A 136,605-nucleotide genomic window follows, 5' to 3' on the forward strand; every position below is an offset into this window, starting at 1 on the left:
CCTGCGACAGTCACAGGAAACACTGCCTCAAGTGACACACCGCCATTGTCCTGCTCAACCCATCAGTCAAATACTGGACTTGAGGCAGCACTGGCTGGGCAAGCCAAGAATGAAGGGTGAGGACCCAGCAACACAAAATGGGCCTAGACAGGAAAACAAAATCCAGAAACCTGCCGGGGTAATCATCTCTGCTCACGGAGATGAAGAACATCCCTGCCCTGGGTGGCGAGTGGCGGGTGAGAGGCTGCGGAGCAATCATCAGGCCAAGCAGGCAAGGTCAGCTCCGATTACTCCTGGGAAGTTGAGTTTACTGATTTTGGTGGCTCCCGTCCAGCATTGCATAACACATAGAGGCCCCAGGGGCCGAGGATGACCCTGAAGGGCCCTGCACCCCTCGCCTGCTAGGGATGTCCAGGTTGGGAGCCAGGCGGCGCGTGCTGCAGCCCGCGTGGATTCATGGCAGAGGAGGGATTTGGGGCGCGCCACACAGGGTGCAGGGCCTCTTTCTCCGACTAAAGCCCTGACACACGCCATTACCTTGCCGAAAAGCTCTTTGTGAGACCTCGACCCGGGCAGCAGAGAGGCCACGAGATGGCAGCAGAGAACATAGCCCAGGACACAAAACCTGAACTATCTGCAAAAGCAGATAGTTCATTTGGGAAATACCGTCAATTGTCTATAGTCATGCATTCGAGGCCAGAATAAACGACTGAATTTCAAAGAAATCAGGGTAAAATTCATCAACATGGAGAATTCCCAACCATCACAGAATTCATCTGCCTATGAAGCTACATATTTCTCCAAGGGAGAAAATGCAAGGGATAAGGGGTCAAGGCCTTTTATAAACTGACGTCAGCAGGAACCTTGTCACAGTCACTTCTTTCTGTGAAGTTCCAGTGGGCAGCAATTCAAGTAAAATATGAGTGACTTCCACAGAGGCTGCCAAACTGATGAAGGGCAGACACAATGGTTGCCGGGAAGCATTGCAGCAAAGCAGAATGCTTTCATGGAGCAGCCAGGGACTCTGGCAATAGGCAGTGTGGAGACGGGATAATGAGGATCACAGGACAAACCTCCCACAGTCTTCACTGCAGCTGACAGAGGATAATGTATGGGAAATGGGCATTAGTAGCACTGGCTCTAAATCTCTGATCTCCTGACTTACCATCTAATGCTCCTTAGGTTACATATTCTACCCCACCCTCTGCAGTTGTCACTACCAAAAATTGCCAAATACCCCTGCCTCCCTGAGAACCACTATGAGAGGAATATGATAAAAAAGGGTTTTAAGAACCTGATGTTAAATCACTCCAAAGCTCTTGAATTTTAGAAGAGGCCTCGAGGGCATACAAGAACCACATTGCACATCCAAAACCTGAATTTCTACTATATGTTTGTATAAAGGAGACACAATAATTGAAGGACCATAGGCTGAATGTGGTCCTCAATTTAAAGAAAATTAGTTATCAGCATTTTAAAATCAGAAGATTTCACACTTAACAAGTCAGGATTTCTGACTTTTATAGGAAAATTGGAACAATGGCAGTACTAAGCCCACGGTCCCAAATGGCAATTACTGTGTAGAGATGAGTGAGGTTAAAGTCTCTAAATAATGTGTGCTCTCTAGTTTGCCATAGTTCCCACCACTCTCTATTAACTCATACCTAATCTGCTTCATTCATTTACACTACTCCTCATCCCTACAGGCAATTTTCGACCTCCAAAGTGCTTTATAGTTTTAAAGTATTTTTTCATGTGTGATTTTATTTGAGCCTTGGTACTCCAGTAAGGTAGAGAAAGTAAATACTATGATTATAATCCCCATTTAAACAAAATGTAGGTCAGAGGAGTCTGACTTGCCCAAATTTACACTACAAAACCAGAGTCTCGACTTCCTGACTCCCAGTCTTGTTATTTTGGGGGGAAAGGTTTCTATTAAGAACTTCATTTGTTCATGGAACAAACCCAAAGAAGTAAATATGGACATAACTGCAGGAACAGATGAATTCTAACTGCTAAACTGTTCAGGAATCACTTCAAATTATTATGTCCTTTTTTTTTATTTATTTAAATGAAGGATTTCTGCTTCCCTTCCCCTTCTAGGCATATGAAAAGATTGCCCTTCTAACCATCTAGAAGTTGGGTGTGGCTATATGATTTGCTTTGGCCAATGAAGTGTGAGTGGAAGTGATATGAGTCCCTCTGAGGCAGAAGCATTTAAGAACCCATGAACAATTCTTCATGCTTACTTCACAATGGGGGCAGGTGGTGATGGCTAGTCTCATGGTGACATGGCAGGATCTCAAAATGGTGGCACTCCATGGGCTCGGGTACCTGAATAACTTAAAATGTGCAGAGCATCCAGCCAGACTACTCTAGACATGTAGTGTCAGAGAGAAACCTTTGTGGTTTTAAGCCGTTGAGATTTTGGCAGTTACCACAACATAACCTAGCCTAACCTGACTGATACAAGGTTCATTTGCAAGGTGACTGAACATCTCCAAGAACTAAAATGCAATTTCCAGACTTCTGATTATATCACTAAAAGCTGTTGCTCCTATCTGGAAGACAGTGAAAATGAATTGTTGATTTTTACCCTCAGCTTCCTTATTTACTACCAGCTTCTGATTTTGAAGAAAATTATATTGAGACCTTCACTCAAGAGCTCTCCATTATTCTGGCACTTAAGACTGGAAGGAGAAGGGGAGGCCCAGATCTTGTTTTCTCCATTCCAGAGCCTAATCCCAGAACTGTCCCCACCCACTAATACTCACACAATCTTGTCATAGGGCGGCTATTACCACTCCCAAGGTGTCACAAACAGAAAAGAGCTGCCACTGGCGCCACTGCAATGTCAGGGCAAGGCAGCCAGGCTGCGCTCTTTCCTCACTGGTGCCTGGGCTTGGCTAAGCCCGGAGAAGCAGCATTCTCTAGGGAAAGAAGCCTTCTCAAGTGGGAACAAAAATGAGTGTGAGGCGCACACCCATCCTGGGCACTATGTGAATCTGGGGTGAGTTCTCTTAGTACTCCAGCTCTGGTCAATTTGTAGTTCCTTTAGCGGCTAGTAAGCTGTCCGGCTGGTGCTGTTCGTTGTCCCAGTTTTCCTGGGCTTTTCTCAAGCCCACCCGATCTTGTCATCTTTGCACAGTTGCAAAGGTCACAAACGGTGGGGGTTGAGCGCAACCAGAGCTTCAGCAACCCTACCGCAGCTGGGATCAAAGGTCGGCGGGGCTGCCAAAAGGCTGAGCCTGCGCAGTCCCGCTCCCGCCTTGGAGAGAAAGGGTGGCGGCAACGCGGGCTCGTTACACCGGCGTGCTCCCAAGAGGCGGGAAAGCCTTAGGTCGGGTCGCCACGTCCCTCCCTCTTCCTGCCCCATCCACCCATCAGCCTGGCCAGCCCGGCCTCCTCGGGCGCCCAGGCCCCGGGGGAGGGGGATGAGAAGGGCCCTGGGCTTCTGACTCATCATCTCCAACCCCTTTCTCGCGCGCGCTCCAAGTCTCAGGACTTTGGACCGGGGCACTGTGGGAGGGGGTACAGCGACAGCATCTGGGAAACCCCACCTCTGCCGAGGGCCAGCCCTCAGCCCCTGCCCGTCTCCGAAGCTGCCAGAGGAGGAATGTGGACCCACAGTCAGCACCCAGTTACCGAGGTTGGGGTGGTGGCGCCCCCGCTTAGAATAGCCCGCCCGGCTCCTCCCTGCTCGCGGGGCCAGTGGTCGCGTCCGAGGAAACTCTCGGCTAGGCCCCGACTTCCAGCGCCTCGCGTCACTCAGCCGATGAACAGCGCCCCCACCGCGGAGGGAAGGCTCTTTATTTCCCAGCAGGCCACGGGGGGCAGCGGGGCATCCTGGGACTTGTAGTCTCCGTTAGAGTAGAAAGGAACCGGATCGAAGGGAGAGAACCAAGGCACCCGTGAATTGATTTCAGAGGGTGGGCGTGTACGGGAACCCGGGCTTGGCGTGGATGGGATTGTGAAAGGTGGAAATTGTGGAAACAGTGAGAGGAGGCGAATGTGAAGCTGTATGGGGAGGCAGTCGGGAAGGAGGGGAAGGCTGGAAGGGAGGAAATGGGTCCAGGTGAAAGCTGGTTTAAGGTGTCCTCCAGGCGGGCAGATTTTCGGGGCAGTGAGGTGATGGAAGACTCGGTCTAGGCATTGTTTTCCCCAGCAGGAAAGAAAAGAGACAGGGGCCTACTCTGAGTGGAAATGGAAGGCACTTCACCAGACTTCATGTAGGTCTCAAGGGACTCCATCTAGTTTTAAGTTCGGTGGGATAGGGTGCAGGAGGGTCTGGAGAAGGCGCCCGTCGGGTAGGAGAGCAGCACCTGTCTGCTTCTCCTTGCCAGCTCACTCATTTGTTCTGTCTGCTGTGCTAACTGCCGTGGGACCATTCTCTAAATCAGGAACTTCTTCCAACTCCGAGAGACCCTGAAAACCAGACAGGTGTGAGGGGAGCAAACTATAGGGGTGAGAAAGCAGGAATCCCAGACAGATGCAGCTTACTTCTGCTTTTTTTTTTTTCTCGTGTTCCCATAGCCCTTCCAATATTTAGGCATATTCCTAATTCTCTCCCAAATTTCTATTCCCAACCGTTTAGATACCTAACTCTCTCTTACCCACTACTAGGGGAGAAATGTCCAAATCCAGAAAACCAGTTTCAGTCTAGGACCACTTCCTTCCCACCCTCGTTGATTTCCCTTAAGTACCACAGACCAGGATAGCCAATGAAAAAAAAAAATGAGCTGCTAATTAGCTCCTTCATACTTTCCTTCCTGCCCTCAATACCTCCTGCAGCTCCTGGTAGTGCAGACTCTGGCTCCTGAAGCATCCTGGCTTCCTCTGGCTCAGCAGGAATAGGGAGTATGCTGAGACCAGCACTCCGCCTAGGGTGAACGCCTCAGCGCTGAGCTCCATCACCAGCAAGCCGGCTAGCTGTAGGTAGACAGGGCTGAGGATGCTGCAGGGGACCCTGCACCTATTTGCCCCTACCCTTTCCCCTCCTCTTGCCTCCTCCTCCTCCCACTTTCTTTATTCACTCCTACCTGGGAGGGGACAGCTGGGGAGGACATCAAGGCTGTCTTCAGCACCTCAACCACCAGTGCAATGAAGCCCAAGATCAGATTGAAGGTGTTGAATATCATCATGGCCTGCACCTGCCAGTGAGCCAGTTCAGCCCTGCCCAGCCCAGGGGACTCACTACAACCCCAAGCCCCACCTGCAGGTTAGCTGAAAACAAAACTCAGCTCCTGTTCCTCCACCTCCAAACAGGGCCATCAGCCCTCTAAACTTCTTGTTTTCCCTCCTCAGTCTTTTAGGCCAGTTAGAGGCAGAGAGCTGACACAATTACTCAACAGTTAGAGAGCCACTTCCTGGGCAGAGGTGTGCATGCCTGTGTGCGTATGTGCTCTGTGTGTGTGTGTGTTTGTGGGGGTGGGAGAATAGAACTGCATCCTCTTCCCCTCTCACCTTCCAGAGACGGGGTGCTCTGCGCAGCTCAAGGGTAACAATCCCAGTGAGGAGACCCTGAATGGTGAGAAAGGCAATCGGTGAGCTCTGGGCCCATTAGGGAGGGGCCCCCAGGACCTTCCATCCACCCTCCCATATGGTGGTTCTTACAAATAGTCCAGGTCCAAGTGGCAGTGCTGTGGCCACGTGACATGCAGAGTTCAGGCAGGCAACTGAGATAGCAAAGGGCACCACAGCCACTGCCAGCCATAGCTGGCTCACCTGGAGGCCGGATGCACGGCAGTTGAAGGAGAACTGTCAGGAATTCCCTTCCTTCCTCCCAACCCCTGCCTCTCCCAGAGATCAGTGATTGGGAGGGATGTGTAGTGGCCAAAAGTAGTCAACCAAGGGCAGTGAAAGAAGGAGATATCATTTAAATTTTGTCTGCCTCATGTTGTAGTTTAGTTACTTACCTACGTGTTTTCCCTACATGATGGAAGCTACTTGGAGATTAAGGGTCTTGCCCTGTTTATTCTATGCTTCCTCCACCCTCCTCCCACTCAGAGCCTAGCACAATTTCAGACGCAGGCTAGGTTCTTACTAAACATGGGTGGATTGAATTGGGGTACAAGTGAAGATGCTGAAGCTTGGGGTGGGGCAGCCTGGCCTCACCGCCAGCACCAAGAGGTGCCCACTCTGCCTATGCCTCGCCCAGTGCTGTAGCCTTTCCAGACGAAGGCTGGGTCTTTCTTGCTCTTGCTGACCAGCTCTCTCCTCCATGGCTCCCTTGACCACTAGGACTCGGTGCTTCCTAGCCTAGGAAAAACGCATTATGGCACCTATCAGGAGACAGGACATGCTGCTACATCTCTTTCAGCTGCCCCTCTGCCCACTCCCAAAATCCAGGGAGTTGAGGCTCAGGGCCTCACACCTACCTAGTCTGAAGCGGCTGTTCCAAAGGGATGGGTCCCAGCTGGGCCTGAGCTCTTGGTTGGGCCTGGTAGCTCAGAGCAGACGGCAGACTTGTCCTGGCAGAGACAAGCTATCAGAGCTGGGGTGTGGTGGGGCAAAGGTCCCTATGAGGGCCTAAGGATCTAGGGAGTGGCAGTGGGTAGACACCAGCCTCAGTTCACTCCACAAGACACCCAGCCCTATCTCATTCTGTTCCCAATTCCTATTGCCCCCATCTCTGTCCATGCCAGGTTCCTCTTCTGATCACTCACCTCATCTGATGGACACTACCACCCTGGGCCCCATTCCCCTGCTATTTCCATCTAATCTTTCTTCTTTGTGGGGGCTTCCTCAAATTACTTGCTGTTCCTTTCAAAAATCCCACATTACTGTCTGCATTGGTCCCCTGTCATTACCACTTGAAGCTTTGTCCCAAGACCAGCCAAGATCTGACTTCCTGTCTCTCACTTTCTGGACAGTTTCTCTTCTCTCATTCTTTTCTTGAAGGATTTACTCTGTATCGGACACTGACTAAGTGGATGGAGAGCTCTATTTATAGTGGGGATTGTTTTTGACTCAGTGATAACCTGCAGCTAGGCATGTGTAGAAGATGGTCCTTAAATGGTCAGTCTTGGGGAGGACACTGTTCCAACAATATTTTTGAGAGATAGAAGTTGCCTTGTAGCCAGGCTGACCTGGACTAGACTCTCAGCTCTGCCACTTTCCAAGCTGTGTGACCTTGGATATTATTCTACCTACTGGAACCTCAATTTGTTCAAACTGAGTGATAAAAGGGGACTAATGAAATGACTTGAAGGGTTGTTGACTCAAGGAGGGTGCATAATAACAATTAATGGTGCTATGAGGTCATACTGATGTGCCTGATGCCTGTATACTAAAAGGCTTATTCAGAAGCTAAGCTGGGGTCATTTATTACCACAATAAGAAGCAGAACCACCTGGGCCCAAATATATACTTTGTAGATCAAAAATAGGAACGGCCCATCTTGGTGCGGAGCCTGAGGTCTGGAGGCAACCAGACCTATGTTCAAATCCCAGATCTACCTGAGTGACCTTGGGCAAGTTATTTAATCTATCTGTTTCCTTATCATTAAAGGGAAGTTAATACCGACCTCAACGGGTTGCTGTAAGTATTAAGAGAGAAAATGCATATGAACCAGTTCAGCCCAGCACCTGGCACATACATGCTCAATAAATGTTCGTGGCTATTATCACTGTCATTATTATTTGATGACAGAAGAAGACTGAGCCAGAAGACCCCCAGGACTTAGTACTAGGAGGCAAGGTCCTGGGAGACAAAGTGGCCTTCTTTGTAAGCCACTTCTGCCCTGCTCAGTGCTGGGCCAACACTCATTGAAGCATTGTGTCCACTCTTTCCTGGGGAGTGGGGATCACATTTAAAGGAATCCTGAGAACTGTTGTCTGTCTACTCCGTCCTCGATCCCTATGTGCATTAATTTTGGTGACAATGGCCTGATTGTGAGATGCTGGACTTGCACTGAGGATCCCTGGGCTGGTAGGCCAGTGGAAAGAGACTCTTTGGCCTCATTTTCCTTACCTGTAAATGCAGACTAATTATATTTCAGTGTTATTTTAAGGATTACATACTATTAAATGTGTAAACAGGCATTCGGTAAATATTGATTATATCTAAGTACACTACTTACAAATTTGTAGCCCCTGTCTAGATTACAGTCTCCTCCAGGGAGGGCACTACATTCTCCTGGGTTCATCCCTCCCGGCGCTGAGCAGAGCGCCTGGTACTTAGTAAGCACTCAGTAAATATTTGTTGTATTGAAGAGCCATTAAAGTGACTTAAGGAATGGAAAATAGAATTCGAGAGGAAGGAGCAGGAATTGTTTATCAAGAACAGGAAGGACCGAAGAGTAACTTTAATAATGTTTCTTATACGGCAGACATTAACTATCTCTATAATCGCCCCTCCTCCTCCCCCAAAAGAGACAGAAATTGTTCGGGAGAGGCTTTGAGATAAAACCCCAGGAAGAACTTCCCGAGTCTGTGCATGTTGGGGCAGAAAGAGCGGCAGAGCCAGCTCCTTCCCTGGTATGTCCGGGTTTAGGGTGGGAGGGGCAGTCCTGCTTGGAGGCTGGGGGAAGGACGAGATGACCTTTCAAAATCTCTTCCAGTCTCCTGTTGGAATCATCTGTGCGCCCCACCCCCGCTCCCTCCCTCCCTCCCTCCGACAGCGCCCCCCGTCTCCAAACCGCCCGCACCCCGCCCCTGGCGGCCGCCTCTCGCGGCTCCCGGGGTCCCCAGCTCCCTGTCCCCGGAGCCAGAGCCCCGCTCCCGCTCCCGCTCCCGCGCGGCTCCCAGCCCCGCCGCGCCGCCCCCCGCATGCTAATGGCCGGGCCGCCTCCCGCCGCACACAATGCGGGCCAGGGCCGGGGGCGGGGGACCGGGGAGGGGGCGGGGGCCGGGCCGGGGGCGGGGGGGCCGGGGCCCGGCGCATCTCCCCCGGCCCCACGTAACGCTGACGCCCGCGCCGCCGGCCCGCCGCCCGCCGCCGCCGCCGCCGCCGCCCGCGCCGCCGCCGCCCGCCCGGGGCTCGTGAGTAGCCGCTCCCCCCACTCCTGGCCCCCCCTCCGCCACCCGGCCCCCGCCCCCGGCCCCCGCCCCCCCTCCCGGAGGGGGGGCCCGCTGCGCGCGCCCGGCTCGGAGCAGGTGCAGGGGGCGGGGGCGGGGGAGGGGCGCCGGCTCGGCCCCAAGCAAACTTCGCCCAGAGCTCCTGGGGGGGCGGGGTGGGGGCGGCGGCCAAGGAAGCCTGGAGAGCTAGGGGGGCCTCGAGGGAGGGGGGGCAGGTGGGGGAGCCGGGAAAGCGGACACCAAAGGGGAAAGGCCAGCGTGGGGGGGGGGCCGGCGGGCGTCTTTGTAGGGGCCCGAAGGCAGGGCGCGAGGGGCGTAGGGGTGCGGGGCGGCCAAGCTGGGAGCCCGAGTGGATGAGTGCCCCCCGGCCCAGGTAGGGCTGATGGAGGAGGGGGAAGGGACCCAAACTCTCCGGGAGCGGGGGTGGGGGAGGGGAGAGGATGGGGGGTGCTTCCCTCTCTGCGTCCCAAACAAAGTGTCACAAAGAGCTCGGCCGGCGGCAGCAGCGGAGGCGGCTGCAACTCAGCTTTTGTTCTCCCGGCCCGGGTAGCTGAGCCCTGGCCTCCCAATCTCCTAACCCTGCCCCCCATCATCTTCCTGGTTTATCTTCCCCGGGAGAGGTTTGGGGTGCTGCTGGAAGAACCTCTTGTTCAGGATCAAAGGTCTTGTCCTACTTGCCAGCCTACTTCTGGGAGGGAGATTTTCCCAGAGGCTCTCCTACCCAACTCTCTACCCCCTAATCGGAGAACTGAGGCCCATATGGTGCTAAGACTCTGACCTTTCTAGGGTCAGCTCCAGCTAAGGGGCCTTCGGGCTGGCTATATACCCACTACCCCAAATCCAGGTCCTCTAGAACTTTCAGAAGAGGGGTCAAGTTGGGACATACCTCTGGGATAAGATTCACCATTGGTGGGGTGAGCAGGTGAACCTTCCTTTCACATGCTGTACATTTGGAGTCCATGACGAGGTCTGTGACCCCAACTCTGGACAGTCAGAATGAAGGGGAGGAAGCTTTACCAAGAACTCAATCTAAAAAGTGGGCAAGCTGTGCAGTGGGGTCATTTTGGGGGAGCCACCTAAGCAGTGAGGTTCAGAGGGCTGTGGAGAGAAGACCATAAAAGTGAGCTACTGGCATGTCTGTGTGATAAAGGTGGTCTTGACTGTAGACCACCTAAGGAACTCCCTTTCCTTTTAACCCCATCTAATGCAACGTTAATCACAGTATTAGCGGACTTGGAAGGTGTAAGGATTCTAAAAGGGGAAAACATCAAATATTAGAGAAGACCAGAGACAGGCCTAGTCACAACTGTACTTCAGAAGTCCTGAGTCCTTGCCCTGTACACTTTGACCCTAAAAACTTCTGAACCACAAGGCTTGAGGGGCAGTCTTTGTGATCCTCCAGGCAGCAGATGTTTCTATATACCTGACCCTGTTGTTTCTAAGAGTCTTCTCACCAACCCTTCCGTCCGTCCCTACTCAGTAAGGTTTAATGGTCCACACCCCCTTTCCCACCAGCTCTCCTAGCACATAAAAGGAATTGGCCTGTTGTTTTGGAAAGATTTCAGATCCCTATCCTTGGCCTTGCATCCCTATAGAACCCAAATAAGGGCAAGATAACCCTTGATTCCCAGTGGGGGTGGAAAGTAGGTCATTACTACTGTCTGGCTAAGTCTCGTGGATGGTGTTTAGGGCCTGACTACAGAAAACTCTGTGATTATTGCCCACAGGCAGTATGTGCCTGACCTGGGTTCCAGGTCAGTTCATAAAATCTGGGGTCCTGGCAGTGCTTTCTCCTATTGCGAAAAACTCATGGGATAAGGTGCTTGGGACCTGGTTTGGTGTGGAGATGATTCAGGAGATATTGACTGGGCCTAGGGGGTCTATCAGTGTGTTTTGTTGATTTGAGACCACCCTCTGGGGAAACTTTCCCTGCCCAGGAATTCAGCTGCAATTTGGGCCTTCTTGTATATCACTGTATTTCCATCCTGGAAACTGCTATGTGCAAAGCAGGTTTTTTGTTTTTGTTTTGTTTTGGGGGCGGAAGCTTTGCCCAATTCCTTCTTGCTTGCCTTGGAAATGAGGTCAGCCTCCCATGAGGTATTTTGTTTACTATCCTATAAGTAGTTTTAGGGGCCCTAGAATCTTCTCAGAATCAGAGTATGTGCCCATAGGTTAGTCAGCTATGACCATGCAGTATTCCCAGCCTCCCCCCTCCTCCCCCACCATCTGCTTCCTCTGAATATACCAGATTGGCTGTACACCAGGATGTTCCGGGAATCCCCAGGAGAGCAACAGAATGTGATGGACCCAAATACGATGCCTCAGTAACTCATTCCAGGATGTACAAACTGTAACTGTCAGGACACTTCTTATAGCTAATTAAAATTCTTCTAGTTACATCTATTTTCTATTATGTCTGTCTATTTTCAGTGACATCCAAAAGGCCAAAATAATCCCTCTGGTACCACTGTTTTTTATCCACCTCTGTGGTTCCCAGATAGGAATTTTAAAAAAATCCTCCAGCTTTTCTCAGTGCCTTATAGTGCTAAAATGGCAAGCGTGGCCCCTCTAGCACTTCATAGCTCTATCAGTGGTACTAAGGTGGCCAAAGTGGCTCCTCTGGTAGCCCACTGCACTCTCCATGGTACTGAAGGAATGACCATTTGTTTTAACATCTCTCGGGTCCAGAAGAGTCCTATGACTCAGAACCACAAAACTTTTGAACTGGAAGGGACCGTCAGTATAAATCAGTCCAACCTCCTTATTTTATGGATGAGTAAACTGGGAGGTTAAGTGATTTACTGAAGGTTGCAGGGCTATTACTGGTCTAACTGGGCCCACAGTAGTCTTGCACTCCTCAGTCCTATTCTAGTTCACCTTTCTGATCCTACTCAGTGAGGCTGGCTAGGCTCTTGGTCCCAGGAAAGGGATTTATTTGGAGGATCCAGAAAATGAGGGTGGATGCCTTAATTTGGAGCTACAGAAATACAGATTAAAAGGGGTGGTGGAGGTTGTTTAGTGACCCTTGGACAAAGACATTTTGTTAATCTCCTGTTAATAAAATTCCCAGCCAGATACCACATGTAACAGGTACGTGTCCCTTCATGGAGCCTTATTATATCTACAAAATGTCAAAAATTAAAGAAGCCTTGGACCTCGAGAGCCTTTTCTCATTGCAGGGCTGACTCTTGGCTCAGTTTTCTTCTATTAAAGATCCTTAAGCAAAGTAATACTGAGTCCTTTTCTTTCTCAGTAACCTATTTCAGTTTCAGAATGCCTATTGTAAGGAAGTTCTTTATATCTCAAATATTCCTTCTATCTCAGGCGAAAAAAACATAGGCCCACATTTGTCCAAATACAATTCTGTATGTAAGCAAGAGGGGAGACTGGACGACTTCTGGTCATTCTCCTAGGCCTGTTTCCATGATTCTTAATTTTGGGGTTGCTTCTAAGTCCTAACGCTAACCTCCTCTGCAGCTTACAATCAGGAGATCCCCCCCCCCCCCCCAGTCCTCTTCCTCTCGGTGCTCTTCTCTTTCCTCAGAACTGGAGCTCTGCACATCCCAGGCCCAGGGAATTTTAGCCTGGAGAATTTTAACCCTTTTCTGCTCAGAGCATGTGCTGAGCCCCTATCTGTGCAGATGGCCCAGCCCCGCCCCCCGTCCCTCACTCCAGCCTCTTGAGCTCAGAGCCAGTGTAATCCTCCTCTTGTGTGAGGGAGCCTCTCCCCTGCAGAGAGGAGGAAAGCCTGCTTCGGAACAGCCCTGGACAAAGGGGCTGAGATGCCCCATCAAACTGCAGGCTTCAAGGTTTGAAACATGGGGATGAATCCTATTCGGTATTTGCAGTTTTTAACCCCTTCCCCAGGCCAGCAGCGCCCCTTAACTTCCATTCCTCCCCCAACTCTCTCTCCATTCCCTCTCCTTCTGGCTCTCTCCCCCTTCATGCCCCTCCCCCTCTGTCTGTCTCCAGACTCTCTGCTGCTGGGAGGTGTTGCTCTCCCATGCATGAATGAGTCTCTGTAATGAATGGAAATGAATGGATCAGGAATCCAGGCGGAGGGAGGAAGAATAAGGGGGAAAGACAGAAAGACAGGGTAAAGGCAGAAGGAAGAACTGTGGAGTCTGGAAGATTGTTTGGCTGGCTGGTCAGTTAGGGGTCTGAGAGCAACTGGTCCCACATGGATAACTGGGGAGCTTGGCAAGCCCACCCTATTTGCTCATCAAGCTGCACAGCCCAGCCTAAATGAGAAAGGGGCATACTGTGACGGTCTCCTCCACCACCAGAGGGTGGGGGCGTTGGGAATGGGGGGTGATGATGGTACTTGTTCTGGACAAGGCATTTAAAACGAATAATTTAGGGGAAGAAATCTGGGTTAACGGGGGCAGTGTGAGCAAATCAAGGAGTACTAGTTTTGAAGACAGCAGCTCCCTCCTGTCTCAGGATGTAAGGAAGGAGAAGGGCTAGGTTTTAGGGTACTGAGTGTGGTGTTGGGGGTGACTCCACTGCTGAAAATCAGGGCTCATCTTTTCCTCAAAATCTGTCTCTCTTGCTTTAGCTCTTCAGCACCTGTTGCCTTCACTAGCAGCTTTTCCTCCTCCTCTTCCCTGCACTCCCCAGAACCAAAGAATGTGAAGGGGGTCCATGGAGGTGAGTGAAGCTCTGGCCTGAATCTACAAGTACCTGTATACTGCCTCCCCTCCCTACCTCTCTCTCTCTCTGGCCTCCCATTATTAGAAATTATTTCCATTGCCCCAAAGGCTCAATTCCCATTCGTCCCCCAGCTTCCCCGAGGTTAGTGGGAAGGGCGCCCGGTGTTCCTGGTTCAGGCCCCAGCTCACCCTCCCTCGGGTTCCTCTGGCCCTCCATGTCCAGGCTTCCCCTACAGCTCTCCCTTCTCCACTCTTTGCTCTACTCACATCTTTCTCCCCAGGGCTCACGTCCCCGCGCCCCGGGCGGCCACCTAGCGCCGTCGCCACCGGCCTTCGACGGCGAACTGGATCTGCAGCGCTACTCCAACGGGCCAGGCGTGAGCGCCGGGTCTCCGGGAATGGGAGCAGTGGGCTGGTCTGAGAGTCGCGCAGGCGAACGGCGCTTCCCCTGTCCTGTATGTGGGAAGCGCTTCCGCTTCAACTCCATCCTGGCTTTGCACCTGCGGGCGCACCCAGGCGCCCAGGCCTTCCAGTGCCCGCACTGCGGCCACCGCGCGGCGCAGCGGGCCCTGCTGCGCTCGCACCTGCGCACGCACCAGCCCGAGCGCCCGCGTAGCCCTGCCGCGCGCCTGTTGCTGGAGTTGGAGGAGCGCGCCCTACTGCGGGAGGCCCGGCTGGGGAGACCCCGAAGCTCAGGGGGCCTGCCGGCCACTCCTGCCACTGAGGGCCTGGCGCGGCCCCAGGCTCCATCTTCGTCCGCCTTCCGTTGCCCCTTCTGCAAAGGCAAGTTTCGCACCGCGGCCGAGCGCGAACGCCACCTGCACATTCTGCACAGGCCCTGGAAGTGCGGCCTGTGCAGTTTCGGCTCCAGCCAGGAGGAGGAGCTGCTGCACCACAGCCTGACGGCCCACGGAGCTCCTGAGCGACCCCTGGCGACCACCTCGGCTGCGCCCCAGCCTCAGCCTCCACCCCAGCCTGAACCCAGATCCGTCCCTGAGCCCCCTGAGCCTGAGCCCGAACGTGAGGCAACCCCCGCCCCCGCGCCTGCTGCTCCCGAGGAGCCCCCTGCGCCTCCGGAGTTCCGCTGTCAAGTGTGTGGCCAGAGCTTTACACAGTCCTGGTTTCTCAAGGGTCACATGCGCAAGCACAAGGCCTCCTTTGATCATGCGTGTCCTGTGTGTGGCCGCTGCTTCAAGGAGCCCTGGTTCCTTAAGAACCACATGAAGGTGCACACCAGCAAGCTTGGTCCACTGCGTGCCCCGGGGCCTGGTTCTGGGCCTGCCAGGGCCCCCCAGCCTCCTGACCTGGGCCTGCTGGCCTATGAGCCCCTGGGCCCTGCGCTCCTCTTGGCCCCGGCGCCCACCCCGGCTGAACGCCGTGAGCCTCCAAGCCTTCTGGGCTACCTGAGCCTGCGAGCTGGCGAGGCCCGGCCCAATGGTGAGGGCGCTGAGCCTGGGGCTGGCCGCAGCTTTGGAGGCTTCCGCCCACTCCCCTCTGCTCTCCCGGCCCGGGCTCGCCGGCACCGTGCGGAGGAACCAGACGAGGAAGAGGAGGTGGTGGAAGCAGAGGAAGAGACCTGGGCCCGGAACAGGGCGCTGGGCCCTCTGGCCTCACTGCCCCCACGCCCAAGCGAGGGCCCAGGGCACTCTGCGCCTGCTGCGGGGACCCAGGCAAGGTCCACCACCACCACGCAGGGTACGTAAGGGGTCTCCTCTCTCAGAGGTTTTCCACATCCTGGGCCCACCCTGAGGACACCACTGCCCTCCTGTTCCTTTTTTTTTTTTTTTTTTTAAAGGACCTGTCTCATTTCTCACTTTTAAACCCCCGGAGTTTTTACCAACTTTTGCGGACACAGCTTAACTCATGACAAATCCAATCCCTCAGGTTCCCGTAAACAGATAACTGTTTCCTCTAGGGCCCCGAGGGGAAGCAATCCTGTGGTGGGTGTGAGGGCCCATGGCCTTGATAGGGCTAAGGCAAAGGGTCCCTCTGACTTCCCTTAATATGTGTATTGCAGAAGAGAATGGCCTCTTAGTTGGAGGGAGCCGGCCTGAAGGGGGTCGGGGTGCCACTGGCAAGGATTGCCCCTTCTGCGGAAAATCATTCCGCTCAGCGCATCACCTCAAAGTGCACCTGCGAGTGCACACAGGTGAGGGGGCAGCTTCCGGGGTGGCAAGAGGGGTGAGGGCTACGGGAAAAGGCCGGGAGATGACGTTCGCAGCCGTCAGACTGGCCAGATGAGATCGTTGGGAAACGCTTCTTTATTAAATCAGAGGGGGTTGGAGGTTTTTTTTTTTTTTTTTTTTCTGGTCCAGAGACGGTCTGTACATGGAGCGAAATGCCGCTTGGAGCGGTCACCGATGGTGACTCTGGTCCTATCGCAACCCCCTCTCTCCAGGCGAGCGCCCCTACAAGTGTCCGCACTGCGACTACGCAGGCACCCAGTCCGGCTCGCTCAAGTATCACCTGCAGCGCCACCACCGGGAACAGAAGAGCGGGGCCGGCCCCGGGCCGCCCCCAGAGCCGCCGCCCCCTTCCCAACGGGGTTCGGCCCAGCCCTCGGGAGCCAAGCCGACTCCGCAGCCTGCGACCTGGGCGGAGGGCACGGCGAGCCCCCGGCCTCCTTCAAGCGGCTCTGCGCCTGCGTCCCGTCGCAAGCCCTCCAGTCCTGGGAGGACCCTGCGCAACGGGCGAGGCGGTGAGGCCGAACCCCTGGACCTGTCCCTGCGGGCAGGGCCAGGAGGCGAGGCTGGGCCGGGGGGGGCCCTCCACCGATGCCTTTTCTGCCCCTTCGCCACTGGAGCCCCCGAGCTCATGGCCTTGCACCTGCAAGTGCACCACAGCCGCAGGGCTAGGGGCCGCAGGCCGCCCCAGGCCGATGCATCCCCGCCCTATACTCGAGCATCGTCAGGAGAGAACCCCCCCAGTCCTCCACAGGAAGGGGAGGAGGGGCCTGGGCTGTTGAGATCAGGAGAGGCTGGGCTTGGGGGGCAAGAAAGGTAGGGAGCCCTTTTAGGGGCCGTTAGCTTAGTGAGTTTACCCCGCAGGAGCCGGGGAACGCTAGAGGTAGTTGGGTAGAGCAGCCAGCAGGGGGCAGCGTGGGACCCACATCCCAGCCCCAGGCGGACCAGAGGTGGAGGGGCAGAGGGCGTTAGGAGGGTGGGCGGGCGGTACCCACCCAGCCCAGGGGAGAGTCACAGTGCCTTAGAAGTGGCAGGGGTGAGGATCAAAGAACGGGGTCCCAGGGCTGGCAGAGAGGAATGTTCCAGTTGAGGGGCGGCTCTGCCAGTCTTTGCTGGTCCATAGGCGTGAAAGTTTATTTTTGTACAATGGGTGGGGGTGGGGGGCACTGTACCCTTCTAGCCCCTTCAGGGGCCCTGTAGACGTCGCTATTTTTGGTACGATTCCTGTCATCCCTGTCACAGAGTTGTGTCCCCAATAAACAGGTGTCTTGAGGCACAGGGCACTGTGTCTGTCTGCCTAAGTCCTGTCCTTGGGCCACTGTGTCCAGAAAATAGTCGTCTCTTCAGGAGCTATTTATCACCCAAAGAGCTTGGTAAGAAATGCAGGAACTTGGGCTTTACCCCCAAGCTTTGGCTTCAGTAGCTCTGGGGTTAGGCCCAGGACTTAGCATTTAACAAGTAGCTTAGGGGATCCTCATGCACTGTGGTTTAAGGACCTCATTTTGAGAACTGCTGGCCTGTGCTGGACCCCAGCTTGACTGTGACCAGCTCAGCCTCAAGAAGTGGGTGCAGCATGAGAGGAGGAACTTCAAAGGGTGCATTGAGCCTTTGGGGGCCACTCCTCTGAGAGGATGCACACTGGCCCAGGCCCAGGGCAAGCTTTGGGCAGGTAAGGGATAAAGGTCTTGGCTTTATTTTCTGTGTTCTAGTTAATAGTTGGGTAAGGGGAAGGGCTCAAGTTAGCGGTATCACCTCTACTCACAGCTCTGCTCTAGCTCTTCAGAGGCAAAGTGTGAGTAAATACATTTAATATAACAATAGTATTATAATAACAGTAATTACATATATAAAGTTTGCAGTTCCCTGCCCCACCCTACTGTAATGCTTTGCATAGCTCTGCTTCCTGTGACATCTCAGAATGGAGTCACCAGGAACTCAAGTTGACCTGGCAGAGATGAGTCTTCTCAGGGAGAGTCAGTGGGTGGGGCAAAGGGGAGAACACAGGCTGTCGGGGAAGGGCTGACACGGACCGGTGTCCTGGGAGTATGCAGTGGCTCACAATGGGTAAGGACTGGATAAGGGATCATTTCCCCAACCTCAGGGTATGAAGGCAAGCAAATGTGGCCACTCTGGTTCCTGAAGGAAGGCACCTGGCTGGGGAGAGCTAGAGATAGCGGTAGCAGGGAAACATTGGTCGTGTGACCTCCTCTCCGTCCAGCAAGCAGAAGGAAGGAATTCAATGGTCTTCCAGTCCTCCGCTAGGTTCCCCTGCCATCCCAGCCCAAAATGTGCAGAGAGGAGGGGCTGCAGCCAAGGTCCGGATCTTCTCTAGAAGCCAGGAGAGAAGAGGGAGATGGGATGGGCAGGGGAGTGGGTGGGGGTGAGGGGGGAGATTAGCTGTCTCCCAAGCAGCCTGGGGAAGGAAGGATGGTACGGGCGAGAGGGAAGGCTGTTGGATGTGGTAGAAAGGGGTACTGACTCACCCAGTCACAGAGGCGTGGTGGGGTCACTCAGGGCTCGGGCATGACTCTGAGGGAAGAGAAACTGCAGTGAATTTAAAGGATAAGAAATGACCTCGTGCATATATCCTCCCCACCAAGCCTATCAATTAATTCACTTCTCTTTCCTCCCCAAAGTTCCTGAATTTGCTGATTTAATCCAAGTTTGATTTCCATCACTCCTGCACTGTGCTCCTTATTAAAGATTCCTTTTCACTTCTGACCTGGATCCCTCTCAGCCAGGCCTGGGGGAGAGGAGAAAGGCAGACTAGACAACATATCCATCCAACCTGTACCGTTGCTGGGAGCACACGCTCACTCATCCCCCTGCCCCTCATAGGTTGAATGATTACAAGAGACCATCCCATTCTCAGCCCTATTGCAGGGACTTACCTGCCGGGACAGCCCTAAGATCCCTCCACTGGCCAGAGTGGGAGTGCTGCTCCCAGGGCGTGGGGGTTGCAGGCTGGGGCTGTTTCTTGGTCCTGGGGACACATCTCCAGAAGAGTCAAGTGTTTCTGGGGCTGGAGGGGAAGCTAGGGTGAGAGCATGGTATAGAACCCCTCTAGATTACCTTAAGCAACCAAGCTGCTCCATCAGGGAAGAAAAAGCTCCATAGCAACAGGAAGCTGTAAGTCACCATAGCAATCCAGTTGCAAGAGAACCCCCCTACCAAGAGGCAGGAAATTGTCAGCAGCATCATTAGAGCAACCAGGGAAGAAGCGACAGGAAACTATAAGGATTGCCGTGGTGAACCAGGAGGGTACAACAGGAAGCTGAAGCAGTTTCCATAGAAACCCAAGGAGAGCTAGAGAGAGAGAGGTACAGAGGAAGTGCTTCTTAGCAACAGGCTGCTGTAAGCATCACCCTAGCAACCAGATGGAAGGCTCTTTTAGCAATGGGGAAGCTGTACATAGTTGTCATGGCAACTGGGCTACTTGGCCAGAGAAAGGAATTGCTCAGCAGCAAGCAGCCTGAACATCACCATGATGACCCAGCTGTTGGGAGCCACCCCTTGAGAGGTGCCTCACCCTGGGAAATTTGCTTGACGTCCAGATCCCAGGCCTCCTCCTCGACGCGGGCAGGTAGGGAGCAGGCTCCCGGTGAGAGACCGGGAAGGGAGGGGCCGGCATGCTCAAAGGATGACACGGCCACCGAGGCCCGGGTGCGGGCGGCTGCAGAGAGTGGGGGTGGAGGGGTGGGGTGCTGGTGTGGGAAAGCCCTCCTGGCTTCCTGAAATGACCCTCAGTCTCACAGAGGGCCTCCCAGTCAGTCCCCCAGTTTCTGGGAAGACATATCCATTCAGTACCCTTCCTTACTTTCCACCACGCTTCTGCACTGTGCCCTCACTCTCAGGGTCTTGACTTCTGGGGGCCACCCCCCAGCACTCTGGCCCTCACCTCTTCCAGTGAGCAGGGCACTCAGCGTCCGCTCCCCAAGGGCTTTGATGTCCAGGAAGGGTTTATTCCCAATGCCCATGGAGACCATCTGCTGCACTCGGAGCTCTAGGGAACAGAGACCCCGTTACCAACCTCTTTGCCCCTCCCCCACTATAGCCCAGACGCTGTAATGGTTCCTTCTACGCCTTCCCAGCTCTCATTCCTCCCTCTCATTCTTCTGCTATCTCGTTACTCTTCCTGTTGACTGTTACAGTGTGGATGGTGATGGTGGTCCTCGACTTCTCCCTCAGTCATCTGTCTCTGCTATGTGCTGCATGCTGCCCATTTGGCATTCCAGCTTCTCTTCTGCTACTCACCTTCTTCCCTTTATCTTGCGCATGAAGAGCAAAACTCCCATGTTTACATACCTTTATGGTTTATCAAGTGCTTCCATATATGTCACCTTATTTAGTCCTAGTTCTAGCATACTAAGATGTAAATGCTGCTTTCCATTTTTCAGATGAGTAGAATGAGGTTCAGAGAATTAAAATGAAAACTAGCACCCCCCACAAAACAAAACAAACTAATCCTGGTAACACAGCAAGTAAGTTCTGGAAGGCAGGTTCAGTGAGGTCTCTCATTCTCCTTCGCCCAGCCATTTACTCTTGCTTCCCTGAAATCGGCTTTCCTTTTGGTGCACGCCAGATTAATTTTTATCTTAGCAATCTCCCTCAAGTCAGAGCTGGAATCTTCCCATAAGTCATTCTCCATCCTACACCCTGTTCTCCCAGGCTGTCTCAACACTGTCCAGCTAACCTCCTGCAATAACCTTGATCCCCAAGCACACCCTCTCCCAGCTTTGCCCAGTACCCTTGTTGTGGGCCGCCTGTCTCCATAGCAGCTGGGCGATAGAACTTGTCCACTTGAGTTTGATTTCTGGTGAGGCTGCCTGCAGTGTGTATGCCTCTCGTGCACGCCGCCGCCGGAACCACAACTCAAAGCAGAGCCCGCTGTCCCCAATGTTTTCTGTTAGCCCCATGTCGGCAGTCTGAGAGAGAGAGCGGAGGAGGGTGGGTGGGGACAGAGTGCGTCCTAGCTAGATGCTGCCACATGGAGAAGCACTACACTTAGCCTGGCATCTGGTAGACGCTCAGTAAATGTTTGCTCAACACCTACCATGTGCCAAGTGCTCTACATTTAGTCTTCATAACAACCACAATTTACAGAACGGGAGTGCCCAGAGACACAGCATCTTACCCAGGGGCTTATCACAGCTCATTAGAGAAAAAGAGTTCAAACACATATCTACGTTATTCCAAACCTAGGCTCTTCCCTCTGTACTGGACTCTGCTGGACCTAGTGTAAGGGACAAATCTAGAAACCCTTAGGATCATGCCATGCAGCCTGATCTAGCTCCGGGCTGCTATTGATGTTTATCTGGATATCAGGGCTATTAGGCTGTTTCCCTAAAGTAAGGCTTCCCTCCTCTTGGGTTCTTCAGCTCCAACAAGTTAAGCTATATTTATAGTGTCCTTTCTCCTCATCCCCCAGGGACATGCCCCCCCCCAACTCAGAAAGCATGCGTGTTCTCAGTGGGAAAGGTCCTCCTCCCTTCTGGAGTGGAATGCCTCATGCATCTTCTGCATGAATGATGAGGAATACCCCACGGAGCAGACCAATGACAGGGACTTCTGTCACCTCCACACCTTAACCTGTTGTTTGATTCAGATTCTGAACCTGGCTTGGGACTGAGTTCTCAAGAACAGTATGACTTCCTACCCCGTCCCGAGGTTTCTGAACCCCTCTGCCAGCCCCCAGGCATTGTACCTTAAAGGCTTGCTTGTAAACAAAGGTCTCTGATCCCCCCTCAGAGCCCTTGAGCTTGCTGAACAGGAGGAGATGCTCAAAGAGAAAGACGTGGCGAAAGCACTTCTTCCGGCCACAGATGACTGTGAAAGGGTCCCGGTGCAGGAGTTGTCCCTGCTCCTTCAGGTCCGTCTGGAGAAAGGAAGAGGAAAGGTCATTGGCCCTGGAGCACTTTCTATGTATTTTATAGGAGTAAAAATGGGATTTACAGGGCAAGGGGCCTAATGCACTGTTTCTCAGGAAGCCCTGGGCCTAGAATCCATCCACTGGTCACCATGCACAGCAGACCTGGCCTGACAGCACAGCCCTGCCTCTGAAGATGGACGGTACATTACACAGTAGGGTTTATAGCCTCCAATGGGGAAGCCTTTGCATGCTGGGAACCAAAGCACCATTTTGCCCCAGGAAGAGAATCAGCGAAGAATTGAAGGGGCAAAAGGTCTACCCCAGGGGAGTAGGTTTCCAACCTGTTCTGGAACCTCAGGGCTGGAAAGAGACTAAGGAGAGGAAAATAAGGTGTGTGTTGACTGTTAAGATACAGAATGAAGTGCAGGGTAGATAGAGATAAGAATTAGGAAAGGAACAGGAAAGCGCAGGCAGATGTAGGATCACGGGATGTTGGGCAGGACTTAGCTTCTTTATTTATAGGTGAGGAAATTGAGGCCCAGTAAAGTTCAGACCTTGATCAAAGCCATCCAGCTGGTTAGAAATTACAGCCTGGGGCCTTGTGAACTTGCATCCAGTTGTCTGGTCACCAGCCCACACTGCTTCTGAGGCCACAGGGCAAGGCAGTCTGAGCTGAGTGACTGGAGCCATGGCCTCACCTCGCAGCCACGCACCGCCTCCACAGCCAGCAGGTCTTTGCCACGAGTCTCTTGTTCCCGGAGCAGTTGCACGGCAGCCCCAAGGGCTTGGCGCTCAGAACTCAGTTCAGGTCCAGCTTCCTTTAGGAGCTCCTCCAGGAGCTGTCCATACCTGGCCAGCTGCTCCAGGGGCTGCTGCAAGGCCCGGGGCAGGTGAGGGCCTCCTTCCATGGAGCCCTAGTTTGGGGAGAAAACAGACGGCAATGAGAGGCAGGGCTGGAGCTGGTGGGAGCTGAGTTCTTTGGGGAAGAGGGGTGGTACCTCAGGCTTTTGGGAGTAGATCAAGCCCAGATAGAGCCAAAGGTAAGGTGAAAATCCTTTCCCTAGAAAAACATAGGTAGGCCTGCAGGAGATTCAGCTATACTCTACATCTTGAAGGGGAATAAAAACGAAATGCAAATACTCCCTTATACTCTCTGGCTTTCAACTTTTGAAGTCATTTTCACATCTTTTGACGTGAGGTCTTTTGATCCTCAGAGCACCCTGTTAGATACGGTGAATGTTGCCCCCATTTTAGCTATAGAAACAGGCCCAGAGAAACGCTTGCCCGAAGTCCCTCAGTGGACTGGGTAAGAACCCGGGCTTATTTGGCCTCCAATCCAGTGCTTGTCCCACCCTCAGCAATTCTGGGAGATTATTGGCAGGTGATGTCCCTGGGCACATCCAGGAAAGCTTTTTTCCCCTGAGAGATTTTGAGGTTGGGTGGATTTTAGGTCTTCCTGGCTCCTCCCCAGAAGGCTGGAGAAAAGGTTACCTTGGTTGGGGGGCTGAGGGCAGCCAGGCCATTCTCCAGTTTGTGCCGGTGCTTCACGTACTGGGCGTAGAGGCTGAATTGGTCCCCCTGTGTCAGTAGGGAAGCAGTAAGTCATCCCTGGTGAGGCCCCACAGACAAGCCTCTCCCTTTCCTCCTCCATATCCTGTATAGCCCAGAGGATGGACAGGCCACCAGGGAGCACTCAGTCTGCCTGCAGAATGACAGGCTCCCATGGAGAGAGCGAAGGCCAGGGAGCACTTGATGGCAGGGACACAGCAGCTGAGTAGATGCTTGATGGCAGGGACACAGCGGCTGAGTAGATGCAGAGGAGCGCAGCAAAGGGCACTAGGCCCCGGCGCCCTGAACCACACATTTTGGTGGGGGTGGGGGTGGGGTTGGGGTTGGGGGAGTGATACTGAGAAGGAGGGACGAGCAGATGGCACAGGAGTGTGTGAAGGGAGAAGCCCTGAAAATTTTAGAGGCTCACTCACATGGCGAAGGAAGCAGGCCCCTATGCGCAGGGGATGGCTAGCGCAGCCCTGCAGCTCCCGCAGGAAGTGTGTCCGGTGGAAACTGCGGAGCCTCTCCCGGGCACTCAGCGCAGCGGCCCAGGTGCCCCGCAGTTCAGGGGTCAGCTCAGGCCCGGGGGGTGGCACTGGCTCACTCAAGGTGGCCACATACTCCTGCTCACAGGCAATCAGCTCAGACACCAGACGCTGCTGGGCACTGCAGGTACACCAAGGAGTGACAGAGGAGGCTGGGGCATGGAAGGATGTCACCACCCCAACAATCATATTCTTTCCATGCTGGGCAGCTGGGCCTACCTCGGGCACCAGCTAGGCTGGGCTCTCACCTGATGCTTCGCTTGCGTTCCATCCGGGGGGTGCCTACTCCCCAGGGTCCTTCTGGGCCCCCAGCCCGGCCCAGCAGCACGTGTTCCCGGGGTGAGCACGTCCTGTCCACCACCTCGGTGCTGGTGACCTCCAGGCCTCGGATGAGCACAGTCCTCGGCGGTCTGCCCTCTGCTTCTGGAGCCAGCTCGGGGCCCTCGTCCTCATAGTCCTCCCCACAGGGGGCCAGGGAGCAGTGGGATGGTGCTGCCCGCGGCCCAGGGCTGCTGGGCAGCAGCAGGGAGCTGAGGCTGGGTGAGGGGCTATGGGGGCCCCGCTGGGCCCCCCCACTGCTGGCGCTGTCTGCCCGTCGTCGCCGGTGGCCCCGAGGACTCGCCTCCTCTCCCAGCTGTTGCTGAATCCTCCTCTCCAGCTCTTGGCAGCGGGCCCGGCAGCGGCCCCATTCTCGCAGGGCCGCGGGGCTGCCCAGGTCCAGAGCCAGGGCCCGCATCTCCTGGAAGCTGCCGGCGCTGGGCTCTGGGGCGCGCCGCAGGGCCAGGGCTGCCAGCACTGCCTCCCGACCTGGCCCTGCTCCTGCTAGCCTGGCAGAACCTTCGTCCACCCATTCATGTGCCTGCAAGGCCAAAGAGGTTGGGAATGGGGAGAGGAAGCAGTGAGGCCCTGTGCATCTCCCACATGCTGTCCGATGACAGCTCCTGTCCTCCTTTGCCGATGGCTTCCCGATGCCCATCACCCCCTAGTCCTCTCAGAACACCTCCCCTCACTGTCCCAGCATCACTGGCTAACTAACATGTCACTCTGAGCTGGTATGGAGACAGAGGAGCTGGATGAAAGGATGGCTGATACTTACATAGAATTTACAAGAGGCAGGCTCTCTACTAAGAGCTTTTCATATATTGCTCATGTAATCCTCGCCTGGCCCTGTACGGTAGGTGCCACGAGGCACACTCAGGTTTAGTATCTTGTCCCAAGTTATCCATCAAGTAGGTGGCAGAGGGGGGTGGAGGGTGGGAAGGGGTAGACTGGGATTTCAAAATTGTAGAATAGACTACACTGTATAGCACAGGGAAATATACACAAAATGTTATGATAACTCACAGAGAAAAAAATGTGACAATGAGTGTGTATATGTCCATGAATAACTGAAAAATTGTGCTGAACACTGGAATTTGACACAACATTGTAAAATGATTATAAATCAATAAAAAATGTTAAAAAAAAAAACAAAACAGATGAATGGGTAAAAAAAAAAAAAAAAAAAAAAAAAAAGTAGGTGGCAGAGCCAAGAGTCAAAGCCTAGGAGAGGGCCTCCTAAGTCCCTGCTTTTAAATCTACCCAATCAGCTTCTCCAGGCAGAAGAAAGCAAGAGGCTCACCACGTACCTGCTGGAAGAAGCGCTGCAGCCGCAGAGCCCGATGGAGGCCACTCTCAACCTGCTCTAGGCGCTGTTCAAAGATATCCAGAACCTTCTGGGAGGCAGTGTCCTCCTCCAGGGCCAGGGCCTCCCGCGCCTGAGCCAGGCGCTCCTGGAGAAGGGAGGCTGCGCTCAGACCCAGCCCTCAGTCCCAGTCAGTCTCCCCTTCCCTCCCCACCAGTCTCCTGTCACCTGCCTCTCCCCCCTACTTCTCACCTGAACCTCAGCGCTGAAAGCCCGGAATCGCAGCTCTGTCTCCTGCAGGGCAGACAGGGAGTCCCCAGGCACAGCAAAGCTCGCCAGCTGCTCCTCCCCTGGGCCCGAGAGCCACTGGAGCACCTGAGGCAGACAGGGCGGGAGAGCAGGGCCGTGAGGGAGAAGAGGGCCGTGCAGTGGAAAGGAAAGCTGAGATCCAGTTCCAGCTCTACCACCCCAATCCATAGAACCTTGGGTGAACTATTTTGTCTCAGCTGTAAAGTGGAAGGGATACCAGTGAATGGTGGTAGTTTCCACAAGGGTCAAGTGAGAAAGTGATTTAGAGATCTTTGTAAAGTACCAGATGCAGGGGAGGCTGGGCTGGCAGGAGGCACTGAGGGAGGCATGTTAGGGTTCCAGGGCTATGCCTGGAGGTGAAATAGGTAAAACTGGTGTGAGCTGGAGGCCGGATGAGGGGATGACCATCCTTTGGATACTGAGGGCCAGGAGAAATTTCACGTTCACAGAGCCTGGTGATGGGTGGGCAAGGGTCCCAGGGACCAGGTTTGGAGAGACGGCCCAGGCGTGTGTGTGTGCGTGTGTGTGCAGTAAGCCTTGTTATCATCCGCATTCTACACATGAGGACTTGGGAACTCAGATGCTTCAAGACTTGTCCAACATCTCACTCCTAGCAGAGCTAGAACTCAAGCTGAGCACTTTAGACTCCAAATCCTGTGTGTTGACAGGTTTTAGACGGGGGTTGGCAGGGGCAGCTAATAAGCAAGCAAGCAAACAAACAGTAGGAGATACAAACCCTTGGATACTGGGATGGAAGGAGCCAATATGCAGAAATCTCAGGAACAGAGAGCTCAGCCTTCACCCTCCTTTGACATTGACCCTGAGATGACCTTTCCCCTGAGCCCACATGCAGGTCCATGACTTGTTCGCTCAACACACTTAGGGGCTAGGGAGGGACAATCAGATTTCAAACCCCTCTACCCCACAAGGGAGGGTGGAGAGCAAGTACCTATGGAGCGCTTAACCTCAGGAGAGAAGAATCAAGGTTCAGAGAAGCCAGACTTACCCCTGAATCTTCCCCACAGAGAGGCCTTGGTTTCCAAGGCATTTAGTGACTTTCACTGTGTTCTCCTAAGGTGGAGGGAGGGGGGACCTTTCTAGCCTCAGGTTTGGGGGATGACACTGCATAAGGAGTGGAGGGAGCTGGTATCCATAGACGTTTATTATTTTTAAGCTAAGGAGGTAGGCACTCACAATCAATTGGCTCTTCCCCAAATCCCCTAGGGCACCGAGCATCTCCCACAATCTCTAAGGATCCTTGATTAAACATCAACAGTTGGGGGGCGGGGGAGGGGTGGTGGGGAAGGTATAGCTCAGTGGTAGAGCACATGCTTAGCAGTACGAGGTACTGGGTACAATCCCTATTAAAAATAAATAAATAAATCTAATTACCTGCCCCCCTCCACCAAAAAAAAGGGGGAAAGAAAAAAAACATTGGGAGTGAGGAATCTGGCTTCTCTTCTTTGCTGGGGCTGAGATGCTATCTCCCTCTTGATGACTCTCATACTGATGTCGATCAACCTCCAGGGCAGATGAGGAGAGAGGGAAGGCCATTCAACCAAGCCAGGTTAGGAGAATAGCATCAACTGTTAAGTATCAGTGGAAAGGGGGTGCTGGATGCCGGGCCCCCAGGCTGAGTAAGAGGCATGGTGGGGTCCTGGCTCACCTGCTGGAGCCGGTGCAAGCGTTGCCGCTGCTCCTGCTGTTGCACGTGGAGGTTGGAGAGACGCACCAGCTGGTGAATGGCTTCGTCCACCTCTTGATACAGTGTCGCTGGGCCTGGGCCCTCTAGCCTGGGAAAGAGGGTGGGAGGCAGAATGAACCATTGCCCTTATCAAGCCCTCCAACGCGATTCCATCCTTGCATCCCAACACGGGAGGTGGCACAGACTCCTGGGTCAGAGTATGGGCCTGGGTTTGAATCTCGACTCTACATTTACTGACTAAACTTGGCCAAGACATTGGACATTTCTGATCCTCCAAATCCCCATTTATAATTGTAACTAGCACCTAGGGATGTTGTGAGGGTTATGAGATGAGTGAAAAACCATGATATCTCGTCCCGATACCTGATTAAGTGTACTGGCAGACATCTGCTGTGTCTCCATCCCCCCATCCACCTGCCCCTGCACACCTGTCCCTCCCTCGTACTTGCTGCTGTGGGTAGAGCGCAGCCTCATCAGGATGGCTCCCCCATCTCTCTGCAGCTCCGTCAGCCGGGGGTCTGCCAGCACCTTCTGTAGGGGCTCAGGCATTCCTGCCGCCTCCTGGGGGAGGAAGAAGCTGACAGTTGGAGTTCCACCAGAAGGCTCTGAGCCCAGCCCAGCTGCATCCCCACTCCATCCCCTTTTGTCCCATCTCACTTCATACCTCTCCCTCTGGCTCTGCTGCTCCCTCCAGTTCCTCAATGGCTTGCCTTACAGAGCCCAGCACACCTCGGCACAGGCGGCACAGCCTTGCCACTTCCTGAAACACACATGTGGGGGTGGAGTCCAGGAGCGGGGTTTGGGATAAGGAGCCTAAGCCCTAGGGTGGATGTGAGGCAGCCTCAGAGACTTTTATGGAGGCAATACTGGGTTCGCTTTCTGACTTTGTTGCTTACTAACTGTATGACCTTGGGCAGGTCCAGAAACCTTCCTGAACCTCAGTTTCCTCAACAGTAAAGTCATGATAAGACACACTGGATTTAAAGGTTTACAGAGCTGATGCTAGGTAAGCAGATAGCATGAGCATGGTACATTTCACAGCTTAGTAAACACGAGTCTCCTTTCCCTCATCTGCACTGGCTCTGCAGCCCGTAAAATCCTCCTCTCTGCCTATTCAGATCCACTTCCCCATTGATCCACAGTTTAGAGACCATGTTACAGACCCCTTTTAATACTTGGCTCAGTTATATCACAGTTGCTGTTCTTTGCGGGCAAGGTACTTAAGGGTGAATGTTGGTGCAGGGAGCAGGTACGGAAAGGCACCATCTCCAGGAGTAAGGTACAGTAACTTGTTCAAGGTCACAGGGACCCAGAACCAGCCTCTCTGACTCTCAGTTCTAGAAAGACATGGCTGCCTACTCTAGCCACTCCTATTCAATATAGTATTGAAAGTCCCACAGCAATGAGACAAAAAAAAAAAAAAAAAAAAAAAGAGAGAGAGAGAGAAAGAAAGAAAGAAGAGATATCTAAGTTGAAAAGGAAGAAGTAAAATCGTCGCTATTTGCAGATGACATGATACTATATGTAGAAAATTCTAAAGATGCCACCAAAAAACTACTTGAGCTCATCAATGACTTCAGTAAAGCTGCAGGATAGAAAATTAACATACAGCAATCTGTTGCATTTCTATACTAACAGTGAACTATCAGAAAGAGAAATGAAGGAAACAATCCCATTTACCATGGCATCAAAAAGAATAAAATATATGGGAATAAACCAACCTAAGGAGGTAAAAGACCTTTACTTTTGGATATGTCTCCTTAGGCAAGGGAAACAAAGGAAAAATAAGCAAAAGAGATTACATCAAACTAAAACACTTTTGCACAATGAAGGAAACCATAAACAAAACAAAAAGGCTGCCTATTGAGTGGGAGAAGATATTTGCAAATGATATATCCTATAAGGGGTTAATATCCAAAATATACAAAGAACTATACAACTCAACATCAAAAAAACAAACAACCCAGTTGAAAAATGGGCAGAGGATCTGAATAGACATCATTCCAAAGAAGACATACAGATGGCCAACAGCACATGAAAAGATGGTCAAGAGAACTAGTCATCCGGGAAACACAAATCAAAACCACAGTGAGGTATCACCTCACACCTTTCAGAAAAACAAGTGTAGGTGAGGATGTGCAGAAGAGGGAACTCTCATGCTCTGTTAATGGGAATGTAAATTGGTACAGCCACTATGGACAACAGAATGAAGAGTCCTCAAAAAATTAAAAATAAAACTACCATATGATCTAGCAATTCCACTCCCGGATGTTTATCCAAAGAAAGTGAAAACACTAACTAGAAAAGACATATGCACCTCTATGTTAATTGCAGCATTATTCACAATAGCCAAGAAATGGAAGCAACTTAAGTTTCCACCAATAGATGAGAGGCTTAAAAAGATGTGGAATTATATATACGGTGGAATATTACTTGGCCATAAAAAATGAAATATTGCCATTTGTGGCATGGATGGACCTAGACGTATTATGCTAAGTGAAATAAGTCAGACAGAGAAAGGCAAACACTGTATGATTTTACTTCTATGTGGAATCTTAAAAACAAAACAAATGAATAAACATAACAAAACAGAAACAGAGTTCTATATACAGAGAAAAAACAAGTGCTTGCCAGAGGGAAGAGGGGTGGAGAGAAGAGAGAAATAGGTGGGGGAGATTAAGAGGTCCAAACTTCCAGTTGCAAAATAAATGAGCCATAGTATGAAATGCACAGTGGGGGGGAATATAGTCAATAATTCTGTAGTATCTTTGTATGGTGACAGATGGTAACTAGACATTGTGGTGATCACTTTGAAATGTATAGAAATATTGAATCACTATATTGTATACCAAGAAATAAGTGTTGTAGGTCATTTATACTTCACAAACAAACAAACAAACAAAACAAACTCATAAAGAAAGAGATCAGATTTATGGTTACCAGAGGTTGGAGATGAAGGAGAGGCGGGAATTAGATGAAGATGGTCAAAAGGTACAAATCTCCAGTCATAAGATAAGTAACTACTAGGGATGTAATGTACAACATGATAAATATAATTAACACGTGCTATATGTTATATATGGAAGTTGTAAAGAGCAAATCCTAAGAGTTCTCATCACAGGGAAAAACATTTCTGTTTCTTTAATTCTGTATCTATAGGAGATGATGGATGTTCACTAAACTAATTGTGGTAATCACTTCATGATGTATGTAAGTCAAATTATGCTATACTCCTTAAATTTATACAGCGCTATATGTTAATTACATCTCAAAACCGGAAAAAAAAAGAATTTATTTAACATACACCCCATTTAACATAACATCCCATCTCCCTAGTAGCCCAGGGTACATAAACAATATTTTGCTAATAAATATTTGGAATTGAACGCGCTCATAAATACTTGTTGAATGGTGAACCTTAAACACTTATTGAATTGAATGGAAGGGAAGCCACTTTTTCCCAACCCCTTGGTCATGTCTCAGATCTGCCCCTCTTTCCTAGAATGTCCTCTGCCGGGTCACTCCTAGCTTTCAGTGTCCTGGGTGGGGGAGGTGGAGCTTACCTGGTGTGTCTCTACCCAGTAGCTGGGAGAGGGCTCTCTGTGACCTCCCAAGTCCCACTGCAGCTCCTCTGGCTTGGCCACTCTTTTCAGATCACTCTCTGACAGCATTTCAGCACCCTGTAGACATGTAAAGGCAGGTGGTTTCTGGACTGGGCACCTAGGGATGCAGGGACTGGCCTGGGGCTCCAGCCAGCCTCTTCTCTACCCACTACTGATGGGGACTAGGTGGGAGTGAGGGGCTCAAACCTGAAGTCCATGGAATTCAGTTGTAGGGTCATCATGAGTGAGAAGCGTCAGCCGCTGAATGAGGGGAGGGTCTCCCGAGTCCTGAAGGCAAAGAAGAATAACCCTAAACTCTGGGCAGCTGGATGGCCCGGAATGGCCACTAGGGAAGAGTTAGGATACAGGAGAAGTTCCGCATCAAGGAGTTGATTACCTGAAGTTGACTCAGGACAGGAATGAGTGCTGGAGGCAGTTGGGGTGACTTGCGAAGGTCCAGCAGGACAGACAGCCCTAGCATCTGTAGATCAGGCCTGTGGAGGCAGGAAGAGCCAAGGATGCTTTGTGTGTGTGTGTGTGTGTGCGTGTGTGTGTGCGTGTGCGTGTATTGGGGGGATAACGGCATAGGGTCTAGTTTTAGTGTTACTCATCCTCAGAACTTAGCTCCTGGCAATGGGTAAAAGTCTGGGATGTATGTCCAAGAGGTGGTGACCTAGCAATTAGAGTCTATATTCACGTGGCTACAGGGTCATGGGATCAGGGTTTGGAAATTAGAAATTCTGTGCTCTGGATGGGTATGAGCTCAATGCCAGCACATAGTATGCTGCCTAACAGGTTCTGGTGCTCAAGAAATAGTTGTTGAATGAGTAAATCAATATTCTGATAATCTAGGTAATGTCTTAGGATATTGAAAGTCAGTGTGGATTTTGAGGACTGCTGAAGATACTCTACAAGTCAGAGGTCAATGACTTGACAATTGGAGGGTGGAAGAAGAGGGTGTCTTAGAGGTCAGGAGTTGGGTGTGCTGAAGAGAGAGGAGGTCAGGATCCCAGTGACACAGGAGGTTACTGTGCAGGGTGCTGGCGCTGAGCTTCGGTTACCTGAGCAGGGAGTGGAGGTAGTGAAGAGCAGTGCCCAGCATGTCTCGGGAGGGTGGGGGCTCCTCAGAAGGGCACGGTGGGGTGATGGTCAGCAGAGCTCGCCCACTCTGGTCCACCCCTCCTGGGGACACAAAACGGCCAGGCTGTCCTGGCTGGGGGCAGGCCTTGGCTACCTCCCATCCACCCTGCCTCCCTCTGCAGCCCACCCTGGAGGCTTCTCTCTCCTCCACCCCTTTAACTGCAGCCACTGCTGCCCACTGACCAGTCAGGACTAGGAATCCAGATGCCATCAGGTCCCAAGCTACATCAGGGTCATCAGAGATACAGACCGGAAGGGCGTCTTCTGGGATGCTGTCCCCTTTTACTTCCTGCATTGTCTCTAGGGATGGTGCTGGGGGGTCAGAGAGGAACTCTTCTGGAACGGTGGGTCCTGCAGACACAGGCAGAGCTATGAGCCTGAAGTTAGGACACTTCTGGCTGTTCCATGCCCAGCATCACCCCTGCTCTTCCTCCAGCCCCCTTCCCTAGGCCCCACCTACCCTGGCCCTTGCTTTGTCATCTCACCTGCCACGCACACCAGGTTCGGCCCCTCCTGCACTCTTTCTCTGGCCCTCTCTTCCACAGGCCCACAGCCTTCTGGGGGCTGAGGCTCTTTTTCATCTGCGTGTTTGAGCTCCACTTTCGGCTCCGACTCTGGCTTCCCAGGGCCTTCACACTCCTCTTTATCTGGGCTGCACCCTGAAAGCTCGTGTTCATTCGGTGGGGGCAGATTACCAAGGGCTTCCTGGTGGCTGGTCTCCTCCTTGTCCCCAGGGCTTAATGGGGCACTGTCCCCTCCTCGGTTAAGAGCCCCTCTGCCAGCAGCTCGCTTCTTTCTCCGGTTTCCTTTGCCTGTTCTCCGAGGAGTGCCCGGCAGCCCTTCGGCCCCCTGGCCTGCTCCTCCTCCAACCTCCCCTGGCCTCAGGAGGCAAGACTCAGAGGCTTCCCCCAGAACCTCTGCTGGGGTCTCAGATACTTCCAGAGCTGCTGCCTCTAGGAGAGCCTCAGCTCCCGAGGGAGACCCAGGGGAGGCTCCAGTGCTGCTCCCCTCACCAGGTGGGCGTGCTCCATCTTGGTCCCGAGGCCCCAGACCCTTCTGGTGCATCCATGCCCGGTGTCTCCGGTGCCGGCCCTTCCCTCCAGCACCCTTGCGTGTGGGTACCGTCCGGGTCCTGGAGAGGCCCGAGGAGCCCTCAGCATCCGTGGGGCTCCCCATTGCAGGCAGTGTCACCTCCAGCAGCTCCACATACTCGCCCTCAGGTCCTTCAGCAGGGGCATTGTGCCCATCCCCGGGACTCCGGGTGCCCAGGGCCTCCTCAGGGAGCGGGGGGCTGGGGAGCCCTGGGGGTCCAGAGGGCAGCTCTGTGGGTAGCGTGCTTGGCCGATGTCCAACCATGAGGCCTCCTTTGTGCACAAACCGAGGGCAGATGAGCTCGGCCCAGGGCAGCCGCTGGATCCCAGAGGGTGCAGACAGTAGGCAGGTGCTGAGGCGACCTGTTGGCCGGTCCTTGTTGATGCCTTGTAGCCACTCAGGTGTGAACAGGTAGGCACAGGCCTCATTGGGCACAGGCAGTTCCTGCACGCGCCCACCCCCTGGGGCCAGGCACTTGAGTGCCAGGCGGGGCGCTTGGGCTGCCGAGGGCACCACTTGCAGGTAGAAGTCTCCCGGGCGCAGCAGCTGCCAGGGTAGGGCTGCCAGCTGCACCACCACCTGCTCGTGCAGGCAGAGGGGCCAGCCCTCGTGGAAGAAGAGGAAACCGCTGTACTGGGCCTGGGGAGAGAGGTGGCAGGCTGTGCTCAGGCCTCTGCTGATGAAACCAGCAGAAGGCGGCAGTCAGAATGGGACTACCTTAGGCAGGAGTGGCCTTATGCCTTGGGGATTATAACCCCTGGGGAGCAGGAGGGGCTATCTTGGGGTATTCCTGTGACAGAGGAAAAGATGGGGACTGATCAGTTTTCTGGTGGTAGGAAGCTTCTCTCAGAAGCTAGTTCCATGAGTGGGAGGGTAAGAACTGAGCCATTATAAAGACACGGTCAGCAGATGCCATTGTCTTGGAGGAGTCAGAGATTCTTAAGAGGTCTTTTATCTGTAGAAGTAACTCTGTTGAGTCATATCTGGGGGAGTTAGCTCTTGAAAAATTGATACGAGGGGGGAAAATGTCTGGAATTGGGTCTGGAGGGTCAGGGTCTTTGGGTGTTGATGTTTCTTAGGGGTCAATATTTGGGGAAGATGAGTGTCTGTGTGTTAGTATCTGAGCTGTCATTGCTTCTGCAGGGATTGGTATCAGGGTGGCGGCGTCTCTGCATGGGGGGAAATTAGTCAGTCTGGCTGGTCTCTGGGGTGAGGCAGTGGATCTTAGAAGAGATAGAACAGGGATGCGTTCACTCACACAGGCTTCCTGCTGGACCTTGGCAAGCAGATGCTTCGCGGGCACCAAGAAGTCCAGTGTGTATCTCAGTGCATCCTCCCGGTAAGTCCTCTCCACCACCTGGAACACCTGGCCCAACAGTGTGGGAGCTGTTGCCTCGAAGGGTGGGTACAGGGCGGCCAGGGTACTCTGCACACAGTCCTCCACTGGCTCAGGCTCCTGGGAGAGACAGGACCAGGCTGCAGATCACTAGAGCTCACCCAAGGATGGCTCCTTGGAGGCCGGCTGTGTTCCCCAGGGGCCCCATCATGCACAAAGTGTGTGCAGAGAGACGGCAGTCAGTAAACGCTGGTTGAAGGAGCAGGAGATGGGAGTGGGGCTGGGCCAGTTGGAGTGCACAGGCCTTGCAGTGTACTCCCTCTGAGAGCTCTGAGACCTTGGCTTTGGAGATGTGGGGAGACTTTTTTCAGGAATGTCTCTGATCAGGGCAAACCTGATTCCTGTAAAAAAGGGCGACTGCATAGGTTCTCCTGAGAAAGAGATATGTTCCCTGGACCATCAGGGAAGTTACTGATGGCTGAGAGCTCTGGAGGGAGCTCTTTTACACAGCCGTCCTACAAGTCCCTCCGCCCAGGACCTACCATCCAGAGACCCCCATTTAAAATGGAAGTGCCACCACCCATGAACAGTCATATGCTGGAGATGGTCACTGGGTGGGAAGAAGGAGGACTAAAGGGCTCTCTGTCTCGAGTCTTTCTAGCCCCATTCCCTCTCCCACAGTGGTTAGAAAGCAATCACCCATTTTCAGAGCATGTGGAATTGGGTTACAAAGACCTGGGTGGGGACAGCTGAAAGAGGAAAAAGTCACAAAAGGAACTTGTAGGGAAGGGAGGAGGAGGCCTTGCTGGTATGTACTGGAGCTGAAATCTTTTCTGATTCCTGTAGGGCCTCCCCACCAACCTCTACCAGGAGCCACTGTCTCAGAAGCCTCAGCCTTGCTTCCTCCAGACCCGCCTCCCGAAGTGAATCAGTCGGATATCTTTCTCCATCTCCCCGGAAAAAACTACCCTTCGGGCTATTCCTTTGCAAACTTATTTCTCTTTCAAGGTGGCTTTGAAATTTCTTTTATCAGATTTCTCTGTTGTAACCGGGCAAAGGGATGGTCACTGAAGTGTTTATCTAGTTCTCTACTCCCAATTGCCTCCCCTCCATTCCACCCCCGCACCGCCTTTGCCCTGAGGACAAAACTGCGTATTTTACTTTTGAGTCCTTCCAGCCAGAGTTGCCCGCCTGTCCCGACCGTCTGAGAAGCTAGGCAGCCACTCCAGAGACAGACATTCAGTGCGTCAGCACAGAGACCCGGCCCCAAGGTGTGTGGGCGAGCAGACAGACCCCCCCAGTGTTCCGGGGACCCGGCCAGCGCCGGGAGCGTAGGTCGGGGGAGGGTGGAGCTGGGCGGGGTGGGGGTGGGGGGCAGAGTGGGCCGCCGCTCGGAGGCCTGGAAGGGGGAGCTAGAGCTGGAGCGGCAAGGCAGCTGCAACCCATTAGGGGCGGTGAGCTCATGGCTGAGCGAGAGTCTCAGCCACAGGAAACGGCAGCGGCAGGAGGGGAGGAGTGGTCTGGGGTGGGAGGCGGCGGGCTGGAGCTCGGAGACCGGGCCTCCCGCCGGCCGGGACCAAAAAGAAGACCAGAGAGACTGAGTCAGCTCTCCCTGGCCCAGTTCCTCTTTCTTCTTGTTCCAGCGTCCCTGCCAGGGGGTGCCCTTCCTTCTGTATTGGAGCAGCCCCGGTAGTGCCCCTCCCCCTCCTCCACTCCCTGCGGTGAGCGCCCCCTGGCCGGGCCTCTCCCCCTCCTCCACTCCCTGCTGTGAGCGCCCCCTTGGCCTTGCCTCCCCCATCCGTCCCGCAGTGGGCGCTCTCCTTGGCAGTGCCCACTGCTGCAGTGATTCTTCAGATAGTACTTTTGGAGTGAAAGTTCACAGGATAGTGTCCACTCCTGTTGGTACGGGCTTCCCTTCTTTAACAGTGCCCTCGCGCTTCCTGTGCCCTGAGTTGCTGCTGCCAGGGTCCCCAACCCGCTGCAGGGAGCTCCCGCCAATGTTCCCTCCCTTCTGCAGCAGAAATGCTTTGAGACAGTTCTTCTGTTCCCTGCAGCGTGAGCACTTCTCCCCTCACCGCATCTCTGGTCTGCTCTGGCAACGTCAAGCCGCCTGGCAACTGTGAGCCCCCTCCCCACTGTCCACTACTCTGAGGCAGCCTTTCTCTGCGGGAATTTCCCTTTTTGGTCAGGTCCCTGGCCCCTGCCCAGCCACAGCTGTGGCCGGTCCCCCAGGGCCGGATGGGTGGGCCCGGCTCACCGGGCTGGGGAATGGGATGGAAAATGGTGGTTCCAGGCAGGTCAGTTCTCATAACCCAAGGCCGGGCCCCTTCCAGGGCCGCTGCAGCACAAACCCGCAGGGGTCTCCCGCGGGTAAGGAACTGGGACCGAGAGGGGGAGGGAAGATCCTGCAAAGGAAGGCACAGGTCAGGACAGAGGAGGGCGAGGGGAGGTGTGTGGATTGGAGGGTGGGGTGGGGGAACCAAAGGGAGGATGGGGGAGGGGGCGGAGAAGAGGAGAAAGAAAGAAGAAGTGAGGTTAATACCCAGTGGGGACAAAGCCAGACAGTGGGGCATACAGACAGACAGATCAAAGAAAAGGAGGGGGGATGGGAGGGAGGAGAGTCCCAGGAGCTCTCTAGAGTTCCAAGCAGGAGCAAGAGGCACCAAGCAGGGGGCTGGCGATCCGGAGCGGGCTGCGGGAAGACGGAGGGGACACCGGGTTGCGACGCGGGACTCACCATGGCTCGGCGCGGGGCCGCGTCCGTCTCTCGGGCGGGCGGGCGGGGCCGGGCGCGCTGCCGCCTCCCTCCCGCCGCTCGTGTCTCGCTGGGTCTGGCCAGGGGACAGCTCCGGCCGCGGTGGCGGCTCGGTCCGCTCGGGCTCCCAGGCCGCGGGGCCCCGCCAGGGAGGGTCGAGACGGCCGCCCCTCCCCGCCCCGCCCTTCAGTGCCCGCCTCTCGCTCCGCGCCGGACCCCCTGCCGGGACTCCCTCTAACCGCGCCGAGCCTCTGGCAGCTCCCCGGACGCCCCCAGCGGATCTGCCCCGCTCTCCCGCAATCACCTTCCTCCTCCCGCCTGCCCTCCAGCGGGTAGCCGTCCCTGACCCTTGGAGGCCCGTGCCGCCTAGGATGCCCCTCTTTTCCCGCCACCGCCTCGCTCCCTACGGGATCAGTTTAGTCTTAGCAAGGGACAGTCCAGAGGCTGGGGCGTGTATGAATTCCCTGGCGTCCCCAGCCTAAGACTGGAGTCGTTTGGTGGCCGGAAGCCTCCCAACTTTAACTCGCCTGGGAACCTCTTTTCCCCTTGGTTGCCAGACTTCGGCAGCACCTGGAGTTCAGAAGAGACCCTCCCAGGCCCCTGCCCGCCTCCGGTGGAGCAGAGGGCAGGGAAATCGGGGGATTCCTCCCACTCTCCAGGGGGCTTGCCCGCCCTCCTCGTTCCCCTCCCATCTCCTCCGGCTCCGAGCCTTCGGGCTCCGACAATGGGCTCCTCTGTGCGGCCAGGGGAGGGCGGGGGCGTGGGGGAATTAGGGAGCGGTGAAGGCTTGGGTAGGGGGTGGACGTCGAGGCTGAATGTGCGCAGGGTCCCGGGATCAGGATCCTCCTGTAGGGGCAGGCACTTCGGCTGACGTTTTCTGAGTTCTTTCCTCTCTGCCCCTTCCCCTCCGCATCCCCTATCTCTCCCCTAGCTAGCGGAGGGAAGGCACCAGACTCCCATTCAGCCCCACGGTCGGATACTGGAAGCCAGACTCTTCCTTCTTGTGGGGTGGCAATAGAGTCTCCCAGGGCCGCTAGGGCTCGTGGCGGTGGGGATGGCTATTTGAAGCAGTAGACAAAAGGGGTGGGCTAGTTAAGAAAGTTCTAGCCTCATCCATCCTCCACCGCTTCTGGATGGGAAATGAAGCCCTGTCGAGGGTCCCCCAGGAGGGGTAGGGGAGGCTTAGGCATAGCAAAGAGATGCTGCGCCCCCCTCCATCTTTGAGCAGGCACTGGAAAGTGGGAGTGGGAGGCATGGGAAGGGGAGGCTTCCAAAAGGTGAGCATTTGAGAAGATCGGAAAGCCAAATAGACCCCAGAGAAGGACGAGAAGGCGTATGCCACTGCAGCTGGGGGGTGACGTTTGGAAAACGTCCTGCCAGTGGACGCAGCTGCGACGAGGCCAGGAGGCCAGAGCCTCTTCGCAGTCTTCAGAACAGCGCGGGACCGAGGGGGGGAGGCGTCACCTAGGTGATGAGCTCTTCTCTCACCTCCTCAGAACTCTGATCTCAGCCCTTTCTCCACTCCTGCAGTCTGGAAGAGAGGAAAAAGAAAATGTTCATCCTTCTTGGAGGCAAGACATCTCTCTGCTCCATGGCATCAAAAAAAAAAAAAAAAAAATCCAGGGCAGCAAACCTCAGGAATAGTCTTCGCAGCAGAGTTACAGGCGAGGAGCTGGAACTCTTTTCCATCAATGGGTCATCCAGACTCTCCAGCTTCCTTATAATTAGTGCTGAGAACTAGGAGAGTGAGATTTTGCTACCCCCTGGTGTCCACTCTGAAAATGCTGCCCAGTGGTGGGTTACCAGAATTTAGGAAACTTTCTTTGGGGTATATTATGAACTTTATTCACTTGGTTCAAACCCAGCTTACCCATTCCCAGTGTTGACAGAGAGTCTGAACCTTCCTTTACCAGGTCTTGCATTTTTTATACTCATTGTTTGGGGAACGGTTTGTAGAATACATGTTTCCCCCAATTAGGAAGTGGCATGTAAATTAAGCTGGCTATTAGGAGCTAGTAAACTCCTGGGAAAAAAAGGAGTGGATCAGTTTTTCACCCCATGGGAAAAAGGAAGTCACTGAAAGTTTTTGAGCCTATGGGGTGAGGGATTTTGGATGCAAAGTCTGGGAGCCAGTTATTCCTTTCTTGTAGTTTAAATCTGTGCTAAATTAGAAAGGTTTATTTTATTAAGTAAGGTGACAGATATGCTTATAGTGTTTAAATACCACTATCTCCAAGAATCCAGGCTCTTACCTAAAAGTGGGTATATGCATGTGGTGCATGTGTGTGTCTGTACAAGAAAGTGTGTGTCTATACAAGGAAGTGTGTGTTGATGTATATGTTTTGGGGAGATGTGAAGTGAAAAGATTATAATGGAGGAATTAGAGACAGGGAGTTGACCAGTCTTAAAAGCCCTCCCCTGCATTTACAAACAGTTCTCACTTTATCTCACCAATTTCAGATTCTTTGGAGCTTATCAAACTCCCATTTTACAGGTGAAATTATGGTGTATTGAAATGTAAAAACTTGCTGTAAGCTACTCAGGAAGTGGAGAAGTCAGGATTTGAACCCAAGCAGTCTGACACCAGAGCCTTCATTCTCCACCACTAAGTTACAGGGCCTGGTTATACAGTCCAGGCTCATCCTAAAATAAGTAATAGTTAAAATAATCCCCAAGAAATTTCTAATATGGATCTTATGGGGAAGTAATGTTATGCAAACATGAAAAAAGGTGAAAGAAATATTTGTGTCTGTAATGTTTATTACCTGGCCTATATGCACCGAGAGATGTAATGGCCAGTTCTGCATAGGACTGGGGCTTTAGGCTGCTCACTCTTTGTCCACTAGGAGAGCAGCTGTGACCAGGGCTCTGCTTGAGCTCCATGCCTCAAGGAAAGGAGGAATTAGTGAAGGACCACAAAGGGGAATTTTGGGGACAGGAAGGGACAGACTTGAGAGAACGTGTTCTTGTTACTTGTGCTTTCCAAAAGAAATTGGGGGCCAAACCAGTTAATTCTATTTTTTGTTTAATTTCCCCTTAGTTTTGGTTTTATTTTATTGGTAATATTCCTTTAAATATTTACAACTTGTCTGCTCTGAACTAGGTGTCACCAGAGCCCACATCAGCACCAGCTTGCCCATGTTAGTGCATTAGTTTCCATACTGGTCTACACGCTTTGCTTCTGCTGCCTGGGAAGCCATTCACTGCACCCTTGCCAGAGTGATCCTCTAAAAAATCCAATCAGATCACGTCAACCCTTTCTAATGGCCTCCGATTTGCACCATGACTCCTTTTCCCCATCTCTCCAGCCTCATCTCTTAGCATTCCCCTGTTGCGGGAAGCCACTAGTGACCCTCCAGCCACAGTGGCCTTCTTACAATTCTTCACACAGGCCTTGCTTATTCCTGATTCAGAGCCTTCTTACTCTCCCTTCTACCTAGAGCCTTCGTTTCACAATTCTAGGAGCTGGCTGTCATCCTTTGGGTCCTAACTAAAGTGTTGCATTCTCCAGTGTCTTCCATGACCTAAAGTGACCTCTCACCTGTTGTCTTTCCCAATAATGTTATTTTGTTTTCTTTTCTTCACAGCCTTTATCTCTATTTGATTATATATTCATTTGTTTATTTCCTGTCTCTCATAACAGGCCCACCTCTGCCACCATATATCATTTGAAAATAAGCTTCATGAAGTCAAGGACCTTGTCTCTTTTGCCACTGTTGTATCCTAGATAGTGTATGACCCAGAATATGGGGAGCAGAAATCCCTATGTGACAGGAATGGTGGTAGGAACAAGTGAGAGGTAAAAATCAAGGGAGAGTAGAGAGGCCGAGGCCAAGGCTTGGAGTCCAATGCTTAGCTTTTTATTTTTCTTCCTGGACATAGCCCTCACAAGTTCTTTGTTGGTTAATATTTGCAAGTGGAAAATACATAGAACAGAATTAAAAGCAAACGTGGGGTGCATCCACTATGGAAAACAGTATGGCTGTTCCTCAAAAAGTTAAAAATAGAACTTTTTTTCTATTTTTAGAAATATCATATGATCCAGCAATTCCACTTCTGGGCATTTGTCCAAAGAAACCAAAAGCACTAACTCAAAAATATATCTGCACCTCCATGTTCACTGCAGCATTATTTACAATAGCCAAGATATGGAAATAGCCCAAGTTACCACTGACGATGAATGGATAAAGAAAATGTGGTATGTATATATGATGGAATATTATTCAGCTATGAAAAAGAATGAAATCTTGTCATTTGCAATAGCGTGGATGAAACTTGAGGGCATTATGCTAAGTAAAATAAGTCAAACAGAGAAAGACGAATACTGTATGATTTTACTTACATGTGGAACCTGAAAAAAAAACCTTCATAGATAGAGATACCAGATTGCTCATTGCTAGTGGGAGCAGGGGTGGGTGAAATGGGTGAAGGGGATCAAAAGAACGAACTTCCAGGTACAAAATAAATAAGTCATGAGGATGTAATGTACAGCATGGTGATTATAATTAATGCTGTACTGCTTATTTGAAAATTGCTAACAGAGTAGATCTTAAAAGTTCTCATCATAAGAAAAAAATTCTGTTGGTATGTATGGTGATGGATGTTAACTAGACTTATTATGGTGATCATTTTACAATATATACAAATATTGAATTGTCATGTTGTACATCTGAAACTAATGTTTTATGTCAATTATACTTAAATAAAAAAAGTGTGGAATGTCTTCTGGGTCAGATGTGGCTTTACTGGGCTAGAGGAGTCTGGAGGAAGCTTTAGTCTGGAGAGGGAGTTCTGGAAAGGCTCCAAATTCACTTATGGACTTTATTGATGTACAAAACCAGATCCTCCTTTATATAGTTGTAATCCATTTGAAAATACAGTTTTATGTTCTCTTCTCTTCATGTAGCGTCGCCCACACACATTTCTATGCATCAATATAATTTTTGTGTATTTGTCTTCAGTTAAAGGGATACTTTGATGCTTTAATTAAAGCACTATAAGTAGTTGCCCTATCATTTGTTTAGACACTCTCAATTTGGGGGGAATTGGCATAATTTCTAAGGTTTTTTTGTGACACAAAGAAAAGTATAAACAGTTTGGCACAAATTTACTCCTCATTTAGAATTATTTCCACTTAGCATATTTTACCAAGCGGAATTACTGGATCAAACAGTAGGAGCCATTCTATAGCTCTTGTTATTTTCTGACGAGGCAGTTTTGGAGGGCCAGGGTCATGAATGCTCTGAAGTTGGTTTAAAAGTTGAGTGCAAAGAGGAATTCGATTTATTCTGAATGGCTCAAAGCAATAGGGTGTCAGTGAATTGCTGCGGTGACAGAGATACAGATTAGGTTCTATATAGGGGAATTTTTGTTATTTAGAGCTGCTGGAAAATGGCACAGGCTGACTCCATAGGTAGTAAATTCCCTCTCTCTGGAAATTTTAAAGCATAATGAGAGGTTTTTAAAATAAATGATTTTATAAGCTTTCCAGAGTTGTGCTCTGTATATTTTCCTAGCCCAATTCCTTTGCTCTGAAAACAAATTTTGTCCAACTAATATTTATTAAGATCTAAATGTGCCAGGTGTGTCTAGTGGCAGTTGGAGCTCTCATTGGCAGCCTCCCAGTAGGGTCGCCAGGAGCAGGCAGTCTGGGAATTACAGCAGCATGAAGTCATACCTCCATCCCTACCCCCAATCCCCCAATTCACAACTGCTGAGCAGGTGGGTACAAATTTGTCTCCGGTTTCCTGACACCTTATTTTCTGTCCTCATTGACTACTTCCCTGTCTCTGCCCACATTCCACCTATTCTTACGACCTTTGTTGTAAAACTTTCTAAACGCTTTCCAAATGCTCCCAAGCCAAACCCAGTACCTAAGTAATTTATTCCAAGTAATTGTTACAATATCTTGTTTTTTATTCTGCCAAAAGGTGTTTGTACTGCAAATGAGGAGTTTAGATCACCAAAGAATCTGTAATTGATGGAATATAGCACTCCAAATTCCACTAACATAACTTCACCTCCCAGCCATGAACACAGGTGTGTTTACACACACACATGTGCATGTGTGCGCGTGCGCCCACACACACACACACACATATTTCCAGGCAAGCAGCCTGATTTATTGAAGGAACCAGTTGCTTAACAATCTGTTGTTTTTGTTTTTGTTTTTTAAGAGCCACCTTACTTGGAAATATATAATCTCAAAACTCCAAGTTTGGCTAAGGAGGAAAAGTCCCTATTGAGGATGGAGATAATTATAGACTCTGAGTTTTACTTCTTCTTTGAGGTTTTTTTTTTTTTGTTTTGTTTTGTTTTGTTTTTTTTGCCGAATTCCTCCACCACCGCAGCACTGGCCTCAGGGAAGCCTGGCTCCCCTTTCTCAGTTTCTCCAGAATGCAGAGGAAGGAGGGCGCCGAGGAGAGATACAGTTCTGGGTTGGGTTCCAGTGCCACCACTGCCAGCCTGATCCTTGAGCCTGAGCCTCGGCTATTGCATCATGAGAGGCCACTCTCCCTTCTGAGGGTGCAGTAAAACCAGCAGACATGGCAACATCAGGAAATACAGTCACCCAAGCTACTGTGCATTCTGTCCATGAAAACAGTGCAGAAAATGGACTGGCCTGGCAGTGCCAATGTGAACTTTTTAAAAGTCCTTTTTGTGCCCAGAAAAGAATATTCAGAGAGCTACCTTGGCTTTTTAAAATTTATGTTCTCTGTGTTAAAGATGTAAATCAGACGCTCAGTTCTTCCTTAAGCTTTTATGCTTAACTTACAAACAAGTATATTTTAATAATCACTTTAAATGATTGTATTTGTTGACTATTTGGTACCATTTATAAATGGAGTTTATACGTCTCCTTTAAACATTTAAAAATATACTTTATAAGTTTAGCACATTCCATATACCTTACAAAGAAATTCGGTCATCTGAGCTCACCAACAACACATTCCTGAATATCTAAAAAACACCTCTTAGAAATCTAACAATTTCTGAATATGGTAATCCAATTCCTAAATTTTCTTAAACATTCCAAAACTGATTTTAAAGAAAAATTTGATTTCAAACCACACGTCTAAACTAATTGCGCGTTTTAAATTAGGATTTCAAGGCCAATTTGTTACTGTAACAGATTAAATTCTCTTAAACACTGCAAATACCTAAAACACCAAATATGCACAAATTCCTTATACAAACATATTAATGCTATGTATTTGATTCACTTATTTTTATCCTTAATTTAACATTTTCTGGATACTAAAGCAAACTTACCCAATTAGGAGATAATCAGGCTGTCCTAAATATCTGAGGAGTCCCTTCCCGAGTGACTTTTTGGAAATACGTTCTCAGAAGCTTAAAGAGCATAACCAGCAGAGATTTTGTCCCAAGGCTTCCCAACTGCCCCACTGGGCCCTGTTTTATGGATGCTGCGTCATTACTCACTGAATGGGTCAGTTTTATAGTCCATGGCCCCTAGATTCAAGTTACATCCCATCTAATTCTTCAACCTACACTCGGAAGTCGGAAACTCCTACCCATTTTGCTACACCATTTGTTTGGATGTTATCAGTCTATTTAAGGTTCCGTTCTATTGTGAATTCTTTCCACAATCTTACCGGTTTCTGGAGCTCCAATTTTTACAGATATTGAGTGGTTTAATTTCTCTTGGTGTTGCCTGACTGTAGTTACAGACCTAATGTTATATCAGAGATATGTATCAGGAATATTAACATTTAACAGAGAACAAATTTTAGGTTAGGATGAATGAAACCCTGGGGGAGGTGGGAGAAAAATGTTATGGAATCCATTCGATTCGTTATACTCTTCTGTTATTGTTCAATAGTGTTTTAAGGATTTTATTTTTTCTTGCTTCCTAGTCTAGACAGTAAAATGTTTGAGTGTAACCACTTTGGTGTATTTACTTAGCTTCAAATCACAGCCCCCTCCAAAACCATAACGTGTGTTGGACCCATGTAAGGAACCCAGTAATATTTGGAAAAAAGAAAACCGAGAACTTCTGTGCTTTCTTAAGACAGTACCTAGGATAGCTGGGGAATTACTGAAGAAGCAGGCAAACCAAAAAGAATGCATAGACACAGGTGTCTCTTAGATTAGGACCTTGAATGACTGATTGGCTCTGAAGTTTCCCCTAAGACTGAGAGATGGCAGGGGAGAGGCAAGTTTGGCAGCCAGGCAGGTCTGAGCTGAGTTCTGAGTGTTTTTGTCAAGATGTCTGCAGGTCACCGACGGGACTGGTAACAGCAGGCAGATGGATATGTGCTCTGGGAACTTGGAAGACCTGGGGCTGGAGATATGCTTTTGGGAGCAGGTAAGTGGCAGTTGAAGCCATGGAACTGTATCAGTTCACTCAGGAGAGTGCAGTGTGAGCTAAGAATAGGACCCTGAGAAACACTATCATTTAAGGTGCAGACGGAGGAAGTGGAGCCTGCCCACGACCCTGGGGCAAAGCCAGAAGGGTAGAAGATTGTTGTTTCCCTCTCATTTCCAGTATGTCTTCTTTGGTCAGAAACACAGGGTGGGCAAGTTTGTGATAGCGATGGGCAGAGTGTGGTAGGCGGGCCGCCTGGTTAATGTGGGGAGGCTGTATTTGGGTAGGATAGTGTGGGTGTGGTAGGTGAGAGGGATCTCTGCTTAGATCTCTTTCTAGAAAGAAGGAAAGGGGGCTGGAGTTGGAATTTGTGGATTCTCTGCTTTCCCTGCTACTTCACATTTCACCAGTCATCCTCTCCTTATTCTGAGCCTTATTCTGTGTAGGAAAATCTCTTTCTAAATATGGGAAGGGCGGGGAACGGTGTAGCTCAGTGGTAGAGCTCATTATTTAGCATGCACAAGGTCCTGGATTCAATCTCCAGAACCTCCATTAGAAATTTATTTTAAATAAATAAATATGGAAAGGAAGGTGTATGGGGGAGGCAGAGTTGGAAGGGGGAAGGAGAGTGATTGCTTTACTGTTGAGTTTGTGTACCTGTGTATGTGTGTTATGTACACATGTGCATGTGTGTCAGTATGTGTCCCTGTATATGTATGTGTGTGTGGGTATGAATGTTTTATGTTGGTTTTTATATATGTGCATGTGTATAATACATGTATATTTTTCTCTTTGTATCTATCAGGGTAAGTATAGAAATTGAGGGGACGCATTGAGAAGCTTTTATGCCAATTTAGTAAAACTGATTTTTCTTCTTTTTTTTTAAAATTGAAGTATATAGTCGGTTTACAATGTTGTGTTAGTTCCTGGTGTATAGAGTAGTGACTCAGTTATATAATAAATAAATATATTTATTTTTACAGGACATTGCAAGGTGTTGAGTCTAGTTTCCTGTGCTAGGACCTTGCTGTTTATCTTTTTCACATGTAGTACTTAGTGTCTGCAAATCCAAACCTCTGAATTTATCCCCTCCACCTCCCATGATACACTGATTTTATGTTAATTGAATCTAATAATAAAAAATCTGGCTTTGTGCTTTCTATTGTTTGTATGTTCCATTTCATGTTTTCTAGTAATTCAGTTTACTGCATTTTATGAAAGTTCTGGTCTACGGCAGATTGCACATAAAACTACTCCTTCACCAGTTAGTTGGAGAAGGACTAATTAGGACCAGATCAAGATTCTTAGAAGGTCCTGATTCTGAAATTTCACTTCAGAATTCTGAGGTTCCTGCTGTGGGTTGTACCAGTGAGGCATGAGGTCAGGTCTCGAGCACAAACAAGGGAGTCCAGCCTCAGGTCTGACTGGCATCCCCGGGGCTAAGCCTGCTCTTCCCCTCCTTCCTTCTTTTCATGTGACATGGAACGACCAGGCAGTTCTCAGGGTGACAGAAGGCAGAGCCCAGGCCGCTCTTCCAAGCCAGAGCCTGCTCGGGGGCTGCCTTCCCTTCTGCCTGTTGGGCCCGTAATGTGGATGGTTCACAGAGATAAGAAAGGGTTTCCAAACCTCCACGCTTTCCCCCGGACAGTTACACACACTCACAATTACACACACTCAATCAGGAAAAACAGGGTCTTTTATTGCAGCAAAATCAGACACATTCCTTTGCCTAACACAGGGAAACTATCACAGATTCCCCCGTTCTCCTTTTTGGATAATCTCCCCAGGGATCCCTCTGAACTGTCCAACCACTGCCCTTCCAAGGCCCTGACCTCAGTTTGTGTTTGTAGTTTTGCATTCTTCTTCTTTAAGATGGCCTCCAAAATTACACATGCCATGAGCCCCACAAAACCTGGATCCACCTGTGCCAAGATCCTTAGTGCCTGAAGGGCCACAAGGTACCCACACTCAGGAAGCAATGAAAGCAGTATTGAAGGGCTCTCTTCCCTCATCATTTGGAACATCCACAAAGCCCCCTAAGGAATTAAGAGTGTGTGAAGCTGGCTGCGTGGGAGAGAAGTGGTATTTGCAGAGAGGGTAAGGATTAGTAAAGAACTCAAGGCAGGAAACGCAGCTGCAGCGTTGGGCTGAGGGGAACACCTGGCCTTAGACAACATTATCCAAGAATATGGGACCAGCTGGTACCCCAGGTTGTCCTTCTGTTGCTGGGGTAGGGATGGGTCACAGCCCACGATGAAGAATGCATCCAGTTGCTTCTCTCTTTTTTTTTTTCAATTTAAAATTTTTTCTTTTCTTTTTTATTGAAGTATAGTCAATTTACAAAGTTGATCAATTTCTGATCTCAGCCATGAAAAAGAATAAAATAATTCCATTTGCTGTAACATGGATGGACCTGGAGACCATCATTCTAAGTGAAATAAGCCAGAAAGAGAAAGAAAAATACCATATAATTTTTTCTTTTTTTTTTTTAAATTGAGGTATAGATGATTTACGATACTACGTGTCAGGTGTACAACACAGTGATTCACAACTTTTCAAGGTTATACCCCATTTATAGTTATTATAAAGTACTCACTATATTCCCTGTGCTGTACAGTATATCCTGGTCAGTTGCTTCTCTTTGTACCTGCAGTCTGGGTGCCTCCCCGAGGTGAGCTCCCATGTGGTCAGGGATACAGGCTTCTGGCTCTGGTGGCAGTTTTCACTTGCAGGCTGTGATGGGGGTCTGACAGGTGGCGGCCACACTGGAGAAGGATTCATGCAGGCAGGTGTTGAAGCCTTTGCAGCGTCTGGGGTGCTTGTTGATTTTGCCGATCGGAGCGCTGTGTCCCTGAGACCTGGGCTGCACATGCTGAGTTTCAAACCACTGAGCTGACGTCACGTGGCTGGGCTTGGCACTGACCAGGACCTTGGCCACCCAGAGCCCCAGCAGCAGGAGCAGAAGCAGGGGGCAGAATCCTGCTCTGGCTGGTGCCATCTCTCCCGAGGGGCACAATGGCACAGGGGGTGTGGGAGGTAGGTGAGTTGTTCACTATGGGGGGATGCCCGCCAGCCCTTCTAAGAATTTCATACCCTAAATCAATTATTGCAGGGCTCCTGCAGTTTCAGATATTTAAGAACACTACTGGCATTTGATTGTTCTCAGCAGATAATGTACATTTTTATGCCCCTAATAAATACTTAAATTGTTTTTCCCTCGTAAGAGTTTTATGAGGCGAGTATGATTACTTTTATATATATGTATATACGAGCAAACTGAGACTCAGAAAAGTTGAGGAAATTGCCCATCATCACACAGAGAGTATCAAACACAGGATTTTAATCAATGCTTCTTGGCTTCCCAAGCCCCTATTCTTTCCACCCTCCCATGTTTCTTGTCTGAAACTCTGAGAAGTCAGACCACGAAGGGAAACTAATCTTGGAAGACAGATAGGCCAAAGGCCCATCCCTTCCTCTCCCAGGCTAGCTCAGGCATTCCTGAAAGTCAATATTAAGGTTGAGGAGTCAGGCTAATTCCTCTCTGCTCTGTGATCCAGTTTCCCACTGAAGCTGGAAAAACAGTCCTTCTCAGAGCTCCAATTTTTAAAAATTGGATGACATTCAGTATATTTATTTTTACTTCTGTTCAGTGACACTAGTATTCCTTGAAATATGTTGTTGCACAGTTTCATTTTCAAAGAACTGTTTGAATTAAAAGCAGAGATGTATATTTAGTGTATTATAATACTGGCAGTAAGTGGATATTGCCACAATTATCAAGGGAGGAAGCAAATGACTGAAGTGGGGGATCTTGCCCTGGCCACAGCCTCTCAGATCTGTGCTGGTGTGTTGAACCCTACTCAGCATCTCGGCCTCTGGGATCTGTGTGACTTCAGTGCCTTTGAGATAAAAGGCTCCTCAAAGTGGCAAAAGTCACTTCGCTCCTATGATCTGCATTGCCAGATGGGAAACTTCTAAGATGTTTGTCCCTCTGCCTCCAAGGTGGAGCCTGGTTCATCAACAGAGCTCGCCCCTTTCATAGTGGGGATCCTTTCCTACACTTCTCCCCACAATGCTAATAAAACATTGATTTTTGAACCCAGGAGACCATTATCCAGCAAGCAGTGGACTTGGGCCCTATATATATACATATATATGTGTCTGTATACATATATATATTTATCCAGGAAGTCATTTCTCTTTGGCAGGTGCTCAAAGAAGCCTTTCCCAAAGGTTTGCAGACCCAAACCCCTGGGCTTTTGTGTGAGAGGGTGGGGACGGCAGCGGGAGCCAAGGGTTGATATTAACATTTCATACCGCCCAAGGTGACTGACCACAAATTTTGCAAGCTCTGAATCGAATTAAGTTGCAAACAAGTTTCCCCTCAAGTAGGTGCTGACCTACTGCAGCTGGCCAGCCCCACTCAGGAAGGCCTGGGGAAGGTGTTCCTTTGATTGTATATTTGATCCTAGTTATTCTTCACAAGTCTTCCCCACTGCCACGGTCTCAGGGCCGTTTTATCCATTAAGCACCAGAGGCCCAGCGCCTAGGTTCTGGGAGGTTTTCAAGGGCCCACAATATCTGAGACTTGGAAAAAATATATTGGCTCCAATATAGGAAAAGCCAACTGCAAAATCAAATTTAAAATATTTGCTTACCTGCTACCACGGTAACATAAAGTTGATTTCCTTTATTTTGGAATTTGGCACCCATAAGAAGTTTATTGCATTGTCAAACAACTTTAGGTTAGATTTCGCTCCTTTTACAGGAATTCTCAATACCACGATTGCGGAAGGAGCAGTGCCAATCCCAAATTACTTGTGGTCAAATAGTTTCAGAAGCAAAACTTTAAAAAATCATTTCAGATACATTTCTGCAAGAATGATGTTGAATGAGGAGTATATATTTTTATATATTCAGTATGGTGTGATGTAATGCTAAAATGCCCAGTGTGTTATGGAGGTATTAAACATAGCCCTCAACACTCTAGGGCCAGTTGCCTTGAGTGTATCACTTACTGCGTTCCTAAAGGCAGCCGGGATAATGCACACCGCATCACTTCAGGGTCAGGTCAGCACAGGGCTGGACCACAGCAAGAGGAGGGAAGGGATACCACTAACCACCATTTAGTGAACATGTACTATGTGCCCTGTTAGGTACTTTGTTCAGGACTATCATTTAAAAAGTATTTATTAAGGGGGTGGCAAGGGATAAATTGGGAGTTTGGGATCTGTAGATACTAATTACTATATGTAAAATAGATAAACAGCAAGGTCCTACTGTATAGCACAGGGGACTATATTCAATACCTTGTAATGAACTATAATGATAAAGAATATGAAAAAGAATATATATGTATAAATGAGTCACTATGCTGTACACCAGAAATTAACACATTATAAATCGATTATACTTCAATTAAAAATAAAAAAAATAAATTAAAAGTGTTTACTGTGTGCCAAGGCCTCATGCTTCATATATAATTTTTTTATGTAAAACAATATTATGTGGTCCATGTTATTATCCCCATTTTATAGAAAAGGAAACTGAGGCTTGGAGATGTTAAGGTCACAGATGTACTAAGTAGCAGGCCCAGGACTGAAAATGAGGTAGGTCTGGCTCCAAAGTTGTGTTATCCGTCCCTGCCACACTGCTTTCCTGTGTACTAAGAGTTGCTTCACGGGCTGATCTTGTGGCCAAATTCTATTCTAACACATTGGTCTTCTTTTCGTCTCCTGGACATGTTTTGCCCTCTTCAACTTTACTTCTGTTTTTTTTTTTTTTTTTCTCTCCCCTGAGGGCGCTCCCTCAAATATTATCCATCCTTCAGAGCTCAGTTTGGTCCTATGGGCTTGATCGTGACCACATGCACAAACCTTCCTGTACAAGTCTGCCTCGAGTGAATCCCACCTGAACGTAACCTCCTTCGGCATTAAGTCCTGGTACTGCCCATTTGGGTGCTCAATCATGTACTACCTTGTTTTGTGATTTGACTCTCACATGTATATCCTGTCTTCCCAACTAAATGGTGAACTCATGGGACAGGAATCAGGTCCTTTCATGTTTCTGTATCTCCGTAGTGCCGGACATGTGGATGGGATCGCTCGTAGGGACACTCAGTATCCGTGTGTTGAGCTGAATCATCCCTCTGGGCCTCTGAGTCTCCTCAGCCTTTGTAACGCAAAGAATTTCAGCTGAATAATTTCTGAAAAGCTCCCCTACCCAGGTTCTAACACTCCAACACAAGAGGAAACATCAAAGTGCCAGTAGCCAGACTGGAATGTGAGGAGAGGCCCTGCAGGAAGACCCTGAAGGTAGCTCAGAAGAGGGGGAATAGAGAATAAGCAATGATCCCATAAGACCAGTTTTTTCACAGTGCGCTAGGAGGTGTGCGTCAGGGGTCCGGAAAAATCCATCTTGGTTGCTGGTCTGAGGTAGCTTTTGAACTCCAAGTGCCTCTACCAGTGTACTTGTTAGGCTTCACCTCGCAAATAGCCCCTGGAGGTGAGAGGCAGCCTCTTCAGGAAGAAGGGGGTTCTGGAAGAGTGGGGCTGATTTAGGAGGGGGTAGGGCCGCTACAAATGACCAGGAGTGGCAAAGGGGAAATGGGCTGTACATTTTCTGCTCCTCTGTTTGGGTCCTGTATGACGAGATTGTCCAGAGCTGTTTCCTGGCCCCTCAGTAGAGGGCACTGGTGGGATGGGTTCCTAGAGGTGGTGCAGGAGGGCAGGTTCAGCTGTGAGTAAGGAGCCAGAAGCTCCGCTCCTCTGATAAGGTACTTCTAACAGTGTGTGAGAAGAGCTGTTGCTGACACTGCTTTTCCTAGGTGCCCAGGCTGAGACAGGCTGGGGTGCAGATGCCCTGAAGTAAAATTCACTGAGATACAGCTGAATGAAGGTGTAACATTAGCTTCAGAAGGCAGATGGCCGCTGATAGTATTCTGTTTCTCTGGGCACAGCTTAGAAGATTTTCAGCCAACTTTCTGCCAAACAGCTCACACATCCATGGAGGACCACCTGTGGCCGACAGGTGACGCGAAGCAGCAGTAAGTCCTATAACGATGGATGGATGCCCTGCCACCCTGGCGTTTGACTAGCTCAGGCTGCGAAAAGCTATTGCAATGCTCATTCAAAAAGGAGACTGAGATTGTGAATATTCAGCTCCCCAATTACTTTGTGAGTATATATAACATCCCTGGGAGGGAGAGGAGGGAAAAAAGAGAAAAATGCAAACAGAACGAAAGCCCAGGAAGTGGCTGGAGATACGCTCAGGCTGGAAGAGCCCAGAGGGAAAGGAGAGGGCGAGCATCTCTGCAGGACGGCAGGGCTACCTTGCCGCTCCTTCTCTAAGCATCCTCCTTGCGCTGCTGGCTGGGACCCGAGGTCTCGGCAATGAGTCAACAGCCAGGCCAGGGGAGTTGGGTGGGTCTCAGATGGAGGCAGGAGCCTTGCCAGAAGCTCTCACAGGGACTCTCTCCAGGAGGGATTCTCCTCCAAGAAGGGTCCTTGGCTCTGAAGGCCCCTGGCTGTGAGATACCCTGGATCCTGGTTTCTAAACCCTGAGCCTCAGGGCTCTATCACGGAGCTGCTGCGCTCCTTCTGGGAAGCCTCCTTCTGTTCCTGTGGCTCTGGGAACCTGCCTCTTTCCAGGTCCATTTTGCCTTACTGTGTGGCTCTTGGCTACCTTCTCAGGGAGCCCAGTGCCATGATGATCTTGCCCCAGTGGGTGGACTGCCTCCCTTTGTTCCTGACTCTAAGACCTGTCCTCAAGAAGGAGAGGATGTGGTCTTCAGCCTAACCAGAGCTGAGGCATGTGGCTCCCCCCACATGTGTTTTGTGGCCTTTGACTTACTACAAGCCCATGCGCAGCACGCGGACCTCCCAGGGATGATGACAACAATGATAAAAACAATCAACGCTAACATTTATGGGAGGATTTCTGGTTCCAGTCACTGTTCCAAGTGCTCTGTGTCTGTTTTCTCATTTTTTTTTTTTTTTTTTTTTTTTTTTTTACCACGTGAAGAACCTTCCTGCTGCCCTGACTCTGTGACTATCTCATTTTCCTCATCCAATTCTTAAAAGAGAAATACTGGTCAGAGACTCAGCCCATAAAGAGCAAGTTAAGGAAAACCTCATTAAGGCCAGTGTGCTCTTCCCCTAGGTTGAATACAGACGTGCACAAAGAGTACACAAAGCCATCAGATGAATGCCTTCTTTCCTAATTTCACCAGAACTTTTTGGAGCGGGAAGGAAGTAATTTAAAGCATTGTTTTTACATAGAATAAAACTATGATGGAGTATACTGAAAAATTCAAATCAATTACTTAAAAAAATAATTTTAAATGTTTTTGCTTTGAAATAATTTCAAATTTATATGTGTTTCAGAAGTGGTACACAGAGCTCCCTTGTATGCTTCACCCAGCTTCCCTAATTATTAACATTTCTGAACTGTTTGAGACTAAGTTACAGAAATGATGCTCCATTACACCCTTTATACAAAAATGAGTATTTCCTAATTATAAATACTCTTGCCTTCAGAACCACAGCACAGCCATAAAACCCATAAAATTAACATCGATCCATTATTATCACAAAAGAAAATTTAAGATAATATATAAAACATCTAGGCACTTGGCTCCCTGTATAAATATTAGTTAAGTGAAAGAAAGGGGCTTCAAGGAAAGCTCATGCTTGCTGGACATGAACTTTGGGTGTTTTAATTAATTCTATTCTGCCATTACTAGCACTTCGGGGAAAATTCTGACAGACATTGCTCTGTGGGCTCCAGTTGACCATGAAAACCCAGACCTGGATGTGCCAACTTTGAGGGTAAAGAACGATGACCATTCTTTGACATTTCCAACTTTCCCTCCTGAGTCATTTAAGCAAGTCCTTAGGTAAGCTTACTGTCCCCTCACCTCCATCATGGAAGACCTCTTACACTTTTCCTACCCTCTAATTCAGCTCCATTTGCTAGTTATGACCTTACCAAAGATAAAATATTTTGGATGTTTCAGGCCCATCTGGAGGTCCATCAAATGGATCTCCGCAATCTTTTCACTCTGGCCCTAAGTAGCAGATGGGAAGTGGAGATATTTATTCTTGCTGCAGGCCCTTATTTATGTCTCCAATAGCCAATGGCATGGGACATGCTGAACTAGATTACCATCATTGGGTGCTTTTTTTTTTTTTTCATTTCATTGATACAATGTGAGCATTCAGGTGAAGGGGATGTGGTCCATGGGTGAGTGGCAGAAAAGTAAACATGTTGGGATCATGGGCACTGAACAATCTTTTGGATGAACATGTTTTTGTCTCAACCCAGGAATCTGCCCATCTGCAGATCGATGTACCAGTCCATGTGTAGGAAGTTTGACCTTGGAAGATGTCTGAGATTCATTTGGGACCATTAGCTCAAACGCCACTTCAGAACCATCACTGGACGGGTTCAAGAAACCTGAATTCTTACTTAAACTAGCCATGTGATCTTGGGTCCCCTGGGTCTTATTGTTCTCATTTGCAAAATGGGGAGGGCAGGATGAGATGATCTCTGAGGTCACTGGATACAATCTCTTGTAACATGATTTTATGAATATGTTAACGCTATGGGTGTGAAGTTCCACCTTGTGCTAAGTGCCATGGCCAAAAAACCATAGAAAGTGACAACTGTGATGTTTTCCCTCTGTAACCAATCCATCGGAAAGCCGTGGACCACCACTGGTGGTAGTTCTGTGTAGAGGAAGACAAACTAGGAAATGGAGCTGAATCAGAGGGTGGGAAGAGTGTAAGAGGTCTTCCATAATGGAGGTGAGGGGACAGTAAGCTTACCTAAGGGCTAGTTTAAATGACTTGGGAAGGGAAGTTGGAAATGTCACTAGAGCCCTCTCTCTATCAACTGCTGTGATAGTTGAACCCTTTGGAGAGGAGCAGGTAAGGAGCCACCACAAGTTAGTGGCCCTAGATTTTCTGCCTTCTTTGCATATCTTTGGATTTATGGAGGGTAGAGATGAGAAAAAAACCCTTAAGTGGTCTTAACAGAAACACTCAAAAGCCTTTTCTTTCCCCCTAACTGAAAGCATTGACTCCCACCCTATCCTGTTCCAAATTACCTCACCAAGAGAAAGGAACGCGTGTCTTTTTTGCCTGACCTTGAACCTTAGCTTATCTACTCTTGGCTAAGAACTTTTTTTGGCAAGGAGAGGCTGAGGAGGGTTTTGGCCTCTTTTGTTTAAGTCCTTTGTTCTTCTGTCGCAGAAGTCAGGCCTGCTCCATCCATCACATGTTTGGCCACTCAGTGTTTCACACCATAGTAATAAATGTAAATGATAACATCTTTCAGGCTCTTCCAACATGCCAGCCACTGTACTATGTGCTTTGTGTATGGTGTCACATTTAATCTACAGAATACTCTATGAGTTAAGTTACTTTTGTATAGATGAGGAAATTCCAGTCTAAGTCAAGAGGACTTTCCATCAGGGTGTATATTTCCATTATCAGAAGACATCTTTGCTTACCTCCCCTCTTGTGAACTGTGGACTTCCTACAGGGCCTCATTAGCAATGTTTTCTCGTAAAGCCCTCATGGCTTCTTGGATGCTCCCAAGCTTACTTACTGGCTTTGGAGTCCTGCACAGGAAAACATCCTGGAAAGAGCTGTGACTGCTCTTTCTATCCCTCCATGGTGGAATAGGGGTAGGAGGAGGACTTTAAAATGAGGATCTGAAGTCTTCAAAGCCCTTTTGGAGGCCCAGTTGTGCAGGAGCATAGAAACAATGTGATAAAATGGGCCAGGGCTCTTCTCAAAGAGACGGCTCCCTGGATGTGGCTGCTATCAGTATGTTTTCTGTTGCTGTAGCTCTAAGGTCATCCCCTAGAGCCACAGAAACTACATAGAGGGCCATCTGGATCAATGTGAGGGAAAGAGTCCTAGTTTCAGGGGCATTTCTTCTTCATACGCCCTGCCCTTGAGATCAAGACCCTTCTCTTCACATTGACTCAACTGGCTGTCTTCATAGTGTCTGTGGGTCATTTTCTTCAGAGAGAAGACTTTGGGGAAGATGTAGAAAAGTCTCCTACCTATTCCACCTCAGATAGTCTCGCTCCTAGGAAAGCGAGCTCACAGTAGCTCCAGTTCTTTGGTTACTTTTTTTGCTGGCCTCCATCTGTGCTCCTTAGATCCAGGCTGAAACAATTTATTTAGAGCTATCTACATGAGGCTGGGCAATACTCCCCAGGACTCCCTCCTCGCCTCTCCAAGCCCCCACCCCCAGCAACAGAAATCTCGTAACTAAGTCTCCCTTTCTCCATTGTCAGCTGTCCAGTAGGAAGGTATCAAGGTTCAGCCAGCCTTGCTAGTTGGCCCAAACCCATTATTCATTTTGGACCTCAGCTTCGGCCTTTGAAAGGCTGAATAGCCAAAGACTTATTTCAACATAATTCCTGGATTTTCCCTGAACTTGGCTGTGATCAAGATCATGTGAAGGAATGGGTGACTGTCAAATCTAATCAGTTAAAGAAAGCATCGGTATAAAAACAAGGCAGGTCATTTGGGTTCACCGTTGATATCTGAATAATCACATTCAAACATTGGTGAGCACTCTGAATGTACATGGAAGTGAAATTTTCCTTATGAACTTTAAAAAATGGTGAAATTCTATCAGTCAGTGGATATCAGTCAGAAATATCATCATATTCTAATATCAGCATATTTATTATTTTAAGAAAAATGCTGTAATAATGGTTGTGAAAGCTTTTATTATATACAAAATAATTTTACATTTTCACAGTTCAAAAATAGGTAAATCAGTTGACAGTTATATTAACAGAAAGTATGTACTAGCTAGACAACTTTAGGAAGAGCCTTATATAATTTTTGAGCTAAAAGTATTTATAACAATTTAATAAATACTGCAAATACTGTTTACTTTAACAAATAGTACAAGGCAGAACCATATTAATTAGATTATATTGTGATTCTATGATTTCATTGTATTAAAATCTTTGTGAATTGATATATTAGCATTTATTATGTTAAATAAAATAATCCTTAAGAACTATAGTTTTTAGGAGGATTTTTAAATTGAGGTGTAATTGGCATACAGTAAAGTACACACATCTTAAGTGTACAGCTCAAAGGGTTTTCACAAAGTAAACATATCCAGATCAAGAATAAAACTGTTCAATGTTCTGCAGTCCTTCCTTTTCATCATCCCTCCCCTACCTTCTCTCCTCATCATCTCCAACCACCCAGCCCACCTATCAGGACTCTGCCTACAGATTTATACTCTAGCCTCCTCATAAACATTGCTCTAGCAGAAGAAAGCCCTCCAGGAGAATTGAGTGGGGCATTTGCCTTTGTCTTCGTGTTTGCCAAAGACGGATATGACCTGACAGGGGTATTGCTACTATTATTGCCATTGCTACTACTAGCTATCATTATTGAATGCCTACCAGTGCCTCGGGCTGACTAAGGCTTCATAAATGTCATTTCTAAATCTTCCTGTAATCCTGTTGGGTAGGTGATATTACTCCCATAAATGGAAACATAGTTGCAAAGAGGTTCAGTAGTTTTTTCCAGGTCATGTAGCCATGAAGGACCGAGTCAAGATTTACACCCAATTTTATCTGGCTCCAAAGATTACTCTGACCCTGGGAAGGAATAAAAGAGCACTGGGGTATAGGGGAGGGACCGGTAGAGAGTAGGCTCCCCGGCTGGGAAGGGAAAGTCTAACAAGGTAGTATCTGGGCGCTGAGGTAGGGGGGCGGGGTGTGGGCGTGGGGCGGAGTGCAGTTTGTCCGGGACTGAGGTTCAGGAAGAGAGAAGGAGATGGTGACGGTCAGGGCTGCAGGCAATGCCAGGCGGGGGCTGGGGGTGGGAGGCTACCAAGACTGAGCCAACGTAAAGCCGAAGCTTCTCCAGTTCTGCTCGCCAGTGAAGGAGAAATGGTGTCTGCAGCCCAGGGAGATAGGTAGATGGCATTTCCACATCTCAACCCCTCAGGCCTGGGGCGGACTGCCAGAGCAGAGAGCCAGGGAAGCACCGAAGCAAGAGAGATCATTATCGGCAGGAAGGAAGCTCTGGCAGCTCCCATCAGCCTGTTTGTGACAAGCAGGCACCGGGCCACGGAAGTCCCTTGAGGTCAAGAGAAATGTGATCCTGGAGCAGAGGGATGAAGCTGGGACACTCCCCTGACACTCTGCTTTCAGACCTAGGCGATCAAGCCAGAGGCAGGCCCAGGGCCCAGGACAGAAGAGCAGTGGGCTAGAGAAGGAGGGGCGCAGAGAGGCAGAGAGAAAGAGCGCGCCAAGACCCCTGGAGCACCTCAGAAACAGTCTCTTGGCTAGAGAGGTAATGACCTTTACTGCAGCCACCTCTTCAGAGCTCTCTGTACATTTCTTCATGTGTGAACTCTTACCTAGTTCCCCTCTTGTCCCTGCAGAAGGCTCTCATTTTTCGGCCAGTGGTAAAGGAGAAAGCGCACTGTATTTAGAGTAAGGAGACCTAGTTTCAAGTCCAAGTTCTGCTACTAACTAACTTGACAAGCTCTTGAATTAATTAAGCTTTCTGAAATCTCAACTTCCTCATCCCTGAAGAAGGCAAGTAATCCCTGTCAAGTCCGTCTCACGAGGGACTCACGTGGATCCAGCATGAAAAGCATGAAATGCTATGTAAATACAAGGTGGTGCTTCTTTGTCATCTTTCCTTCCGGCCGTCTCTCTGCACACAGGCCACCTCACTACTGGGTCAGAGCTGGGGAAGAGGCCTCATTTAGGGACAAAAAGAGCTCTTTCCATAAATCCCATGCACTCCTTTTCCATTTCTTTCCTCCTCTTGTCACACTGCCACGAGAAGATGGGGCAGGGGAGAGATGTATGAGGCACAGATCTAGGAACCTGCACCCCTAAGCTTGCTCAGCCCCTCTCTTGGGGATAAGCTCCTGGGAAAGACCATCTCTTCTGGAGCCGAGCCTACTAAAGTTTCAACCTCAACACCCCTACCCCCAACCCCCATCCTCTCAGAGGAGCCTGAGCTAGGAAGGGCCCCAAGAGATGTCAGAATAGAACCTTCTGGGAAAAGGAGGAGTGGTCCAGAGGCCTGGAGAGGGAATTCAGGCACAGCCCAAGCACGAGGAAGGCTAGAAACCTAAAGGACTTTGTCCAAGTGCACGGGAACCAGCTTCAAGTGTCCAGAATCCCCTTTCTGGGGAGGGTCACAGGCCACGATGTAAGGAGCCACCAGTTGCTTCTCTTTGTACCTGCAGTTTGGGTACCGGCCAGAGGTGAGCTTACACGTAGTCAGGGTTGCAGGTTTCTGGCTCTGGTGGCAGTTTTTATGGCCATTTTTGCAGGCTGTGATGGGGGTCTGACAGGTGGCAGCCACGCTGGAGAAGGATTCATGCAGGAAGGTGTTGAAGCCTTTGCAGCGTCTGGAGTACTTGTTGATGTTGCCCATGGCAGCGCTGCATCTCTTAGGCCTGGGCTGCACGTGCTGAGCTTCAAACCACTGAGCCGAGGTCATGTGACTGGGCTTGGCGCTGACTGGGTCCTCCACCACCCAGAGCCCCAGCAGCAGGAGCAGAAGCAGAGGGTAGAATCCTGCTCTGGCCAGTGCCATCTCTCTTAGGGGGAACTGTCAGAATGGAGGGCTGGGGTTGCTGGGGACAGAGAACAGGAGGTGGGAAATGAGCCTTCCTATACCTGCTCCTTCTAGCTAATCACCATCTCCCTCTGCCACTGTCTCCTTCCTCCCTCACCCTGTGTCTTATCCCTCCCTTCCCCTCTGGGTGCCCACAGCCACTATGACCCCACTCCCTAACCCTATGGCTCCATCCCCTTCACCTTGTATCCCTCTCCTCCTTCGTTCTGTCCCTCTTGCCTCCCACTCTTTGTTCTATCTCTTCTCCCTCAAGTCCCATCCCTTAGCATCCCCAGGTCCCTATATCTCCATCTCTTTCTCTGTGTCTCGTCCCCTCCATGACCGCATCCCCATCTCCTCCACATCCCTATATTGTGCCTCCATCCCCCAGCACCACTCTCCTCTCTCCCCTCCACATTGGGTCCCTCCTTTGCCCATCTTGTCATTCGCCTGAGTGTCTACTCTTATCTGGCCAGAACCCATCCATTCTTGGTCCTTTCTCCTCACCCACATCCTGTCTCAGGCCTCACCTCCTCACTGAGTCCTTTTGCTGCAGCTCCTGCTCAGAGGGACACACCTGCCCACCGCTGGGCCTCAGATCTCCGGCAGTCTCTTCTCACTGCCTAACTCCGTAAGAACTGGCCTGACCTGTGGTGCTTCTGTTTAGATGTGGGCTGGGGAGCAGCCCCGGGTCAGGAAATGAATGAGGTTCATGCCTCTCCACTTACATGTCCCCAATAAGTGGATACCTATGGAGCTAGGACACCTGCCTGAACATGTTTAGCAATGAGGAAGCGTGAATCCTCACACTCAAAGACTAGATTTGGCCCCCAGCCACATGGTTTCAATGGCTAATAAAGCACCTGATCCAGGTGTCAGCTCAAAATGAATTTCTGGGACAGTTGTCATTTGTCATCTCCTTTATACACTTCCGGTTCTGATTCTGGGAAGAACCTCTCACTGTGATGGTAAGGATTGCTTTTTTCTGACCTGAGAAACAGATGGAACAGCCTAGAAACTTGCTTTGTATGGCTTCTTGTCACAAAGGACTCACTGCTTATCTTTTGGAGGAGGTGGAGGAGATAGGGAAGTGGACCAGTCATCACGGTCACGATTCCCAGCACCAGCCCAGCTCAGCTCTTCTGCAATGATTCATCCCTCTGGGTCCCTCCAGTTCCAAGGTCACCTGGCTTTACCTGGAAATGGCACCCAACACCTCTCATCCTTCACTCTTTCCCGTGCGACTCGATTAAAACTTGCAACACTTAAAAACATTGTCTAAATGTGAAAATGCTGGTGGTGGGGGTGCTGCTCCACCTCCAGCTGAGACCTTTCTCTACTTTGTCTTCCCTGTTTCCTGTGGCAGTTACAGCTGTGTGGTCAGTGCTGCTTCCGGGGCACCAGTGAGCCTGGCATGAGACTCAGAAGAACTGAGATGCTGAGAAAGAGAAGCATCACTATCTGTGGATGGGAAGAACTCCTAGAAAACTGAGATGAACAGTGTTTTTGTTCCCAGGATTCGCCTGTTAGTAGTAGGTGATCTCAGACTATTGGGTTCAGGCTCATTCACATAGTCAACAAATATTTCTTGAGCATCTACTATGCTCCAAGATGCTTGGGATATATCAGTGAATAAAAGAGACAAAATCCCCACCTTTGGAATCCTTACATTCCATTGAGAGAAAGACAGTAAAAAATACATACTTTGTTCAGGGTGATAATTGCTAAGGGAAAAAAAAAACACGATGGAAATTAGTAGGCAGTGATTTTTAAATAGGGTCACTGAAGTAGGTGACGCTGGGACAAAGACCTGAAGGTGAGACAGGGAACTGATGCTTGTCTGGGGAAGAATGCTCTGAGTAGAGAGGGCAGCACTGCAAAGGCCCAAAAGCAGGTGGATGTCTGGGGTGTTGGAGGAACAGTAAGGAGTCTGGTGTGGCTGGAGCAGGTGAATGATGGGGTCAGAGAGGGACCAGAGGCCACGTCATGGAAAGCCTTAGACCCCACTAGGACTGTGAGTTTTGTGCACACACTGGGGAGCCCTGGGAGGGCTCTAAGCAGAGGAGTAAAGGGCCCGTCTACTTAAAGATCCCCTGGCTGTTGTGTGGATGTGACTGCTAAGAGGCCACACAGACCATCTGGGTCATAAGCTTTGTGTTCTGGTCCCGAAGTCGGGATTTTGAGTCAGGAGGATAGGGAGTTTGTTCTGAGATCAGGAGACATTATTTTAGTAGACAGAGTGCATAGCTGTGGGTCAGGAAGAAAAAGTGGTGTTGGAGTGAGAAACACCACTAGGTGGCAACAGAGAACCGGGAGCGAGTTCACACCGGCCACCGGCTCCCCTGGTTCCCCCTCAGTGAGGCCTTGGCGGTGGGAACAGCATTCATGAGTTTGTTCAGGTGCCTGAATCTTTGTAGTTTGAACTTCTGGATAGAGAATTATGCCTCTGCTGCTGTAGAAATGCAAATGTTTGGAGATAAAATCTGTGGTTTAAAGCATTCTGTGGGCAGAATGAGGATCAGCACAGTCCAGCCCTGGACCGCAGGCTGGGGTTAGAGGAGCGGGTGGGAGGCCAAGAGCTCATTTGAATTCCTAGCCAGGTCTCCTCCTCACTTCTCATTATTCTAGAGTGAGATGTTTCCAAACCACGACTGGCACTGCCCTCTGCTCCTGTGTTTTCCTGTCTTTATAATGATCCCAGTTTGCTCCCCAACTTCATTCTGCTGGGCTCTCCAGAAAGCTGCCTTAGTGCTCTGTGAAAGTAAAATCAACACGGCTGGGCTGTCTCCGGTCAAAGGGAAAAAGGAGTAAAGGTTCAGGTTTGCACTGAAAAGCTGAACTGACCATTTGCACAACTCAAGCTGAAACCCTTACTTCGCCCTCGTTATTTGAATAAGGCAGGCAATTTTATTTGTTTGTTCGTCGAAACTACCTAGCTTCCAAGATCTGCTTCACTTTTCACTCGGTAGGACAATTTTGCATTTCTCCTTAGATTCATAGGGCAAGAGGAAAAGTGGAGGAAGGGGAACACAGTTAGGGAGAACAGAAGAAATCAGGCATCAGGCCAAGGACGGTCAGGGAGTCTGGGAGAAGGGAGAACAGAAGAATTGGAGAAGGCAGAGCAGAAGACAAAATGGTGGGAGAGAAGAAAGCCCCTCACGGGGCAGCCTCTATCCAGGGATATGAGGCAGGTTCCCCCAGCCTCCTTCTCCTTCTGCCATCATAGTTACTGCTCTTGGCCTCGCCTCGCCTCTCCCCAGGCCGCTGCTGTGTGTGTGTGTGTGTGTGTGTGTGTGTGTGTGTTTAAAGTCACTGGGGTGGGTGTTGTGAAAGCTTCGACAGTGCCAGGTGGACCTCTGCCGGTCTTCCCCACAGGACAACAGCTGCTGCCTCCTCCAGCCCGTGTTGGGAGGGGGTGAGGGGGGCTGGGAGAGAGGAGGGCCAGCCTGGATCGGTGCCCACCCTTCAGAGCCCAGCCTCCCTCTCTTCCGGAGTTCCACACAGCCTCTCTGGATGCGGATGGAAAGCCCGTGAGAGTTTCCCTCCAAGCAGGAGCAGGTCCAAGTTCTGTTATCCTCATTTTCTTGCTCCCAGGATAAATAAAGGTAACCAGCTCATTTTTGTAGATGAGGAAGGTGGAACAAACAGCAAGTTGGGATCAGATGTGGAACTCGCTTTGGGTCTTTGAATTCTCATGACCTTTCCTGGAACAGCTGTGGGTCTAGAGGAGGCAGCACTGACAGAAGGTTGGAATCCTTGGCTCCCAGACCAATGCCTCTTAGACAGGCCAGGATGTAGAAGCGGGGGACCTGGTCTGGGGTTGAGATGCCTCACCAGGTCACTCAGTCTCACAAGCCACTGCCAGCTCCCCATTTGTCTACAGAACAAAATATAAATTCCTTAGCCTGCTATTCAAGGTCTGTCACCATCTGGCAAACCTGTCTTTCCAACTTTGACTCTTCTCCCACTGATTGCTTCAACCCCAGCCAGGCTGGTTTTTTTCTCTTTACTCAAACATACCTTTCATAACCCTCTTTATCTCCACTCAACTGTGTTTCCTGAGACCCATCCTAAAGTCCCAGGATGACCCTCTCCCCACCAGAAAACTTTCTCTGGCCCAATTCAGAGGGATCTCTCTCACCTCTAAATTCCTACAACACTTACCGTCTTCAGAATGTATAATTTTCTGCCTTGAATCATTGGTTATTTCTTCACATGTATTTATTGTTTTCCTCCAATTTAGACTGTCAATTCCCAGAAGACAAGGACCACCTGTTATATGTCTTCTGCATACCCCATAGAATATAGCATAGTGCTTTGCATATCAGTGACCCTAAACGATTCAACTTCTGGGTTAGAAGGCATTCACTCTTGAATAAGCCTGGTCGCAGATGGTATCACTTGAATAACCCCATTCCCAGCTGAGGAACTGACAATGCAGCTCCTGAACTTCAGCCTTGGGGTAGATGTGAACCTATGACAAGAAGTTTGAAATGGCTGAAGCAATCCTTTGGGTTCAAGGACAGCCTAAGTACTGTCCATGACACAGTATGCTGTTTGAACAGTTTGGGTTGGACAGGGCAAAAGTGATGCCACCGAGACTGTGGTGAGCTCACTTGGGGCAAAACCTTGGGGGTCCCCTTAATCATAGGGATTTACCCCTGCACCTGTCACTCTAGCCAGTGGTTCTAGAGATTCTTACCGTTGGGGAGGGGAAGAGGGAGAGAATGTATAGATGGCTACCTGCAGAGAGTCACTTTTACAGGAAAAATGTTACAAAGATGTTTTAATGGTGGTCTACCAGTAATCTTTTGCTGGTAAAAGACCCAGCATCATCACAAGCAAAGTCTAATAAAATTATTTCTAAATACTGGATATTTATCAGTGCTCTTCAATATATAAAGTATAACTAAGCCAACTCTTGTTAGGAACTCTGATTCTCTCATTAGACCAGGACTTGTCAACCTCACACAATCTACGTCTTGGTCTGGATAACTCTTTGTTTTGGGAGCTGTCCTCTGCGATGTAGGATGTCTAGCAGCATTTCCTGGCTTCTACCCACTAGATGCCAGTAGCACCTCCCAGTTGTGACAACCAAAAAAAGCCTCCAGAGGTGATCAAATTGCTTCCTGTTGAGAACCACTGAATTAGACCTATGACTCAAGTAAGCCACTGTCCCTCTCTAAAACCTCGTGTCTTCATCTCTAGGGTGATTCTTGTATGTGGAAAGTCCAGTGTAATGGGGTAACAATTCCACAAATCTCAGGCTCAGGGAGCAGGTGAAACCATGACAAGGATGTTAGGATGGAGGAAGCAATCCTGTGGCTCAGCTCCTCTGGGATAGGATTTTCCAAGACCAGACCACTAGGATTGCAGGTTGTTGGAGCCCAAAGGCCCGTCACACACTCAGCACTGTGCCTGGCCCCATGTTTGTGCCTTTGTAACATATGTTCATACCCTGTCATTCCTACTGAACTGTAAATTTAATATGGACTGTAACTGGCTCATTTACCTTTCTATTTCCCCTGACATTTGTTATAGTGATTTTCAGGTAGTATTTAGAAATTTTAAAATAACTTTAAAGTAATCGACACGGGGCATGACGAATAACAGAAAGCTTCGTGAAGATGAATATAAGTCAGGTGTGAGAGGGTCTCTAGATTGGCAGAGCGGAGATACGGGGAGGTCACTTGGCTCATTAGGGGGATATAAGAGACTCTGCAGATGTTAAGTGAGTTGAAGGGAATAAAGTGAGTTGGTACAGGACCTGGAAGACCATGCCCACTTATCCACTTTTATATCGTTTAGTGGTTAAAAGGCACTTCCATACTGACCATCTGATTTTATTCTTGCAGCCTCATAAGGTAAGGCAGGCATCAGTCCCCTTTTATAGAAGATGAAACAAAAGCTCAGTAGGTTATTTGATATCAAGCCCTAAACTCTCCTCTGCAACGTGCTGGTCCATTTCCTTAATAGCGTGTGGGGAGGTGAGTGGTGGTGGGTGGGTAGTGAAGCAAGGAATAGGAAGGCCAAGAAGCATGAAAAGCCCCTTCCTCTTCTCAGGGAAGCTGCGCTTTGAGCAAATAGGGAAGAGGTGGCACACTCTGAGGCTGGGACCACAGAGTGATAGCTTCCTCAGAACAAAGACGAGAGTCAGCCAGGCTCACGCACCACCTTGCACGGGCTCCCAGTGGGCGCTGGCTTAAAGACCAGCCTGAGGATATAGATGAGCCACCTGCCTGCGGCTTCATCCTCACCGGCTTGGCTGGGTACACTTCCCTGGGGAGGTCCTCCAAACAGAGGCTTCTTAAACAGGACCTCTGGGCTGATCCTCCGATGGGGTAGCTCAGTGGGACTGATGAGGGGAGAGCAGGAGGGGAAGAGCAGCATTCAGAGTGGAGGAGACAAGAAGAGCTAGAGGTGGGGGGAGGGAGGGGCACCAAGGGGGAAGCAGGCAGGGATGGAGATGCAGTTGGAGACATGCTGGGGGCCAGGTCATGGATGTCTTCTGTCCTCTGAGGTGTAGAGCCCTTCTGGAGTTGCAGGGTGTGTGGGTGTCCAGGAGAGGGGAGAGCCTGAGCAGGGGAAGAAATAGAAATGGAAGAGACAGGTTCGGGAAAAGTTTTAGTTAAGATTGGCAGGGCTAGGGGGTGGGTACAGTTCAGTGGTAGAGCGAACACTTAGCATGTACAAGTCCTGGGTTCAATCCCCAGTACCTCCATTAAAAACAAAAAATTAAAGGGATGGGTGCAGCCCAACTTAACTGTGTAATGCTGAGAATCTTTGCATCATCAGCCAGATGTGCAACATATGTGCAAAAAAACTAAAAATGGCTTAACATTTCCTACTAAAAATGTATGTGAGTGGTTGATAATTAAACTCCATAAGACATCTAGGGAGTCCATACATATTTTAAAAAAAATATTGGTAGGGCTGCATACTGGTGGGCTCATGATCATGTCGAGTACTCAGTATGTGCCAGGCTGTGGGCTAAGCGCTCCTGAGATGCATCTTAATGAACCTTAATACTACCACGAGACACAGAACAGTATCCTCATTAACAGATGAGGCAATCGAAGCTCGTCCTGGCCTAGTAAACTTAGACTGGTGGTGCCCAGCCTGGAAACAGCAGAGCTGGGAATCAATTCCTGGTCTGTTTTACTCAAAAGCTTTACTCTTAACCACCATGCAGTCCTGCCTCCCAACAGGTGGGGTTAGGGAGAGGGAGGGGTCGGGGCTCAGGCTGAGATTTCTTGCATAGGTAACCGAGGAAACAGACAACACAGGAGGAAAAGCAAGTTGGGGGAGGATGGGCACGGTTTTGGACTCCAGTTGGTGCTGGCAGAAAGAGCAAGTTGAAGGGGGCCGTGAAGGAGGAACAACCATATGTCTCTCTGCGCACCCCCACCCCTCCTGAACTACGCCCTGCCTTGGAACACTCAGGGTTCTCCGTTCTGACTCCCGTGTCCTGCTCTCCAGGGACAGAGGGGAGTAGGCTGTCCTAAGCTCACAACCGGGACAACACCTGCGGGAAGACAAGGCCCAGAGGCCTGTGGAAATCAAGGAATGTGGCTGGCAGGCCCTAGGGAGCTAGCTCTCTGGTTCTGATGAAAGGGCAGGTGTTGACGGAAAAGAGTTAGGAGCCTGGCCCTTTCCCCAGCGTGATAAACTCCAGCGTGAATCTGACCTGCTGGGCTCAGGCGGCCCGCACCGCCTCAAGTCCTGGCTATGCTGTCTGTCTAATCCCACCTGACAAGTCTGAGGCTTCCGGGTCAGCCTACATACATTTCCATACATTTCCAGGAGTGCTGTGACCCTGAGAGGGCCTGAGATTACAGGTAAGAGTGTCAGTGTGATCACGATTGGAGTCAAGTTGATGATGGGGACAGTGAGGGGTCCACAAGGAGGTCTTTGATGCTCAGCCCAGCACTCAGGTGGGAAGCCCTTGTGTCCACGGCCCCCTTAAATTTCCATGAGTTGGATGAGAGAGGGGCAGACCCTCTGTTCTCTGAGGGTCAGGAATAAGCATTGCTTTGTTTCTCAGAAACATGACAATGCTTTCCTTCTCACGTTTCTGCAGACGTGGGGCCTATGAACCAGAGACGACATCAAAGGAAGCCCAAGAACTTGGGGACTTCTGGCAAGGAGGTTGGAACTAAGTGTTCTGATGACATCACAGAGGAGGAGACAAGAAAGCAATGTCTCTTTCTTCCCACTCCTCCAACCCCCTCAGCACAGGGGCTCCTCAAACCCAGGGGACACTCCCTCCTTGGAGACTCGTCTTTATCCAGACACCTTTCCAGCCTCCTCTCACCTCTGGGCTGTCCTTGGTCTGAGGCAAGAAGAATCCGTACCACGGCCCTGCTGCCTTCCAGCGCCTGTCCTTCCCGGCGGCCGTCAGACAGCTGTGGGTGAGCCTGTCCCTCTGGGCCCTCTGCATTTTTACCAGAAGGATTAACCGGGCCAGGGATAACTGGGAAGAGTCTCAGCCAAGGACCAGTTGGACCTCTTGTTCTGTAAGTGTTACAGCTCACGGACTGGGTGAGGCTGAGGCCCTAAGGTAGACCAAGGGAGAGGAGGGGAATGGCTAAAGGTGGCTGACCAGTTGGGCCAGTGTCCCCCCTCTTTGAAGCATGAGGACTTGGGCCAGATGACCTCTGGGACAGTCCAGTTTGTGGGTAGAGGGGAAGGCACACGGGGAAGGCTGGGGGCACACTGTAGGCCCACCTCTGCCTCCAACCACCTTCATTCTACCAGCAGGAGGAATGGCACTTCCTGTGACCCAACTCCTGTTCCTCCAGCTTGTTCTAGCACCAACTTGGGTTGAAAACATCGAACTCCAGGTGGCCATTGAGAACTTCCGCACCTTACACATCGACTATCCCAGGGCTAACTACGCAAAAGGCTTCCGCGGCTACTGTAACGGTCTGATGGCCTACGTGCGGGGCAGGCAACAGACCTGGCACTGCCCAAAGGTCCACTATGTGCTACATGCCCCTTGGAAAGCCATCGGGAAGCTCTGCAAGTACAGCGAGAGCTTCTGTGAGAATTACAATGAATACTGCACTCTCACCCAGGACTCCTTCCCCCTCACCATCTGCAAACTAAACAAGGGAGACACGCCCACCAGCTGCCACTACAACGGCACTCTGACCAACCAGAGGCTCTATCTGCTCTGCTCCCAGCAGTACGATGCTGAGCCGATGGATATCATTGGCCTCTACTAGGCAAGGGAGGCTTTTGGTCTGAACCACCCGCTACCACCACTGCAGACCAGCCTGTCCCCACTCCCAAAGCTCTGATCCCTGGTACCAGGCTTCCTCTCTGGCTTCAAAGGTAGGCAGGGCCCCTCCCAGGAGACCAAGGGACGTAGGAAAAATGTCCAGAGCTTTGGTCACCATGCAAAGTTGTATTGTCTTCTAGGCTTTTTCTAACTTGTTTACCTCCCCACCCCCACCCATCCCTACCCCCATCCTCCCTCTCCCACAGACAGTTTTACCCACCCAAGAAGCTGACTGTGTCCAGTTGGCAGTGACTGTCCATCTACTGGGCCAGATCCTGAATCCTGGATGGAGGCCCAGAGCCTCGGCTCACACCATGGCAACAGGCACCAGTTCTGGGTCTCAAATCCCCATCCCTACCGGCCTTCCCTTCTCAATCCTCCCCATTTCCCTAATGAGTCCCTCCACGCACTCACCCACGTGGTGGGTACCTCTAGCTATAGGAGCCTCCCTGAGTGTCTTATACTCATATTAGCTTCATTTCTCCAGGGGCCCCCTCTGTTCTCAGTCTGCTCCTCTCGATGGAATCATTGATTTCGTCTTCGTGGAATACATCTCTTCTGCTCTGGAGAGTGCAGTCTCTCCCCAACACTCCCAACCTCTTTCATCGCCTTGTATTCTTTTCCTTCCATCCTTCTCACCTTGGCTCACTGGAGCTTCACGTTATCTTCCTGCATCCCTTTCCTTCCCAAAGCTCCTCCTCACATTCCCCCAGACTCCAGGATCTGCCTCTGACAAGGCGTGGGTGAAGTGGGTCTAGCTGTAGTCACAGAAGGTTTTAAAACCATATCTGAATTACGTAAAATATAACTATGGGATGACATGGGGTGAAGGGTACATGGGGCCTCTCTGTACTTTTAGCATCTTCCTGGGAATCTATAGTCATTTCAAAATAAAAAGATAAAAAAAAAACCCACATCTGAATCAGTTCTGATGTCATTCCTTGTTCCTCAATGCGCCAGAACTCCTACTCTCAGAGTCCTGGAGGTGACCCACCTCTGGCCATTTCCTGGGCCATCCTTCGCAGGCCGTAGGATCTTCTGTTCCATGTCTACCACGATGGGGGTGGGGTGGGTAAAACTCAGTTCCAGATGGGTGTTGAAAATGGGTTATCTCTCTCCGTCAGCTGTAGGACAATCTCCTAATAGATCCTTGGTCCACCATCTCTGGCTTCTATTTCTTCCCCAACAAAACATGGATTGCAACAGATGAGGAAGGTGGAGGGACAGGGGAGGGTCGAGTTGCTAGTATCTGGGTCCTGCTATGTCAAATCAGCAATTGCTCCTCCCCTTGGGGAGGTAGGGGGAGATGGATACTGGTAACGTGTGAATGTAAGTAGCAAATACTTTTACCTCCATATAGGGTTGATCTCTTATCTCTGAATGTACTCCTTAGCCATGTTCTTAGAAGCAGTTGTTGAGGGGGATGCTTCCTAATGGCGGGAAGGCACAGGTCCAGTAGAGTAAAGCGTAGTGCTGGGAACCCCTTCCCTCGGGTTTCTCGGCTCCTCTCTCTGTTTCTACCCCAAGGGCCCCACCGTCCCTCCCCCTGGTGGAAGACAGAACTCACGGGCTGCTGCACACACAGATGTTTATTGCTCCCCAAGCTCCCTGGTGTTAAAGATGCAGGGCCAAGGCTGCCAGGCCCACACGAGGCTACTCCCTAGCGGCTGCCCTTCTTATCATAGGTGCCAGCACCCTTGTAGCCACTCACATAGCCTGAGCTGTCAGTCACGTCTTCCCGGCCCGCGATGCCCTTGCCCTTGCCGCTCTCGTCAAAGCGCTCCTTGTGGGTGCCTGTGTACTTGCTGGTGTCCGTCAGCCGGCTCACCCCTCCCACTGTCGTTACTTTCTGCAAGCCAGAGGGTAAGTCTGATCCTTCTCCCTTTCCCCCCATGACCACGCCCCTTCTCTAAGGAGGGCCTTTGATTCCACTAGTTCTCCCAGCCCTTGTACAGCCCTTGGCATCCTGCCGCTTGCTTAGGGCCCAGATGCAGTTGTGGCAGCAGCTATGATGAGAACCATCCCCTTGAGGAGGAGGAGGAGGAGTCTGCTGTATGGGAACGAGTCGGTGTGTGTGTGTGTGTGTGTGTGTGTGTGTGTGTGTGTCTTTCTACTTCCAGAGGGGCTGTTTTGACTAGGCTGTAGCTGGAGGACTTCAACGGCCGACCTAAAATGCGAAGTCTGTCCTACTGGGAAGGCCCTATTGAAAACCTGGAGTAGAAAGAGCTTTTAGTAGAGAGGGGACAAATAAAGAACAGAGGGTGGATGAGAGGCAGGAAGTCAGATATTAGACCTCATATAAGAGCAGGAAGAGGAGAGGGGATCAGGTGCCAAGTCCTCTGCACTCAGTGTCCCCCCAAAACCACCAGGCTCCAGTTGCCTGACTCAGATACTGGACACTTCAAAATGAGTCTAAGTTTTACTATGAAAAGAGCTGTGGACCTTGGGTTAGTCACTTCCTCTCACACTTTCCTCACCTCTGAAATGACTAGATGATCTCTAAAGTCTGTTTCAATACCAACAGTGCCCAGAAGCTCTCTGCCCTGTCTTCCTACAGTGGCACTGTTGGCAAGGGTGAGGGACATCGGCAAGAGAGAAGCAGCAGGGACTCAGGGAACTAGGGTCCAGGGTGAGGAATGAAGAATGTTACTCACAGTAACACCGGTGGTAGCTGGGTCCTTGCCCTCCATGAGTCTATAAATGTTCTCCAGGGCTTCATCCGGGCTCTTTCCCTTGAACCGCTTCTGGCCCAGTTCCTTCATTGCCTCCTGGAACTGCTGGAATGTGATGGTTCGGGCATTCTTGGCCCTGGTCAGTCAGACAGAAATCCAGGAATTCTGGAACATGAACTCATCACCTTCTAAGGTCCAACCCTCCCCTTACTCAGAAAGGGCTTCTTGACTCTGAGTGTCTTAAGAACAGGGAATCGCACAGTGCTGGGCACCCAGCAGGTGCTCAGGAGACCTGTCACCAATGCTCTCCCACATAAACCCTTCCAAGTCCCACTACCTTGTTTGTTCTACTCCACACCCCTAGTCCCGTCTTTGGTCCCTTACTTGACTTTGCTGAACACGATGTCCACATCAGTGGAGGTGACCGTCTTGCTGTCCATGATGCCACAGTCTTTGCACAGCTTGGAGAAGTTCTTGTTGTTCATTTCAGTGCCACTGCTTGACGATTCTCCAAAGACGGCAAACCGCTGGAAGGTTCCTTCTGCTTCTGATGCCATAGTCAGTCGGGGGTTGGGGAGGACAGTAGGGGGGGAGACTTGGGGGTGAGGGAGGAGGGGAAGGGAGGACTGAAGAGTAAAAAGGATGGAGGTTAAAATAAAATCAGAATCAGCAACAGGAACAACCCCCCTTCTCCCTGTCCCTCTCTGACTTCCCTCTGACTCCCATCCTACTTACTGTTTCCAGCACAAAGGATACTAGTGTGGATCCTACCTACTGAATAATCACCACCACCAACCACTTCCCTACCTCTTTTGTGTACCTGAGAGTGCCTGGATGGTGTCTGACCCTTCCCAGCCTTTGTATGTAAGTGTGTGCAGATAAGTGGGAGCCAGCTGGCTTGGGAGACTGGGTGGCAGTGGGGAGACAGGGGAGGAGAGGAAGATTCTATGACCTCAGCAGTGTTTATGTGACATCACCGTCAGTCCCTAATCTTTGGGGGGAGGGGTTCTTTGGTCCCTACCTCGCATGCTGCATTGAGTGTGCTGCCAGCCTCCTGATCGCTCCAGCTGATCAAGCTTCCCTTATGGAGTCTGCCCTACTTGACCCAGTCCTCGGGGTCATAAAATTGCCTTATGCTCAGTCCCTCAACAAAAGCTGCAAAGAGCTCAGGGAAGGAGTTAATGAAAACAGGTTGACATCAGTCCAACATTGCCCCTTTTTCTAGTCTCCAGGCCTGGGTTAATGACCAACATGGAGGATCTCACTGGCCTTGGCAGACCAAGCTCAATAGGAACTCTAAATGGCTTCCAATGTTGGGTCCAACATGGAAAGAGCACAGGCCTTGGAGGGTCATAGATCTGGGCCGATCAGGGGGAGGGTGAGCCTCAGACTCTGAAAATCTTCTGGTGAAGTTTCTGTTCAGGCCAAGGATATTCCTCAAGGGTTTCTCTTTGGCCCTTTCCCTGGTCAGAAAACATATGGATGGATGAACTTCAGGGGCCCTAAAACAGAGCAACTAGGTCGGTGACTTCCCTCCTCTTCCTAGCTAAACGGTCACTAATTCCTATAAATGTTTTTCTCCTGTCTTATAAATCCATTCCTTTCTTTCCATTCCTGTTACTCACTCACTTATTCAGGTCCCTATCATCTCACACCTGGTTGATTACCCTGGCTTCTAAATGACCTCTTTCCTAAGTCAAATTCTTCACACTCTCCTACCTGATAACCCATATCTATTTACCCTCCCATCAGATTAATTCTCACGAAACGATTTTTTATTCAACGTTCCCACTCAAAAACACTCATGGATCTTTAGTGCCAAAATTTTTGCCTGTCATTCAAGGACCTTTACATATGGCTCCAATCTACCTTACCAAACACCACCCATTTTGAATCAATATTACTTTTCATCTGTGGCCAGAATGGCCTAATCACTCTACGCTTCAGAGGCGAACTGGAGCCTAGCAGAAAGAGAATAACCTTGGAGTGGAATAAATTTGGGTGGGGATTTAAGTCCTAGATAATGTCATTTACTAGCTGTGTGGCCTTGGGCAAGTCACTAAACATCTCTGAGCTTCAATTTCCTCATGTGCACAGTGAGGACAATAAAACTTACTTTATAATACTAGAGGATAATATATGGGAATTACCTTGCACATAATAGCTACTATTCAGTTCTTCAAAGTAACTTGTGTATTTCTTTCCCCAAACCTTCCCTCATGATCTCTCTCTGCCTGGATAGAATGCCCCTTCTTCCCACTCAAATACTCCATTGTTTTATTCCTTGTAGGGTGGTTTATCCTAGAAACAAAACCCATTTCCTTCTCTGAATTATACTAAGATAACGGTTCCTAGCCTGTGGGCTGCAGCCTCCTGGGGCGAGGGTTTCTGAATGATTGCAACGGCCTCTGGACAGCTATATACACACAGACGATTGGCCATAGACTGAGTGAATAAGAAGCTTTGCACTTGTAGGCATTACTGTATACACAGATGTGATTATCAGAAAACTGTACACACTTATTTGAAAGTATGGCTGAACTCATGGTTTGTCCCCATCAGGAGATACTAAAACCATCATATGGAAATGGACGTCTGATCTCCCACTTGAGAAGAGTGGGAAACTATTGCTATAGGACTATTGTCTAAACAATTAATCTTCTATACACATTATTCTTCTTCACTTTTTCTGTCTTTGCATCTTCTCTTAACTACTCCATCCTAAGCTTCTGGAGAGGGTAGGACTAGGTTTCACACTTCTTTGAACTCCGTCTATACAGAGGTTTGCACAGAGCAGGTACTTAAAGCCATTGCTTACTGGAAGGCATAGTTTGAAGCTGCTTCTGGCCCAGAGAAGGAAGTTAGAGAGTTAGATTATTCTTGTTGGGGCACTGACACCTGGGCCCGACTGAGACCTGCCCTGACAGGGGAGGAGGAACCCCATCTTAGAGCAGAAGCAGCCGCATTACTGACTGTGGCAGGCTGAGACCCCTAGTCCTAGGAAGCAAACAGATCCCAGTGGAAATTTCCCACCTCCTGGCTGCCTCACACCCCTGAGTAGGCCCCTTATCAGGTTCCCCCTGAGTCATCCTGACCCAGAGACGAATTTAGATGCTGGAACCTCCAGGTCCTTCCCTCCCCCACTCCAAGTAAGACTACTTTAGACACATCAGAGGAGGCTGCAGGCAGACGTTCTCACACTAGGCTCTCTTTCTTCCCCAGTTCCAGTAAGGCTGGGGAGATCTCTCTCCTGTCCTATGCATCTCTACCTAGGTTCCTAATTCCAGCAGGCTTTTCCTTGTCCTGGAGAGTGTTAAACTGGCATCCAGAGGGGAAAGGGGACTAGGCGAGGAGCCAGGGTGCCCAGCTTCGGGGTAAATAGTTATGAAGGGAGTGGGGGAAGGGAACAGAGGAAAACTTAGATGCTCCAAATTGGGGGATGTAGGGGAGTCCTTTAGATTTGGGGTTGTTGAAAGCTGGATTTGATCCTGACCAGCTCTACTCCCGGTCACCTCCTCCCTCTTGGCTCCTCCTTTCCAATAGACCCTGCCAAGTGGGGATGAAAGGGGCATTGATGTTCCTTGGATGAGAGGGGATGTGGGTGGTTAGGGGGGTGGTGGGTGGTGGTTCCCAGGCAGGAGGGGGAAGGCAATTTGGGGGTCTTGGGGGGGCAGTCTGAGCTGGTGTTGCAATTGGCAGCTCCAGTTCCATTGGCCATTGTTCCCAACTGGCCTGGCGCCCAGCCCCCAAATGGCAACTCAGGAACCAGGCCGAAGGAGGATGGATGGGGCGGGGACCCTGGGGGGAGGGGAGCTGGAAGGGGTGCAGGTAGAGAGGAATTCACTCTGGTTTCCTTTTGTCTAAGACAACTGCAAATCCCCTTAGCCACATAACTATCCCATTCCAGGTGGCTTTCCTCTTAGGGGCACAGGGAGGGTGCAACTAGGTGGAGGGAGGACAGGGTGAGTGAGGAGTCTAGGGTATCAAACCCACCCGGGCCCTGAGGGAGACGCAGCAGTCCCTGAGAAACCATCGCCTGGGCAATGCGATTCAGCCCGGCCGAGCTGGTCTCACCCTCCTTCTCTGGGCCAGACTAGAAGGGGTTAGCACCGAAGCCACAGGGTCTCTTGGGTCCCAGCCCGGGACACTGCGTCCTCCCCAAGCCCCTACTCCACCTCCACAAAGTTAACTCCACCCCTGCGCCTGTTTACCCAAGAGTCAGAACTCCTGGGGGTCCCTGACTCCTCCTCCGCCCCCCCCTTGGGGCCTTGACCCGGGAGTCCTCGTTGGCCATCCTCTCCCCCCCTCCCGCGATCTTCCTCTATTTATAGCGGCCCCCTGCATTCCCCACCCCCCTCCCCGCCTTGTTTTCCAACTTCTCAGGGAGCAGCCGGAGCACAGGCGTCGGGACACAGCAGAGAGAGGAGGTACCAGGACCCTGAGCACCCCGGAGTTGGAACTTCCTGCGCCCTCGACGTCCCCCCCCACCAAGTTCGTGCAGGCACACCTTCCCCTCCCGGCGGGAGAGACCCCTGCCTCCTCAGCAGTGATCTTTCCTTAACCTAGTTCTCTGTTTCTGTCTGGGCGGAGTCGAATTCGTGGGGTGCCAGCACCCGGGATTCATCTCCCTTCTACCCGTTCCCACCACTGTGTCTGGAGGCGAAGGAAGGGGCCAAAGCGCGACAGGCAGAGCCAGGTCACGGGTGGGGGCGGGGTTGAGAGCGGGCGTGGGGATCCCCCGCAGGACTAAGGGATCCCCGCACGCCCCACAGCCGCCCCGTTGCGGGGGAGGGGGAATGTTGTGGGGAGCGCGGGCAGAACCTGGAAGCACCCAGCAGTTGGCTTTCTTTAGAGTGCCCCTCCGGCCCCCAGCACAGCCCCTCCCAGAGCCGCAGGCAGCCTGGGCGGGGTGAAGGGGGGCGTGTTTACAGGGGGTCCGGGGCGGGTCCGCTGGGAGCTGGCGGGCCGTGGGCGGGCTGGGGCGGGCCGGGGGCGGGCCTGTGGGGAGCCCGGGCCGGGGCGGGCCGGAGAGTCAAAGGCAAGTGAAGGTGGAAGAGGCCGCCGCGGCAGCAGGTAGGGGGAAGGGCGGGCGAGGGACTAGGACCCTGGATGGCGCCAGCCGGGCCGGGGGGCGGTTTGATCCCCAGCGCTCGGAGTCGACGGCTTGCGGGAAGGGGCCCGCAAGGCGGGGCGCTGGGCTGCTGCGCACAAAGGCGGAGGCTCCGCGGGCTGCAGGGCGTGTTTGGGGCGTGCGTGAGGTGGTGTCCAGGGTCCAGGGCGCTCGGCGCCCGCCGCGCGAGCGTGTCAGCCCTCACGCGGACGCGCAGCGAAGGGACTCGTAGGTTCAGATACCGAGGGGCTGGGCCCAGCCAGTCCCATCTGTCCTACCCATCCCTTCCCAGCTGGCACTTGACCCTTGCGGGTCGTCGGGGGAGGCTGGGAGGAGATTGTGGGACCGCCCCTCACCCTCCTTCTCCACTCGCGGGGACCCACACCGAGACTGGGTGGAGGAGAGAAGCAAAGGCACCAGGCTTGAGAAAGAAAAAAAATTTAAATGGTGGAGAAAAACAATCGTGTTCTGACACCCCCATCTTACTCGAAAGCTGTAAAAAATCTTGGGGATCCTCTAGTCCCCACTTCGTTTGCAAATAAACTGAAGGCAAGAGAAGTGACAGACTGAGCCAAGGTCACGCTGGTAACGGCAGAGCTGGGACTAGAATCCGGAGGTTCTGACACAAGCCACGCTCCTTCCTCCACATCAGCACTTCCTTCTCTCCCCCCCCCCCCCCCACCGCCCCAGCCTGGACTGGTACCTGTTCTTTGTGTTGCGCCGCAGGCCCCTCCAGCTTGTATTGATTCTGACTGATGCCTAGAGAAGACTTGTTGACTGGACTCGGGGGTACATAATGGGGAGGGTTAGTGACCCGGCAAGGATTGGTGACCCAGATAGTCCAGGTTTTGGCTTAGGCTTTCTGTCCCTAAACGACCCAGGGTCTGTCTCCCATGTCATTCACCTCATTGCTTTGTTTTCTCAGACCCCAGAGCCAGGAGGAGTGAGAACCCTGACCCCTAACCCCACTGCATCCAGCCAATAGGAGCCCAGTAAGTGACCCCACCCCCCCAAGGCTGCAGGTCTGCACAGGTGCTTGGCCCCTCTCTGGCTCTGCTTAGGTTGAATATATACTAATTTATTCACAGTCTGGAGGAAGAGTCTTGGGAGGAAGGGAAGCACTTGGTCAGTTGGACACAGATGTCCCTTGTCCCTCTTATCTTGTTTCCCCCCTTCCCCCCTTGGTCCTGTTACTCAAGTCGTTTTTTTTTAGCCCCTTTCCCTTTGAGCTGCTGACCTTGGGGCTTTAGCTGAAGGTCACAGTTAATGGTGAACTCTCAGTACCCATCCCTTAGTATCTTTGGAGTATTCAGTCACTGAGCCACAAGTTTCACCCCCTAGCTAACTGGGAGTATGGGGTGGCCCCTAAAGATAGCCTGGGAAACCTGAGCCACACTGCTGCCCCACCCTGCTATTTCCAGTGAGGATAGGGGAGAGGAGTTTGGAGGTGTGGGTGTGAAGGGGGTTTGGGGATGGCCAGTCTGAAGGGAAGTGGTGTCCTGATTTCTCTTCCACAAGCCATCCCCCCATTGGCCTGGGCCTGGAGCTGGGGGCAGGAAAGGCTCTCTCTGTGTTTTGGAGTAGGCTTCAGCCCCTGGGGCCCTCTGCATCCGGCATTGTCTGGTGCTGAGAGAGGAAGCCAGGTGTTCTGGGAGATGTGGGGGTGTGGAGGCAGCCTCCCCAGTCCCCGTGTTTCCTCACCCTGCCAGGCCACCATGGCGGAGCTGCAGGAAGTGCAGATCACGGAGGAGAAGCCGCTGTTGCCAGGGCAGACACCCGAGGTGGCCAAGGTTATCAGATACCCTCTGACTCCCAGGCCTCCAAGCATCCCCATCACTTCTTACCTTCCCAAATTCATGATCTCCTTCTAACCTGTACTCCTGCTTTCTCCACGTCTACCCATGTTTTTCTCCCCATACACCATGATTGAGAGCACAGGCTTTTGTCTGGTCACTCTGCTAACCTCCATCCTCTCCATGTCTCTTTTTGTCAATCTCTTTCTGTCTTTGGTCGCTGTGGTCTCTTTACCTACCTCTCTTTATCCCTGTCTGTCTCTCCATCTGACTCTACATGGCTGTGTGTTTCTGTATGTATCTGTCTGTGTGTGTCTCTCTCCAGGAGGCTGAATTAGCTGCCCGAGTCCTCCTAGACCAGGGACAGGTAACAGCTTGGGGGCAGCCCCAGGTAGGAGGAGGGGCTCTCCTTGCCCCAGGAAGGAGAAGGCTCCTACTTGGCTCTTCTCTCTGCTTCTCTCCTTGTATTCTAGTCCTTTCTGGTCCCCATCTCTTCCTTTTCCTTCTTTTCTCCTCCCTTCCCAGAGTTCCTTGATGCTCTCCAATCTCTTGTTATTCTTTTCCACCCCCAAAATCATCTTCGAGTGTCACATTTTCCTAAACTAAATTCTTGCCGATGCTATTTCTAATGCTGTGTCCCCGTCTCCTCTCTTGGCCCCGCCCCCCCCAACTCCCTGACTTTTGTGGAGTCTCCTGCCTCTTTTTGTCTCAGACGAACTCCCACCTAATGGTGACCTATTTTCCTGCAGACTCACTCTGTGGAGACACCGTATGGCTCTGTCACTTTTACTGTCTATGGCACCCCTAAACCCAAACGCCCAGCGATACTCACCTACCATGATGTGGGGCTCAACTGTAAGGACCTTCACTTGCCCTCCCATTTCTTCTGGGGGGGAAGGGTCAAAGCCCAGGGTGAGGGGAAGGGTCAGAATGGGCAGGAAGGGAGCCATGTGGCAAAGTCAAGAAGTTCTCTCCTAGTCTGACTGTGGCATGGAAGAAAGAGGGTGGGTTCAGACTTGGGGATGTTTTCCCTGTCTGATTCTACTGTTGGGGTGATGGGGGTTCTCTTTAGATAAATCCTGCTTCCAGCCGCTGTTTCAATTTGGGGATATGCAGGAAATCATTCAGAACTTCGTGCGGGTTCATGTGGACGCCCCTGGAATGGAAGAGGGTGCTCCCGTGTTCCCTCTGGGGTGAGGATTAGCTCCTTCCCTCCTCATCAGACTGTGAGGCACAGGGCAGGTGTGGGGAAGATCACAGCAGGGGAGGAGGAGAGGGAGGGCAAGTGGTGATTCTGGGAAAGGAGGAGGCAGACACTGAGGTGGGGGCCGTGGGGCCAGGTTGGTATCTTCCTTAACATTCCTTTCTTCCCCAGGTATCAGTACCCATCTCTGGACCAGCTTGCGGACATGATCCCTTGCATCCTGCAGTACCTAAAGTGAGAGGCCTGGGGACCCCTCCAAGCCAGAGTTCTCTTTCCAGCACAAGGTGGCCCTTAGAACTCCTGTGTCCTCCCTGGCTCCTGGGCCAGTTCTCCCTCCTCCTCCCTCCTCTGATTGTTGAGAAGAAGTGGGGTGGGTTTGGAAAACTGACTTGAGTCAGCAGAGTAGCCCTCAGGGATAGAAGAGAGAGGAAAAGGAAGCTATGTGCAGGGGGGCCCTGCCTCAGGCTGAGAAGGGACCTGGAAGGAAGCTTAGAGAAGAAGCGGAGGCGGCGATGTAGTCCTGCAGAACCAGACAGACCTGTCTTTCCCTCCCACTCCCTCTGACTCCTCCAGACACACACCTGCTGCACGGGCGCCCTGTGTGTAAGAGGAGTGGGAGAAGGAAGAGAAAGCTGAGCGAGTCCTCCTCAGGGCACGTCTAGTGCAGATGGCGCCTGGGCTCCATCCCTGGCTTGGCTTGGCTTTTCCTGGGCACCGGGGCCCTGGGCAGCTCTGGTTCACTTCTTTGGCTCTCTTCCCCCGCATTCTTCCTGTTGTTCACTGAAGTTGTATCTTTTTTTTTTTTTTCCACGTCCTCTTTCAAGTTCCCTTCTTCCTAGTTCCTCTAGAGGAACCAGGAACTAAAACAGAGCAAGTTGAACTGGCTTCTGAAAGTGGAGGATGGACAAAGAGCTATAGAGGAAACTGTCTGGTTGGCAGGCAGATGGGTGTTTCTGTTCAGGATGCTCGGTCTCCCAGAGGGGGCTGGGGAAAGGCTTCAGGGACCTACACTGGCCACCAGGGTCATTTTCAGTTCCTCAGCACCTTTCTTTTCAGCAGTGCTTCTTCCCTCCCACCCATTTAAGGAAGGTCCCTTTCTGTCCTCTGTGACTGTGGCCTTAGGAAGGAGGGAGAGGAGTTTGGAGAGCCACAGTTTGGGACATTGGGGCCCATCAGACCTACGTTTCCCTTTCACAGTTTCTCCACAATAATTGGAGTTGGTGTTGGAGCTGGGGCCTACGTCCTGTCGCGATATGCTGTAAGACATAAAAAAACCCCAGACAGGGAGAGGTGGGTCCAAGGCCCAGGCAGACTGATTAGGAGAGTATTATTTGCTAGGGGGTGTGCTTGGCTTGGTGGGTACGAGGGTGGGGAGCCTGGAATGGGTGAGCTTGGTGGGGAGGGGATAAGTCCGTGCCTGCCTCTGATTTCCCTTCTGTCCGCTGCCCCTCAGCTTACCCACCCGGATACTGTTGAGGGTCTTGTCCTCATCAACATCGATCCCAATGCCAAGGGCTGGATGGACTGGGCGGCTCACAAGGTTTGGAGGGGTCTGTGTGCTGAGATTTAGGGCTGGCTTGCCCTTGTATGGGTCCATTTAGGCTCTCCGAGCATAACTGATTGGCCTGCGAGCTTCAAGGCAGGGGATGGAGCAGGGAAGAAGCCGTGTCACTTTGCCTGGGTCTCTTCTCCTCATAGTGTCCTGAGCCTTCTCACCTGCCCTTTCCTCATAGCTAACAGGCCTCACCTCTTCCATTTCGGAGATGATCCTTGGACATCTTTTCAGCCAGGTAAGTGGTTGTGGACAATGGAAGACGTGGAGGGGACCGGCAGGGACTGGAATGCCTGAGGTGACCTCCTTACCTGGGACGGAATCTGGGGGGGGGAGAAGGCTTGCCTCTTCACATCCAGTAACTTTTATTTTTTTAATTGAAGTATAGTCAATTACAGTGTGTCAATTTCTGGTATACAGCATAACGTTTCAGTCACACATATGCATCTAGTAACTGTTGACTTCTCTTCCCAGCCCTAATTTTTCTCCCTTTTCTTTCCTTCAGGAAGAGCTGTCTGGAAATTCCGAGTTAATACAAAAGTATAGAAATATCATCGCACATGCCCCCAACCTGGACAACATCGAACTGTATTGGAACAGCTACAACAAGTGAGTGGGTGGGATTTGGTGTGCAGCTGGGGCAGCTGCGGGACAGATGCTGGGGGGAGAATCGTGAGGAGCCGGCCCCCTCTCTCCTGTTACTTCCTTAGATTTTGGATTCTCGGAAGTAAGACGATCTCATGTCCTCGTGCTCTTCTGTCTCCTTCACTGCCCTGTGACCAGGGACCTCGGGCACAAATGACCATAGGGCTCATGCTTGAGGCCTGTCGGCCGCCTTCTCCTTCGGTTCCCACTTGTAATCATCACTATTTGACTGTAATTTGGGGGAGGAAGGTAGCTTTCTCATGGGGGAAGAGAGCTTCTATCTGGATGGATAGCACTGCTTGCCTGAAATTCCTACTCTTCTTTTAAACCCTCTTTAGCCGCCGAGACCTGAACTTTGAGCGTGGAGGCGACATCACCCTCAAGTAAGACTTAGGGATAAAGCTTGGCCTCTCTCCCTGGGCCTTTCCTAGGTGCTTACATCCTTTTCCCAGGGAATTTTCTTGTCATCTCCCACCCTGTCCTATTTAGCAAGTCACCACCCTCTAGGTCTCCCCCCTTTGAACCTTCTTGGTGGGGTTGGCAGGGTTCAGAAGGCTGTTTCCTCTTTGGAGCCAATGTTTTCCAGCTGCTCCTCTGGGAAGAGGCGGGGGAGGGAGTGCCAGGGGCTCACTGCCTGCTCGCCGACACTATGCCTCTAGGTGCCCTGTGATGCTGGTGGTAGGAGACCAAGCACCCCATGAAGATGCAGTGGTCAGTAGGGGATTTTGGGGTGGGTGAGGGAGGGTTGGAGTCCTAGGGTGGCAGTCAGAGGTGTATCTTGCCAAGAGGCAAGGTCTGTTTGGGTCAGGGAGAGCAACTTTGGGATATGAGAGGTTGATTTCTGGTAAAAAGGAAATGGGTAGGTTGCTGACGAGAAAGGATCTGGGGTCTGGGTCCCTGGTCCCTTGGATGGGAGGGGCCCCAGGGAGTGTGACCTCATTCATTTAGCCTCCTACTTACTCCAGGTGGAATGTAACTCAAAACTGGACCCCACTCAGACTTCCTTCCTCAAGGTCAGTAACCCTACTCCCTACGCGGCCTGACTCCTGGCCCCTTGTCCCGAGCCATAGATCCTCTCTAGATTGAGCTTGTAGGCTTCCAGGGTCCTGCGTGGGAACAGGTGGGTGGGTGGAGTCAGAAAATCAAAACCACCCTGAAGGCCTGGAGAGGGGAACCTGGGGAAGAGAGATCCTTGTCTGCCTCTTGGCATGGCTCATTGTATTTACGTGCGTATCACTTTTTCTGGATGGCTCTCTCCTGAACAGATGGCTGACTCCGGAGGTCAGCCCCAGCTGACTCAGGTGAGTGTCCCTGCCATCCGTGGGATGGGCTTTTAGTGGCGCTGAATGAGACCCTTCACCACACACCCCGTCTCTAACCTGCCACGGCCTGGGGCTCCAGCTCAGCTTCTAACCACCCTTTGCTCTCTCTCTCTGCTCATTTTACTCCCGCAGCCAGGCAAGCTGACGGAGGCCTTCAAGTACTTCCTGCAGGGCATGGGCTACAGTGAGTATGGGGGTCAGAGGCTGTCATGAGGACAAGAGGTTGCTGCACAGGAAGAGGGATGGGCACTGAGGGGGAGGAACCCTTTTAGGCTAATTCCCAGACTTAACCACCATCTACCAAAACAAGCTCATGGACCTGGCCCCATGTAACACTCCTCTCCACCTAAGTGCCCCACTCTGAGTGGCTGTGCTCTCTTCCCGCTCCTCTCTGACTGCCTGCTTATTCTGCTGTCTCCACAGTGGCCTCATCCTGTATGACTCGCCTGTCCCGATCTCGCACAGCCTCCCTGACCAGTGCAGCATCCGTTGATGGCAACCGGTCCCGTTCTCGCACGCTGTCCCAGAGCAGCGAGTCTGGGACTCTCCCTTCAGGGCCCCCAGGGCACACCATGGAGGTCTCCTGTTGAATGACCCTTGTTGCCCTGGTGTGGGACCCAGCCCTCACCTCCCCCAGCACTAACCTGGGAGGTGCAGAGAGCACTGGGCCAGAGTGACCAAGGGAAGATGGGCAGATCACGTGGGGAGACGACCTTGATCTTTGATTGCTACCTTAACCTTGACCTCTAACCTGTGATTCCCCTCAGCTCCTGGGAGAGAGGTCCTAATATCTCTTAGGGACCCAGACCCATAAATTATCCCTCTGTCTCATTTTGGTGTTAAGATGGAGAAGGCATGTATCCCCTCTCCCTAATCCAGGTGTCTGTAGCTAAGGGATATAGGAGGTTGTTGTCGTCCGCGGGGCCCCCACCAGACTCTCCCTTCACATCTCGTATTGCAAGAGTAAGGGGCTTGGGTCTGGGGCTCCGCTCACCAAAGCTGATATGGCTTCTCATGAATCCTTCAGCCATCTGAAGGGTCTGGGCCTAAACGAATGTGTGACGGGGAGGCTTGCTGGTGGGTTAGTGGTCCTCAGGATGTGACTGAAACATTCAGTGTGGAAACGGAAGTTGGAATGGGAGGAGGTAGGCAGTGAACCAGCAGGCGGGAGGGGTTGGAGCTGGGCAGTAGGAGGGGGCCTGGGGCCACTGGCTGCACTAACTTCAGTAGCTGTCTTGTACTGTGTGTCTAGAGTGGGGAGGGGGAGGGAGCCACGCTGGGCAGGGCTGCTTGGGGCTCGGCGTAGGTGTGGGAGGGGCTGCCTCGGGGCTCTGACCACAGTGTGTGCTGTGTGCAGGGTGCCCTCCTGTCTCCCACAACTGCTGTAACAATAAACTGTAGAGGAATCTGAGCACCGTAATTCTTCTTTGTCAGAGTATGTCTGCCTCATACCCCCCTTTCCTGCCCTCTCCCTGCCCAGCTCTCACATTCTCTTCTCAAAGTGACAAAAACCATGCTAGAGGGCTTATGGAGCACAGACGCTTCACGAAGTGTGGTGACATAGTCGCTGGTCCCTATTCCAACGGAATGGTATTGTCCTCGATGTGGCTAGTATTTTCAAGTTTGGGCAGGAGGAGTTGCTCATATCTTAGACTTCCTTATCAGTGGGATGGACGATTGAAAAATGCTGTAGGATTTCAGAGATGTCACCAACATCAAGACCTCAAGGAAATGCAGAAAGCCCACTGAAGTATCTAAGGGCATCTCGTGACTCATTTTCCAGCAGGATCCTCCGAAGGTCACCTAAGTTCCACTTCGGGTGGCTCGTTACAGTCAGGAGAGTAGGCCTCGTGCAGTTACTAGAGGGGTTGTGTTGCTCGTAGTTGCTCCCAATGTGAAGACTCCTTCAGGAGAGTCACAGCAAAAAGGATTTTCTCTCGATTTCTCCTCCCCCTGGAATCCCAGAGCTCAGGGAGTTAACTAGACTATATTTGTGGTTCTCAGAGCAGCTTTTCAGGTATGAGCAATAATCATCAAGAGGACTTCAGATATTCTGTGGCTATTGCAGGCTGATTCTTGGGCTCTTGGGGAACAAGAAGGAAAAACAAGAAGACACCTGACAGCATTAATGGCAAGACGACTGCAGATGGATTATTACAAGGTCACTGGCCAGCCTACTTTATAGAAACCCCACAGGCACAGGCATTCATACTCTCCTCAGTGGAACGGGGCCGAGGACTAATGCAGCTTGGTGTCTGATGCTGACACACTGACATGGAAGTGGGGCAAGGAATATGTCCTTTTAAAAAAATTTTTTTTGGGGGGAAAGGTCATCAGGTTTACTTATTTCTAAAGGAGGTACTGGGAAATTGAACCCAGGACCTTGTGCATGCTAAGCATGAGCACTGCCACTTGAGCTCTACCCTCCCCTCTGAAATATGTTCTTAAATCTTGAGTGTTTCCTCACTCTCTCACAGGACTGAATCTATTTGAAATGCCATAGGCTAGGATCAGAAGGGGGCGGTACTAGGTGACCAGCAGGGTTACAGAGGCAGCTATTGATGGCGAGAGTGTTGGGTAACCACACGCAGGGCAGGCAGCAAAGAGTGCTTAAGTGCCACAGTAAAGAAAAGAAACACCATAATTGGAATCATTGGACCAGCTAACTCGTAGATAAACAAAACACGAGAAAAAGGCAAAGAACTCAGACTTGACTGGCAACAGCTGCTGTTGGGTGTTAAGGAAGGGAAGGCAGGTCCTCTCAGTACATTTACCTACACAGATACACTGTTAGCAGGGTCATCTTCAGAGGAGGGAGTAAATTACATTTGTGTGTACATATATGAGAGCACGTGTATGTGTCTGCCACGGAGGTGATGTGTGAAATGAGCGGGGATTGTGTGTCTCTCCGATGGATGTCTCTGCATCTATAAGAAACCCAGGGGCGAGGTTGAGGGGGAGATGCTGTCTGCCGGGAGCAAGGGAGAGGGGTTTTGCTGTCCTTGTCTGACCTCTCTTCGTTGTTGATCCTGCACGTTCCAGGCCAGCCCATGGGGATGCAGTGCCCTCTTGTGGTTGGCATGGTTCTTCCTAATTTTCTCCAGCTCCGAGGTCTCTTCCTAAATCTCCCGTTGTTTATGATCCTAGAGATGGGCTAGGTATGTAGGTATGTAGGAAGGGCTTGATACCATGGTCAGCCGTGGTCTGTGGCTCCTGCGCATGCTCTGGATCAGAGGCTCAGATGAGAGGGTGGGTGACTTTATAGAAGGTGAACCACAAACTACCTCCTTTTTGTCTCAGTTTCAGACCTAGGACTCTGTTTTTTCTCTTCCTCTCATTCTCAAGGAATGTTTCCCTGACTTTAGGGACAGAAGCCCAAGATAGCTAAGCAAGGGTGCAATGGTAAGGAGATTAAAACCAGAAGAACACAGTGATGAGAGCCTTGTGGCGTCAGCTTGAAAATTCTGGAACTCATAAAGAGATATTAAAGGGTGATTCTCTGAAGGAACACACAAAACAGTGAACCTGTGGCAGGAGGGTAGACACTGAGCTTTAGAGAGTGCTCCACTAGTGGTCAGGGAGAGGGCTGGAGTGGGAGATGCCACCTTTCTAGACAGGTTTTAGGACTAACTGGAAAGTGAGAGTCAATTCTGACTAGAGGCCAGGCATGTAGTCAGGGTACACAGTGCCCAGGGCAATGGAAGACGCTTATACCCTCTCTTCTCACCAACATCAGAATTTCCCAATTGGATAAATGTACAGTAAAAAGGGGAATGTTTTCTGTTTCTGATACTTAACAAATCTTAAGAGCGTAACTCAGAACAAAGCTGAAATCAAAAGGAAAGAATTGACAACTGGAGTCTTTAAGCATCCCTGCGGACCCGGGCAGGGGGACAGGGGTGTAACTGCTGTCTGCACCCCTTTCGCTTCACCTTTGCTGGTGGCCGTCAGCTCCTCCCTCAGGTCGGCGAGGGGAGGAGGGGGGGACGGGCGGGATGTGAGGGCATCTGGGGATTGACACACGTACCAGCCACCTTCATGTCTTGCAGCCGTTTTTTGTACTCTATCCCCCAGAGCCAGGAGCAAGGGACCATTTTGTAGGGTGAGGGAGGCAAGACACTGGAAAACTGTCCTTCAGGGGAGGGGCGCAGTGGCATGAATTATCCCACGGGAATGAGCCTGGCATTCTTCCGTTTTAGTTCCTGGGTGTATCTTGTTCATGTGTGATGGTCTCTGACTGGCCTCCCATCTGGCTCGGGGGTATTCACTGAACTCTGGTTCCTCTTTGATGCTGTTCTCCATCTCCCTTTCTTCACAAATTACCATCTTATACCTGCAATATCCAAACCCAACCCTCAGGCTGTAAGCAAAGGAAAAGCTGGGAGCTCCAGAGGGTTGCTTCAGAGAATCATTTATTATGCAAAAATAGAAAGCTGGCTCAAAGTGGGAGGGCAGTTGGAGGTCTCATTCTTTCATTTTGTTCTGTTTAAATATATAAAAAATACACGTGTAGGGTAGAGAATGAGTGGGGAAGGGGCACAGGAATTGAGAAGACTTGGAAACTGTTCCATGTAAATTCTCTTGTGACTATTCCAACTGGCTTCTCCTCTTATCCATTTTCCCAACCTGCATATCTTCACTTCTGTTTTTATTTTTCAATTCTCATGATTCTAATTTTCTTCAGTTACAACCTATCTCTCCTGGAAGCAAGGTGCTCTCCTGAATCTGTTTCTAGTCACCACGGCCCAGCTAACTCAGCCCTTCCTTGTCCAGTGTTTCTCTTCCTTGCCTGTTCTTATTCCATTCTTCCAAACTTCAAGCTCATTCAGAAATCACATTCATCTTCTGTTTCCCTATAGCTCTCTCTGGCTCCCTGCTGGGGATTCATAGCTTTGGAAAGTGATCGAGATTGTTCCTTTTCCGGACCCTGATGCCCTCTCTATGCAGCATTCTCTAGCTTTCTTCCAGCTCTTGATACAATATGGTTCAAAGTAAAGGTGGTTCCGGTCCTGGTTGGTAAGGATTTTGGAAAAGGAAAAGGAAATGGTTGAGGGAAGGATGGCTGAATGCAAAGGAGGCTAAAGGGGAATCTAAAGGCTCCTGGAATGGGAGGAGGCAAAAAGTGATGACCCACCCAGGCTTGAAACCTCCCAGCCTCTGCTCATTGACCTCAAATGCTGATAGCATCAGTGACCCAGAAACATATGAAGAGTCCCGGAGTCTAATGTGCTTCTCCTCAAGTCTGCTTTCTGGAGTCATACAAATCCCCTGTGCCAGAAATAGCCCTCTAATTTCCCACATAATGTTGTCACTTCCAATTCCCTTTCAGAGTCCTGGCAAAATTACTGAGTTGAAAGCAGCAGAGGATCGATGGTGTGTGGAATGTTTTCTGTTTGACCCTCCAGACTGTTCATGAGCTGTGTCTCATGAGAATGAGCTATCTGCAATGCACCAACAGACATTTTTGTCCTTGGCTTCTGTTTGGGTATGGCCAACAAGAGACACTGGCAGTAGGTCAAAGAGTAGAAGAGAGTGAGGGTATGCCTCTGGCTTCCTCCTGGTTGAGTCCCCGAAGGCTGGCTGTATCCCTCTGCCGAGGCCATGGCTCGTGTTGGATGAGTTTCTGGTAAGCGCTTCCTCTCTTCAGCCTCGGTAATGGCATTGTTATACTCAGTCGAGAGGATTGCCCCACCCCTGCCGCTCTGTCCAAATCCTGCCCTCACCTTTCTACATACTCCCTTTACTAAACTTGCCTCACTTACCCAATATGCTCTCTGTTTCCTTCTAAGACCCTCACATATGAGATGGGGAGGTGAAGGTAAGGAAGGAGAGGAGCAATCTACATCTTGAGCTTTTCTTAGAATCTCAGAAGCAGCTTGGTTTGGAGCCCAGCTAGCTCTGTGATCAAGTTCTTTAACTTGCCTAAATAGGCTTCCCTAGACCCATCATAGGGATAATATCTACCTGGCAGGATCAGGAAGGTGAGATAATATATGTGAAAGCAACAGTACAGCACCAGGTGCTCAATGTAGAAACTCTCTTATTACGACAGATGAGTGTATCTCATGTGAGAACATTTAATACTGAAGGGAAAACAGAGTAGGATGGTGCTTCAAAGAAGTTCTTTCCCGTGTCAGACCATTTTATTCGGTTTTGCCTGAAGTTTGTCTTCTCACTGACCCCCGTGTGTGTAAGCTGGTTTTGTGAGGAGGTTTGAGTATTGCAATTTACGGGGAGGGGAATGGGATGGACAGGAGACAGATCGAGCTAAGAATGAAACTCAGGAGACTTTGTCCATGTCAAGGCCACTTGGGCTTCCGCACCGAAAACATGAGAAGGAGCAAACTGGTGAGCCGTGGGGCTCACAGGGCACCCTTTCTCTTCCCAGTTTCTCCACTGAGTCTCAAATAGTCCTCCATCTCATACCTCAGGGGCTGAGCCACAGACATCCTGCTGCTCCTCAACTCCAGAGAATCAGTTTCTGTACTTATTCTTAGCAGTTAAAAAAAAAATTTTTTTTTTAATTGAAGTATAGTCAATTACAATGTGTCAATTTCTGGTGCACAGCACAATGTCCCAGTCATGCATATACACACATATATTCATTTTCGTATTTTTTCATTAAAGGTTATTATAAGATATTGAACATAGTTCCCTGTGCTATACAGAAGAAATTTTTTAAAAAACCTATTTTTATATATAGTGGCTAACATTTGTAAATCTCAAACTCCCAAATTTTATTCCTTCCCACCCTCTCCCCCCAGGAACCGTAAGAACTCATCTACAAAACAGTAACAGACTCGCAGACATAGTAAACAATCTTATGTCCTTAGCAGTTTCGAGGAGAAGCAACACGTTGTAGGAGTTACTCAAACCGAAAGGTGAATGGTCTGGAAGGAAGGGGCTGGGGCCACAGGGGCAGGTGAGTCAGGTAGTAGGAAAGCCAGTAAGTCATGGCAGAGCCGAATAATCACCCCAGGCATTTATCCAGCGCCTTGCTCCCTCTCCAAACACACTGCTTCTTAGTCCCTTAGCATAAGGCAGCTGGAAGGAGACAGAGCCTCAGAGAAGAGCAATAGTGTCCCTGAGGCCATACAGGGTTCAGTGTGAAAAACAGGTAGAAATTGTCTCCATTTAGCCTTATCTCAAGAGTCCGCTGGACAGTGATGGGAGGCGATAACAGGTAGTAGGCGTGGGATGGGTGTGGTTAGCGTAGGGGAAAAACAACTAGATTCCCATAGTTTCTCTTGTTAAAACTTCCTCTCTCTCAGTGCTGGGAACTCTGGCTCAGTTTCTCAACACCTGTGCATAAGGTGGTAGCGAGCTGTTGAAATTTCAGCCATGCTCCCATGTCTTAAGGGGCATGGCCCACAATGGATAGAATGGCTAGCGGCCCAATTCCAGAAGAGAAGATGGCACCGCACACTCACCCTTCTGCCTCCCCACTCCACCACCTCCTGCACCAGGCAGCTCCTAGCAGTGAAGTGGAGCATGGCTAAAGGGGAAGGATAAAATGGACATTTTATTACACACAGTAGCATAAATGGGCCAAGAGTCAAGTATAAAGACCAAAAATGATGATCTTTATATCAATTCTCCAGTTTATGGGCACTCAAACTAAAGATCCTTTTCTCAGTCCTGCATGAGAAATTGGACCTCATGGAGGGAAAAGCTGGGGTCCAGTTTAAGGAAATGATGCCTAGTGATTGTCACTTTGTCTCAGTGAAGAAGTGTCTAAGGGCTAAGGTCATTTAGTTGGTGTCTCCTGAGGATAAGGTCATCTTAGGTCCATCAGAAAAATCAGGAATCTCTCAGGCCCACAAGGCAATAACAGCCATGAAGGCAAAACCAGCAGCTACACAGCCCCACTTGGCCAGAGGGGCCTCAGGACTTGCTAGCTCCTGGGGCAGAATTTCTAGGAAGGTGACATACAGGAAGGTGCCAGCCGCCACACCTTCTAACACAGCCTGGGCCAAGCCTTGCCCCGCCTCAGAGTCTCCTTCAGCCACAGCCAGCCCTAGGGCTAGGCCCAGGGGGGACATGAGAGCTAAGGACAGTATGGAGAGCATGGCCCAACGTGATCCAGTGTGTCTCTGCACCAGCCGCAGTCCTACACTGAACACTACAAGCCCCTTGTGAGCCAGGACAGCAAGACAGAGCTGCACAGTGGTTGCCACTGTGGACTGCAGCCCCACAGCTAGACCTTCAAACACGGAGTGAAAGGAGAGTGAGAGCAAGAGGATGAAGGCTCGCAGGGGACCCCGAGACGGTGAGGGTAGAGGTCCATGGCTGTGGAGTTCAAGGCCGTGAGCTCCACCCCACTGCTGCTCCTGCACTGTTGATCCTCCAGCAGCCCCAGGACAGCACTGCAATGCCAGCGACTCCAGAAGGAAGACAAGGAAGAAGCCCAGGGAGATGATGAGCTCTCCATAGGGATACTTGATCTAGGAACAGAGAGGGGCTGTAAGATGGGAAGGGAAGGGAAGGAACTGCACTGGATGGACATGGGACTGGGAGACTGAACAGGATGGGAAGTGTGGTAAGAGAACCTAAAAAAGGAGAATGAAGCCAAGAGTAGACATAGACATATGACCAGAATACCAGAGAGACTGAGGGACACAAAATCAAGAGGGCCAGACATTCAGGGAAATGACAGAAGCATGTCCAAGGGTCCAGAGAAAGACAGGAAGAGTTAAGCAAGAGTTCTCTCTAGGGTTTTATAAGCCCAAAAGGATTGGGTGGCTCCTCTTTTCCTCCACAATGCTAAGCCAGGAGCAGAAGGGATTCCTGGAATTCCACACATGCTCCTCTCAAAAGGGTCTAGGTGTGAAAGGAGTCTCTGGTTCTCCCTGCTCTCCAGGTAGGGGCTGGTGGGAGATACTTACATGAGTTGAATCAGCATCGTCAGAAGAATTTCCCTCACTTTTTGTCCTGTTCTAAGGGAGAAAAATGCATACATCAGACAAGGTAAAGAGCAGCTCAGCTTCCTGTCCTGTCCTGTCAGCCTCACTGCCTTCCTTATAGCCCAACCTGACCTGCTTCCATCATTCCACACGACACAAGAGCTGTCATCTTCCTCGTTGTCCTTCCATGTCTTGGGCTTCTTTGCTTTTACCCCTTTCCCCCCCTGGTTCTGTTCATCATTCTGGCTTCACAGCCCTGCAGCTCAGCAACTCGGGTGCTCACCTGTGTCACCAACTTCTGGATCTCTGCTTCAATTCCTTCCAAGGCTTCAGCCGTCATGTGCATGAACCCCGCTCCCAGGAAAATGCCAGCAGAAGTGCAGCCCAGGAGGCTGAGGATCCAGTGGTGTCGACCTAATAAAAAGCAGGAGTTATGATCCAGTCAGCAATGCAGAGATAGACAAAGGTGAGGAAAGAGCCACAGGCAGCACCCAATGTCCCAAGCTCGGGGATGATGAGAAAATCAGAGCAAGACAGCAGGACAGGGTGACAGGGCTGAAGGCAGACTTAGGTTCTGGGGACAAAGATGGGGCAGGGCTGTACCTGTGGCTGCATCAGTCTGGAACCATTTGAAGCAGATGGGAATGAGGCCACAGATCAGAGTGAGAACCAGCATGGCGAACAGGCAGCCAATTTTCACTCCTAGCAGTGGCTCCATCCTTGGGGTACAGGGTAAGCAGAGGGCTCAGAATAACAAATGGAACAGGAGTGGTGTCTTAGGTGGTCAAAGCTGGAGTGGCCACTCTCCTGAGTTTCGAAAGGCTATCGGGATCCTTTCTGTTCTCTTCTCTGTTGCCTCTTCTTGCGCAGCCTTGCACAGCTGCCTGGGGCCCTGCCCCAGCTTCCGGCCCTTCCCCTACATGGAGGCCCCTCCCCTGGCTGACGCCTGCATGGTTTTAGAAACCAGTAACTCCAGACTCCCTGCCAGGCTCAGCCTGGTGCTGTCTTCTCCTCCTCTTCAGTGCTATGACTAATCCAAGGACTGTGGACAGTCAGCTCAGGCCTGGGGTTGGTCTGATTCAAAAATGGGAGTCCGTGGTAGCTCCTTCCCAGCCGCTTTGTGTCGGGGACAAACTAGTCCTGCCTCACTCAGGACATTTGATCTAAGCCTTCCATGCCCTCTCCACCCCAGCCCAAGTCTTACAGGTGGCGATGCTGATACCTGAACTGTACCCTTTCAGAGGGGATTTGGGGCCACCTGGGGTAAGGAGGTGGGGCTGCCAAGTGGACCCGCCACCACTCCATGGGAACTAGTAGGTGAGTGGACTCCCCTTTCCTGTAACCCCAGAAAAATAGCTCCAGGCGTGGAAATGTCTAACAGGGAGTTGAGATTTCTAGTGTTACATCAATACTGTTACAACTTCTGACTAGGCCTGCTCGCTGATATATATTGCAGGAGAGGGACCGAGAGTTTTAAGGCAAAGAAAGTTGCTCTAGCTCTGAAACAGTACTAGGGGAGAACTGAGAAATGAACCAAGTAGACTGAAGGCTCCTGCCTGGATATTCAGGGGTGGCGATGGACGACTCAGGCCCGAGCAAAACCCACTCTTGAGGGAAGCGTATGAGGTGAACTATGAGGGAGCTGACAAAGCTGGAAGCGCAGGAGGGAGAGAAAACCAGAGGCCAGGCGGCTGCTGATTCCCCTATTCAGGTGGCCTGCAAAACAACCCTGAGACCTGTTGAGCCAGTTCTCAAGGAGCTGGGGGCAGTTTTCCCACTACCCCACCTCACCTCCAGGACTCCCTGTGAAGTCCTGGAATCTGGTGGAAGCAGCAGTTTCCTCAAGGGAGAGGGTGAGCTAGAGATTTGTGTGGGAAGATAACCACTGAAAAGCTAAGGATTCTCTTCATTATATTATAGGATAGGCCATGACAATGGACCTCTAGACCTTTTAAGAATCACAAGATCCATTTCTATTCTCGGAAAACTTTTTATTATCATTAAAACCTCAAGCAAACACAGATATATGGGGGTACCAGTACTCCCACCCTGGATGCCAGGTAGCTTCAGCCTTGGCAGGCACGACAGAAGGAAACACTTGTTATGCATCCTTGTCAGCTCTCAGGGGGATCCTGAGCAGGGGATGGAGGAGGCTCAGACGGTGTGATCACAGGTAAAAGATCTCCCCAGGAGCTGACACGGGCACAGCGATACAAATCCCTGCATAAAAGAAAGGGTCATTGTGGACTGCAGGTCCTTGCCACCTCCCACTAACTTGGGTCACACGCTCTTCACCTGCCATGCCGGCGGGCCGTGATCACAGCATGCTGCCTCTGTCCATCTGGGCAGCACAGGTGACAATGCACGTGGCGTGGCCGCTTAAGGACAGGCTGGGTGATACGGGGCCAGCGGGTAGCCTCCTCCGGAGACCCTCGGGCAAGGATCACCATCGAGAACTTCTCCTCCTTTGGCTTCTTGTTCTAAGATAAGGATATGGAGTCAGTTTGGAGGGAAAAGATACGTTTGGAGGGAAAAAAATTTGTGAACCTCATTCCTGAAGCCCTTTTCATAGTCTTTAAGTCAGGCATATTCAGGCCCTAAAATCTCCAAGCAATTCTCTGAATCTCCCAACTCCTCCCACTTTTGATTCTTTTTCACTGCGCTCTCCCAGGTTATCTTCTCCCTGCCACAGTACTCCCAGGGTACATACCCAGCTGAAGGGGATGGGATGGTAAGCCTGGGAAAAGCTACAGGCCAGAGGCTTAGAGGCTGTCATCTGGGGACAGGGAAGTTCATGGGGACACTGTGAACACAAATAAAAGAAAAGAGGTGAAACAAAAGAACCATAGATCATAAAACCAAAAACAAAGAGTGATGGAGTCAAGAAGGGCTAGGGATAAGGGAGCACCGGAGAAGGCGGTAGGGAAAGCCAGGGACTCACTAAGAAAGAAACGGGATAGGGACACCAAGTAGTGGAGGGTGGCTCAGCTTTACCCTCTTACTTTTCCTGGCCACAGCTGAGTTCAGATCTTTGCATGCTGGGAAAGGAAGAAGTAATACTCACCGGGGCAAAGACAAAACCAGGTCGAGGGTCCAAAGGTGACTTCTCTTTTCCCTGAAATCAAAGAAAAAAAAAAGGGATTTATTCTCATAACTCAATCTCTGCACTCAGTAAATCGAGGACTTCTTTAACATTCAATTCTCGTAATTATTAACCATGTTCTTTGAGTTAAGCTGGCTACTTCTCTAATACTCCAAACAAAGAACTTTCTCTTTGCAGCAGGAGAAAAGCAGAAACTTGGCACACAGTATGGTGCTCCCCCCTGTCAGCAACCTCCACTCTCAAAAAAATCCTAGTCTAGGACAATTCAATGTATGATTATACACTGGCTCATACTGTCCCAAAGAGATAAGGTTCTTGGCTCAGCAATCAGGGGTCAGCAAAAAAAAAATTTAAAGGCCCACAGAGTAGGCAAAATCTGTTTTTACCCCAACTATTCATCTGCTGTTTGTAGTGTGAAAACAGCCACAGACACACAAATAAGCATGGCTTGTACAAAAACAGGTGGCAGCCTGGATTTGATCCACGGGCCCAGCTTTGCCAACCACTACTCTGTATCATGACGACTTTATATGCCTAACATCTTGACAGTCACCCTTACCATTGTACGACAGAGTCTCTTCAATTTTCAAGGGAGTGCCAACAACTGGTGAGAATAGGTGGGGGGTGAGGAGTAGGGAGAAAGGAGGAGAAAGAACCTTACGTTAAGGACCAGGTCCCTGGCGTCCATGAGAAGGGAGTGCCCAGCTTTCGTTCCATTCTCCACCAATATCTGATTACAAAAGGGAAAAATAAGAGGAAGCCCTGAATTACATGAAAACATAAATGTCAGTAGCTCTGTAAGAACATCCCCAGATGGAGTAGGGGTCCTAAGAGAAATGGGCATTATATATAAAATGGGGACAGAGACCCTAAAAGAGGGACAAAGGAGAATGGTCAAGAATGAAGACAAGCTCCCATGGGGAGAAGGAAAGGCATAAAATCCGTGAAGCTGCTTTAAATCTTAAAAGGAAAAAAAGGAAAAAAAGTTTCTGCCCACCAGGAAATGACCTGTCTTGCGCCACAAGGTTTGGACTACATCAGCGCGGTCGGCCTTGCTGGGCAGTTCACTTAGAGAAAAGGCTGACACCACCACATCAAATTGCACCTGGTGTACAAGACAAGGAACACGACAGACCTGATTATCGCCCTCTTCTAAGAGTACAACAAAGGTCTATCCCACTAAATCTCTTCTGCTTTTTAAAATTTTCTAACACTCAACACTAGGTTATAAACTCAACACTAGGTTGCAAAGCCGAGACTACAGTTCTCCATCTGCATACTCCACAGTTACCATACTTTAAACACTGCCACTTGCCTTTGGTGATACAGGTAGAAACTGTCTGAAGAAGACACCTGGAACAGAAGGCACCCCAGATTCTGAACCACCTGTGGAGGAAAGCAGAGATGTGGCAACTTTGAGAGTGTATAGGTATAAACTCAAGTGACATCCCAATAAGAAACATGGCCCTGAGAATAAAGAGAAACACCAGCTGAGGGTGAGATGCAATAGGGTAGGCAACTATTAAAAAGGGCAGGGAGAATACTGGGTTGTCTGTCCTGTTAATCTCTACCCAGCCCATTCACAGTCCAACCACGGCTGTCAGCACCTGCTGCCTGACCACAGCACTGAAAGGTCAGACTCACCTTTCACTTGCAGCCCTCTCCTCTACTCCCCGATACAAGACCCTTTCTAGTACTCCTTTGCTTTTTTAACTCCTTCAACTTTGGAAAAGCCCTTCCTTATACTTTGTCCTCACCTTTCAGTAGCTTTTCTGCCAATTCCAACATGGCAGCTGAGCTGTCCACGCACATATATTCACGTAGGCTCTGGCCCCAAGTACTGTGAGCAGCCCTAAGATGGCAAAAAGCAAAACAAAACAAAACAAAACAAAACAAAACACAACACACCAGTTTTCATGATAGTCATTCCTACAAGAGATCCCCTCTGTCCCCAACCAACCCTTGGAGAAAGAGTGCTGTTAAGATAGCTGGAAAAATTAACCATGTTATATTCTTATTTCATTTATAACTCCTCAAAAAAAAGAGACTCAAAAAACTATTTGTACACAAAAAATTTTTTGATGATATGTAAAACACATGCCCTAGACCAAATGCCTTTCCTTTTTTTATCCTTTTAAACATCTTTTTTTCACTTGACACTTCTTTAAGCTCTCGTCCTAATCCATATACCTTCTTGCACCTTGTCTAATCTGAGGGAAGAACTATTCCAGTTCCTAACTTTCCCATTCTCCCTCTGGTTCTCCAGTCTCTTGATATTGGAGTGGTGTAACATGGCTTTCTAGAGCTAGGTGACAGAGATGGAGAAAGATACTCACCAGGTGACAGAACCAGTACCTGAGCCAAAGTCCATCAAGGTTTTTGGCTGGAACTCTGGAAGTCGAGCTTGGATCTGAAGAAATAGACAACACCACACAGTGGGGTAAGTAGACACTTATTTAGGGTCTTGGTAAATATGACTTAGGGGACCACGACAAAGCAGATGAGATATAGACGTCTTTTAAGATTCAATGTAAGTGCTTTATAGAATAGGAAGCTCTTAAAACAGCTATTCTAAACCCTTCCTGGGTCACAAAATCCCTTCAGAGGATAAATAGGGCCTCTTTAAAACACACACACACACACACACACACACACACACACACACACAACGCCCCAAGAACCCTACCCCAGAAGATTACTTTATGAAAAAGAGAACTGATGGTAAAAGGGTTCAGGCTGGAAGCTGAGGAAATTTCACCTCATGGAATGCCCTGGAGACTGCTGCAAAGCCACCATCCAGTCTTGCTGCCATATACAGCAGGCTCAGTCCCTCATTGTAGCTGCCAGAAAAATCAGAGTCATGTCACTGGGAAACAACCTCTACCCCATAGCTACCCTCTAGAGTTTTAGGAAATGAAATCTTTGGAAAGATCTCTTCAACACTCTCACTCCTCAACACAGAAGAGTCCTAGGAAGCCTTACAAATCAGGTCGCTTTCTCAAACACTAAGTTGTGTAATTGCACTTCCCCAACTCCCCTTCTAAAGTCAAACTCTTCTTTCTGCGTCAGCCATTCCAGTCCCCCTTACCTCAGTTCTTGCCAATGATAGGTGGTTTTGCGCAAAGCACGCAGTACTGCTTCGTGAAGTTTCTCCTCCATCTTAGATGAGTCTGGGGCGAGAACAAGGACTGGAAGTAAGGACCTAGGAAGAACAGGGCTTAGATCCAGTATCTGAATATACTGCCCGCCCATTCCTTCCCAACTCCCACCTGGGAAAAGCCTCAAAGCTTGAGAGAGAAGCAAAACCTAGAGAAAATTTTTAGGCAAGAATTACGACTACCACCACCACCACCACCACCACCAAAGTGTATCAGTATTTTGCCTCCAACAGCAGTTTATTCAACTCAACCAACCCTATCCCACAGGTTTTGTTCTATATCAAAGGGAAGTATAAAAAAGATTAAAATGATAGGATAAAGACAGTATTTTGTGGATTTCTTCACTTCCCCAACACTTAACAATGTGTCGCATCCCATGTTCCTATAGAGAGAAAAACGGCTTGAAAAGCCTCAAGTCTCATGACTGTGTTCAACTCAGTACTATTTCATCTACCGAGCACCTCTTATGAACCAGGTACTACGGGAAATGCAGGGAAGATGAATAAAGGCATATCTTTAATATGAAGAAACTCATAACCATGAAAGTAACTTGACAAATTATACTTATTGTCCTCTCCCTGTAGAGGGTTTTAGTACTGGACAAGGACTCTATTTCACTTGAACAAAAACTTTAAACGGTCTTAATCCAGTGGACTTGGAGGAAAAAACCCAAAGATTTAAATTTTCACAGGGTACTGAAGCACTCACCGACCTTTACTCAAACCCTAAGGGCAATCTCTGAAATAATCTATCTTCTCCTAGAAGGCATCATTGTAATAACTGCTCTGGCCAGAAAGGCAAACAGGAAACTGCAGTACCTACTTAACAGACTGTGAAATTATTTCTTGCTCTTCGTTTCCCGCTGCTTTTTCAATGAGGCCTAGTCTCTAATTATTCTTAAGTTCTACCTGCGTTTTCCAGGTATTTTTTCTCAAGATATACAGCCCGTCTTTGCAACTCCTCTGGCTCTACAGGTAAATGCCGGCTCCAGAGATAACTGGTCAGTGCTTGCACCTGCTTCTCCGTAATGGGCATCGAGCTCTCTATGGACCAAAGATGAAAAGTAGAATCACTTGTACGCAGGCCTCGTCTCCGCTTCCTCTCGAGCTTCCATTTCCCACCGTTACTCACCCAGCAACAGTAACTGCGCGGCGTCAGCCAACGCTTGCGGCAGCCGCACGCATGACAGCTGCAGGATGCCGGGGTGTCGGCGATGGCACCTTTTCTTCAGGAAATCGGATTTGTTGTCCACCTGGGATACGCCGGGCACGACAGCAACGAACGCCTGCAGGCCGAGAAAGAAAAGCTGATTAGCGGGCAGAAAAGATGGTTGCGGGCGCTGGCTAAGGGAGGAGCTGCCGAGAGCGCTCCTCTTCGCAGCGGAGCTGTCGTCAAGATCCACAACTTCTATGAGAGCAGGGAAAGTAAGCACTCACTCGGGACTGGGGAGCTACTCCAAGGCCGCGGCGCCATCTGCCTAATGTCAGCAGACATCCCAATCCTCTCGCCGTCGCCATGGCGCCAGAGGTGAGCCGGAAACGGAAATGCAGGCACCGGTGACCCTCAGTCTCAATCGCCGCGGCGAACATCCTCCCCGGAACGTCGGCGCGGAGCAGAATCAGCCAATGAGGAGAGCGAGTGCTTGCTAGTAGCCAATAAACGATCGATATGTAAATCACCTTGGAGAGCATTCATGCACCTCAGTTCCGCCGTAACCAGCCGGAAGCGAGGTGGTCTCAACGATGCGTTTGGGTTTGTCTGCGCGTCCAGAAATCGCGAGGGCGGGACGAGGTGGGGGCGGGCCCTTTTCTGGAGCCTCCAAAAACGCGTCATAGGCAGGCAAGGAGTTTCTGTGTGGGTTAAGTACCTGTGTTCTTTGTTTTTCTTTGTGGAGAACTCTGTGAAGTCTTGAGGTTTCTACCGTCGATGTGAAGAGGAGAGAAGGCAATAATGGAAAGATGAAATAAGAAAAACCAGGTTTAGGTGACCGGAGATAACAGAATAATAGGTAATAGAAAATAATAGAGTTAATTTTTTTTACATGTTAGTTTCTTCATATTAAACTGATACTCTTAGATAAATAGCCAACATTAGAACATTATGTGCCAGTGTGACAAACACTTTTACATAATACTATCTCACTTAGTTCCCACTATTCTATGGTGTAGATTATTTTAACCCCATTTGCACCTGAGGAAAGTGAGCCTTAAGGTGGTTAAATATTACGCCCCCGACCCCAGCCCCAATTAAGTCAAGGAAAATTTAAAAAAGATTCTTTGAGGAAGTTTTGGATAATTTGGAGGTGGATAATGACTAACTGATCTTCACTGAGTTTGTGAAAAAAGGGAAATAGCTAGTTATTAGATCTAGAGACAATCTCAATAATGAAGGTGTGAAGCAACTGGAATAATACTTTGGGAAATTAAAGAAATTCTTTGACCAAAGATCCCAAATAGTACCTTTTTAAAAAAAACTCTTTGTTTCTTTTTGTTAAGTTGTCTCTTTTTAAATCTTCTGTTCTCTTAAGGCATTACTTACTGTGTTTATTTGGGTTTGTGTGTCTTGCAGATTAGTCTTTATCTTTTAAACAACTTTTACTTTTATTTGTAACTTTCTTGAATATGTCATCTTTTTTAATGAATTTTTTCTAATGTTGATATATGTTGTTCTTTCATGTCTTGAATTATTTTCTTAGCTTGTTTTGAAATCATGGATTATAGTTTTAAGCTGTTTCATGGACACTTCTGTTAGGTTCTTAGAGAAGCAGACATTAGGTGGAATTGGATTTATAGATTTATTGGGAGAATGCCTGTGAGGGGGAAAGGGAGAGGAAGCCAGAAGAGGCCAGAAAAGCTGCCAGACTATGATGCAGGTCTGACCTCTGTGAAAGAGGGAAGAAAGGAAAACAGATTGGATGGACACAGTTCTAAAAAAAGTTTCAGCCAGGCTAATGGATAGTCTTTGAGCTCAAGGTGGTCATCAGAGGAGCCTTGCATCCTGCAAAGATGGGCGTGACTTAGCATCACTGCTGCACTCTGTCATTGTCTGAGAGCAGCCCTTGGGAAGTGTAGCAGATTCAGAGTGTAGAAGTTAATTGTGATCCCCACAGCGGGAGATCTGAGTATTGCATTTTCATAGCTGTCCTAGAGCCACGGAGACCTACTTCTCCAGATAGGTTCAAGGGACAATTCTTTCAAGCTTTGCATGGGACTCTGTTCCTGAAGAGAAACTTTGAAGAAGGAGGTAGTGGGGAAAGTTATAGTCACTGTCACTGCAGTTGAGATGGCACCTATCCTTCCCCTCCTTTACTATCCATTCTGATTTTCCCTCACCCTCAGCTATATCATGTCTTAGTGGCTTGTCTGGTGTTATGACCCAAACCTTCATTCCTGAGTGGTCCAAATCCTTGATAGTCATATCTTTCTCTGGCTGATGTTGCTGCACATGTACAATCACAGTTACAGTGGAGCATGGGAATGCCAGGGAGCATCCAAGTAGATCACTTGGGTTCCACGTGAATTGCTCCCTGCTCCCATTGTGTCAAATCAGCCCCACATCTTCCTGCTAATTAGGGTCACTTAGCCCTGACAGTATGGTAACTTCTCTTCTCATCTGCTGGTCCCTAGACTCAGGAACTCCAAAGTGTCTTGGTAGCAGCTATAGCTTGTGGTTCAGCAGGACCCTCAATATGTCTCCTGGCAAGAGTGCATCCTCTTTGGAGACCTGGACCTTTGACCCTGCAGAGCCTAGACTTACAGAGATGAAAGCATGAAATTTTCATGGGTCAGTGGGAGTGATGGTAAGTGAAGCCATTCTTGCTTCTACTTGTTGGTTACCAGACCTGTGTATTTTTCCTACTGGGGACACAGTATTATTTAGAAGCTTCTGTTTCAATAAATACACTGCATCCTGAAGGATGGTGCCTAATCCTTTCAGAATGTTGCCTCCAAGCTGTTGCTTTAGCTGTGCCTTTAGAAAGCCAGTTGGTCTCCTTTTTCTTCCTTTCCTCCCTCCCCCATTTCTTGTCTGTCTGTCTGTCTGTCTGTCTGTCTATCTGTCTATCTACCTTTTTGGACCCGGAGTGACCTTTACTTTCTCTTTTGTTCTGAAGTAAACACCAATCAACTCTTCCCATTAGTCCCCTACTTTCCTCCAGAGGTAAGTGATATTGTTGGGCACCTACAACAGAAATTAGGGGAGCTCTTCTGAACTGTGATTAAATAGATTGTGAGGGTTTAACTAATTCTCCATGGTTATAGCCCTCTGTGACTTTGATTTTACTTATCAAGCCAGCAGAGCCACCTGGTGATGACAGCACTACCTTTTCATCTTTCGATATTTGACATCTGTCTTCTCCAGATTTGATGAATAATTTGTCCTCATCTAATTCCCTGATGCAGGCCACACGGGAGGCCTCAAGCCATAGCCTTGTCGCCAAGGGCAAGGCCATTCTTTCTCTTGCACTGTCCCTGATTATAATGGTGATCAAAATGGACTCTCCCTGGGGGTATTTAACTACTGCAAAAGAAGGGTTTTCTCTTCTTAGTTAAAATATACCCCTCTGAGCTAGTCTGAGAAGTTTCCAAGGTATGTGGGGACAAAATTTCTAAAATGCAGGCAGCTGTCTGCTTTGTTCACCACTATACACACCGCACTTAGAACAGTGTCTGTCACATCAAAGGCACTCAGACATGTCAGTTAAATAAATGTTAGTAATCTAAGAAGGACTCTCTGTTGTCTTCACATAAGAATAAAAAGTTAACTTGATAAGGTATCCTTTGTTTTTTGGTATCCACATGGTAGTTTTTATTTTTTCAGGGGAATGCCATGGATTATTATTGTCTCCATTCCTCTATTAGTGGTCTGCCTTTCCTACTTAGGAACTTTCAGAATGCCTTTCTTTCGCTATGTTTTAGACATTCTTTTTATTTAAAAGCAGTGGCATTGTGTTGCTTCTGCTTATGTTGGAACTCCATGAGCTCTACCTGTTTCTAAAACCAGCTCTCTACCTCCTGCCAAAGAATATTTCTTCTATCTTTGATTATTGATTCTGTGTTTTATGTTTTATGTTCATTTTTGGAATCTCAGTATATTTTAGGTTAATTCCCTGGTAATCAAGTGAGATGCATTCTCCTTTTCTTTCTCCCTGTGATTGATTTTCCTCCCTGTAATTCAGTGATATGAACTGAATTAACATCTCATTCTAAAGTTTAGATGTTTAAGCTTCTGGCATTTGACTGAGCTTTGTAAGCTGTACTTTCTACAGTGTGGAAAGGGGGAGTTATAAAAAAATTTAAATATATGTTCTGAAGTAGAGATTTTGGACCCTTTCAGGTTAATCGAGGTCCTGTTAATAGACTTGGGGACCAAGTTAGAGATTCACCATGTCAGCAAGTAGGCATGGTACCGTTTCTTCTGGTTCAACTGCAGTGTTGCTGGAATGCAATTTAAACATGACCCTGGGCTTAGAGTGGCAGTTGTCCCAGAGAGGGAGGCTGAGGCCAGGAAAATTCTCTTGCAGTGATAAAGACTCACTAGATTGACCAAGCTGGGTAAGAATAGGTTGCTGTACATCTCTCTGATGGCTTCCAAGGATTCAGCAGGCTGGGAACTACAAGAAGGAAGGATATGTGTCTTATTTTGAGTGAAAACTCAAGATTAAATGTAAAGCCTGGTTCAGGATTTCAAAGTGTAGGCAGTCCCGAGGGAAAGTACATATGACACATACACACACACTTGATTAATGGGACATTTACATTTATGTCTCTCAGCTAAGCAGGGAGCAAGCGAATGTATAGGGTAGGACAGTAGGAGCAGACACACACCAACTTAGAAACAAACAGTGTCTCTGCCAGGTTGCTGCCGATGCCTAGTGACCGAAGTCCCTCAGTGATCCCCACCTGTGAGATTTTCTTCCTCATTTTTACACAAGAAGGCTGGAGTTTCCTCAAAGACTGGTGATCATGGTCTGCAGAATACCCGACTCAACTCTTTCCATTAGACCTGTAGGGATATTGGTGCTGGAAGCTTGGTGTGGCTGCCCAGGCTTTTGATGCTAAAACTCATACCAGGGATTGAGGGTTACTGCAGGCAGCCAGGAGCCTGGCCCTGGATTCTCATCATTCTTCCACAAAAACAACATGTTTATACTGCTTATTTCAGATGTAAACACAATTCCTACTTGAAAAAATTCCTCCCCAAAACAGGTTTAAAAATAAGATTTACATAAACATGTTTATGAGATTTAAAAATAACAATATGTTTATAATTTGACAAGGTGAGGTGAAAACCGTTTGTCAGAATAATTCATTTCAGTGAGGGATGAGGCATCCTTAAAAAAAATACCTAAACAAATCACACAAATCACAATATGTATCCAATATTAGTCGACTGGCATCCCTCTGATTTGTCCCATGTGCTTTAGAGTTAGAACCAGGCTCCTCTCATTACTCAGTCTTTCTACCAACTGAGGACCACAACGTGGGCTGGCCAGATTCCTTCCAGGGAACTGAGTTTCCATCCCCTGCTCCCTGTCATCAACTTAAAGGAAACCTGGGTGATGGAATGTGAGTGGCTTAGAGCAGAGCCTCACCAATAGGAGAGAAATAATGGGGACACCACTTACTTAGTCAAGCTGTGCTGTTATCTCTGAAATCTGACAGAAATAAAAGTAATGAATGTTTTTATAAAAAAGGTAAAGGAAAATTCTGAGACAGTCATCCATTTTGTTTTATGCTCACACTGAGAAAGCTTTCAGAAGAATGAACTTGTGAGTAGGTGAAGTCAAGCAAGCTCATGGTGAATCTGGGGTTGTTTTTGCTCCATCTTGTACTTTCAGTGTTTCGTCTATAAAATACGAGCACCATGGAGGCTGGCTCAGATATCCTTGTGTGGGTTGATAAGTAAGTGTTTTTCGGTTAGAAGAGCATGCATTTTTATTTCACCAGCATTGAGGTATGTTGTTAACCCTCTAAACTGAAACAGAGAACAAGAACTTTAAGGAGAACACGTCCCCACCCTTGTAATCATGCGTACTTGAAAGAGCTCATCAGGAAAGGCCACCACCACTGACAGCAAAATTTCAAACAGTTATTGTAATAGAAAAGAACAAAGCTGACTCTATCATATTAGATCTGTTCTTTTGCCTTTAACCCTGTGCTTTGTTTCCCAGGCTTAGGCTTGCTGGTTCTGACCTTTAAGGGTATTAATACTTTTGCATTCACATCAAGATAAAAAGTTGCAGAACAGAAAGTAACATTTGTTTTATTGGAGGTTTATGGGGACACCATGACCTGACCCACGGGGAGGGCTGCAAGAACAAAGAATTCCAATACCAAGAAGTTTGTAACAACCAAGCATAACCCCTCCCCTTTTTAGTTTAAAAGGAGCCTGAATTCTGACTTGGGGAGGATGGTTCTCCAGGACATTGGTCTGCCGTCTTCTCGGTCTGCCGGCTTTCCGAATAAAGTCATTATTCCTTGCCCCAACACCTCATCTCCCAATTTATTGGCCTGTTGTGGGGTGAGCAGAATGAGTTTGGACTTGGTAACAAGTTGCTTTTATAACAAAAGGAAGGGTTTGTCTTGTGATCACTGATAATTTCCAGAATCTTTGATCTGTAGCAGGTGGCTCCATGGTGGCTATTAGGAATAAGGAGTGCTTCTGTGAGGGGCTTAAGGGAGCCTGTGAGAATTTTCTGCAAGAAAGCACCAGAACAGATAGGTTAAAATTTGTATTTCAGCTTCTTGTCTTGTGGTGATGAGGTCTACTCGTTAGTGTAACAAAGATAAAGGTAATCTTTTATTCCTGGGAGCCTGGTTTTTGCCTCTGGGACTCAGGCCCACAGGGCCTTCGTTCTTTAGCTTCCAAGGCCTGTTTTGCTCACAACTGTTCCCTGGTCCTTTTCCAAACTGGCTGTACTCTTGTCTTCCTGTCTCAAGAGCATGTGTATGTATGTGAAATAGGTGGTGACTGTGTGTGTCTCTCTCCTATGGATGTCTCTGCATTAATAAAAAACCCAGGAGTTAGGCAGAGGGGGAGGTGCTGTCTGCCGGGAGCAAGGAAGAGGGGCTTTGCTGTCTTTGACTGACCCCCTCTACTTTGTTGGTCCTGCACAGTCCAGGCCAGCTGTGGGGATGCAGTGCCCCCTGTGGATGGCATGGTTCTTCCTAACTTACCCCAGCTCCCTGGTCCCTTCCTAAGTCAATCTGGATCCTAGCTTCTAGTCACCACGGCCCAGCTAACTCAGCCCTTCCTTGTCCAGTGTTTCTCTTTCTTGCCTGTTCTTATTCCATTCTTCCTCACTTCAAGCTCATTCAGAAATCACATTCATCTTCTGTTTCCCTATAGCTCTCTCTGGCTCCCTGCTGGGGATTCATAGCTTTGGAAAGTGATCGAGATTGTTCCTTTTCCGGACCCTGATGCCCTCTCTATGCAGCATTCTCTAGCTTTCTTCCAGCTCTTGATACAATATGGTTCAAAGTAAAGGTGGTTCCCGTCCTGGTTGGTAAGGATCTTGGGAAAGGAAAAGGAAATGGTCAAGGGAAGGATGGCTGAAAGCAGAGGAGGCTAACGGGGAATCTAAAGGCTCCTGGAATGGGAGGAGGCAAAAAGTGATGACCCACCCAGGCTTGAAACCTCCCAGCCTCTGCTCATTGACCTCAAATGCTGATAGCATCAGTGACCCAGAAACATATGAAGAGTCCCGGAGTCTAATGTGCTTCTCCTCAAGTCTGCTTTCTAGAGCCAGACAAATCCCCTGTACCAGAAATAGCCCTCTAATTTCCCACATAATGGTGTTGCTTCCAATTCCCTCTTTCAGAGTCCTGGGAAGATTATTGAGTTGAAAGCAGCAGAGGATTGATGGTGTGTGAAACATCTGCTTAAAGGAAGGAAGGCAGACAGATCGACTTTCTAAAGGCACAGCTGAAAAAAAGTTTTTCTTTGCCCTTATTTCAGTATAATCACTGTGTTGTTATGGTCTTGATTTTTACATAATTTATGTTCTTTGGACAGTAATGCATGTCAAATTAGCCCATCTTTCTTGAATCATTAACCTCCAAGGGGGCGGGGCTCTCAAAAGCCTTCATGAGCCAGAAGAGCTCCTTTCTGGTAGACTGCAGCAAAGCCGGTTCCAACATGCTGCTGATTGGGGTCCGAGGGCCCACCACCCCCTGAGAGGAGGTCTTCATGAAGCATGTGGGCAACCAACAGTACAATGTCACATGCATTATCAAGGAGAAGAGGGATTACGTTCTGGCCATGAAGTGTGGGAGGAACACATCCCTGGCAGCCCTCCCTCTCCGTGTTACGGTGCCTTAAAACAGTTCTTGTCAAGTCCTGGGGGAAAAAATTCATTTTTTTAAATTAATTTAATTTGAAAATATTTTGTTCTCAAGTCCATAGCAACTGGTATTGTCAAAACAGTTCTTAAAGCAATACTTAGATTTGGAAATGAATTTTTGATTTTACATATCACATTCTGACACTGTAATGGGGTTGCATATGTTAAATTAACATTATCACATTAACTATTAAGGATTATTTTATTATATAAAGTGCTCTAATTTATATTGTGATTTTTACCACTTCTTAAAGCAATATCTAGATACACAGAGAATTATAAAGAACTGGTATCAAGTTCACACATTGTCCAAAGCTATGTACATACAAATTTAAGATTAAAAACATTGTTGAATATTGCAAAATATGCCTCAGCTGTCATGTACAACTATCGGGAACATTGTGCCAATTTTTGAGTACCTTCAGAACTAAGCATTGGAACATGAAGGGAAAAAAGAGAATAGGTACTTGGCACTGTGACACATCATAATATAAAAATGCATTGCAGTCATGCTATCTGAGAGGAAGAATTTAACAAGTTCATCTTTTTTTTTTTTTTAACCTGTATGCTTCTGCTACCTAGTCCTTCCCATACTAGGAAGCAATGTCTGTCTCCTTTCCTGGCAGAGGCACGAGCTATAAGCAGTCTCGTCACTCAGACACAGTCACCTTTCAGGATTTGGGCAAAAGATGTGGAAAGGTGTTTGCCTTGAATTAGAGCCATGTCAGTCCCTAAAGCAGAAGTTTTATATATTATGGGTTGCACTGGATCCCAAGTGACAGAGTCACCTCTGTATTCTTTAATAAATTTATTTATATGTTTACATTAGTTATGTGTGGGGCTTTCTTAAATGTGAGGCCCAGGGAAGGGGCCTCTTTCCTGGGTCTAAGGGTGGTTCTGGATGTATCTTCAGCACTTAGGCAAAGTCAGGTATGTAGTCATAGTAAATTCCTAGTAAATACCTGATCAATTTCTTTGAGTGAAATCAGATAAGTCCCTGAAAGATGTATTGCTGGCTCTCTGGATGCCCTAGAGCTGGTGAATTTTAAACAAAGAAGCGTTTCTTTAGAGAACAGATAAGGTGGGGGGCAGTTTTCAGGGCAGGAAAAGTTTAGAATTGTTAGCCAAGAAAAGACTAGTTTAGAAATGTTCTCCAAACAAAATACAGATGAACACTCAAGTTGGCTTTGTATGGACATAAGGAGGGTAGTTTGTACTTGAGCCAGAGTTCAAATTGAAAGAACCCTGCTTCCTCAGAGATCAAGGGATGAATAGCTCTGGCCTAAAATGGGGGACTGGCAGTACATGCAAATTTGGAAATGAACTGGAGCAGGCTTCAAAGCCTGAGTGGTGCCAAGCCAAACTGTGCAGCTTGAGATAGTATCTATAAATGTTGCCTCATGCTGTCTCATAGGCACTGTGAAAAGTCATGGTCACCATGGTAAAAACTTCTTTACATAATTGTCTATCAGAGGAAACTGGGAAGGCCCATACTGGGGAGATACAGGGGTAGAATAGGATCTCAGTCCACACTTTTTGGAGAAAAAGACTTTGCCCTTCAAATGTGTGTCACAGCTTAACCAACTGACTGCAAAGCAGGCTAAGAAATTTTCAGTGTGGGCATGTCCTTGAGCTGTGCTCCATCAATACAACTTGCCTCCTACCCCGCTTTCCCTTTCCATCTAGAGGTTTAAGGGGAGAAGTTCTAGAGACCAGACTTGGCAAATTTCAAGGGATAGAAGGGGTGGATCATTTTTATAGACTTGCACTTTTTCAGAAATCTTAGGTATCTGCTGAAAACTGTCAGACTATATTTCTTATCTGTAGCTCCTGCCAAGAAAATAAAGTCTAATGTGGAGAATCTTAACTGTCTTGGACCTTGTAGCAAACTTAGGTTGTAAGCTGACCTCCTGGGGCATCGATATGGATCTACATAACTTAGGAAACAAGTCCTTCGTTCCACTGCAAGGTTGGGCCTGTGGCTCCTTGCTTAGGGGGAGAAGGAAATTTGGCCGTAGCCATGGCAAGCCGTCAGAAAATGATTACTAAGATATAAAGAGACAATTCACAGTAGAGGATTATGATTAGTGAAATAAACATAATCTCACTAGTAATGAAATACATGTTAAAATATTAGGACACAAATAAAATAGCAGGGTTGTGGTGAAACTTATATTCTGTTGCAGATGGCATTGTAAATAAGTGCCAGCTTTTTGGAGGGCAGTCTGCAATATATCAAGAGCCAAAAGGATGTTTGTGTCCTTTGAACCATTGATCCTAATTTTGTTATTCTATAGACATGGATAGGGTTGTTTCTATATGACAGGTAACATTCTTGGCAGAGACATCAGAGATTGATGTTGTATATCGTGCCTTTCAGGAATGGACAGTCTGCTGGGGGAAAACATACCTATAATCAGATAATAATAATAGAAAGATGAATGGGGAAGATGGGGGCCCAGCTGCAGGTCTGGGGAGTGTGTGGCAAAGCACAGGGAAGGTTTCCTGCAGGAGATGACACCACACTGAATTTGGGAGGATAAATAATTACCCTAGAAAACCAAGTGGGGAAGGATGTTGCAGGCAGAGTCAGAATAAGACCTGGAGGTGGCTCTTCATGGTTCAGCATGGCTAGAAGATGGGCCTAGAGGGGATTTCAGGAAGTTATTCAACCCCATTCTCAATGCTGACATTAGAAAAAGTTCTCACACATTTAGTTTTTTCCCCTTGACTCTGTTTTTGTTTGTTTGCTTTTGGTTTTGTTTTTCTGCCTAGAGGTACATATTCCTCCCTTCACTTCCTTGGGATAGACGTAGACAGATCACGCCATCTTGGCCACAAACTCCCCTGTAGTAGCAACTGGCAAGCACGAGCTACACTCCTGGGTCCCTTTAGCACAATGCAGGACGTCAGTGATCCCTGAGCCCCGAATGAGATAACTTCTTGGGTAGGAAAGACTGGCAGCTGGAGCCACAGGGCACAGACAGGCAGGACCTACCTAATCCTTTCCCTTTTCCATGTAAGGGGTCCCTGGTGCCCTGGCAGAGGGGAGAGTCAAGCCACAGTACAGGAGGATGTGATGGGAACATATCCTAATCATCTCCAGAGAGGAATGGACTTACTCCTGCTCACCAGCATTGCCGAGAGTGAGGTGGGAGGACCGTTTAGAAGAGCCAGAGGTCAGCAGACATGACTGAGAGCTTGGAAATGATAACCTAAAGGAAAAGTTAAAAGAGAGACTTTGGGGAAAGCAAAATTTTGCAACATTAAGAGTCAACATATAGTTTGTTTTTATATTCCATCTTGTCCAAAACCAGAATGAGCTGAATGGAGTCACAGTTGCAGTACATTGGTCCCCAAAACATTCAGACGTGTGAGAAAGCACTCTCTAGTAGTGAACCATGTAGACCTATTGCAGGCATCTGGGAGACCCAGGAGAGCCCGACGCATAGGAGAAGCCCTCTCATCACCCTGCCATGTTGTGAATGGCTAGATGGATGAGATGCCTGGCTGGGGACTCAGCTACTCTCCTTTCACCTAGAGGGTGGTTCCATTTCATTTGATAAAGATTTACTTAGCATGTGCTGTGGACCATGCATCGTAAGTGAATACGTGTCTTTTACTTTAATTTTCCAGGTGAGGAAAAAGGATTCTTGTCTAAGTGCCCATGACAAATCAGAATGGGGTCTGGATCACAGGGGAAGCCCTGAATCCAGGAGGACGGGAACCAATCAGGGCTAAACCTTCAGGCTAAAAGAACCAACCGATAGGAAAGCAGAGACTTGCCTTTGCGAGAGGGTGACCCAGGCTGCAGTGCACATGGTCGATGTGGCATTTACAGGACTGTGTCAGAGTATGGACTGTGACAAAAGCCTTGAGACCAAAGCTCTGGCTCTCATTCTTCATGGAACCTGGGAGGACATTGGCGGTGGGGGTGGGGGTGGAGATTGCCCACATAATCAGCAACAGTTCTTTTCCTCGGATCTCAGCTCCTGCTCTTCCTACAGTCCATCCTCGCAAGGGCACCTCAGGCCCTCTTCCCTTCCTTCCAGCTGACTCTGAGGGCCCCTTCTTCAGCGGGAATCTATGAAAATTCTTTTCCCCAGGCCCTTTGATTTCCTGGGGAAATTTCCAGTTAGAGAGCCCCAGGGCTACTTACGGGGAGCAGGGCTTGGGAAGGGCAGAGTCAGGGTGGAGGCCGGCTTGCCTTTGCTCAGATTGGATCGCATTTGACCAAAGGTTTTAGACTTTCTAGTTAGACTCTCTTCCTCCTCACCACTGCTCTTCTGGATAAAACAGAACAGTCAGACTCCTTCTCTGTATGATCTGGGGCAAAATACAGGCTTAGGATGTGGAGATAGTTATTTAGGGAGCCCAGGAGTTGGAGCTATCTTCCATTTGCTTCTTTTCACCCTCCAGGCCATGCATGGGTCTAATTTCCCCAAGGACCACTGGGCTCCTGCTGTGTAGTCTCCCCACATATTGCTTGAGGTCCTATTTGAGTGTCAGGACTGAGAGTCTCAACTTTCATTCCTGGAATATGATAGGACAGCACCCCATACTTACTGGGTATTACTCTGCCCCACGGCATCCAATCCCTCCCTCCAGCTGGGCAGTATAACAATACACTGTGAGAGGAGAGACACTCAACACCTCTCCAGCCACAGAATCCTCAACTCTAACTCCGTGAGATCCACAGCCCAGGGCCTAGTGAAGGGGGCCACACAGATGAGCTGGAGACTGTAAAGACTCTGAAGGTCACAACCTAAATGTCCATTGACAGATAAATGGATATACATATATATGTAAACATATATAATGGAATATTACTCAGCCATAAAAAAGAATGAAATACTGCCATTTGCAGCAACATGGATGGACTTAGAGATTATCATATTAAGCAAAGTAAGTCAGAAAAAGACAAATGTCATGTGATATCACTTATATGTGGACTCTAAAAAAATCATAAATTTTATTTACAAACCAGAAATAGACTCATAGACATAGAAAACAAACTATAGTTACCAAAAGAGAAACGATAGGGGAGGGATAAATTAGGAGTTTGGGATTAACAGCTACACATTACTATATATAAAACAGATAAACAACATGGACCTACTATATAGCACAGGGAGCTATATATAATTTCTTGTTATAAACTATAATGGAAAAGAATCTGAAAAACATATGTATGTATTATATGTATAACTCAATCGCTTTGCTGTACACCTGAAACTAACATTGTAAATCAACTGCACTTCGATGAAAAATAATATAAAAAATAAAGACTGTGAAGGTAAGGATTCTCACTGGAAGGGCAGCAATAGCTGTGGTGACCCTCTGTGGTCCTAAGGGGAAGAGTGGTGGGTTAGGGGCTGAGTGAGGTGGTTATGAATAAGGAGAACTGAGTGCAGAAGGAAGAGGAGGATGGTGATGCTTTCTTAGTTTGCAGCAGGAGGCAGGTTTCTAATAGTGGGGAACTTTATTTTTATTGAACTTGAGGGGTGTTTTTGGAGGGAGTAATTAGGTTTACTTTAATTTTCTAACAGAGGTGCTAGAAGTTGAACCCAGGACCTTGTGCATGCTAGGGATGCACTCTACCACTGCACTATACCCTCCCTCCTTATTTTTTTAAATTGGATTTGAAGGGCTTACCATTATTCTAGGCTGTTTCTCACTTATTAGCTGTCTGACTTTAGGCAGGCCACAGAAACTTTGTGCAAGTCTGTTATCTCTTTTTAAAATGGGATTGTAAAAATGCTTGCCGTAAGTCATCAGATTGTGATGCGAATCAGATTTAAAAAAAAAAAAAAAAAGAAGAAGCTCTGTAATCCCTAAAGTCTTTCACAAATCGTAAGTTATGGCAGTTACTGAGGAGCACCTAGGTGAAGATCACAGATCCTTTGGGATGAGATGGGATCTATGCACCAGGTCTAGAAGGAGGTGGGATGTGCCCTTTTCTTGTGTGACAGCCCCGTCCAGCTCAGTTCCTTTAACAAATCTAGGCACAAGCACTATAATTAGCAGCATGCTGGGCCAGGGCAGAGGGATGGGAATAAAGGTAGGGGAAGCCTTAGAGAAGAAAAGGAAAGAGATGGGTCAAGTGGAAGAGGGTGCAGCCAAGTGAGTGTCTGAGCTGGTGCAGAAGAGGGAGTGTCGGAAAAGTCCGAGGGAGAGCGGAGAGAGCTTGAAGTACTGCATTTCTTGACTCGGAGGAGGGAAGACACCGTGCCTCAGGGGAAGAGACTGAGCCTCACTTTGTGTTTCACAGAAAACACGGTTAAGATGTGGACCCTCCTCCAGCATCTGCTGCTAGATCACACCATTTTCTCCCAGGCCTAGACCTCCTACAGCGCGGTCATGACTACCCCAGCTATTGGGATCCCGCGTGGGTCCAGTCAGTACCATCACGTGATGACGCAGTGCAGGGACATGGTCTCCAGGGTCTACAAGTCCATCAATAACTTCCTTCGCCAGAGGTCGTGAAGGATAAATGACAAACAGAGCCATGCCTATAAGGTGCCGGAATGGACAACTCTTACCTCAGTCTCTGAAAACTCAAGATCACCAAGTGTGTGGTCTCTCTGGGATCACGGCTCTCTGATTGTCCTTACAGGTCCAGGATCTGGTCCTGACATGTCCGCGGGGCCTGTGTGCAGAACCAGCAGTTTCATCTGGAAGGCTGGACTCCTGTTCCCGGGTCACCAGGTCCTCCGTGGGCGGTCTGGGGATCCCAGCACCTTAATTGGACCACCTTCTGTGGTGGTCTCCCCCATTAGACTTCTTCCCCAAATCTGCAACCCTCACTGACCCCAGTGCGCCATCTCTCCCAGAGCGCCTCGTGTGATAGAGATGGGTGAGGAGACGTGCGTGCACAACGGGAGAAGGGCCATGCTGTCTCCTCCACGCGATTGCCCTTCCTGCCAGATGAGGGCAGGGTCCCTGCGACATCCTAGGCTGAGATTTGCCTTTTTTTCCAGCTTTTCTTTGGCCCCCTTTCATCTGGGGAATCTTCACAGGGTGAGCAGTGCGTGGGGTGGGAGTGGGGTGGAGCATCTACTTCGGGAGGCCTTGATCCCGCCCTGAGATGATGCTCTGTGAGTCATGGAGCCAATTTGTTCACGAGCTGGTCTCATAAAACTCTGATCCTGGCTGGCAGCATTTCTCCTAGTGCCTCCACCCTCTTCCCTGGCCGCCGTGCGGCCGCCGCGCGGCCGCCGCAGGGCCGGCAGAGGGCGCTGTGCTGCTTGCTCCCCGCGAGCCAAGGGGACAACAGACTGTTCCCTCTTGGCTCTGCTTAGCAAGGCTGAGACCTGCTTTATCTTTATTTATTTTTTTTTTTAATAGACTTTATTTTTTTAGAGCAGTTTCAGGTTTACAGCAGAATTGAGCAGAAAATACTGAGCTCTCACATAGACCTCCCCACCCACACATATATATTCCCCTACTCTCAACATCCCTCATCAATGTGGCATATTTGAGACCTGCTTTATCTTTTAAAAGCCTTTTTGAGCCCCTCCGAAGAACAACAGAAAAACAGATACACAGGATTTAAATATCTAAAACAGACCCTTTGCCAAAGTGCAAGATTTTTACTCTTCCATGGCAAACTGACCCCTAAGCTTGGTCTCATTCTACCTGCTGCCTTGGGATAGTTTACAGACACATCTATTGAGCATCCATTGTGTGCCATGAGCCCCCAACAGTAGAGCAGAGATGGAGGAAGACCAGGGGAAGAGTGAGAGAGTATAAACAGAGCGCTTCTCTTTTCTGCTGTAAGAGCAAGGGTTCTCTGGGAGGGTATTTATCTATCTCTACCCACCCCTGTCTCTGTCTCTCTCTGTGTCTATGGTAGTGCACGCATATGGTAAAAATATAAACTCAAACATTAGGGATGTGTAGCCAGTGAAAAGCATATCTTCTTCTAATCTTTGTCTTTTAGGTCCCAGTTTCTTTTCTGAAAGCAACAGGTATTTAGTTTCTTTTATCCTTCCCCAGTCTATACATAATAGATATGCCTATACACATATATAAGCCTTTTGAAATGTATAAAGTTTTGTGTGTGTGTGTGTGTGTGTGTGTGTGTGTATCTATCTCCTCCATTTTACCCCACATATAATAGTATCCAGTACACAGCGCTCTGCACCTTCTTTTTTCATTACTGACTATGTTTTGGCAAAGGATATACTTCACTCTAATTAATGGCTGCATGATATTCTGTTCTATGGCTATTTAATCATAGATACAATCATACAATTTGTTCCAGTCTTTTACTGCTGTAAACGAGCTGGAATGTATATCCTGGAACAAAATAGCAACAACAAACCCTGTGTATTCAGCTGTTGACAAGCTCACTTGCATACATTATCAATGTTCCTACCACCTGAGCACTGAAGCTCCTGCACGGTGTGGGGTGGGAGGAGATGTGGGTTGGCAACACCAAATCTTCCAGGTGCACCTGACATCACTGGCCCCAAGGAAGTCTGGGAGACATTATTTTTCAGAACATAACAACCTGACCAAGGGGATGTTTCCTTGTATTAAGAGCCCAGTAACGTCTCTGCATATAGGGAAGTCAGCATTATTGTTTCAAAGTTCTGATCTTTTAATACCGGAGAGAGCAAAATTCATACTGTTTATATGTGTCACATAAATTGAGATACAAGTAAGGACAACTAATTTAGTTTCCAATCACATACAGAAAATTTTAGAGCAAAATGCAAGCTTTCATTTTCAAGCAACTTCAAGCACTATATTTACACTGACTCATTTAACCCTCATGACGACCCACACGGTAGATACTAATATGCTCATTTTTAAGATGAGCAAACAGAGGCCCACATAATTAATGGACCATAGTGGCAGAACCAGGTGTGTCCTCCTTAAAAGCCAAGCATTCCCATTTATTCCGGGCCACCTCTTAGAGGGAGCTGGGGTGCACAGTATGTTTAGGATAAATTCTTTCCTTCTTCTTGCCTCTGTTTCTTCATCTCTAAACCAGAGACAGTCATCCAGGATAACCTATCTGTATTACCAGGCTCATCTTCTAGATACTAACGTTGTTTCCATAGTAAAATATGTACTCTGGGGTGTGAGAGATGGAAGGGGGCTTCCATTCTGGTAGTTCTCACTCTGTGCATCCCTAAGGACGCCTGTCATTATCCCTGCCTGAGAAATGCATGTTTTTAGAACATACTGAGTAAATGAGTATGTTTACTTTGGACCATTTTTAGTGACCACATACTATATGGTTGTCAAACAGCACTTGTGGTTACCTGAGCTAAGTGATATTATCTCTATAAAAACACTTTTCACTTGTCAACTGAAATAAAATCACACAACGTGAGAGTTGTGGGTTAAGTTTTATTTGGGGTAAAATGAGGACTATAGCTCGGGAGACAGCATCCCAGAAAGCTCTGAGAAACTGCTCCAAAGAGGCAGGGGGTAAACTCAGTATTATATATGATTTCAGTGAAGGGTGGGGGGTACGTGCAGTCAAGTACACACTTAGGCAGAGGCTGCTGCTAGTCACGAGGAGCAGTTGTCACCATTAATGATTTTAATGCTTTTCTAGATATGAGGAGACACAAGAATTGGGGTCAAAAAATCCTCTCCTGAAAATATCTAACTCTCTGATGGCCTGTTCAGCCAGTTTTCCCGGAGCACAGGAGGCCTCATTCGTGATCTCCACCCTGAACTCCTTTCAGGTGTTGTTGGAGGTCAGTGACTGCAGCAGTTCGTGATTTAATCCAAGCAGAGGCAGATAGCAAGTGCCAGTTTTTAGTTAGCACATTCAGATGCTTCGTTAGCACGTTCCTCTGTAATGTGAGTAAATGTGTGTTTTCATTATTTTGCAGATGAAGAAAGGGATACAAGGAGGATCAACCAAGATTCCACAGTCCAGATTCTAATTGAAGAAGAGCTGGACTAAATCATTCCTACAGCCTCGTGCCCTCAGAATACTAGTCACATAGCTGAGTTTATGGCCTGAAATGCCGCTACCCAAACTATAGGCACACATTGTGTTTTGTGAAATGAGTGCCAGCGCACGATTTATCCAAGGAGATCACCCGATGACACACGCTTTCATCAGGGCTGACCATCCAAGGGCCTATGTAGGGATTCACACAACGTCTGTGCTCCAGGATAGGAGAGGAGAAAAGAGATGCAGGTTTCACTGCGACTGTATGTAACTAGGGGAACGACTCCCTCAAACACGACCCATACAGGATTCTCAGTCATGCTCAGTCCCCTGCAGCAGTGGGAGCCGTCTTGACTTTACCTCCCTCTTCCCAGTACTTCCCTCTGTGCTTGGCTGCAGTCGGGACTCAATGTTCCCTGAAGTGACTGTGTCTGGTCTACAACTGTCTGTGTCTCAGTGCACGCTCTCTTCCTTCCACTGGGGCCACTAGGAGGATAGATGATGTGATCTCAGATGTAGTGATCCAGGTCTCCACTGTTTAACTGCTAATTTAGCAGTTTCCAGTCCAGACTCAGGAGAGGAATCTCAAGAAGGAAACTTGGGTTCATTATTAACTTCTCCATGCCTTTTAGAAATACCATTTCTAATATATTGCCCTGTAATAGGAACTGATTCAAGAGAGAACTTTCTGGAAGCCTCTGTCAGTGGTTTTTGAAGTTTCCCTAGACCGTGAAGAAGAAATGTGAGAAGAAAGGGATGGAGAGAGAGAAAAAAGAGAGAGGAGGGAAAGGTGTATAATGAGAAAAGATTTATTTATGATATGGAAATTATTTTTTATCTCTGAATTAATGGAATTTTTAATGACTGCATTAGATGTGCCAAGCTCTGTGTTAAGGGCTAAAATCAGGAGGGAAGTGCAATGTGTTATCTTCTTTTTCTTATGCAACTCTTGTTCCAGATTTACATTTTGAACACAGTAAGATGCCTTTATCCAAGCTCTGAAGGTACTATGGTCTCAGGTATCAAAATCTCCTAAGACTCTTCAGGCCAGTTCAGTCTCTCCCCAAACCCCTTCTTTTTAATCATATTCCAGCCCACCAAAGGGCCATGTTACATAGAGAGACCTAATACTTGCAACAGTCAGAGCCAGGGAGGGCTGCTTGCAAAGGAGGAACCCAGGTTCCTCTAGGTTTTTACTAATGTCCCCTGTTCCTCTTCACATAAAGATTCTCCATCTCATCGCCTCCTGATGCTGGAAACTTGAGTCTTTGAATTTCTTACTGTTCAAAATTCTGCAGAACGTTAAAGCAGTTTGCTAAGTTCTTCTTGAGTTTTTTCCTTTGCTCCACTTGCATTGAATTTACTTTCTCTATTTTTAATCTGGACCTGATTATTGCTTCCACTCCATGCCAACTAACAACCTGAAAAAACTCAGAGGGCTTTCTGTAAACTCTATCAAAGAATTATAAAAGAATGAATACCTGGGGTTGCATAAGGGACGCCAACCTCGGTTTCTTGAATCTTGCGTTTATTCACATCTGTGCTATTTTCTACACACAACTGTTATTGACATTCCCAGTGCTTGCATTTCATTATGTAAAATGAGAATTTTATCTTTGTAAACCAGCCATTTATGGACTGTGCACTCTGTTCCTGAAACTGTGTTAATCACAGGATATATCAAGACACATGAAATGTAGTCTTGATCCCCAAGTAACTTCTGGAACCTAAATGTGTGATGGAAGTAGTAACCCTTGTATGCTCATGATTTTATGGGAGCTCAGAGGGTGAAGGAAGTTATTTTCCCTGATGGGTGCAGGAAGGATTCCAAGAGGAGCCTCCATCTGAGCAGGGCCGTGAAAATGAGCAGGTGTTTGAGGGGAGGGATAAATTAGGCGTTTGGGATGAACAGATACACACTACTGTATATAACACAGATAAACAACGAGGGCCTATCGTATGGCACAGGGAATTAAATTCAGTATCTTTAAAAACCTATAATGGAAAAGAATATAAATACAAATATAGATATAAATAACCGAGTCACTTTGCTGTACACTTGAAACGAACACAACTTGTAAATCAACTATCTTTCAATAAAAAGTTATCTGTTTGAGGGCCTCCTCCTCACCCTCCTGTCGCAGCCACCGCCTCCGCTGGGCTGAGGAGCCGGGAGTCCGCGGCGCCGCCGGCTCGGGGCTCCGGGATGGGAGTTAGCGCCTCCGCGGCGGCAGTGGCCCCGGGAGCCCGTCCCGCCGGGGACGCCGGGCGCGGCCAGCCGGCCCCGGAGCCAGGCCCGTGGGCAGCAGCGGTGGTGGCGGAGAGGGGCAGGTGGATGCGCCTGGAGGATGACGCTCTCGGGCCGGGCAGCGTCAGGCGGCCGTGCGGGCGGGCGCTGCACTGGATCCGCCTGGTGCTCATCAGCCTCCGGCTGGGCTGGTCCTACGACGCCTACGCCATCCAGCTGTGCACAGCATCCACGGGCAATATTGTAGAACAGGTTGTTTGCCTGATGGCTTATCATCTGCTTTTCGCAACGTTTGCGTGGTCGTATTGGAAAACTATCTTTACGTTACCAATGAATCCTTCAAAACAATCTATACAGAGAAAGAATCGCTGGAGAGAGAGGCAAGAGGAGAAGCCCATCCGGAAGTTCTTAGCCGAGCAACCAAAGATCTTCCCATCTACACCGGGACCATGTCTGGAGCAATGCGCTCTTAGGACACATGCCAAATTATCAAACCAGACCGCTGCCATCACTGTTCCGTCTGTGATAAATGTATTTTGGAGATGGGTCATCATTGCCCGTGGGGCATTTAGAAGTCCAGTATTTCAGCATGAACTAAATGGCATGCTTTTTGGAAACTGAGTTTAAGATAATCTAAAGTGGTGTGTTTGTTGATGCCAAATGTTCGGCTTCAGTAAATATACTAACAAGCTCTTGGGCCTTGTATGCACTATTGAAAAAAAGTTTTATTTTATTCTTTTTTTTTTCAACGGTATTAATTTTGGGGGGAAGAAAAGATGAGCAGGGGTTTGCCGAGTTAAGAGGGAAAGGATGGGCTTTCTAGACCAAGGAATTGGTGTGGAACAAAGCGCAAAGGTGGGGAAAGCCTGAGTGCTAAGAGTCAGAGGCTAAATCACTGGCCCAGCTTCTAGGTGAGAAAAATTAAAATTAGATTCTTGAACTGGTAAAATATCATCTTTCAACAAAATTAATCCTCATAATTTTTTTCACTATCTTTCTATATTCTTATCAGAAAATGTGATCATGTTATTACTGATGCCATTAAATAAATATGAACACAAATGTTAGCCAGGTCAAGACTGGAGGCAGAGCTAACAGCACAAATGTTGACCTGGGCAAGACTGAAGGCAGAGCTAACAGCACTGTATTGTCATCTCTCTCTCTCTCTTTTTTTTTTTTTTTTTGAATTCTTTACTTCCTTCAGTTTTTAAGTGAGTTTTTCCCATACACGTTGTTTGTGAGGCACTTTTCTGGGTGATGAGGGTGTAAAATGAATTAGGTATAATGCAGCCCTTCTGTGATGCTTTAGAGTTTCAATGGGCAGCAAGGCTCTACTCAAGTGTTTATAACATGAGGTAAAAACCACAGACTGCAGTCATAGTGGGTCTGTCTGGCTTAGGAGCTGATCCAATTGGCCCATTCAGTGGGTTGTTATTTTTTTGTTTTTAATTTTTGGAGTGGGTGGTAACCTCTCCAAATGGAGATTTTCATGTAGAAAATCTGGGTTCCTGGCTTGCTCTAAAATAGCCCCCAAACATGGCCACCATTACCTCCATGTAACCATCTGCTACAGCTGAGTTGCAGCCACCCCTCCTTAAAAACCCATGAAGTCTTCCTTGATTCCACTCCTCCCTCTTGACTCCCATCTGTCTGTTCACTCCATGAGGATACCTGCCTGGCTCCTGTAGACATTTGTGTTTATGAGCCATCAGACTTGTTAAGTGTCCTGAGAGAAGTCTAGCTGATACTCTACCCAATCCTTGACTGTTCTCCTTTAAATTGTGTTCAGAGAACAGTCCCCAAACACATTTTCTGATAGTTTCTTCTATATGTTCCCTCTGCAGGTTTTTAACTGCCCTCCATTGCCTTCAAATGAAATCCAAATGACCTAGCTGACAGGAAAGATCCTGGGCTGAGGATCTGTTTATTTGAAATAGAAATCAATACAAACTCATAATAAAAGTATACTGGATTCTTAGCATGATTTTGTGTTTACTATCAAAAGACTGCTAAACGTGAGCTTGTTCTGTTATTTCATTAGTTTAATCACCACATAAGTGTTACAGCAGCCACTGAATTATCAGCCAATGTCGTTATGCCATTATTTGTAATCGAGGGACATTGTAAAATATAGTCCAGAAAAGAGGTCTTCTGCATTGTGGTAAAAAACAACTGTTGAGGACGTTGGCCACAGGGTTCCTCAGAGCCTTCTTGACGTCCAGTACTTGCAATTTCTTCAGCCCCGGGGTATTCTTGCAATGTGTGCCCTTACCCTGCTGATAGGTCAGTGCCAACTGTCAATACTTTCTGCACGTGGCTTTCTGAATGTGGTGACTGTCTACGAGAATGGCAGTGCACACTGCTTCCTGGTACCATACAAAGGACTGTGGGAATAACATGGTGTGGGTTAATTTACTTGTGATGAATGAAAGGAGGTAAGTAACCTGAGCTCAAAAGACAATTGGTGTATTGGTGTCTCCCTGGTCCCTTGGGTTCAGCAAGATGGCCCTAGGTGCATCAACGAGGTGGTGGCTTCCTTGTTATTTTCAGCACACTTTGCATTTATTTTCAACACTCCATAGGCATAAAAAGTGTGAATGATGCTGAAATCTTTTGCTCTATAGCACCCATCAAAGCTTCCTCTTAGTTTTAATGAGTTTTAGACCTTTTGCTTTCCTATTAGACCAAAGATTGATGAACTTCATTGGAGACAGCTAAGAACAGGAACTACTCCATCAATTTTGCTGGCTGACAGGTATCCCCCAGTGTGTTAGCCAGTTAGCCAGGCTTCATACCTAGACAGTCTCAGAAGCATAAGATCACCCTGTAGTCTTTTGTGCTGATCTTTTCACTTGCTCAGTTAAGGTGTAAGGATCGCATGCTTCCTGCAAAATAATAATTAAATGTTTTTCTTGATAAATTAAAGCAACAACAACAATAAATATACATTCGTCAGTTTTCTCCAGAGAAGCAGAACCAATAGGGTGTTATTAAATATATATAATGAGATTAAAAGAATTTTTCTGAGGGGGGTAATTAGGTTTATCCATTTATTTATTTTTAATAGATATACTAGGGATTGAACCCAGGATCTCATGCTTACTAAGCCCATGCTCTGCCACTGAGCTATTACCCTCCCACCATAACAAGATTTGTTATAAGGAATTGGTCCATGCAATTATGGAGGCTGGCAAGTTCTAAGATCTCCAGGGTGAGTCAGCAAGGTACAGACCCAGGAGAGTTGATGTTTCATTTTGAGTCAGAAAGCAGGAAAAAGCCTATGTCCCACTTTGAAGGCCATCAGGCAGGAGAATTCTCTCTTATTTAGGGGAAGGGTCAGCCTTTTTGTTCTATTCAGGTCTTCAACTGATTGGATGAGGCCCACCCACATTAGGGAGCACAGTCTGCTTCACTCAGTCTGCCAACTTAAATATTAGTCTCATCCAAAATCACCCTAGAAATACCCAGAATGACGTTTGACTGAATATCTGGGCACCTCATTGCTCAGTCAAGTTAACACATAAAACTAAGCATCACATATATCAGATGTACATACATATATGTATATATAATATAATAATTTTATTTCAGGTAATCAATCTATTTCTTCTGGAGTTAAGCATAATCTTTTAAGAAAATCAGATTTACATAATAGAAAAATTCAGAAATGTAGGTTGCATTTTCTGTAGATATTCCTTTACACACACACACACACACACACACACACACACACACACACACACCTGTATCTTTATCAGGGATTCAGAGAACTACAAGTGTCTGAGTTGGAAGGAACTTGGACTTTTTTTCTAAGTCTTTCATTTAGCAGCTAAGGATCAGAATGGTGGAGTGATTTATCTAGATGACACAGAAAAGTAAAGGTGGAACTGGAATTAAACACATGGCTCCTTGATACAAGGATTCCATTAGTACTTCGTGACTTAAAAAATGAGGTGGGTCTACGTGCAACCTGCAGAGGTCGCCAGAAGGATGTGCAGAGTCAAGGTAGTGGGAAGGAGGGAAGGCAGGAGGGAGGAGCTAAAACTGGATGCATAAGAGGAAGGAAGGGATGACAAGGTGAGCTCCTCGAGTGAGCACAGAAGAGTGAGGAAGAGGAGGAAGGGAGAGAACGTGAAGTACTGAGGGGCTGGAGTCTGCGGAAGGACCGACCGGCCAACGAGGGGAAGTGAGACACAGATGCCCCACTCTCTGTCTCTCCGTTCCCTCTTCTAGAACAAACCACATGACTCAGATGTAGATCCTCTTCCTACTCTCTGCTGGACAAGACTGTCTTCCTCTAGGCCAAGAACTTTGTAAATCTCCCTGGTCCACTCCACAGACTCCTCAGCTCCATCAGTGGGCCTGAGGGCACTCGTTGCAAATGAAGTAAGACCTTCCCACCCTGACAGGGTTGGTTCTCCGTGCTCAGCAGCATCAGGCAAGGTGGCTCACTCTCTCCTTGATGAGGCTGACCCGGAAGTGGGGCTTTTTGGGACAGAAGCAAGGATGAAAACTATTGTGAGACCTGTGGAGTGCCCTCAGGACAGATAGTCAAGGCAAGCTGCATGTTGGTCTCTGGAACACCACTGTTTCCTGGCTCTTCCATGACCTCCCAGGGCTCTTGTTCTCAGCCATCTCCGCTGTTCCTCCTCCCTGGTACTTGGATTTTGGAGAGCGCAAATGTCAGTGTGTCCTCTTCTTCATCTACACACACTCTCTTGGTGACTTTACCCAGTCTCAAGGCTTTTAACTGCCACTGATTCTCCCACAACTGCCAAATTGATACCTTTAGTCCAGCGCTCTCTCCAGAACTTAGACTCATATAGTCAACTGTCCACTTGACATCTTTGCTGAATGTCTAATAGACACCTCAAACTTAACACGTCCCAAATGGAAACAATTATCTTCTCCCCTCCTCCTCCCCTAAAACTGCTTCCCCATCAGCATCCCCTACCCCAGATGAAGGTAAAGACATCCTTTCCATTCAGAGACCAACAACTTTGCTGTTATTCTCTATTCCTTTCTTTTTCTTTGGTCCCACTTCCAACCCATCAGTAAAGTCAGATGTTTTCACCTTCAAGGCATATCCAGCATCCCCGGCTCTCTCACTGCCTCCACTGCTGCCACCTAGTCTGAGGGACCATTTCCTCCCACTGGGGTTACTATAAAGGCCCTGGACCTGGTCTCCGGGCTTCTGCCCTTGACTTCACACACAGCAGCCTGGGTAATCCCTTCCAGTCATAACTCAGATCATGTAACTCTGCTCAGAATTCTCTAGGTCCTCTTCATTTCACTCCACATACAAGCTAAAATCCTCGTAAAGGTCCTTATGCTCTTAAGTGATCTGTCCTCCCACACCCTTACCTTTCAGAACAAATCCCCTACAGTTTTCCCTCTTCCTCTCTCTCCTCTAGTATCTGACTTCTTTACTGTTCCTGAAAGACACAGCCACATTCTCGCTTTAAGACACTTTCCCCCAGATATATGCATGGCTAGCTAGCATGCTGCCTTTTAAGTCTTTGCTTACATGTCACCTTATCAAGCAGGCTTACCTTAACTACCCTATTTAAAAATGCTATGCAAAGCTTCCCCCAACCCCATTCTGCATCCTGCTGTATTTTCCCCAAGAGCTCATCACCCTAACCGTCTGTACAACTTACATATTTATTCTGTTTATTACCTCTCTATCTCTCTTTTTTTTTTTTAAATTTTGGTCTAATGATTCCCACATACCTCTAACAGTGTCTCACACATATGTACTCAAGAAATGTTTGCTGAATAAGTCTTTCCAAATCCACTACACAATATTCCTGAAATGCCAGCCTCCATGTCAGCCCTTATCAGCTGCTTGTGCAACTGAAGCTCAACACTGGTCACTCAAAACCTAACGGGGGGGGCTTGTGTAGACACCCCCTTTCCTAGTAGGTCGAGGGCTGGTGATCCAACCCCTTTTTATCTGTGGGGAACTTCAGTCTTCCTCCTAATGCTTCCCTTCCGAAATCCGGACTCCTCGCTGACCCCAGCCCACCGCCTTTCTCACAGCCTCTCCAGTGGCCGAGGGCCCTTGACAGCAAAGCGGAGCGGGGGCTGGCGGCCCTAGGCCACCTTCAATGACCGCCATGTGTAAATGCGCCTTCCCGCCAGCAGAGGGCAGGAGCTGCCGCAAAATTCTGTGCTGGGCTCGCGCCTTGCTCCCGCCTTGCTCCCGCCTGGCCAGTTTTCTCGGCTGGTTCCCCTCTCTTCCTCACACTCCTCTCTCTCTTCCTGGGCGGGGATGAAGGAAACAGGGGCCCTGGAGAGTCAGCGAGTTCTGGCGTGCACGCGTGTGTGGCGATGGGGTGGTGGGCACCTATTCCGGAAAGCCATGCTCCCACCCTGGGATGATGCCCTCGGGCTCACAGACCGCTCTATCTGCGCACGGGCCGCTCTAATGAAACTCCGATGGCGCTGACGCTCAGTCCCGAGTGACCCGGCGCATAGTGTTTTCTTCGGGTCGCTTCATCCCCAGAGGCTCCGCCACCGCAGGGGCGGACCATGGGCTCCTGGAGGGGGGTCTGGAAGCTCTACTCGGCGGCAAACATTTCTTGAGTATCTACGTGTGAGATGCTGCGGGAGTAATCAGATCAAAAGAGAGAGAGAGAGGTACTACACAGAATAAATATGTAAGTTGTACAGACGGGTAGGGTGATGAGTTCTTGGGGAAAATACAGCAGGACGCAGAATGGGGTTGGGGGGAGGGAAGAAGCTACTTTAAAAAGGCAGCATGCTAGCTAGCCTTGCATGTATCTGGGGGAAAGTGTCTTAACGCGAGAATGTGGCTGTGTCTGTGTCTTTCAGGAACAGTAAAGAAGTCAGATACTAGAGGAGAGAGAGGAAGAGGGAGAACTGTAGGGGATTTGTTCTGAAAGGTAAGGGTGTGGGAGGACAGATCACTTAAGAGCATAAGGACCTTTACGAGGATTTTAGCTTGTATGTGGAGTGAAATGAAGAGGACCTAGAGAATTCTGAGCAGAGTTACATGATCTGAGTTATGACTGGAAGGGATTACCCAGGCTGCTGTGTGTGAAGTCAAGGGTAGAAGCCCGGAGACTAGGTCCAGTAACCCCAGTGGGAGGAAATGGTCCCTCAGACTAGGTGGCAGCAGTGGAGGCAGTGAGAGAGCCGGGGATGCTGGATATGCCTTGAAGGTGAAAACATCTGACTTTACTGATGGGTTGGAAGTGGGACCAAAGAAAAAGAAAGGAATAGAGAATAACAGCAAAGTTGTTGGCCTCTGAATGGAAAGGGTGTCTTTACCTTCATCTGGGGTGGGGGATGCTGATGGGGAAGCAGTTTTGGGGGAGGAGGAGGGGAGAAGATAATTGTTTCCATTTGGGACGTGTTAAGTTTGAGGTGTCTATTAGACATTCAGCAAAGATGTCAAGTGGACAGTTGACTATATGAGTCTAAGTTCTGGAGAGAGAGCTGGACTAAAGGTATCAACTTCCATCATAGGCTTCTGAAGTGTGGCTCAGTTAAAGTGAGTCCCAAATGCCAGGTTGGGGACAGGTCATGACAGAATCACTTGAAGAAAGATTTCAAAGTGCTGACTCCTGAACTCCCAAACTCTGCAATTTTCTAAATGCAACAGAGGCATAGGCAAGATTCACTTTGTGACTGAGTAGAACACAAGGATTAGGTATCAGTGATCACCACAATGGCTTAGTTTCTTCTAAGCCGTCCTAATAAAGAAGCATGGAACATGCCCACTCATTTGACCTCTTAGTAAAAGAATCCTCATTCTCAGACTCTTTGGAAGTCATCGATAAATGACCAGTTATGATGATCTGATTTGATACAAACAGTATTCACCTTCCTCTGCCTAGAGTAGCAACTTGATACTAGAAAAAACACGGTTGGGTTCCTGGCCTCACAAAAGGTCAAAGGAGAGCAGCAGGGTGGGTATGAATCCAGGTTTCAGTATGGGACAACTTCACCTTGACCACAAACCTCGACCTCTGCCTGATATTCTATAGCAGCAAGTCTCAAAGTCTTTGCTCTCGGTATCACTTTACACTCTCAGAGTTATTGAGAGCAGCAAAGAGCTTTTTTTTTTTTTTTTTTTTTTTTTTTTTTTTTTTTTAGCAAAGAGCTTTTGTTTATGTTGATTGTATCTATGTATATTTACCTGATTAGAAATTAGAACCAAGAAATTTTAGAATGCTTAGTCACTCACAAATTGTTTAATAATAACAATAATGAATCATTAAATGTTGATATGTATCATACTTTTAAAAAAAGCTTTATTTTCTAGATCAAAAAATATTGCTAAGAAGAATGCTGTTAATCAATGCAGTTATCACCATTAATATGAAGCATGTAGTACTACCAGCTTGCTTTCACCATTAAAAAATAATTATGAAAAAAAAAGAATGCCATTGTTTCACATTTTCTTTTCTTTTTAAAAAAACTTATTTTTACTTATTTATTTTTATTTTATTTTATTTTATTTTTTATTTTTTTTAACATTTTTTATTGATTTATAATCATTTTACAATGTTGTGTCAAATTCCAGTGTTAGGCACAATTTTTCAGTCATACATGGACATATACACACTCATTGTCACATTTTTTTCTCTGTGAGCTACCATAACGTTTTGTGTCTATTTCCCTGTGCTATACAGTATAATCTTGTTTACCTATTCTACAATTATTTTTACTTATTTTTAAAATTTAATTTATTTTGAAAAATTTTGTTTGGGAGTGGTAATTAGGTTTGCTTATTTCATTTTTAATGAAGGTACTGGGGATTGAACTCAGGACCTCAAACATGCTAGGCATGCACTCTACCACTGAGCTATGCCCTCCTCCCATTTCACATTTTCTTTTGTGGTTGACTCTATATAGACAGACAGATTCTCATATCTGCTTCTATGTTCATCTATTGTACTATGTTGTTTTGCTAAATTATGTAAAGAGAATCTGGCCTTCCTCACACAGATACATAGTTTGAAAGCTAACAGATACTGTAGAAAGGTTTGGAGGACCAGCAGGGTTCCTGAACCATACCTGACCTGGTCAGTGCCTGCATCTCATTTCTCTGGTCACCGTGGTTGATTCTGAGATCAACCCCTCACACAGTCAGACATATTTGATGGGAATGTTGGGAGGATGAAGATAGGGCCTTTGTCTTCTGGACTTATTTCGTGACAGAGTATAAGGTCTGGAGTTGTTGTAGTCACCTGACAAACATGTGAGGGACATTTGTCTGAAATGTGCACCAAGATGTAGGAGAGAGGGGATTGGAGAAAGAGAGAGAAACTTGGATTCTCTTTTCCGATAAGCTGCACATGAAGCCGTAACAGCCCTTATGCCTCAAGACCGTTTAACTGAACTTTCAGATTGTTAAGACATTAGAAAGGCCAAATCCTTGGAGGGAAGTGGTTCCAGCACAGTTCTTTGGCCCGAGGAGCTCCTGAAACAGTCAAAGCTGTGGAGGACTGGGTGGATCACAAGCCTGCCAAATTCCACAGAAAAGTGTAGAGGATATTAAAATAGATGAATAAATGAACTAATTTAATCCTTCACTTGGTTTTGAATCTCTTTGTTTTTGAGATAACTGCTCGTGACTAAAGGATTCTGGCAAATTGCTCTCACATTTTGTTAAAAAGTAAATGAAGAATTCATTCTTTCTCTTTATTAGTTATATCCTCGGTTCTTGGCTCCACTCCAGACAAATTTCACCTCACAGGTGAGATTGAATTTCTGATAAATTCAGAAATGTACTGACCTAGTAGACGTGGGTCCTAGTGTCTTGTGCCAGATTTGGTAATGTCCAGCTTGTATACCTGGAAGAAACATGGGTCATATCTTCTGCCTCAGTGGAAGTGTGTGAACAATTTGATCTCCTCGATGCTCCAGTTATCCATGGTGATCATCTTGCCACCTCTATTCACTAAAGTCTCTCACGTCACCAATGTTGAATCCAGTATATTTTGAAATACTGAGAATTTTGAGGTAGGCTTTGTTCTTATGTGATTATTGTAACTCAGACTTGAGACACGAATAATAGTTAATGGTGCCATCTTTCTATGTGCATCTTAGGAAGCAAATTTAATAATACAAGTAAAGTTTTAGTTTCAAAAAAAGGGCTATTTTTCATAGGCAATTTGAATTGGGGATGGGAACAGAGTTTCTATGCCCTCTTCTGTACTCATTGCCTCACCCTCTTTTTTTTTTTTCAGTTTTGAGATATAATTGACATACAGCACTGTACAAGTTTAAGGTGTACAGCATAATGATTTGACTTCATGCAGCATAAAGTAAACATCACAGTAAGTTTAGTTAATCCATCATCTCATATAGATACAGAATTAAAGAAATAGAAGCATTGTTTTCCTTGTGCTAACTCTTAGGGTTTACTCTCGTAACAACTCTTGTATATAACATACAGTAGTGTCAATTGTATTTACCATGTACGTTACATCCCTGGTACTTATCTATCTTGTAACTGGAAGTTTGACTCTCTTCATCCAATTCCCTCTTCCGTTCGTTTCTTGCCTCTGGTAACCACAAATCTGATCTCTTTTTTTTAATGAGTTTTTTTTTGTTTGTTTTTGAAGTATAATTGACCTACAATACTATGTTATTTCTTGGTGTACAACATAGTGATTTAATATTTCTGTCCATTTCAGAATGATCACTATGATGTCTAGTTGTCATCTGTCACCAGACAAAGATATTACATAATTATTGACTGTATTCCCCGCACTGTACATTTCATATCTGTGACTCATTTATTTTATAACTGGGAAGTTTGTACTTCTTAATTTCCCTCACCTAGTTCTTTCCTCTCTTTGTCCTCCCTCCCTCTGGCAACCACCTGTTTCTTCTCTGTACCTATGACTCTGTTTCCTTTTTTTTTTTTTAAATTTGTTCATTCATTTGTTTTGTTTTTCGGATTCCACATATAGGTGAGATCATAACGTATTTGTCATTCTCTGTCTGACTTATTGCCCTTAGCATAAGACCATCTAGGTCCTACCATGTTAGTCCCACTCCCTTATGTGATTCAATTGGAAACACAGTGCCTAAAATCTCAGTATCAGACAAAAACCAATCACAATATTTAGACGAGATTCCTCTCCTCTCACCTCTCCTGACCTGACCGTGGGTCCTTTTCTCCCTGTTCTGAAGATCATTTGAGACAATCCTCTTCTTACCCCACAGAGGAACCTGTTCTGCAATGTTCCTATTGTTAAAATATAAAATAAAGTACAAGCCATGGCACTGTGAGCTGCGCTTTCACTTCGTGCTGGGCTTTACAAAGTGGGTCACGACTGTTGACTGCTCTCACTTCTCCAAAGCATCTTTGAGATTTGGTACCGTTATGAGAATTTTCTAAAATCAGAAATGGGGACTTAGGGAAGACAAGTGGACTCAAGGAACGTGTCCTCAGAATATGCTAACGTGAACAATTAGCTTCTCTAATAGTGACCACCGTGGTGCTGGCCTCAGGTTCAGTGCAACAAGATTGTGAACGTCTATCACAGAGGGTGGTGGGAGCCAAGCCACAGTTTCATCATCACAGAGAGCAGAATCGTCCTTGCTCTGCTTTGAATCATCCCACCCCCTTGGAGGGAAGAGTTGCTTCTAAGCTTTAGGGCCATCAGCTCCCTCCAACCTCAGCCCAAACACTGGGACTTGGGAAGAGGAGGAAGGGGAAGGAAGGAAGAGGATGAGGAAGCCGTGAGGGTGGGAGGGAGAGCCTGGCCTCAGGGAGGGGAATGGAACGGGCTTCCAAGTGAGAGGGTAAAGGTGCATTTTACTGACAGTGAGGAAGTCTCTTCTGTTTCCCTGTCCCTCATCTTTCAATCCTTCATTAAAGCCTAATAATTCAAACTTGAAAACATATCCTAACTCTGCACCTTTCCTTCTGCTCCATTGCTATTTACCTTATTCCATGCCTCTGGGACTTGACCTGGATACCACGAGTTCCTGACTGTCCCCACAGTCCTTCCCCAGCAGCCGGGCTGATCTTTAGGTCACATTATTATAATATTTAACATGCTCCGTTTATATCCGATAGCAAATTACTCTTTACCTATGTCTGTACGAGTACGAAGCATCTGAGCCTCATTAACCTCTATCATTAATGCTCATGGTAAAAATGCTCTTATTCTGCTAGACTTTTATTTTTCTAACATGACAAATCTATATTTGCGTCATGCCCTTTGAATGCTCTCTCCCTTTCTCTCTACTGGATGACTATCCCCTTCGTTCCTGCATGACCAGCCGCTTCTCATCTTGTTCAGAATTCATTTCTTCACTGGGGCTCTTCTGGCCACTGGGCAGAATCACGTCTATGAACTCATCAAGACCCACTACAGATGACCCTCCACATGGATGCGAAACCCACAGATATGGAGGTCCAGCTGTACCATCCCCTTTTATACAAGGGACTTGAGCATTCATGGATTTTGGCCTCCTGGAAGACACTGATGGCAACTTATCACCTGGAAAAATAATTTTGTTAGTTAATTTTCTTCCTAGCAGAATAGGCACTATAAGGGCAGAAGTGTATCTTTGTTTACATTGCATCTTCACGACCTTAGAACTCTTCCTGGAACATGATATCTGCACAATAGTAATCTACTGCATTAATGAATGATGAATGAATGAACGAATGAATGAATGAATGGTGGGAGAGGGGATGATGACACAAGGCAGAGAGAGATGGGGCAGCTGCGTGACCAACCCCTCTACTGTAGGGTGTTAGAGACGCTGTATCCATGTCTGGGAAGAGACATATGATCTGGTAACAAAGGCAAGGAAGGTTCATTGCATCTTTTTTTCATAGCAAATGTGACTCCAGCCTTGTGGTATCCCACCTCCTCCGTTTGTTACTCCGAGGGAAAATGACCTCATTTCATGCCACTCTTTATTCACCTAAAGTCAGGGGATTCTGCTGAGCACTGGAATTTCCCAAACCCAGTGTCTCCATGCAATAGCTTGAGTCAACAGACCCAACTAGGGGAGCAAAACCTCCCGTGGCTTCTCCAGAGAAGATGCTCAAATGCAGCTGCTGTAGGGAGTATTACCAAGAGCAAGAATGACTGACCATATGGAGGGGGGAGGAATGGAAATTACTATTTATCTAGGTCTGGAAGAGGAGCTGAAAAAAAAAAAGGAGGTCAGGAATCCTAGACTGAAGGGCAGAGGTGCGGATCTGATGACAGGCCACCTGTGTTCTTTTGTGAGTCAGGTGTTGCAAAAGCCCACCCTGTCCCCTGATCACTTGAATGCCGCACTTGACCACAGTTTGCAAGGAGCTGTCTCTTCCTGTTCCTCTTTGATTCCTGAGTGCAGCCCTGCGATGGAGGCAGAGTAGGGACCCTCATTCTCCACTCCTTTTTCTGTGGGTCTCCATTTGCCTAGTCCTGGAGCCTATGCCCTTTCCTGGCCTGAATGTGAATAAGCCACTGATTCACCCTTGGGAGAGATCTCAATTCCATGTCTCCTCCTCACCTTCTGCCACCAGATGGCCAGCTGCTCCCTTCTCCAGGACATACAAGTGCCAGGAAAGAGTTTCACCTCTTCTCAGGCAGTACTAGAGTCTGTCCATACACGACCTGAACAACCGATCTCATTCCACATTAGACTCAAACTCTGGATCCACCCCTGGGATAACCATTAATACCTGAAGATTGGATACACTTACTTAAAAAAAAAAACACCTCTGAGGCTAAAATTTGCTTTTTTCTCTTGGTCTCATCACAATTATGGTATTTTCTTCTTTCTTTTCATTTTTATACCATATAGTTCACTTGTATAATAATATTTATGATTCTTAAGTCAGAATCAGATATATTTTTTTCTACTTACTGGGGGGTCTCCTTGCCTCCTGGTATCGAAATAGGCAGCCATGGCGGGAAGCCTTCGCTTCTTGACTTAAGAGAAGGAAAAGTCTGCACAAATTCATGACACAAGGAGCCTTTTATCCTCATGTCTATTTCCCACAAATCTCTTATTAGAAGAAGAGGAAGTCTCTAGATCGGAATGTAACGACATGACAGCAGAAGGGCGCAAGAAGACACACAGAGCCATGTAGGTGATTCTGTAACATTTATTGCACGGTGCACAAGGAGCTTCAGCTCAGCAAAGCTTAAAAGGGTCTGGGGTTGGTGCGATGAGGACCGATGCTGATATCTGGGGCAGATAGTGGGATGGGACCATGGCTGTGACCGTGGAGCCTGGCAGAAGAGCATGACCAAAAGTGCTGACCCAAAGTTTAGATGATGTTATCCAAGTGAACTGGAACCAACGAGTACGTGGCATTGTCCTGCGGTGATCTTTGCTCACAGGCAACAATGTAGATCATCTGCATCTTCATCTGACTATACTTGCATTTTGTGTAATTCGATTCAATTTTTGTGAGGTTGCAGAAGGTTAAAGGCACTCGACCTGGGCTCTTATGACAATTCATCCCTCGATTTCGGCAAGCTACATTTTTAGTGGTACAAACATGAGCTACCTGAGCAAACGTTGTATGGAGAAAAGTATTTTTATCTTTGCATACCCCTCTATAACTGTTAACTACCTGCATTGCAGGATCACACTGAGAGTGCGCCATATTTATGTGCTGAATCTCAAACCACTGAGCCCTGGTTAAATTAGCGGGTGGGGCATGGAGTGAGATCACCATTCCCAAGAGCCCCAGTAGCAAAAGGGGACAAAGCCGGGAGTCTTGCTGTGTCGGAACCATGTTTCCTGTGAAAAGAAGAGTATCTTTTGCATTCCAGTCCAGCAATAACACACTTCCCCCATCTCTCACCCTGCACGGTCCCCTGCTGTCACTGTGGGGTTCTATCTCCTCGCCCCTCTGCTCCCCAAAGTCTGCCTCGTGTCCTGGGCACTAACTCCAGCTCACCACTCCCACAGTTGCTGCCCCATTGCTGTCCATCCCGTCCCAGCTCTAGGGCTCACTGTCTTACCCAGTCTCTATGCTCTGGCTCCTGGTGCTGGTGGTCCTGGTGCTCAAAGGCAGCGAGTCTCCCCCGATCCTTGGGACTAGAGATATAGAGCAGCCTCTGTGGGTGGGGCCGGCAGAACCAGGAAGGTTTTGAGTCCAGGATATGAAGAAATCTACAGACTGGCCCATGGCCCACTTACGCGATGAGCTTCTTTGTTTTGCCGTGTGCCGATCACTGCATACCCGAGGACAGCACCACTGCTGCTTCTGTTGTAACAAACCTAATTCCAGGCATCCTGGGCAGGGCAGAGCTCTGCCACTGGGTCTGGACTTCCTAAATGAAAAATGCCATTGACTGCAGAGTGGCCATAGATTTTATAACTCAACTTGGGGCAAGACACTGAAAGACTGAAGTACATAAAGGGAGGCTCAGTACTCAGAACAAACCGAGCCAGGGAGAGTTGTTTGGGCAGGAGGAACCCAGGTCCCCTTTTCATTTTAGTAACCTTGGTTCCCTCTCACCCAAATGTTCTTTATCTCATCACCTCCCTGTGCTGAAAACTTGAGCTCTGAATTTCTTACTGCTCAAAATCCTGTAAGTAAGTAAAGGCATTTGTGATGTATCTGTGAGTTTCTGTTACTGTTGTTGTCAATGTTTTTTCTGCTCCCCATCCATTGAATTCATTTTCTCTTGTTTTCACCCTGCCTGGTTTTGCCTTCACTTCCTGTGAAGTAACATAACCCCAAAACGCCCAGAGGAAAGTCTTTCTGTAAAATCAGCCAGAGAATGAACATGGTGTCATGTAAAGGATTCCAACCTGGAGCTAGCTTTCCTACTGTTCTTTTCAGTCTGTGTTATTTTCTAGAAAACAGTCTGCCCTAGAATTGTCATTTATCTCCCAGTAGATTTCATTTCTTGGTGTTAAAAGGAAAAACATTTTTTTAATTTATAAAATGAACATTAATGGATAAGACTTTGTATCCTTATTTGTTTGTTTTTATTTTTCCTGGGGGAGGTAATTAGTTTACTTATTTATTATTACTTTTTTTATTTA

At 48.5% G+C, this 136,605-nt stretch overlaps 10 protein-coding genes, 1 long non-coding RNA gene and 1 pseudogene across 29 annotated transcripts; 4 read left to right on the forward strand and 8 right to left on the reverse strand.

Annotated features, from left to right (window-relative positions):
- Positions 1-3,776: 3,776 nt before the first annotated feature.
- TMEM253 (transmembrane protein 253) lies at positions 3,777-6,735 on the reverse strand. 5 transcript variants are annotated; one of them, XM_074365838.1, is made up of 7 exons: positions 6,378-6,731; positions 6,115-6,258; positions 5,614-5,724; positions 5,464-5,520; positions 5,040-5,144; positions 4,762-4,929; positions 3,777-4,425 (listed from the first exon to the last, which is right to left on the reverse strand). In XM_074365838.1, the coding sequence occupies exons 2-7, from the start codon at positions 6,220-6,222 to the stop codon at positions 4,345-4,347; spliced, it is 630 nt and encodes a 209-aa protein (XP_074221939.1). In that variant the 5' UTR covers positions 6,223-6,258; positions 6,378-6,731; the 3' UTR covers positions 3,777-4,344. The 5 variants fall into 5 exon arrangements, with proteins under 5 accessions (XP_074221939.1, XP_074221938.1, XP_045368578.2 ...); XM_074365837.1 differs by having other exon boundaries at positions 5,040-5,150; positions 6,378-6,702; XM_045512622.2 differs by having other exon boundaries at positions 4,783-4,929; positions 5,040-5,150; positions 6,378-6,674.
- Positions 6,736-8,636: 1,901 nt separating this feature from the next.
- On the forward strand, positions 8,637-17,138 carry ZNF219 (zinc finger protein 219). Of its 6 annotated transcripts, none has more exons than XM_074365832.1 (5): positions 8,638-8,981; positions 13,576-13,667; positions 13,951-15,364; positions 15,687-15,818; positions 16,068-17,138. In XM_074365832.1, the coding sequence occupies exons 2-5, from the start codon at positions 13,662-13,664 to the stop codon at positions 16,670-16,672; spliced, it is 2,157 nt and encodes a 718-aa protein (XP_074221933.1). In that variant the 5' UTR covers positions 8,638-8,981; positions 13,576-13,661; the 3' UTR covers positions 16,673-17,138. The 6 variants fall into 6 exon arrangements, with proteins under 6 accessions (XP_074221931.1, XP_074221933.1, XP_074221936.1 ...); XM_074365835.1 differs by lacking the exon at positions 8,638-8,981 and adding an exon at positions 9,240-9,390; XM_074365833.1 differs by lacking the exon at positions 8,638-8,981 and adding an exon at positions 9,435-12,826.
- Positions 17,139-17,643: 505 nt separating this feature from the next.
- ARHGEF40 (Rho guanine nucleotide exchange factor 40) lies at positions 17,644-37,514 on the reverse strand. Of its 2 annotated transcripts, XM_074365827.1 has the most exons (24): positions 37,363-37,514; positions 34,548-34,745; positions 32,683-33,928; positions 32,381-32,548; positions 32,119-32,239; positions 31,455-31,551; positions 31,265-31,345; positions 31,019-31,135; positions 28,120-28,215; positions 27,901-28,016; positions 27,417-27,543; positions 25,694-25,816; positions 25,446-25,589; positions 24,066-24,676; positions 23,704-23,938; positions 23,213-23,299; positions 22,420-22,635; positions 21,557-21,727; positions 20,600-20,777; positions 19,751-19,855; positions 19,382-19,525; positions 18,744-18,874; positions 18,336-18,381; positions 17,644-18,180 (listed from the first exon to the last, which is right to left on the reverse strand). In XM_074365827.1, exons 1-23 carry the CDS (start codon positions 37,363-37,365, stop codon positions 18,340-18,342), a joined length of 4,557 nt encoding a protein of 1,518 aa, XP_074221928.1. In that variant the 5' UTR covers positions 37,366-37,514; the 3' UTR covers positions 17,644-18,180; positions 18,336-18,339. The 2 variants fall into 2 exon arrangements, with proteins under 2 accessions (XP_074221928.1, XP_074221929.1); XM_074365828.1 differs by lacking the exon at positions 19,382-19,525 and having other exon boundaries at positions 37,363-37,513.
- Positions 37,515-45,792: 8,278 nt separating this feature from the next.
- On the reverse strand, positions 45,793-49,139 carry LOC141577942 (ribonuclease 7-like; annotated as a pseudogene).
- Positions 49,140-56,499: 7,360 nt separating this feature from the next.
- Positions 56,500-72,399, reverse strand: LOC105064656 (ribonuclease 7-like). 2 transcript variants are annotated; one of them, XM_074365842.1, is made up of 2 exons: positions 72,280-72,399; positions 56,500-60,361 (listed from the first exon to the last, which is right to left on the reverse strand). In XM_074365842.1, exon 2 carries the CDS (start codon positions 60,319-60,321, stop codon positions 59,851-59,853), a length of 471 nt encoding a protein of 156 aa, XP_074221943.1. In that variant the 5' UTR covers positions 60,322-60,361; positions 72,280-72,399; the 3' UTR covers positions 56,500-59,850. The 2 variants fall into 2 exon arrangements, with proteins under 2 accessions (XP_074221943.1, XP_045368553.1); XM_045512597.2 differs by lacking the exon at positions 72,280-72,399 and adding an exon at positions 60,873-61,595.
- On the forward strand, positions 67,801-70,530 carry RNASE13 (ribonuclease A family member 13 (inactive)). Of its 2 annotated transcripts, none has more exons than XM_074365841.1 (2): positions 67,801-68,753; positions 69,100-70,530. In XM_074365841.1, exons 1-2 carry the CDS (start codon positions 68,510-68,512, stop codon positions 69,567-69,569), a joined length of 714 nt encoding a protein of 237 aa, XP_074221942.1. In that variant the 5' UTR covers positions 67,801-68,509; the 3' UTR covers positions 69,570-70,530. The 2 variants fall into 2 exon arrangements, with proteins under 2 accessions (XP_074221942.1, XP_010947970.1); XM_010949668.3 differs by having other exon boundaries at positions 67,807-68,858; positions 69,100-70,527.
- Positions 70,675-73,152, reverse strand: TPPP2 (tubulin polymerization promoting protein family member 2). The gene is made up of 3 exons (XM_010949669.3): positions 72,682-73,152; positions 72,280-72,433; positions 70,675-71,474 (listed from the first exon to the last, which is right to left on the reverse strand). Exons 1-3 carry the CDS (start codon positions 72,852-72,854, stop codon positions 71,286-71,288), a joined length of 516 nt encoding a protein of 171 aa, XP_010947971.2. The 5' UTR covers positions 72,855-73,152; the 3' UTR covers positions 70,675-71,285.
- Positions 73,153-76,635: 3,483 nt separating this feature from the next.
- On the forward strand, positions 76,636-85,334 carry NDRG2 (NDRG family member 2). Of its 5 annotated transcripts, none has more exons than XM_010949672.3 (17): positions 76,636-76,788; positions 78,333-78,399; positions 79,117-79,197; positions 79,526-79,567; positions 79,950-80,055; positions 80,273-80,393; positions 80,576-80,638; positions 81,602-81,662; positions 81,858-81,944; positions 82,138-82,194; positions 82,462-82,565; positions 82,940-82,984; positions 83,261-83,312; positions 83,567-83,614; positions 83,867-83,902; positions 84,056-84,107; positions 84,347-85,334. In XM_010949672.3, exons 3-17 carry the CDS (start codon positions 79,123-79,125, stop codon positions 84,511-84,513), a joined length of 1,116 nt encoding a protein of 371 aa, XP_010947974.1. In that variant the 5' UTR covers positions 76,636-76,788; positions 78,333-78,399; positions 79,117-79,122; the 3' UTR covers positions 84,514-85,334. The 5 variants fall into 5 exon arrangements, with proteins under 5 accessions (XP_010947974.1, XP_045368580.1, XP_074221944.1 ...); XM_045512624.2 differs by having other exon boundaries at positions 76,639-76,724; XM_074365843.1 differs by lacking the exon at positions 76,636-76,788 and adding an exon at positions 77,279-77,370.
- A 2,996-nt stretch (positions 85,335-88,330) lies between these two features.
- On the reverse strand, positions 88,331-94,658 carry SLC39A2 (solute carrier family 39 member 2). The gene is made up of 4 exons (XM_010949674.3): positions 93,430-94,658; positions 93,110-93,240; positions 92,809-92,859; positions 88,331-92,367 (listed from the first exon to the last, which is right to left on the reverse strand). The coding sequence occupies exons 1-4, from the start codon at positions 93,542-93,544 to the stop codon at positions 91,735-91,737; spliced, it is 930 nt and encodes a 309-aa protein (XP_010947976.1). The 5' UTR covers positions 93,545-94,658; the 3' UTR covers positions 88,331-91,734.
- A 138-nt stretch (positions 94,659-94,796) lies between these two features.
- Positions 94,797-100,691, reverse strand: METTL17 (methyltransferase like 17). Of its 3 annotated transcripts, none has more exons than XM_045512630.2 (14): positions 100,524-100,691; positions 100,219-100,372; positions 99,996-100,130; positions 99,018-99,099; positions 98,688-98,769; positions 98,266-98,339; positions 97,687-97,781; positions 97,245-97,315; positions 96,927-97,034; positions 96,591-96,659; positions 95,891-95,941; positions 95,537-95,629; positions 95,122-95,306; positions 94,797-95,019 (listed from the first exon to the last, which is right to left on the reverse strand). In XM_045512630.2, exons 1-14 carry the CDS (start codon positions 100,674-100,676, stop codon positions 94,941-94,943), a joined length of 1,431 nt encoding a protein of 476 aa, XP_045368586.1. In that variant the 5' UTR covers positions 100,677-100,691; the 3' UTR covers positions 94,797-94,940. The 3 variants fall into 3 exon arrangements, with proteins under 3 accessions (XP_045368586.1, XP_010947978.2, XP_074221947.1); XM_010949676.3 differs by having other exon boundaries at positions 94,797-95,046; XM_074365846.1 differs by lacking the exon at positions 96,927-97,034 and having other exon boundaries at positions 94,797-95,046.
- A 119-nt stretch (positions 100,692-100,810) lies between these two features.
- Positions 100,811-109,258, forward strand: LOC141577944 (uncharacterized). The gene is made up of 3 exons (XR_012507597.1): positions 100,811-101,095; positions 102,714-102,886; positions 107,909-109,258. It is a non-coding gene; the product is annotated as an uncharacterized LOC141577944 (long non-coding RNA).
- A 25,432-nt stretch (positions 109,259-134,690) lies between these two features.
- Positions 134,691-135,710, reverse strand: LOC105064663 (eosinophil cationic protein-like). The gene is made up of 2 exons (XM_010949677.3): positions 135,573-135,710; positions 134,691-135,348 (listed from the first exon to the last, which is right to left on the reverse strand). Exon 2 carries the CDS (start codon positions 135,341-135,343, stop codon positions 134,870-134,872), a length of 474 nt encoding a protein of 157 aa, XP_010947979.1. The 5' UTR covers positions 135,344-135,348; positions 135,573-135,710; the 3' UTR covers positions 134,691-134,869.
- Between the last annotated feature and the right edge of the window lie 895 nt (positions 135,711-136,605).

The sequence above is a fragment of the Camelus bactrianus genome, chromosome 6 (genome assembly GCF_048773025.1).
Source record: "Camelus bactrianus isolate YW-2024 breed Bactrian camel chromosome 6, ASM4877302v1, whole genome shotgun sequence".
Taxonomy (NCBI): Eukaryota; Metazoa; Chordata; class Mammalia; order Artiodactyla; family Camelidae; genus Camelus; species Camelus bactrianus.

Bases quoted from the DNA above. Each gene is read 5' to 3' on its own strand.
- TMEM253 (XM_074365837.1), bottom strand. From the start codon at position 6,222: ATGGAGGAGAGAGCTGGTCAGCAAGAGCAAGAAAGACCCAGCCTTCGT. The intron at 5,725-6,114 runs GTGAGGCCAGGC...TCCGGCCTCCAG, and splicing joins GGCACCTCTTGGTGCTGGCG to GTGAGCCAGCTATGGCTGGC. The intron at 5,521-5,613 runs GTAAGAACCACC...CTCACCATTCAG, and splicing joins CACTTGGACCTGGACTATTT to GGTCTCCTCACTGGGATTGT.
- ZNF219 (XM_074365830.1), top strand. From the start codon at position 13,885: ATGTCCAGGCTTCCCCTACAGCTCTCCCTTCTCCACTCTTTGCTCTAC. The intron at 15,365-15,686 runs GTACGTAAGGGG...TGTGTATTGCAG, and splicing joins GTCCACCACCACCACGCAGG to AAGAGAATGGCCTCTTAGTT. The intron at 15,819-16,067 runs GTGAGGGGGCAG...CCCTCTCTCCAG, and splicing joins GCACCTGCGAGTGCACACAG to GCGAGCGCCCCTACAAGTGT.
- ARHGEF40 (XM_074365827.1), bottom strand. The intron at 21,728-22,419 runs GTGAGGCCATGG...TCCTTTCTCCAG, and splicing joins AGGCGGTGCGTGGCTGCGAG to ACGGACCTGAAGGAGCAGGG. The intron at 20,778-21,556 runs GTACAATGCCTG...TCTCTCTCTCAG, and splicing joins TTTACAAGCAAGCCTTTAAG to ACTGCCGACATGGGGCTAAC.
- LOC105064656 (XM_074365842.1), bottom strand. From the start codon at position 60,321: ATGGCACTGGCCAGAGCAGGATTCTACCCTCTGCTTCTGCTCCTGCTG.
- RNASE13 (XM_074365841.1), top strand. From the start codon at position 68,510: ATGACATCACAGAGGAGGAGACAAGAAAGCAATGTCTCTTTCTTCCCA. The intron at 68,754-69,099 runs GTGAGCCTGTCC...TCATTCTACCAG, and splicing joins CGGCCGTCAGACAGCTGTGG to CAGGAGGAATGGCACTTCCT.
- TPPP2 (XM_010949669.3), bottom strand. From the start codon at position 72,854: ATGGCATCAGAAGCAGAAGGAACCTTCCAGCGGTTTGCCGTCTTTGGA. The intron at 72,434-72,681 runs GTAAGGGACCAA...CTGACTGACCAG, and splicing joins ATCGTGTTCAGCAAAGTCAA to GGCCAAGAATGCCCGAACCA. The intron at 71,475-72,279 runs GTGAGTAACATT...TCTGGCTTGCAG, and splicing joins CAGCTACCACCGGTGTTACT to AAAGTAACGACAGTGGGAGG.
- NDRG2 (XM_010949672.3), top strand. From the start codon at position 79,123: ATGGCGGAGCTGCAGGAAGTGCAGATCACGGAGGAGAAGCCGCTGTTG. The intron at 81,945-82,137 runs GTTTGGAGGGGT...CTTTCCTCATAG, and splicing joins TGGACTGGGCGGCTCACAAG to CTAACAGGCCTCACCTCTTC. The intron at 83,615-83,866 runs GTCAGTAACCCT...TCTCCTGAACAG, and splicing joins CTCAGACTTCCTTCCTCAAG to ATGGCTGACTCCGGAGGTCA.
- SLC39A2 (XM_010949674.3), bottom strand. From the start codon at position 93,544: ATGGAGCCACTGCTAGGAGTGAAAATTGGCTGCCTGTTCGCCATGCTG. The intron at 93,241-93,429 runs GTACAGCCCTGC...GCTTTTTATTAG, and splicing joins CCAGACTGATGCAGCCACAG to GTCGACACCACTGGATCCTC. The intron at 92,368-92,808 runs GTAAGTATCTCC...CTCTGTTCCTAG, and splicing joins ACGATGCTGATTCAACTCAT to ATCAAGTATCCCTATGGAGA.
- METTL17 (XM_010949676.3), bottom strand. From the start codon at position 100,676: ATGTTCGCCGCGGCGATTGAGACTGAGGGTCACCGGTGCCTGCATTTC. The intron at 95,942-96,590 runs GTAAGGTTCTTT...CTTTGATTTCAG, and splicing joins CCAGGGACCTGGTCCTTAAC to GGAAAAGAGAAGTCACCTTT. The intron at 95,630-95,890 runs GTGAGTATTACT...TTGTGTTCACAG, and splicing joins CTGGTTTTGTCTTTGCCCCG to TGTCCCCATGAACTTCCCTG.
- LOC105064663 (XM_010949677.3), bottom strand. From the start codon at position 135,343: ATGGTTCCGACACAGCAAGACTCCCGGCTTTGTCCCCTTTTGCTACTG.